This window comes from Rattus rattus, chromosome 10 (genome assembly GCF_011064425.1).
Source record: "Rattus rattus isolate New Zealand chromosome 10, Rrattus_CSIRO_v1, whole genome shotgun sequence".
Lineage (NCBI taxonomy): Eukaryota > Metazoa > Chordata > Mammalia > Rodentia > Muridae > Rattus > Rattus rattus.
In genome coordinates, this window is record NC_046163.1 from 41,903,739 (window position 1) to 42,047,917 (window position 144,179).

Below are 144,179 nucleotides of genomic sequence, written 5' to 3' on the forward strand. Positions count from 1 at the left end.
AGTCTTTTTCTATAGTGGAGAATTATCAGACCAGGGATTGCATCCAGACATGAACAGATAACTGGAGAGGAACCTTGAAAGCATTTAGCCATGGGCTCATTTGTGAAAACTGAGGCCAGAGAGCCTGCTAGTCCACGGCCACCCAGTCGTTAATAGCACAATGAGAATCAGAATTCTGCCTTTTCTAAGAGTTGATGACTTTCATGACCCCTGCTGTCTTCAAGTTTATAGACCTTAAAAATGTCAGAGCGCCAGGTGGTGGCAATGCATGTTTTTAACTCCAGCACTCAGAAGGCAAGGGGAGTAGATCTCAGTGAGTTTAAGGTCTGCAAAGTAGGTTCCAGCACAGCCAGGGCTACACAGAGAGACCTTGGGTGGGGTGGGGTGGTGGGAGAAAAAGTCAAAGAGCTAAAGAAATACTTGGAATAAAGTCCATTTCCAGGCCCCAGGCTTGGAGATCAGTAGTACTCTGAGGGGCTAGAACTCAAGTGGCAAGAACTGAGGTATGAAGGTCTGGGGTATGAGTCTCAGTAGATAAAGGCAAGGCTGAGGAGGTAGGCTTCTTCCTACCCCAACACAGTTCAAACCCAAACCACCGCTTTAGCATGTAATTGTCACATAGAAAAATAATCTCCTCAGAACCAGAGAGATCACTCATGTGTATGCATATGGAGTTTAGCATGTGCGCCTACACAAATGTAAACAGAAGTTCTAGTCACCCTGAAGATAAAGTGCAACAACAGTTTCCTCTGAGAGGAGGAGTCGGACCCAGACATCAGTGAGGGCCTGTGGGCAAGTGGTTTGCATGGGCCCTGAGGCCAGGAAAAGAAATGGGACCCAGAGGAGAGTGATTCAAGGAATGAAAATAGGAAGGGGGGGTGTCATCAAATTGATTGCCACATGAGAAACAAAAGCTCAGCTCCACGAAACACTTAGCCCTGGATCTGATAGTCCATCTGTGAGAAATAAGATGCCAGGCTGGTCCTCACAGAACTCCTGCACAGTCAGAGAGACTTGGGCAGGAAGCCGATATGTGGTCCTGGCAGCTGATACCTCTAAGAGTCAGGTTGCCATAGCAACTGCTGGGGAAAGATGGACAGGAAGGGCTTGAGCACCAGAGTATTCAGCAGGACCCTGGGCTATCATGCTGAGCAGCAGTGAAAGGAGGAAGCAACCTGGGCCATTTCTGACAGAGTGGCCATCCAGGCAATGGACTGCAATTGTACTGTTTTCCTCTGGTTGGGTCCTACCATTGTGTGCAAATGTCAGGCAGTCATTAAGAACCTTGGCCACACTTAACATAAAGTCTCTGTGGCACACTGGATCTAGAGTTAATACCCAGGACAACTGACAACCAGGCTAGTAGCTAAACTTCCTTTTTCCTAAGTATTATTTGTGTCAACATGGAAATACCATGGCATTGTTTTCTATTCTCTTCATTTAAATAATACTATTTTTTTCACAGTAATAGAAAATATTTACAAACATCTTTATGGTGACATCTGCATGCAAATTAGTTAATAATTTAACTGGTCCATAGGTCCACCTCCACTACAGTATGAGGTTAAAAGACAGAGCAGGCAGAGAGTTTCAACAAATTTTAACAATAGAGGAATGAATCTCAATACCATTAAGGATAAAAATAAGCAAAAGGCATGAAAGCTTCAGATATCTGACATAATACAGATATTACTTTCCACAATCATTTGCTTTCCTTCTATATTCAAAATTGAAAGGTCGTGGTTTAAAATAGTCCCCAAAAAATCAGAGTCTGGGCATCTCTTTATTTGGGATTATTTGATCATGGTACTATTTAATCTTCAAAAACAAGCTGACATTTGTACAGTTCAGAATGCTGGTGTTCAGAGAGGTTGACTCATTTGTCCAAAGTCCCACAGCTGGACTCAGTGGAAGCGGAGGAAGCTACAACTTCTGGCTTAGGCCGGCCCCCTTTGCGCGACTTTGCCAGATGGCTGTCCTCTGGGAATCTGAATGCTGCCAGCAGCTCCTGGCTGAGATGACTGCCAAGCCACCAGGAGTTTCCTAATCCAGCCACCACACCTGCCAAGTGGGAAGGAGTCAAGTGGTCTCTGGAAGGCTTTCCGCGATCTGCTGCGTTACTGTGGCTCTTGTTTACCACAAGGGAAGTGCATGAGGCGGGGTTCCCAGTGAAGAGCGAGGGAAGACAGGAAGAGAGCCAGAGCTGAGCTCTCCTGTTCCGAACCGTGGCGGGGGTCATGTTGGGACCAGGATGGGAACACAGTCCCATGTTCCTGTGCCTCTGCCTCTCTGACCGGAGATCTGATGGGCGACTGTGCTCTGTGGTATGTTGAGCCATCATCGAGAACCTGAGCTCTGCCCCAGGAGGGGGCCATTCTACAAGAGCGCACTGGCTCTCCTGAAGCCTCTAGCCACTCTCTGGGCCCAGCGAAGCTGCAGAAGCCACTCAGTCCATTCATCCAGGGAAGTTTACCAGAAGGAATTATTGTAGCTTCTTTTACTGACAGATTTTTTTTTTATACAACATATTCCGATTTTTCCCTCCTTGTTCCTGCCTCCCCTCTCATCCAGATCCATCTTTCTTTCTTTCTCTCTTTAGAGAACAAACAGGCAGCTAGAGAATAGTAATAAAATTAAAAAGGCGAAATAAGATTAAGTCAGGATAGGACAAAACACAGAAGGGAAAGAGCCCAAGAGAAGGCACAAGAGATAGATACAGATACAGAAACCCGTATCAGGAATCCCAAAACACCACACAATTGGAAGGCATAAAATATGTGCAAAATATATGCAGGGGGAAAAGCCCTGCTGCCATATTTCCAGACAAGGAAACTCCAAAGACACCATTGAGCTCATTCTCTGTTGGCTGTGTCTCTACTGCTGGGCATGCGGCCTATACTTAAGAATAATTTGTTTCCCCAGTGACACTCCCCTGGAGAAAATTTAGTTGCAAATTGTTTTCTGTGGGAGATTCTGCATTAGAGTCGGGGCGAGGTCCACTTCTCAGCTCTAGGACTCCATCTGGTGCAGACCTGTGCAGGCCCTGTGCATGCTGCTTCGTGTATATACTGAACTCTGTGACTTCGTATGTGAGTCATTCTTCTTGACTTAATGGACCTTGTTTTCTTGGCGTCCTCCATCCTCTCTGGCTCTTATACTTTTTCTGCCTCTTCTTCTACAGGGTTCCTGAGCCCTGAAGGAAGGGGTTTGATGGCGACACCCCCTTTAGGGCTGAGTGTTACAAGGCCTCTCACTCTCTGCATATTGTCTGGCTGTGGGTCGCTGTAATTGTTTACATCTGCTGCAGGAGGAAGCTTCTCTGATGATGGCTGAGCGGCCCTGATCTATGAGTATAGCTGACTGTCTTTAGGAGTCATTTTACTGCTCTTTTCCTTTTGTAGAATAGTAGTGCTTAGTTTCTCCCTGGGTCCCTGGGCTATCTGGCCTCAGGTTCTCGCTCACTCAAGTGGAGTCAGGTATGGGTTCCATCTCATGGAGCAGGTTGTAAATCAAATATTAGTTGGTTATTTCCACAAGCTTTGTGCTACCATTGGCTGGTAGATCTTGCAGGTAGGACATCATTGTAAATCAAAGGGTTTGTAGCTGGGTTGGTGTTTATGGTTCTCCTTTGGTAGAGTGCCTAAGTACCTTCTGGTACCAAGAACACTAGCCAGTAGGGCTTTAAGTAGGCAGCAGTTTACCTTCTCCATGTTCAATAAGTTGTATAGGTGTAGGACAGTTCTGATGCTAAGGTCATGTTCCCCAGTTGGTTCTTGAGCTGTTAATAAGGAAAGCCATGGGCCAAAGGCTAGGCAGAAGGAATAGGAAGGGTTTCCAGGTTTGTGGAGGAAAAGTAGACAGAAACAAGGGAGAGAAGGAGAGTTCAGCATCTGATGAAGAAAAGTTGACCAGCCATGTGAGATCTCAAAACGGAGTGGCTACACAGGCTGCTCCTGCAGGTGGGTGGTCAGGGATATTTAACAGGGATGAAATTTAACTGAGTAACTAAAGTTAGGGGAGGTGGGAGGAGGGCAGGAGGAAGGAGCAGAGATAAGATTATCAGCAAGTACACACTTTTCAGGCAGGAGATAGCAGTGCCCAGAAGTTGGGCCAAGAAGGCAAGTTGAAAATGAACCACTGTGTGTCTCCATAGATTCTAGGGAAGCTGAGTGGGGACTGGCAGTGTGGCCAGATCCTGGGGCAAAGGCAGGTAGCAAAAGCTACACACAACATATAGGCAGATACTTTTAGCAATAGGATAACCTTCGCAACAGCCTGAGTTGTTTGGAGGTTTACATGGGACCCCTTTTACCAACAACTCATTCCCAATCGTAAAGCTTCATTTGGTGATGTGAGATGTTTGCTTGGGGCTTTCTCTCCCCTGCTATTTGGTGATTTCATTTAAATCACCTTTGTATATGTATGCTAATAGCTGAGTTCTATTCCTTGAAGACATACTTTACTAACAATTTTCCTAGTGGAATTTATATAACATGAAACTCTAATTGTACTTTTACTTTGTACTGAATATTCAACCCAGTGTTAAACAGAGAGCTGTGCAATGTATTATTTGTAAGGTTTTTAATTATGCAAATTTCCCAAGAGAAAGAATAACTCCTAGTGAAGCCATCACCCCAGTTCCGATGAGCTACCAATGTGATTCAGCCATGCTACACTTCCCTTTCCAGGTTCCCAAAGCAAACTTCAGATATCAAGTCTTTGGGAACATATCAAACGTCACCCTCCACAGAGTCCATTCGTGTGCCCTTTCTTCTCCAAGTATCATTGATTTCTTTCTTCGAATACAGTCTCTCAGTGGAATTTGGACACGATGGCTTTCCAGGAACTGAAGTCAGAACTAACAGAGGTTCCTGCTTCCCAAATCTTGAAGAATCAATCTGGTCATCCCAGGAGCAAAGAGGGAGACAAAGGTATGAAGTTAGATTTCTCCCTTTTGAGCTTACCTGCTTACCTGAACGCTTTCTCTCTCTCTCTCTCTCTCTCTCTCTCTCTCTCTCTCTCTCTCTCTCTCTCTCTCTCACACACACACACACACACACACACACACACACATACACACCCCTTGTTATGTGTTCAGTTTGGATAGAACAACTGTTAACCTAGAAGAGAAGATAGGTGACTCCCAAGAGGCAGAGCTGGGGAGAGGGAAGCTGAAACCTCCCTGCTACCTTTTCTAGACACACGTACAGGGAGGCAACCTTGGAGGGCTAGGTATATACTATAGATCATCTCAGCATGTCTGTTATGAAAGGGATTTTTCTGACCTTTGTCTATCAAGGAAAAGTGGATTTGTCCCTCAAAAAAATGTTTCATGGAATACAGTTGCTGTTTCCAGAAAATAACATTGACTGTGTTATTAGCAATCCCTGCTGACACTGAAGAGTATGGAGGGGGGTCCTGAAGCATTTACAGTAGGACTCCCTGAGAGATAAGCATCACTGTGTCTTTTGTGAGGAAATCAAAGGCACCCGTGAATGAAGAGAAATGGATCTTAACTCCACTAACCTGAAATTCTCAACTATCTATTATTCATTTCACTAAAAAACCACAGTATTTATGACATTTAAATGGATGCATCAAGTATGTGGCCCAGCAAGTAAAAATGGAAAAACTTTGCTATATAGATTATGCTTACAATGAGCTGATTTCTCTTTTTAAATAAGATAAATCCAATTTGAAAGCCATGAAGTACAAAGGAATAAGTACCCTCTGTCTCTCTGCTGTGCTCAAGGAGAGAGTCTGGACAGTCAAAGCTCTACACAGCCTTCTATCTCCCGGGTGAGAGATTCACTCGCCCCACAGACTCATGTTTGCTGTGCTATAGAGAAAGCACTTGGGCATGTCTAATCACCTCTACATTGACAACCTCATTACCCCAAACCCTTATCCCCCTATATAAATGAGAAAGCCAGGAGATGGCTCAGGGGTTGAAAGCATTGGCTATTCTTCCAGAGGACCCAGGTATAATTCCCAACACCCACATGGCAGCTCACAACGGTCTGTAATTCCAATTCCAGAGGTTCCAACACCCTCACACAGACATATGTTCAGGTAAAACACCAATGAACACAAAACAAAACAAAAACAAATGAGAAAGTCAAGGCTCCCAGAGCTAAGTACCTCACTGGTTACATGGTCAGTGGGTAGCAGGGTTCAGATGTCTATCCACTGTCTCCACCTTCTCTGCTTCACTCCTACCATCCTGCTGTCTGTATTTGGGAGACTTATAGATATTAAATACATGGCAACTTTTTTTTTTTAATTCATCAGGATGTGGAGTGCTAGTCTGGGTAGGAGAGCCAGTCACCCTGAGGACAGCTGAGACAATCACTGGAAAGTATGGAGTATGGATGAGAGACCCCAAGCCCACTCACCCCTACACCCAGGAGACCACTTGGAGGATTGATACGGTTGGCACAGGCATCCGCCAGGTGTTTGAGTACAGTCAGATAAGCCAGTTCGAGCAGGGCTATCCTTCAAAGGTCCATGTGCTCCCCCAGGCACTGGAAAGCACAGGTGCTGTGGTGTATGCAGGGAGCCTCTATTTCCAGGGTGCTGAGTCCAGAACTGTGCTCAGGTATGAACTGAACACAGAGACAGTGAAGGCAGAGAAGGAAATTCCTGGAGCTGGCTACCATGGACAGTTCCCATACGCATGGGGTGGCTACACAGACATCGACTTAGCTGTGGATGAGAGCGGCCTCTGGGTCATCTATAGCACAGAGGAAACCAGAGGAGCCATAGTCCTCTCCAAATTGAACCCAGAGAACCTGGAACTTGAGAGTACCTGGGAGACCAACATCCGTAAGCAGTCTGTGGCTAATGCCTTTGTTATCTGTGGCATCTTGTACACGGTGAGCAGCTACTCTTCAGTCCATGCAACCATCAACTTTGCCTATGACACTAACACTGGGATCAGCAAGACCCTGACCATCCCATTCAAGAATCGCTACAAATACAGCAGCATGGTCGACTACAACCCCCTGGAGAGGAAACTCTTTGCCTGGGACAACTTCAACATGGTCACCTATGATATCAAGCTCTCAGAGATGTGAGGAGCCTCTATCCCTACCAGGGAAGGCAGAAAAAGGGGGGAAGTTCCAGGCTCCCAGGTGAAGCAGCTGCAAGAGGAGGCAGCCAGATGCTGGGGGCTTCTTCTGCTTCTCAAGATTTTGTTTGTCCAGGTCAATACCTCGGGGCTTGTACAGTTGCATATATTCTGCTCTCTTCTGTCAGCTTTCAAAGGGGTGTTCATCTTTTAAAAATCATATAGTGTAGCAGTCCAGAGAAAAACTAGAAGTGTTGTTTCCTCATGAAACCATTGCTTTTGCAAGCTGTATGGTTACCACAAGCCTTGAGAGGCAGCAACAGTTCTACCAAGAGGAGGGAGATAATGGGGAGGGGGTGACCACCACTCCTGTGGTTAGAACTGTTCCTGCAGTATTTACTCCAGTTTCTAAGGCTACAGATATAGCATTATTATATACATTAAACCCTTTGCCCTGTGAAATAAAGTTATCTTACACGACGTTACTGTCCTTGAGATCTGTGGAAATTTTTGCTCAAAAGCACAGATTCCAGAGTGTGCCTTGCCTCTGGGTTGATTAGTATGACTGCAAGATTTTATGGGCGTGTGTGCACAGATGTGGGGGTGTCTGTCTGCCCAAGTGGCTTGTCCCCATCTTTTCCTGCTTTGCCCATGATGGCCATAGGTCAACACTGGGCTGCATGGCTTCCCGCCTCCAACTAATTGTGTTCTTGCCTCTTTCTGAGCAATCTTGACATCTTTCCCTCAGCCTACCCACTTTTCTAGATTCATTTTAGGTTTATCTGTTGTTACAGATACCCTTTTTGGGGTCTCCTACAAATCCCTGGCTGTCCTGGAACTCACTCTACAGAACAGGCTGGCCTGCCTCCAGGGTGCTGGCATGTAAAGATGTGCACTGTCACGTCTGGCCCAGGGACTATATTTTTAAGCCACATCTCTCACATGAGCAGACTTTATAGAACTTCTTTTTGCAATTGTAAAACTGGCGATAACACACACATAATGAAAAACCACCACTGTGACCATTTAAAAAGGACTGGACGTGCTATAGAGTGTGTGGCCAGAGGACAATGTATAAGGGAATCCGTTTCCACCACCTAAAATGTGGGACCTGGGATTGAACTTAAACTGTCAGCCTTAGTGGTAGGAGCTTTTACCAGCCGAGCCGTCACATGGTCATTTTGAGTGTGCATATAGGTGTCATTAAATGGTTTTGTGCCAGCCATCATCACATAGGAAGAACTCTTGTCTTGCCAAAACTAAAGCTGTCCACACAGAAAACAACTCTTGGCTTCCTGTGTGCGTGCATCTTGTGTGTGCCTGTATGTGTCTGTGTCTGTGCAGGTGTGGGACTCAGAGGACAACCTGAGACATCGTTCTTCAGCCACCATGTCCCTTGGAGACCGGCTTCCTTACTAGCCTGGCACTTGCAGAGCTCCCATCTTCTCCCTCAGTGCCGGGAGCACCGGTACACACCACTATACTCAGCTTCTTAAATTCCCCATGGCTCCTGGGTGTCAAACTCAGTCTTCACATTTGCAAAGCAGACACTGCAGACCGTGCTATCACCCCAGAGCTTTTGAGGAACTGAGGTTAACTTCCTTCTCCATGCTGTGTAGTGGTAGTATATTTTATCTTGCCAGTTCAGTTTGGACTTTCTCCCACTGGGTGTCAATCAAGGCTTTCCATCTCACCCACATCCGGGTTGGACCTGCTCTCACCTCAGGGAGAATCCAGGTAGATACCCAGTGTCTGTTACTAACACTCACATCTTCGTTTCTGGTTCCACATCTGCCAACCTCCACAGCCTAGTGTCCGGATCTCTCAGGTACAGCATTTGAAAGATGGAAAAGGTAAGAAAGACTTTTACATCTCCATGACTCTCGGGGCATTTCAGGAGTGGTCCTGGGGCAAAGGAGTATTCATTCCCTTGGTTCTTTTGCTGCTGTCTCTACTGGGGATGAACTGTTTCTCCCAGGGGCCCAATGAACACCAGACCCAATGATTTCAGGTACCTGCGTAAGGTCTTTGTACACCACATTCACAGTCAGAATATAATTTCACGTATTTCAGTATGACTTCACTTTGATTGGCCCATCTCATAAGGATAGGTGAAGAAGTTCCTACTTTAGGCATTATGTAAATGCCCTCAAACTTTTGGATTTTGGAGCATTTCAAATTCAGTACTTTTTAGTTTATATTAAGACGTGAGTCAGGTAGTAACGGCTCCCGCCTTTAATCCCAACTCTTAGGGGGCAGAGGCAGGCAGATCTGAATTGGAGGCCATCCTGGTCTACAGTGAGTTCCAGGACAGCCAGGGCTACACAGAGAAACCCTGTCTTGAAGAAAATGAAACAAACAACAAAAGACTTTAACACAGGACTTGGAGGAATACAATTCAGCTCACAGCAACTGGGCTTCAATCTAAACCCTTTCTCAGACCCCAAAGCCAGAAGTCAGAATGCACTGACTATTTTATCTGATCAAATCTGTAGAAGACTCACAGGAAGTCTCTTTAGGTGATGAGAGAAAGAACACCACACAGTCCAGAGGAAACCCAGTCAGACCAGCCCTACCCTGCCCAGGCTCCTTCTACCAGCTATCCCCTAGCTTTGGGGAAGAAGAGGGTGAAACCAGATGGTCCCCAGTTTCTGAACACTCTTTTAATTCTCATCCTGTTTGGTAGTCACAGTCAGAGTCCTTGTAGAGTGTAGAGTGTAGAATGTCATACAGGTGAAAGGCAAGAACAAGATAGAGTGAGGCCTGTCATTGAATGAGAAGGAAGGATGGGCAGGAGAAAAGTTTTAGACAGAGGAGGAGACTGGAGTGAGGTGGGAGAAGCCGCTGGGAAAATATGGAGGCGGACGTTAAGATTCCTCTCTGCACCTTTACAGGTTGTTATGAGTATTCTTAAGGGATGGATGTGTATAGGGCTTTGTGTGTCTAGGTGGGCAATTATATTTTATCAATTGGTTGTAAGTTAATTGTGTGGATGTATTGTACATTGAGCATTTAACACATAAATCTGGTTGTTGGGTTCCAGTCTGCTGAGTCATGATTTCACTGGGTACTGGGAGTGTGAACAGAGTTTGTGACAGGAAGCCATGCTAGTCTGTAGAATGCTTGGGGCTAGCCTGGTGTGGGGCCATGCTAGCATGGCCTGCAGACCGCCATGTGAGTCTCAGGCATGGTGACAACTGCAAGGGGATGGTGTGTGAAAATCGTAACAGAGAAACAGCTAGAGCATGTGGATCCTCTGGAGTGGGAACTCGCAGGAACCAGGATGAGTGTCATTTTTTTTTTATAATTTTACAGCAACCGTAGAGCTCTCTGGGATCCACCTCCACCCTCACTTATCTTTTGCTAATGTCTTGACTCACTTGAGTCCCGCCAACCCCAACTGCCTTCCTTGTTGTCCTTCAAATATGCCATGGATGCCTTCGTCTTTAATCTCCACAGTGGCTGTTCACTCCTCCTTCAGCGTCCACACTCACCTCCATCACTGGGTTTTAATCTTTACTCAAATGTTACCTTCCTAAAAAGGCATGCCCATACAACTCTGCTAAAAACCACAACCAGTCTATGGTTTCCTCAGCACGTACAATCTCCTTTTTCTCCCTTATTATCTTATTTCTTTTTTTTTTTTTTCAGAGCTGGGAACCGAACCCAGGACCTTGCGCTTGCTAGGCAAGCGCTCTGCCACTGAGCTAAATCCTCAACCCCTATTTCTTATTGTAAATTTTCTATTCTATTTTAATCTCCCTGGTTTGTGACAGAACTTATGCTTTTAGGTTGTCAGTCCTTTCCCGTTAAAACGCAAACTCCATTGGGATAAAGACCGATCCTACTACATAGTAACGTAACACTGGGACATTGCTTGAGTCACATAGCACATCCTCAGTAACATTCAACGGACAAAAGAATATCCTGGAATATGCTTAGAAATCAAATCAGAAATGAAACCAACACAGGAGTGGGTCTTTCTAACCCTCTCTCCCCTCCTTGATCCTAACCTCTGCTGGCAGTGTGACCTTCGACTCTTCACCTCACCTCTGCGGTGTGTGTGCTAGAAATGTCTATAATGGCCACATTCTCTATCTTCAAGATCCACTGGCCACAGGGAGCTACTGAACAATTGAAATGTGGCCTGTGCAATGGGTTTGTTTTATTCAAATAATCTCATATTCAAACGATCACACATATAACGAGTGGCTATATCATGGGATACTTAGGGTCTGTCTCATTAGACCAAGGAGGAGATGACTTATGTCAAGCACTCTGATGGCAATGACAGGTTTCAGTGTATGCTCGCTCCTCCCTGCCCAACACCGGGGCCAAAGTTCACAGAAGAGGACAGCCTTGCTGACTGTGGATAGGAGGAGCCAAATACTCATGCAAAAAGAACTAAAGGATGAACTAAAGGATGGTAAACACCCTTTCCAGCGTTGAGTCAGGACGTTTCTGGTGTCTTCAAAGCACTCAGAGAGGCCCTCTAAGACATTAGAGACCCTGTGGGGTCACCCGAGGAGCCTGGGTGTGACATCCAAGAAGTGTACAGCTACGCCCCAGACAGTTGCCTTCTTCAAGTGCAGTGCATTCTGTTACAGAGTGGAAATCACCTCAACCCCCTACAAGCAAGCCTTGAAATACGGACAATAACTTTCGAATTCCACAGTCCCTAATTAGGCTCATCACAAGGGCTAGGAATGCAAATAGCTTAGTATGAAAAGTTTGTAGAACTATGGAAGTACCTGGCATAAGGTTTGATAATCTCAAACACCTCAGATTCTCTGATCCATAGATCTTTTTTTTAAACATTTGTTTTTGTAATTATTTATGTGTATGCATGTAGACAAACGGACAGACAGACAGACAGAGAGCATGTGTTATTTGGTTACCTGTGGAGGCCAGAAGAGGTATCCAGTCTTCTGCATCTAGAGTTTCAGTCAGCTGTGGGTCTCTGGGAATAGGACTGAGGTCCTCTGGAAGAGCCACAAGTACTCTTAACCACTGAGCCCCTTATCCAGCCCCAGGCCTCAGACCTTTAAAGCTACTGCCATAGAGACCCAGATTTTCAACTGGTCAAGATTTTATCATTAACAAGACCCAACCATCTTAAAAAGACTGAAATATGGCTGACAACCAGTCAGTGGTTACACAACGTAGCCCAAATCAAAGCCAAAGCCAAACACAGTCCTCTCAGGGGCTCGGCTTGAGAACTCACTACCTTGAAGTGTGTCAGTGGGGCACTAGTTTGGATGTGAACTGTCCCCACAGGCTCCTGTGTCTGACTACTTGGCCCCCAGATGGTGATATTAGTGGGGAGGAGGTAAGGACTTCTGGAGATAGAACTTCGCTGGAGGAGGTATCACTGGGAGACAGGCCCTCAGGTTTAGACTGACCCTGCTTCCTGCCCTGCCTGTTTTGTCTTGTCTGCTGAGAGATGAACAAGCAGCCATCCTACCCTTCTGCACTGTGAAGCCGGCTACCTGTTGGCACACCTGTCATGCCATGCTAAACCATGTCACCTCAAAGCATAAACTCAAATAAATCCTCCTGTGGTTCCTTAAGTTCTTCTATCAGAAACTCTGTCAGCAGTGAGGAAAGTTAACGAACACACATCATTCAGTGGTGGCTCTAGAGTACACAGAGAGGGAAGCCCAAGACTTCTAGAACAGTCTTCAAAAGCCCACCCAGAGCCCAAATGAGTTCCCATGTTGGCATCTACATCTAGGCACATTAAACAACTTAATTTGTACTTGCTTATGTCTGCAGCATCAGCTGGAGAAGGAGGGGGAGGAGGAGGCACCATGAGGTAGGCTTTGCCGGGAGAGTCCTGGTCCACGCCCATGCTAGGGAGCATTTTCCCACCTTCGCCACTTTTCTTGGTGATTGTTTTATCTCTAGGAGGAAGAATACATTCAGCTATTCAAGTAAAGGCAGGATAGGGCCTGGTGAGATGGCTCAGCAGGTAAAGGTGTTTGCCACTAAGTCTGATTATCTGAGTTCAATCCTTGACAGAACGGGGACCTGAAAGTTGACTTCTGACTTCCACATGGGTATAGTGATGAGTATAATGAGTATACAGAAATGCCAATGGCTGTTTTTAAAGGAGGGAGGGAGGGAGCAAGGAAGAGATGGGGAGAGAGAAGGAGAAGGGAGGGAAAGAGGGAGGGAGGGAGGGAGAGAAGGAATAAAGGAGGAGAGAGCAGATCCCAGGTTCCAATACCAAAGAGACAGACTTAATATTTTACAATTTTACAGAACATCCTTTGTCCACACCTTCATAGTTATCTACTTGCAAAAATGAAATAGTTAGTTAGGAGTCTGCCCTCCTTGGAACGAACTCACTAGTCCCTGTTGGTCCCCAAGAATCAATGGAGTACAATTCACTCTCCTCTTCCTCCGAAGAGTCTCTGATGATAAAGCAAACTATCTTTTTGCTTACTTTTCTCTACCCCTGCCAGGCTACTCTTACTGAATCTCCACTCAGCTTCCTTAGTCCTCAGGGCCCATCCTCCCCAGGTTCATTGCAAGTTCACCTCCCTTCTGCCTGACTTGCCGCACTTCCAACCTGCTAGGCTTTCTCCTCCTCTACTGAGCAGTTCTAGAGCTTTCCCACCTTTCTCAGGTCTGGGTTAACCCAGCCTGCAAGGGCAGGGCTTTGGCAGATTAAGCTATCACAGATTGGAATTCTGCTGTGCCCTGATCACTAACTACACCCAGGGTATGAGAGTTAGCTACGAACTAGAGACTACTCACTGGTTCCATGCAGATTCTACACTTCGCCCCACAATAAGATCTTTATTCTTTCTGCTGAAGAAGCCAAGCTAGAAGGCCTGGGGCACCTGATCCCACTAAAAACAACTTCCCCGTGCCGCTGAGAGGACGCCAGCTGAGAGAGGCTGGTTGGTAGTGAGAGCGAGCGTGCACAGAGCTGGTAATGAGGGCAAGGCCTCGGAATTTATTTATATGCTCTTCTCCTTTCAGGTGGGCATCAGGGAACAATAACCTCAGCCTTCTGTAAACCATACCTTCCTTGTGGTCTAAACCATGGGTGTCAATTGCCTGTGCATCTATCAGCCAAGGTCCCCAACACCCACATGTGTGCACACTCAGAAAGCACACAGACTTATCAATTCACAAATACTTTACTTCTAAGCACACGGGTGCACAGAGAACAATACTGCATGGAAGGCCATCTTCTAACATGATAACGTCTGTTCCTTTGGTCAGTTATCTTGTAAGATTTAGCAAGAATAGGGTGTCCAGGTTTCTAACTGTCAGAGCCAGCACTGGAAATGCCAGCAAAATGTCAACTCTGCTGCTTTTTCCTGTATCTTAATTATTTCAACCTGAGGTCTCTTGGAGATGTTTTCTTTTTAGATCACATCTCCTTACAAACCTATCAAACAAATTTTTTTTTTCTTTTCGGAGCTGGGGATTGAACCCAGGGCCTTGGGCTTGCTAGGCAAGCGTTCTACCGCTGAGCTAAATCCCCAACCCCCTATCAAACAAATTTACATGATAAAATTTGCTCCTTTTGTAAAGAGACCTGACCGAACCTCAACACAGTGGGGCCTACCGTGGCTAGTTGGGTGGCAATTTCAGTAGAGCCCCACCATTCTCCACAGAGATGCCATCCCCAAAGCTGACATCACAGGCATAGCAAATGAGGTGAATGTAAGTGCAGGGAGAGCTGGGTGTGGTAGCACACAGCTTTAATCCCAGCACACAGGAGGTAGACGTAGGAGTAGCTCTGTGAGTTTGAGGCCAGCCTGGTCTACATAGTGAGTCCCAGGACTGTCAGAGACCCTGTATCAGAAAACAAAAACCAAACAGACCAAAACAGGGTGCCTAGTTAAATGTGAAGTTCAGATAAATGGCCAATTTGTAGTATATCATGCAGATGCATTTGAACTTACTTAAAAGTCAAATTCAACTGAGGTTTCTGTATTTTATGTGCCAAACCTACCATCAGAAGAATGCTCCTTGGCAGATGAAGACTCTTAGAGCTGAAACACTTCTATCATGTTATCAAAGATAAGGTGCCTTAGTGGGACATAGGGATGACTACGTAGACCTGATGACCTGAGTTCAAGCCCCAGAATCCTAGGTAGAGACAGACAGACTGACCAACTGACAGACAAGCAGGCGCATGCATGCATATATGGATGCAAAACAATAACACTTAAAGTAAAATAAATAAACCCCCTGCCCCCAATGATTTGAAGCCCACTCCACCACCCACAGGAGGGCTAAACACAGAGTACCATCACCTCTTGATGGGGCTGTGAAGAAGTTCTGTCCCGCCCAGCGGGTGGAAAAGTGTCAGCTTCGTCTCTCAGGTGCAGCTAAGAGGGCAGTGGGTGAGTCAATTCACAGGATCCCTGCTTCCCACAGCTCCTGCCAGACTCGCCGAGGCTCTGCTCGTCTCCCACCTACCTCACAAGCAAGCTAAAGAACCTTCAGGTACCTTGTGGCCATGGCTGTTCTACGCTTGTTCACCTCAGAGACCAGGTCAATGTTCAGGAAGTCAATCTTGCACACAGAGCTTTGCTGGACCATAGCCTCCTTCAGTCCAATGGAGGGTCTTAGATACACTGCACCTGGGAAGTGGACACGGGTTCTGGGGGTCAGGCTGGGTCCAACTTGGTGCGCTCTAAAGAGGGCTCTCATAGTCACATCTTCAAGATTTCATTCACCCTCCCCAACCAGGTCAAGAGGCAGCTAGATATTCCCTCAAACCTGGGAGTGGATGAGGGAAGGGCCCGGGCCTCATTGACTATTTAAACAAAACACATGTGCTTATTGCAACCACTAAATGAAGTAGCGGGTCAGCTACAACTAGCCCTGGGAGGGGAGAGAACAGGGGCCTGAAGAAAAGAATTCAAGTCCCCCTAGGTTGCTCAGTGGCCCTGTCTTATGAGGCGTCTCACCTATGGGTGCCAATCCAGGGGAACAATTTCTCCCCTGATAGCATGGAGACCTATCTTCCCAGAGCCCTTGCCTTCTAGGGGACAGGAAAGGGCTAAGGTAAAGCTGGGGTGCAGAGTTAGGTCATTTAAACCAACGTACACAGAGCTTAGATACCAGACGGCTGGCACTGGTAAGAGAGGAATGGGCATCCTCCTCATGGGGCAGTGCCGTACACCACAGGGCAGCCTTTTCCACATGTTTATTCGATAGCTACCATTTCTCCTGTATCCTAATTGCCACAAGAGAAGTGGGGCAACTGAACAAGAGTGAAGCTAGGAGATTTCACCAGGATGTACAGAACTTGAACCTGTGTCTATCTGATGTCAGAAATAACAGCTTTCTCTACAGCACGGGCAATCAACCTGCAGGTCGTGCTGTCATGTTCTGCCTTTCCTTAAGGAATAAAAGATCCTGCACACTACGCCCCACTCCAGTGGTCACACTGGTAATGTTACAGCATGAACTTCAATGGCCAGAGCTCAACGGCCTGGGCTTCTGACTGGACAGGTTGGTTCCTGTGGAGACAGAATGAACGAACTCACCCGTGAATTGCAGCTCTGCATGGATGGCCACTTCCACACTTTAGCTCATGGTCCTGCTAAGGAATGCTACCATTGCATTCGGTATCCACAGAACAGCTGCGCTATCTCCTCAGAGAAGGAAAGAGCCAACGAAGAACATCTTCATCTCCTTTACTCTTTTATCCTCCTGGAGTGAGTCTTTCTCTCGCTCTCCGGAACTCGAGTTGATGGGATTCATTTGCACCTGAAGCTCGTAGCAGCTGACACCAATGTTCTCTACCAATGGAGTCTACTAATTCCGAAATGCCCCTTGGTTGTTGTGGGGAAAAGTTGGGGGTCCTTCACAGAGAAGGACACTGTATGTTACTTGGGCATCAGGGAAGCCACCAGCTTAGGCTGTGGTGAACTGGCCTGGCAAACTCTTGACCTGTAGCTCTTGAGTACACGTTAAAAAGCATGAACAACTGTCTTCCCAGAGCTAGGATAATCAGTGCTCCTTCCTCTGCCTGAAATTACTTCTGCCAGACTTAGGAAGCAGAGGCAGGCAGATCTCTGTGAGATCAAGGCCAGCCTGGTCTACATATCAAACTTTAGGTCAGCCAAGTCTACATAAGTGATTTTCTGCTTCAAACGAACAAGTTCTCTTTGCTGGGGTGCCATGTGTTTTGGGCTCTGAAGTGTCAACACTTGGATTCCTAGCTTCCTCTTCTGAGTTGAGTGATCTTGGGCAAGTAACTTAACCTCTGGGTTTTGATTTGTCTGTCAAAGAATTTTATCTTACTCCTAGGGTATTGTCTGTAAGACAGACAATATTTGTAAAATCTCCCCCTTCATTAACTCTCCCTCCTATCTTAAAAAATGCTTAAATGGATGCTTGAATATAACATATGTTCAGCCCAGGCAGGAATGAATGTAGACTGATGATATGAACACTTTCTTGTACAGGTAGATACAGATATTTCCACCCCTATTCTGCCGTGGATAAGCCTGTTTTCCCCCAAACACGTCATACAGTTTTGAAAACAGGAGCCCAGTTTCATTCCTGTATCTCAAGAGCTCAGCAAAACTGAACTCTTGGGACCCCCAACAACTCCTTAAGCTGGGCCAGGATCTTGAAATTTCATCTTTTTGTTTTGCTTTTAAGGCAAGGCTTAGACCCAGGACCTGATGATCACCAGGCAAGTGTGCCCCCACTGAGCTAAGCCCCAGCCTTTTGAATGCAAATCTTACCTGGCCCTGTGTTCCCGGCTTTCTTTTAACCAGGTGATTTCCCAAGTGCCTGTGTGTCTAGGATGTGAAGGCTTTCCAAAGCATGGATTTTTTTTTTTTTTAATTTGCATTTGGTTGAAGGGATCAGAAGCAATTACTGTATGCAAATTTCAGAAAGACAAAGAAAGTCCATCTTTTTGGTTTTTTTGCTTTGAAATTTAAAAACAAGCTTTATTTGGGATCTGAAATACAATTCCTAGAATATCAACTTTTCAGAAAATGGTGGCTACACAATAACGCGTTGCTTCTCTCATGTTAGAGCGTGCATTAGACTCAAAAACCATCCTTCAACAATTTGAGCAAAGATAGAATGAATGCCTAATGAACCACAAAGACGGACTCGCAGAGGGTGGGCTGTTTACAGACGTCAAGCACCATTTAAAGAAAAGCACAAATGCATGGCTTTCCAGGTGTGTACAGTCAGTTGAACCTTTGGCCCTAGGAGCCAGGGCATCTCATCACGTAGCTTTAACACACATTAGAAAACTGTGTAGTGTCAACGGGATAGAACCACCAGCATTCAAGCAATGTTCTCAACTAGGCAGTAAAATGGTCTACTGAATTTCTTCGTCTAATTACTGCATACGCTGGTAGCAACTTTGAAAGGAGGAAAGGAGCTGGGCACTCCTTTTATTTTCTGTCTACAACAGAACAGGAAACGAACTGAAGCATAAGCCCTGTTTTACCTTGACAGTTTTAAAGAACATCAATTATACAATGAGAGGGACTAAACAGAAGTGTTTACAGAAACCAGACAATAGTGAGCGGTCGGTAGACCTTCACAGGGCTTTGCGATGATAGTCAGCAGAAGCCACTTTGTAATCACTGGCAGTAAACAGAGAGACAGAATTCTTTGCCAGCTACTTAAGGAAACCATGCAGATAGCCCAACAATGAGGCCAGGCTTTTCTCATCAAAGCGGGGGTTGCGGGGGAGAGTGTGTAAGCCAACATACACGCCATAGATTTGTGACACTGGTGCATCAGGGTGAGCCGGCAGGATCCCAGCATACTGAGACCTTTCCAATTTGGTAGAGCAGCTGAGTGTCCAGCATCACATTGAAATACTCTTTTATCTGTCCCACAACTCCATTAACTGAAGCATTCAAGAGTAGGATGGAGGGCTGGAGAGATGGCTCAGTGGTTAAGAGCACTGACTGCTCTTCCAGAGGTCCTGAGTTCAAATCCCACCAACCACATGGTGGCTCACAACCATCTGTAATGAGATCTGATGCCCTCTTCTGGTGTGTCTGAAGACAGCTACAGTGTACTCACATACATTAAATAAACACTTGAAAAAAAAAAGAGTAGGATGGAGGTGAAGGCGAAGATCCCTGAAGAATTAAAACCGTGACTGGTGAAGGACTGGGACTTAGTTACTAGGCAGAAGCAGTTGTTTCGGATCCCTGCAAAGAAGAATGTAGATGCTGTTCTTAAGGAGTATACCAATTGCAAGAAATCACAGGGGTGATTATAAGTAGTATGCAGTTAATGATCTCTCAATCGTTCTTTCTGTATTTACTTTTACTTTTTTCTTTTTATTTGACAGGGTCTCCTGTAGCCCTGACTGACCTGGCCTCAAATTCAATAGACTGACTTCAAACTCAGGGGCTAGCCCTAGCAATGGCATGTCCCACAGAGGAGAAAAGGAGTCGGGGGGGGGGAGGAGGGAGTCTTGCAGCCTGACTGACTGGCAGTCTGAGTGCTTTATTTATACAGAACTCAGTAGGCAGGGATAGATCAGACCCATTTTTGTCCCCGGACGCGTGTTTTAACTTATTATTTTTCATAAGTTTAGTCCTCACTGATAAACACTGACAGAAGAGAACTTTTACAATCATTCCCCCATATCAACCCCAGATTTAAGATTAACCCAATATTTAAGAATCTTGTGGTTTCAAGGCAATTAGAAGAAAATCTCCAAGCCAGCCTGGGCACACTGTCATGTCCCAAGCAGCGTGCTATTACGTCTTAATGCTTAGTCTCCAGTAAGAAGAGGCCTTTAATCTGATCAGCTGCCCACTCCCTTATCCCACCGAATCGCTTACCTTTCAAAGTTTACTTTGTTCTGATTATCTTGTTCCTGAGTAAGTACAGGGGCAGATGTTCCAAGAGAATCCTGGAGTCATAGCCTTGTAAGGAGATCTCTGGTGTCTCTGAGATACAACCTTCAAGTAGGGTCCGATAAGGATACCTCCCTAGAAGGGGTGGGGGTACTATGCACAGGACTCTCCTGGGAAAGCTTGAGAGCTGTACTCCTGGGAGGTGTAAATGATTCATAAGACAATGTCCACTAATCCAGTATCTCAAGCTGTAAAATATTAAAAGCCCCTACCGTGACACACGTGGAGATCATGAAAAATGAAAGACCACAGGACAGCGGTTGCGTCACTGGGCTCTGCTTCGCTGGCTCTTTGTCAAACAGCTGTGCAGGCTTTATGGCCATCGAGGCTCCCATTAGATAAGGCTGTACCAGAGGATGACCTTGAACTCGTATCCTCTGGCCTCCATCACCTAGAGACCTGCTGTAGGGTATATTGTAGAACTTGCCCTCTAGTTCCGTCACGTATCAGGACCCGGGTTAGGATCCCCAGGACCTGATTTAGGATTCTCAGCACCCACTTAAAAAGCTGGCACAGTATCATGTGTCTGGAAGGCCAGTGTTGGGGGCTGGGGTGGGGAGACAGTCAGATCCCAGGGGCCTGTTGATCAACCAGTCTAGCAGAATCAGTGAGAGCCAGGTTCAGTGAGATCCTATCTAAAAAACTAAGGGGAAAGTCAATCACAGTGGGATTACAGACCACTTCTGTAATCCCAAGCAGGCAAATGTCTGTAAATTCAGGCCAGCCAGGGCTACGTAGTCTCAAATTAAACAAATAAATAAGGTGAAGTGCAACTGAGGAAGATACCTGATGCTGACCTCTGGCCTCCATACACACACACTGAAATGACTGTCTGTAGTGGGACCACACACACACACACACAGAGACAGACAGAGACAGAGACAGAGACAGGGAGGGACAGGTGTTAAAAGCACGTGCGGATCTTGTCAGGGAGCATTGTTTGTTTCCCAGCACCGACCATCTCTAACTCCAGTTCCAGGAGTCCCTTTTGTTATTTTGTCCCCACCCCACCGGAGCTGAGGACCAAACCCAGGGCCTTACGCTTGCTAGGCAAGCGCTCTACCACTGAGCTAAATCCCCAATCCCTCCAGGAGTCTCTTTAGGCACCAGGCAGACACAAAATTCACATACATACAAGCAGGCAAGCATTCATACACATGAAATAAGAACAAATCTTAAACACAAGGGACAAAAAAATAGCAGACGAAACGTTGGGATTCTTTCTGGCGTCAAGGTGGTGGGGTGTTGGGGGGAAGGGAAGAGGGTCAGCGGAATTTGGGATTCATGCTGTCAGTGGCCCATATGGGTAAATAATCAACAGCCGCTTCCATCCTTCAGCTTCGCTTTTATATACTAGTGGCCTCTGCTGGTCACACATAGCTCTGCAGTATGTTTTCCTTTCCTCCTTTGTAGGAAAGTTGAAGGGCAGTCTCTCTCTTACTCAGTTGTAGGTCTCCATATGGCCTTTTCAGAAATCAAAAAAAAAAAAAAAAAAAAAAAAAAAGGATCCTCCAATGTTCCAGCCTCATTTAAACCTTTCATATCTATGGCCCACTCTTGGCATTTCCATAATCCATAATATCTTTGAGGTTTCAAAGCCCACTATTACTCAGAAGAAAATGGACCACCATAACACATGAACTGAAAAAAGCCAGACATTTAAATACAAACAATGATACGCATACTAAGAACAGAAAGATGGCTAAAGCATTTATTGGGTAGACTAGGAACTTAAAAGGGGGAATAGATAGGAAAGCACACAGGAAGAGGAATGAAAGCGAAGAACCAGGCAAATACACAGATCAGCAACTCTCTCTCCTTCCTTGCTGAGGCAGTTAAGCTCTGCTTATCTTTGGCTTGTTTACTTGTTAGGGGAGCAGAGGTAAGCAGTCATTTCCTCTGCTAGATCCCCACTAGCCAGGAAAGAAGGGACCGTTTGGAGTAGTCCTGCCTTTCCTTCCTTTCCCCTGCACAGTGGCAGCTGCTGGGCAGTCTCGTCAGTGTTTCCCACACACAGGAGAATACAGAACTCCTTTTACGCTGTTCCCACCAGCTGAGCTCATGGACAAACAAGTTGGGTGTCCCTTCATAGAGGTACCCTCTGCCAATCTAATGTGGTTATAAGAAATGCTAAGAGGCTGTGCTAAAGGTCTGAGGGCATATGCGGAAAGCGGTCCGAAGCAGACTGTTCTAGGGGTGGTGACTGATGGCCCACTCACACCTGCCACAGGCCACCTCTGGCATTCATTCTTCCGTTCCTAACCCATTTCAGAGTTGGCCTGCACTTCCAGGTGGACAATGCTTCTTGTGCAGTGCAAGGGGACATCCTGCATTGCTTAACTGTTCCGAGCAGTGATTTCCAGGGAGGCCATTCCCTTAGACAGTGGATAGAGTAAGTGGGGACTTCAGAGTCTATTGATATAAAAACACCACGGTTTCTGTCTGTTCTACTCTCTTGGGTAAAATATCTGTTAAATACGGAAAACAGCAGCAGTCTGCTCAGGAAGGGAAACTGACATATAGTATCTTTGTTTGGCTTTTGTTTTTCTAAGACAGGGTTGAGAATGAGAGCTGTCTTAAAGAGGGATGGTGATGGGAAAAGAGCAGCAAAGAAGCCCCTTCTGAGCAATCCCAAGAAACCTGGGATCAATCCTCAGAACAAAGACCTGTTATTACCTTTGCATGATACAACGTATGTATGTCTGTCTGTCTGTCTGTCTGTGTATCCAGCAAAGTGTTGTCAGGTACCATGAGAGCTGTGAAGTCACTAGACTGCTTAAACTAAGAGCTCCAAGTGGTGTTGCATGATTCAGATTATGGATTAAAGGTGCAGACCCAGTTCCCGCACTTAAGAGGCTGCACATCTAAGCCGGCACCAGTGAGAAGGGGAGACTAACTCCCCTTCACTTATATTTTAGCAGATGTTGAGTCTCCCTTTATTTTTCTCCTTTGCTTTAAGCCCTGAAGTAGACTCTCCACTTCCAAGTGCCCCATTATTTCTTTTCCTCTCCCGTGTCCTACTGTGCTCTACCAACCCACACAGCTGGCTGGTTCTGATTCAGTTTCATGGAGAGGCAGGAGTGCAACCTCTCCACATTTGAAACTTTGCAGTACATTTCATCCCGAGGAGTCAAAGGTGCCATACCAAAGCGACACATTCGTGACCAGAAAGAACATGGATACTTGTTCTGAAGGATTACATTTTCGACGGACTGCTTACATAATGCAAAACTCAATGCTAATTAACTAATATACAATGGTAGTACCAGAAAGAAAAGTGAACCAACTGGTGACTGAACTATTAGGAAACACCAAAACGCGCTCCATTTGGTACTCTCAACTCACAACCTATAACATTCTCACCTCACCTTTCAGATCTTGTCTCCAGCTCAGAACTTACATGAAAAGAACTTTTTTTTTCTTTTTTTCGGAGCTGAGGACCGAACACAGGGCCAAGCGCTCTACCGCTGAGCTAAATCCCCAACCCCGAAAAGAACTTTTAAAATGATATCTACCCTCATCCTGTCTTATCATCCTTTCACTTCTTAGATAAGTGAAAAGCCCCAGACCCTGCTTTAACGGGAGCAGCTGAAGGAGCTGTGGCTGCTCTGGAGTAAAGACTGTAAGCTGTATTTACACAAACCTTCCTTAGCAGGGTTTCTAACCCTCTCATCACCCTTCTCCCGATTCCCTAGACTAAGCCAGAACTTTTAGAAAACCACAGACCTAAAAGCTTAGCCAATGTCCTTGAATGTTTAAGAACCGCAAAGTATCTAGACAAATATATTGATTCAGTGACCGGCTCTGCTAAAACCGTCTAGAAGGTTTGCCCACCTGTAGCTCCTAAGTGCTGGGATTATAGGCATGAGTGTCTCCCTAGGTTTTCTCCAAGAACTGGGTCTCATACAGTCCAGGATGGGCCTCAAACTTGCTGAGAATGACCTTTAACTCTTGATCATCCTCCTGCTTCCACTCTGCATCAAAGTTTGATCACCCCAAGAACAGGAGCTCTAACATCACATTTGACTGAATAAGCTTTAAGATTCATAAACCCAGAACAGTCTTTATCCCCTCTTTGGATAACTGTAAATGTACTCTTGGCTGTGGTCTTTGGGATACTAACAAGTCTTCCTTGCTTCAGATTCTGGAATGGATTAGAAGCTCCAAGACGCATTATTTAGAGAATACTTTATTAGTTTTTGTAATCAAACCCACGTAGATAAGACCTTACATATTTAATACAGTGCGTTACCCCTGTACAAATGGAAAAAACTTAAGTTCAACATTTCTAGACCAATATGGCTGTTAATTTCTGTACAGTGCCAACTCAACACAGTAAACGGGGATACTTTTTTCCAAAGTTGACAGCACAGCTAAAGTTTCCAAAAATTCAAATTATATATCTGTATATATATATTTATATTTATATAAAAAGACCAATAATAGCAGTGTGTTATGCATCAACAGCAGCAACAGCTTTTCCAGGTTCTGCAGTCATCTGAACAAAACTGTAGAGACATCCAGCACACTCCATTAAAAAAAAAAAGTAAAAAAACAAAACCCCAGAAAACAGCACAGTTCTGTTACTCTTGTGGTACCTGGCACCATTTTTTTTTTTTAAATTAGCTTCTCAATCATCATCTGGAAAGAAAACATTCTGAGCAACATCATTAAAAACAGCTCTGATAAAGCACGGTCACTACTACGTATCATAAAGCAGGTACAAGCTATTTTACATCCACAGAGGTATGATACAGTACTGTCCTACATCTATAATACTAGAGGATACAATTTAAAAGGCATTATTTGAGACTTGATTCTACTTTTCCAGCAGAGGGCCCAAAGGATGGTGTGACACAGCTTTGTAAAGAAACATACTCTAGACAGGATTTCCTTTCACTAGTGGCACAGTTCTAAGGATTCATTCTCTCCATGAATGTCAGCTAAAACCGTTATTAAAAAAATGAAATATCCCTAAAACAAAACCGTATAGCCACCGGATTCACATGAAGATGACCTAGTGGAGACAAGCTGGACCTCACCTTACCAACAGGCTATCAAATCTGTTATGTTTAAACAGTGAGACCTCCGAGGAAGGAGATGCCAAGTAGTGCTTCAAAGCTTCGGACCACAATCAAACACAGCATCATTTTCAACAGAAGCAGAAGCCATACGTTGCTCATCTGAATATACTCAAGGATGCTGACATCAACATTTAATCATCTGCTCACTCATCCAGGAAGAAGGGGAGATCAGTTACTACCGTACTTAATTGTGTTCAACCAAATCACCATGTTACAAAAATAGCAAGCTGCCATAATAAAAAATAAGGCTCCTCTATCCAGCACCAGATAGCATCATTTTACTTTCAAGCCTAGAAATGCCATAGACACATCCAAAGAACACAAGGGAGCAAAAGAACCACAGCGGATGGAGCAATGGGACCGCCCAGTGTCCAGCTGAGCTACTCTGTGGTTATCGTTCTTCTCCTATTTCTGGTGTTTCATGCTCCTTAAGACTAACCTGTGCGCACTTACAGACTGTTGCACACTTGTATATAAACCAACCGAAGATGCAAATGTTACACGGGAGGTGCGAGCCTGTGGAGCCTCGTTGTAATGGTGTAGCAGCTGTCGGTGTAAAACGCTCTCTGCCCCTTGTGTGTCTCACAGGACAGTGTCACAGATCACTTCACCCCGTGGCTGCTGGCATTATTATCTGACTTCACTTTCCCTGCCCACCCACCCTCAATAAACCACAGCCTTTATGATTTTGTTTCTTCGGTTTTGATCGCCTGAGGTTTGATTGGTCCAGTTCTAACAGGTTTGGTGGTTATGGTGGGTGCAGGGGGTGGCTTTTCTTCTACTTTTTCCTGACAGGTACCAGGAGGGTCACTCAGTGTCTCAGGTTTACTTGTATCACTGTCCACTTTCTGGGCTTTGCCTCCTATCTGTTTGCTCTGTTGCTGCTCAGAGAAGAACCGCTGCGTGGACTGAAGAACCTCTGCTCTCTGCTTTGCCTTTAAAAATAAGAAAACAAGAACTGAAAATACTGCAACGTTATCTACCGTTACCAAAGCCTGTCAAATCAATCTCAGTTCAAATTTTTGTACCAATCACAAAAATCAGTTTTCCCTAAGTTTGTTTGGCCCAAATGATCTTTCAAGTTTTTAATGCATAGGCTTCTTCCTAGCTCTGAAAATATTCTATGTGATTTTTAAAAGGAAACCTGAAATAAGACCACCCCCCACCATCTTTCTAGCGTCTGCCCTCTTATAAACAGTAAAATACACATTGCTGCTGGTTTATATCTTTTTTTTGGGAACAGCTCACTAATACCAAACTTTATTCGGGGAGGCTGCTTGCAAAATCTGAAAACATACATGTAATGTAACACTTAAAACTTGTAGTTATCAATATGTGGTCTACAATAAAATGAAAAGGAAGCACTTATATTGTGGCATTACCAACACCTAGGACCAAATGTCTTGTGGCTGAGTCCTCTTCCCACAGCTCTCTTCTGCAGGGGAAGAGCATCAGAAATTAGTAACTACAACTTCACTTGATCACTAAGTTCTGATCGCTCCTACCACATTCTGAGCTGGTAAATAATCTCAGTTTCAATGACAATGTGCCCCACAGAATATACTTACGTTAATCTGTTAATTATAGTACTATACTGTATTCAATTAAACTTAACTTTCTATTCCTTTTGCACATAACAAAAACAAAACCACAAGAGCTCCTTCATGTTCTATAGGTAAACCTATACTATCTAAAAATCTCAAACAATTTAAGAAATTTATACTCTCCCACCCATTAATATTATTATGTTCTAATGTCAATTTTAACATAAGAATGTTTAAAAATCAAGGGGCAATTAGCCAGGAGCAGACGGCTACACAATCTGCAAAGCTTTTGGTGCTAGTACTTTTAGTAGTAACAAACAGATGAAAACCCTAGGCACAGAGCCTAACAAAACTGAGTGATGTGTCATAGGAGGTCCCCTAAAGGGTAACCTCTAAGTTGGATTACTCAGCTTTAAAAATACAAAGGAACTTGTATATAAAATACAAAGTATGTTTCTAATTCAGAGTAAAGCATTACTGTGCACATGTCCTTGCTTGTAAGCACTAAGTTTTTCTCTGTTCTGGTCTAACCTATGCAGTGATTAAAGACAAGTAAAACTGCTAAGATTCCTAAAGTCAACCCTACAGTAATTACAGAAGCAAACTCAACTGGTTGTATAGGCAGACAGGTGAGACTTATACTAAGAACTGTCCCCACACAGACTCCTGGTGGCCTCAGCAAACCCATGACTATCTGTGTCTTTTACCATGAAGGATCCCAAAGTGCTTTTCTGAGTTCTTCATCTATAATTGCATTGTGGGATGTAGCCACCTCAGGTGGCAGGCAAAAAAGGATGAGGGGAGTTTAAGATGAAAATTACTGAAATGATTTCTGAAGGAATAAAAATCAAGATAGCTAACATGTCTTACCCATTCCAGAATTCACATAATCATGATTGTGTATTAAGTTGGGTGGGGGAGGGAGGGCAGGGAGGAAAGAAAAAAACAAAACAAAACAAAACAAAACAGGGTAACCGATAGTAAACAATCCATATTACCTCTTTCTAATATTTGAAAATACTGCATCGAAACTCAGATCTCCCTCAAATACTTATTTCATAAGCAATCCGTCTGAATAGTTTAAAATGTTAATTTGTTTTCTGACTATAGTGGCAAAGGGGGGAGGGGTCATAAAAAGGAGGAAAGGTAAGGATGGAAGGGAGAAAAAAAATGGGAATGCGGGACAAATAAAGGCAGTTAGCTTGGTTAGGTCTGGTGAAGACGACAAATGCCTGGACACACGGCTATGGGCCAGAGGCATTTTTTTTAGACAGGATTCAGAGACAGATTCTTGCTCTGTTGGCCAGCAACACTGTACTAACCTTCATATCTTGTTCAGCCTTCAGCGCAGCCTGGGCCTGATTGCCTCTGACTCCAGACAGTGATCCACAAGGGCCCCTGGCTACAGGTGGCAAACGGGCATGGCTCATGAGGCCTGTGGTCAGCGGAGGAGGAGGCATCTGACTGGCCAGTGCCATTGGTGGCCTCTGTACAGGCGCTGGGAAGGTGTTAGTATGTGGGGCTCTTACCAATGGAGGGACCAGGTTAGGCTGAGAGAGAATCTGAGTGAAAAAACAAAACATACAACATTGAACTGTTAAAAAAAAAAAAAAAAAAAAAAAAAAAAAAAAAAAAAAGAAAAAGAAAAAAAAAAAAAAAAAAAAAAGCCACCTAGACCAGGTTGGCTTATCCCAGCGTAAATCTGTGCCCACTCTGCCAGTGAAAGTTTTTGGATTGTGCCATTCCATTAATAAGGACAAAGAATAAATTGGCCATGCTCATAAAGTTTAACAGAAAAATTAGGCAAAGCATGCTATGGCACTTCAGGTGGAAACTCTAAGGGGGAGCCGGAAAAGGAAACAAACTGTTGAAAAGCACACTTCTATACAGAACATAATCTGAAGGTATGGTTACAGGAACTCAAACAAATGGGTTCCTTAGGAACCAATTCTAGTCTGTGAGTTACTAATCTTAACCAGTCTTCAGCAGGATGCAGCAGAGGGAGGAGAAACACGCACACCTGTAATTATTATTTAAAACACCTAAAAACTCTCACTCCAGCTGCGCAGGTTCTACAAAAACAACCCCAACTGTGGGCCTGGAACACTTAAGCACTGGGACCCTTCACTGAAAAATCAAACTTCTTCCAAAAAGACAAAAGGGACGGGACTTGAACTGTCAGAGCTGTGTGGGGAACCTTGAGCATTTGTAATGTCTGCTTTAAAACTAAACAACTACTGCATCTGTCTATTTATACTTGAGTATCAGACATTCACTTTTAAAACCAGACAAGCTATCATTCAAAAGTGCACACTGTGACTGCCCTCACCTATGTTATGACTATAAAGCCACATCCTTAGTCGGATTAGCCGTCACTTATAAGCACTGTACTCACTCCCACTCAGATCTGCCTACCTGGGGTGCAAACTGTGCAGGAAACGGCTGTGCCATTCTCACTGTGGCAGGGGCTGACTGGAACTGTTTCTGATAAACAATGCTGTTCATTTTGCTAGACTGGCTGTTTGGACTTGTTGATGTAGCCCTTGGAAAAGAAGTCACTGGTTAGTAGAGTAGTGCCAGGTAAACAATGCTGTTAGATTTTAAAGGCATTTACTTTTGGAGTTTTATCACATTTAGTGGCTGAACATGGTAATGTTATTAAGAGCAGCAAAGTAAGAGAGAGTTCCTATACTTATAGTAACAGAATGCTCTTAAAATACAATGTTAACATTTTAGATAAAATTAACAAAATAAATGTCTCATTAACTTCTGCTTAACATAGGACTGGTAACACCTTAAGGATTTTAACAACTGAATTTTAAAAATTTAAATTATTATATAATTTCCTAAGCAAATTTAAATGTCTACCTTACCTGAATGGACTAGATGTTGGCGTGGTGCTTCGACCACCAATTGGTGGTGTTCCTGGTTTGATATCAATGCCACTCCCAAAGGCTTTTAGTTCCATTTCAGACATCTGTGAAGAAAAGTTACCATTCCTCTAATTCTGTCAGCAATGCTTAACATCCTATATATGATGGTTAAACTATAAAGTGGTAAAAAAAGAACAAAACAAACAAAACAAAACAAAACAACCCCGCGTCCCCCCCAAACATTACTAACCTCATGTAAAACCAAATCTCACTTACTTTTCCTGTGGTTGCCATCATGCCATGCTGCGTTCCAGCAGGGATTAACCCTCTGAAAGGCTGGCTTACTTGGGCAGGACGGCTCAAGCTCTGAGCCTGTGCTTGTGGGGTTGTGTGCTGTAACTGGGGCTGAAGTGTCTGAGGCAAGGCAATCAGAGGCTGTCCTGTAGATCCAAAATTAGTCAAGGAAAGCTGGGATGCTGGTAATGGTACTGTAACCTAGAAAAGCAAACAAACAAGCAAAGTAACCATTTGCTTTAAGCATTTTGTGTGTGTACCTACATATATACCAACAGAGATCTTCAAATAATTTTTAAATTAAAAATGTAAGTAAACACACTTTCAAATACATAGTATGTATGTACAAATCTTTTAAACAAGTAACTAGCTCTGCTTTCCCCCTTTAAGTTGGGTCTCACTGTGCAGTCATGACTGGTTTGAAATCAAGAGATTCATTTGCCTCTATCTTCCAGGTGATGGGATTAAAGGTATGAAGCACTACACCGAGCCATTCAGCCCTGACTATGTCTGTTCTTGTATTAGAGGTGACAACAATATACAGCCTCAAGTTGCGTAACAGCAGGCACAGTCTGGAGAGATGTGGTAGGTATTTATTTGGTGGTTTCATTATCACACGAAGGTCTAGATTAACAGTTCATTGTATATGTTAACTGTAGTGGAGAAACCACGTAACTGAAATGGCCACTAACTCTGAAGACACACAGAGCACAAATCAAATACCAGAAAATATGCATTAAAATAGCTCAAGTTCCCTCCACCAATATTTCTATATTATTACAGGTTTGGTCAAACTGAGTTTAAGTAAAAGGTCTTTTTAGTTTTCAAACAGACAACTCTTACTTGATGATAAGATGGTATTGTAAACTGTCATTCCTTGCAACAGCAAGATAAATGGCTTGCTTTCCTCCTCTAGCCTTCTACCATGCATAGTAATACCAGAAGAGAACATTCACTTTCCACTGCAAAGTCTAATCATACCCACGCATTTAAGACACTCTCTCAGTGCTGCTCTGCTGCATTAACTGCCTCAGAGCCTTCTTTCACCCCAGCCTCATGGGCATTGCATTAGATTTTTGAATAAATGATTTTCTAACTTCCATATGCATGGCTTCCTTTCTTATGAAAACCCAGCTTACAAAAGCCAAGTAAGTCCACAATGGACTGGAGTGAGGGGCAGGCTGTTACACAAGTCAAGCATCTTTCACCTCCAGTAGACCTAGTAGGATTCCCACAGCATTTCAGTGCCAATTGGAAAATATCTATATAAACCTAAAAATAACAACAAAACAATACAAAGAATAATATAGAAAATTGAGGAAATTTACCATGCCATAGTTTACCTGCTGGAGAGCACTTGGTGATTGGGCAGTGTTATAAAAATTTGTCTGACCAGGCTGCTGTACTTGTCCAGAGTAAAGATTTGACGCTTGAGTAAGATTTGCTCTTGCCTAGAAAGATTTACAAGAAACGAGAATAAAAACTGAGAAGCAAGTCCCATGCGATTTGTGTCAACATTATCATCTTAAAAAGCGAATATTATAGCCAGGCATGGTGGTGCACACCTTTAATCCCAGCACTCGGGAAACAGAAGCAGGCAGACCTGTTGAGTTCAGAGGCCACCTTGATCTACACAGAGAAACCCTGTTTCAAAAAAACAAACAACGAAAAGGAATATCTTTGTTTTGTTTTCTACCCCATTATATCTTTTAATAGTTAACTCATACAGATTTTTTCTTTGTAAGTTATAATTATGGGACTAAAAGAATCTGGATTTAAAAAACCCAGTAAGAACACCAAAAGAAAGCAGTCTTACCTGAAGAAGATGTGTATCAATCAGCTGAGAACTTCCTAGTCCTGATGCCTGACCCAGCTGATGTTCATACAGTATAGGGATGGGCTGAGTATTTGAAGTCTGCTGAAAGGCAAGACCTGACTGTGCCTTGGCAAGCTCCTGGTGCTGGACTGCTGGGAAGTTGTGGAGAGCTGTACCAGAGAGGACCACAGAAGGCTGGGAAAGGCTGCTTTGCATAAAGGCTGGCTGCGACCTAAGGAAAGTATTAAGCAGGAGGTCACATTATACATTAATTTTATTTAGAATGTGAAAATCCTGTGTCCCAAATAGCCAAGTACTCTTAATCAGTAATTAGGGAGGGAAGACAAGGTCTTTGACCACTTGTTTCAAGATTAATTCCCGTTTGCAACAGAACTCCAAATGGAAAAATTTGAGGGAAAAGCCCACTCTTGACAACAAATAGTTTACATGTTACCTATTATAATAATTATTTACATTTTACATGTTCTCTGCAAAACTGAGAGTCAAACTTAGTTTTCTCTTTGGTGACATTACACATATAGTCTTGAGACCAGTATGGAAGAAAGTAAAGTTTGTTTAATTGCTTTGAGGCTGGCTTTGAACGCACAAATGATCCTTTTGCCTCTGCCTCCCGAGGACTGGGACTCTTAAGTGTGAGTTACCGTGCCTAGATAGAATAGCTCTAATAAAGACAGTTCATGGGTTATGAAAATTCTACCTGAACAAAGTACAAGAACAAAAGAATCCAAGGCATAGTTGAAATCACCAGGCACAGGCTTGAAAAATAGATTGTACACACTTATTATTTGGTTTATAATAATAGGGTTTGGGAAAGGGAATTAATACTAGATACTGCATAATCTTCAATTGTTTTATTAAAAATTATAGAAACAAACTTTTAAGGCAATTTACCTATATGGTTGAATTGAAGAACTGAATAATTCCTGAGCCTGGGAAACAGCAGGCCCAGCCCCCAAACTCAGCTGGGCTTGATGCTGCCCTTGTAGTGGGGCATAGATAGGGATTGGAATCTGCTGAACGGATGTTGGCTGCAATGCAATAAAAAAAATGCACATGTAATAAGTAGGCACAAGCTTCACATACACAAATCACAAGGTGGGGAAAATAAGAACAAAACTCCAGACATAAAAATAACGCTTTAAAAACAGTTTTGTTGCATATTGGTATATTAAGCTCTGGTATTGTGGGAATTAAAATTTTCTCCAAGTTTTGCTAATAGCCTATCCAAGGTAATTCAAAGTGGGTTTTAACCTAAGTGAATCTAATTCTAGAGCCCAAGATAGAAATGCCATAGAAGTGTCAAGAAATATACATGTCAAGGATGCTCACCTGTGACAGACCAGGTTGGAAGCCCTGCTGCTGGGCCAGGGATGGCGGAGCCAATCGCGCATGCTGGGTATTGAATAAATGACTTGTGTCCATATAGAAGGCTGGGATTTGAGCTAGACCATCAGGAAAAACAAACAGTATTATCTAAATTTCAGAATTTTCCAAGTTATAAATCAAATTACTTACAGCAGTTAAAAAAAAAAGATTTTCTAGCTGATTTTAAATGTGAACATTCTGAAAACAGACACTGGAGAAGTATAAATGTAAAAAGATATAAAGCTTCTAGTAGAAAAGTACATGAGAATAAAACATTGTATATTTGGTGCTACTGGGCCATACAAAATAAAAGCTCTCATATGTTCTCAATTAGGAATGTACTGGTTACATTTCACACAAGAAACAAACCTGATCACTGAATCAACAAATCCACTCCAATATTAAATTACAGAGTAGGACAGGGCAATACTGAAACAAACTAGCATTTAGTGATTAAAATGTTTGGTGTAGATTTTAAATATATTAAAAATATTTTAAATATATTTTTATAATGATGCAGATAGGAATCAAGAGTCTTATCTATAATACTGTCAATATAGATTAGCATACAAGTCTTAGAAGATTCTTAAAAGAATTGTGGGTTCATGTACTTTATGAATTACTAGATATTAGGCACTAATACTAATAGATGGTACTCATAGAACTTTTAAGGTGAAAACTGGAAGTCACCATTATAAGATACTAACTTGTCATAAATATAGAAGACAAAAGTGGAGAGACAGACAGACACACCCTTCTAAAAGTCCCAGAATTCTTGTCAAGAAGTACATTTGGGGGGGGTTGCGGGGGGAGAACCCAAAGCATTAAAAGGGTCATGAGAGGAAAAGAGCACACAAGTCCTATAACCAAGCCTAGAAATATTACCTGCTGCCGACTGAGACACATAAACTTGTGGACTCTGCTGTTGCTGTGCAATAAGGGAAGGCATACAGCTTAACTGTGAAAAATGACTGGCAGAAGGCAAGCTGCTGGTCTGTAATTGTTGGGGTTTTACTTTACAAATATTAGGAGGGTCCGACGTGGTTGTAGATTTTGTACTCAATGAAGAGGTAGTGTAAGTACCAGCTCCTGTAGTTGAAGAAAGAAAAATATAGCATATTCGCTCTTCATACCCATGTCTTTTGATTGTATGGGTTCTATGGGTTTTATCTACATTAAGTCTTCAAGCATCAAAAATATTTGAGGGGGTTGAGTGTCTCAAGAACTAGCAATGTAAAGCGGCCACGGTAGCACACTCCTCTAATCCTAGCCATGTTCCTGTAATCTCACACTCCGGAGGTACAGGCAGAGTCTTATTCTCACCTACAGAGAGCTCCAGGAATACAGACAACCATGTCTTGGAAAGGGAAGAAGAAAGCCCTGTCAGTGTGAAGGATGGATGGATGGCCTTTTATCCTTGTCGCTGTCTGCTCAACAATATCCTAGAGACTATTAGCTTGACCTGGAAATAGGTCACTGCATTCCAAAGACAGACGAGGAACTTTACAACTACTCATCCTACCAATCTCCCGTTTGTTTTATACCCATTCCCACTAAAGTAGAGGAGTTCAAGCTAGTCTAAAAAAAATGGGCAGTGGGGAATGAATGGACAAGTTTTAAAGAAAGGAAAAAAAAAAAAAAAAAAAAAGGAAAAAAAAAAAGGAGTTAGGGCATTATTTGGCATGACATTACAGTGCAGGAGTCATCGCCAAGGTTTTGAGACAGTGCTTTCATAGCTGTCCAGGCTGGCCTCAAGTTTCTAATCTTCCTGCTTCAATCAACCAAGTGCTGAGAAAACAGGCACATACTACCTTGCTCACTTTGGGACTGTCTAAATATACCTACTAAAACTAATACAAAAATTGCTATAGGACAGCCCAAACACCAATGGTGGAGTAGGGTTTCAAATTAATACAATGTGGCAGAATATACAAAAGCAACACTGTAATCACCAAATAAAAAACAAAGCAAGCAAGTTCTGTACAAGGTATATTTTTATCCACCGGAAAGGTTATTTTCCACTGCTTTGGAAACATCAAGGAATGTGAAAACGTGAAATAAAATTTGTTTTTAAACAGAAGCAATATAGTGGTTGGGGATAGATTTAGCTCAGTGGTAGAGCGCTTGCCTACCAAGCGCAAGGCCCTGGGTTCGGTCCTCAGCTCCAAAAAAAAAAAAAACCCAAACAAACAAACAAAACCAACAGAAGCAATATGGCTAAGTAATACGTAATGTTCTAGAGATGTACTTTCCTACAAGTCAGCATTCGGAGACACTTGCTAGTCTTTAACGACCACAAAGCTCCTACAAGTCAGCACTTGTCCAAACTCTAAGGAAGGGAGGACAGCTTCTTCTAACTCTGTGACAACGATTCCCCGGGCAACACTACCCACCTAACATCATTAGAAAATATAACCTATTCCATTAATACCTTTAAATTAAACACACTGAAAAAATCATTTATAAGCTATAGGAATTTATATTCTGAACTATGTTAAATACTTAGGTATGAAAAATTGACAACAAAAGGGTGAGCTTCAGAGAAAAATTTAGAAGACAGGATTTTTCTCAATGAAAAGCATCAATCAATAAAAGTCACATTAAGAGAAGGGGAGTTTTCAGAAAGTACTTTTTTTCTCCTCAGGGAATAGCAGATCATTTAAGCTGGGAGTGTGGTTCAATGGTACATACAGTGCTTGTCCAGGAAACATCAGGCAACTAGCTTCACTCCTCAGTGCTTTAAACAAAAAGGTAGACCAGGAAAGCTATGACAAATTTCTACCTGATAGCGATGCTGTAGGAGTGACCGAGGCAACTGGGATCTGAGGCATTGATGCACTGGAAAATGAGTTGTAATTAGCAGTGCTTGGTCCACTGGCACTACTGCTGACGCCACTCACAATTGGAGGTGCTGTAGAAGTGACTGGGGATCCCTTTTCCCTTAGATTTGGAGAATTTTCCCATGCCTTCCGTGCAGACTCCATCTGCAATAAAATAGACTTCTGTTAAAGCAAACAAAGTAAAAAACAAATAAGAAAAATCAACAGACCACACCCTCTACACCCCAGTATGTAGATTCCAAATAGTGTCAGCTCGAGAGTTTGCAAGCTTTCTACCCAGAGGGTTATTTAAGAACAAAAACAAAAACAAACAAACAAAAAAAACCCAAAAAACCAGAACTTATCGAAAGCTTTGGAAATACATATTAAGCCATAGCTAAAGCACTTATCAAAAACAAATGGCCCTACCTCTCACCAGTGTAATAAAAAAAGAAAACTGGTTCCTCCATGGAACAGCCTTAAAGTTCTTCCTGTCATCAGAAAGGGACTTAAGAAACACTGCCCCCTCTGTTCCTTTCTTTTTAAACCAATACTTCTCAAACACACAAGGCAGGGCAAGTACTGTCTTAGCCACATATATTTGTAGCCCTGGTTTACATGGACTTTCATGTTTTAAAAGACAGAATTAGGTCTTTAAAATGGAGCAGAAGTGTCCACTGACTTTCAGATAATAATAATGCCTGCCACACGTGCAACTAAATTTCTCCACCCGCTGTTTTAAAAACTAAAAATGAAAAGGCCATATTAGTTTGGTAAACAGCTAATTGAAAAACAGTGTATTTAGAACTGAAATATTAAAGGATGTGACAACAGTGAGACATGCGTCTCCTCCAGTTTGCTTTCCCTGTTTCGCTGTGACACAGACTGGCCTAAACTCACTGTGCACGGAAAGATGACTCTGAATAGCAACTCCTGCCTTCATCTCTCAGGCCCTGACATTTACACAGATGTCACCTCACCTATTTCTTAATCAATTTCCCTTTTTAATATTAAAATTTCAGATAGATCTTTCTCTTCAATTTAGACCAGCCATTCTTCAAATGTTGAATAATTCCACCACCCTTTAAATACCAATTCCTTAAAAAAAAAAAAAAAGTAATTTATTTTATATATGTGAACATTCTGTTGCTGTCTTCAGACACACCAGACGGATTGGATACCATTACAGATGGTTGTGAGCCAACATGTGGCTGCTGGGAATTGAACTCAGAACCTCTGGAAGAAAACAGTCAATGCCTTTAACTGCTGAGCCATCTCTTCAGTTCTAAATGCCAATTTCTAAATTTGTTTCTACAATTTTTTCCCCCTGAGGTGGGGTGGTGGTGGTGGTGTTAAAGATAGGGTTTCTCTGTATAGTCTTGGCTGTCCTAAAACTCACTCTGGGGAACAAGGTGGCCTAAAACTCAGAGATCTCCCTGCCACTGCCACCGTCGCCTGGCAATTTCTAAGTTTTTAAACACCTTAAGTATTTTATTTCTTCATCTCCCTTTTAAAAACCACACTACTCACCACTTCATCTATGCAGACCACCACAGCTAAACACACATATATTTCCCACACTAACCATGCCATTTGAGTGTATTTTATTTTAAAATAAAAGCTGTGGAGGTTAGGGTAGGACTGGAACCCCAGTCCCAAACCCAACCCCCTGACTTTTAAGGTCCTTCCTAAGCCCTAGCCTAGTGCCTGCACAGGGCCTCTCTGCTTCTGCACTGCCCTCGGTTTGAGCTCTTACTCAGGATATGTGCTCTGGTGTTTTAGCTGAGTTTTTCATTAGTTGTTCTGAATGATGAAAACCACAGCCAGGTTTGTGACCTCCGCCCCTTAGAATAGCTGATGTTCCTGCCTAACTTCTGACAGAAGACTGGCTTTGCTGATGTGTATCCAGTCATATTTTACGTTTGGATTCTCCATATATAATGAGGTAAGAGGAAAGTCTGAATACTTTTGATTGATTAGGAGATTCCTTCTCAGATAAAAGACAATAATCTACCTGTCTTAGAAATACCAACTTTTGATCTTCATTAAAATGTGTTGAAAATAACTGTTAAGTCAAAACAAAACATCTTGTTGGGACTTAATAAGAGTGTGTCAATCACTGAGACAGTAGCCTGGCATTATGGAGGTATAGGAAATTGAAAGAATACTAAAACTAAAGTACATGACATATTATTGTCCATACATACACTTGGCTGATTTCACTTCTTAACCAGCAAGGAAAACAGTTTTTGTCTTTGGAAATACAAGGATACTAAAAATTTAATTATTTTAGGCCCATATAGAAGGACCATGAAGTTAAAAGCCAGCCTGGGCTACTTAAAGAGGCTGTGTATGAAGAAACAAAGGACTGGGGGATGTGGAGGTAAAGTGCTTGCCTCGAGTGTGAGGTCCCAAGTTTCTTCTTTAGTATTTCAAACCATAAATTCTCAGTTTTGCTTATAAAGTATGCCTGTGTTAATAGCCTTTTCATGAAATATTTCTGCATCCATTCAATTTACAAATGACTTATAAGAAAAAAGAACATTCTTGTAATAATTAGCACTTTGTATCTGAGTACAAATCATAAGTTATTCTAATTTTTATGACAGAATGCACAAGACCTTGTCATTGTCAGGCAGCGTTAAAAGCTAACTGATTTTTAAGGTATGATTTGATGTCACCAGAGAGAGAGAGGGAGAGAGAGAGAGAGAGAGAGAGAGAGAGAGAGAGAGAGAGAGGAGGAGAGGAGAGAGAGAGAGAGAGAGAGAGAGAGGAGAGAGAGAGAGAGAGAGAGAGAGAGAGAGGAGAGGAGAAGAGAGAGAGAGAGAGAGAGAGAGAGAGAGGAGAGAGACAGACAGACAGATAGTTGCTGTGAACTTGTGTTTCTTGCATGCAATGATTCAGGAGCGCAGAGACCAATGCCGCACATACCTTGAAGGTGAGGCTGAAAGTAGTGGGAGGAACTGAGGTCAGACTGGAGCTCTGTTGCATGGCCTCCCTCTTAGGGAGGGGAAGGCTGTTGGGCAGGGGCACCTGAAAAGGCAGGCAACACATCACCATCTGAGTATGCTACAAAAGCCCCAGCAGTCCTAAAAGGAGCGCCCCTGATTACTTAGGTTACAATGTTTGCAGAGGCAGATAACTATGTTTAAGTTCTGGAGAGAAACACTATCCACTTGGATCTTAAAGAAATTCCCGGGGGTAAGCTGGTAATAATACTACTGATCCAAAAGCCATCCTCTGTGCACTGAAGCTCTAAGAAATACAACTTTCAGCATATACGGACCAAGTGCAGGTTCCTATCTTGGTATTTAACACAGCAGTGCAAACCTCTTCCCTAAACAGCCTCTTGTAACTAGATTCAAAAAGCAGAGTAAACTCTTGAGCAAGGTTTGGAATATACCCTTACCTCTTCACACCAAACCGTTCTTTCATGTAAAGACAGGGCTGTAGCAAACACTGTTAGAACTGTAGGGTGGCAGGCACCGTTCCTACCTCACAGTTCCTGGATATTGTAACCTTACTCTGTGCACTGCTCTATGTTTGCCTCTGATTCACTCAGTTCCTCAGGGAATATGGCTGGGATGCTTTCAGATTTTAAGATCACTTTGAGATACTTTGACTATATATTTAACAGAGATCTGTCAAACACATGCTACCTAACAAAGATTTTAAAGTAAATTCATGACATCAGCTAAACCTCTAATAAAAAAGGTCATCTGTATTTAACTATGTGGGACATTCAAAATACACAATAATTTTAATACTGGATAACAGAACTACCACACAAGTTAAGACATTTATTTTAAAGGTGGTTCAGAGTGCTTACATTTTTTTTTTCAAAGGACCTAGATTCTGTTTCTGGTGATACACCACAATACAGTTCAAGTGTTGTCCAACATGTTTTCTTTGGCTCTGGGGGGTTCATTCATGCAAGCTGTACACGTAAACTCCCTCAAGCTCATACATGTACACATATACATTTTTTAAAAGGAAGCCTATATGAAATTCCAACAGAAATAAACCTAAGATATGTACTTTTAAAAACAAAAGTTCTAGGGGTTGGGGATTTACCTCAGGGGTAGAGCGCTTGCCTAGGAAGCGCAAGGCCCTGGGTTCGGTCCCCAGCTCCGAAAAAAAAAAAAAAAAAAAAAAAAAAAAAAAAACAAAAAACCAACAATAAAAACAAAAGTTCTGCATTTTAAAATGGAAACTTCGAACAGATTAATGAAAAGATCTCTCAAAAAGCCTTAAAACTTTTGCTCATGGAAGACTTTATCATTACCACAGAATCACTACCACATTTGGTCTAAGGAAACAACACTGACGTCATCTATACTGAATTTACAATACCCCCTAACCTAAATTTTGTTTTTTCATTCACAGATGCCTTAGATAGACTGCTAATTAGCAGATATAGACTATTCACCTGTACCTTATACTACATGTCTTCTTCTCTGTCAGAGTGTACACAGTCATATGCTAATTGGCCTTAGGGGTACACGGAGACTATACTAAAGTGCTCATTGGCATATATATTTTTCAATGACAAAATGCTACAAGTTTAGAGAATGAAAAAAGTGGCATTTTATAAATTTTTTAAATGAGGAAAGATTGCACAATGAAAGCATATACTTTATTGTAACATTACAGACAAGCTAGCAGTGGAATCAGCGTTGAAACTCAACAAAGGCTCTTTCTTCTAAGTTTCCTGTTATATAGGAAACTCTTCTCATAAAGGTGGTGGTGGTGGTGGATTATTCCAGGCTTTGGTGCATGAAGCAGTCTTATAAATTCTAAACTCTCGACAAGCTAATCAGCTCTCAATATCAAGTACAGCGGACTCCTTTCCATCCCTTTTCCTTAGCTATATAAGTCTTTTAATTTGGCTATAATTTAGTTAACTGACCCCTAATGTAGCTCGCCTCTCTAAAATTCTACATACTTGATGCTAGATTTTTTAATACTGAAAATGATAAAGTCCTTTTGAAGAAATCGTTATAGCTATACAAGTATTTTTGGAAAGAACAATCATCATTCGAATATGACAGCTTTTGATTACATTACCTTAAATTCAAAAAGATGATCAGATGACCAAAATTTTCCCTATTTACTCTCAAAAGAGCCATTTATTTTGAAAAGCAAGAACCATATAAGAAACTTTTAAATGTCACAATTATGCTGTGCATGAGGCTACAGCAAGTTCCTTTTTAGACTAGTTTTTTCATCTATACTGAACTAGGCAAAATGATAAACTGTACTGACTTAAAACATCAGATTATAATCTGGTGGCTCTAGAAAACTAAGGCTTTATGTGTCACATCACCTTAATATCACCTAATATTAGGTAATTTAAGAAATTATAGAATATTTATGTATTCATACTACAGCTCAATTTCCACAAAAGCAGTGTTGGCAAGGTCAGGTCTATGTAGTTCAATTTGAAAATACTTTCTACTGCCTTTAAATATTTTTGTAAATGGCTCTATTGAATCATGAAAAGTCTTACTTTGAACAAAATTAAACTAATAAAACTATAGTATGTAAGGCTGAACCCAAAACTTTTTACCAAATTAGGTTAATAGGATGAGTGCTCATCAAAATCAAGTCCCAGCACAAGTCTTTGAAAGCTGACAACAGGGTTGTGGGGAGAGGAGGGGAAGGGAAAGGGAAGGGAAGAGAGGAGGAGGCCTAAACTCTGATTTTAAAAGTAGGTATATTTATACACTGCTCAAAATACAAACTTGCTATCAACTCATTTCTTGTTAAGAGTCAAATACTTTTCACAACAGTGTGCTTAAGATACAGTGGTGTATGAGTCAGGTTCCTATCCAGACCTGCTAAATTTGATCGATTACTTACATTATTAACCAAAGTATCCTCCATCTTTGCATTATTAGTAGCCACAGTGTTAGGCAGAGAAGAGGAAGGTGTAGTGTAGTCTGTTACAGACTCCTGTGGAGGAATAACAGAGAACAAAGCTGAATGTACAGGTCACTGTTTGAGTCTAACAGAAGTCAAGCTGTTTGGAACGGGGGGGGGAGCGGGGGTGGAATATGGACGGATGGACGGACGGACGGACACACACTACTATGCCCTAAAACTTCAACCCACCAAACTAATAGTTGCTGAAAGAGCGTGGACCCACTTTGAGGGGACAATATCTCAACTGCTGCTAGACTTTTATGCATATTTAAAATATATTTTCACAGCATGAGGTAGAAGGCTATCGACAGGATTGAATATTTCTGTGACTTAAGTCCCCAAAAGAGTACAAGCATCTGTTTCTAGTCACTTGACATATCTTGCCTTTCTAGGCACATCTAGTTACATACTGGGCCCGCAGAGAGGTGGATGCTTAAGTCTTACATAAAAAAACTATGGTATTTTCTCTACATCACTAATGGCATGCAACACAGTGAAATGTTCCGTCACTGGATGCTACTGTTTAATGAAGACAAACAAAAACCCAAAACAAACCACCTCCAATTTTTGAGGAATAATTTCTTTGATCCAGATTTGAATTCATGGATCCTGAACTCATGGATGTAAGGGAGCTGACTGCATTTTAAAAGATACATGTCTTTCATTCAATGTAGCAACCAAAACTAAGCCAATACTTTTAGTGTTCAACCTCAGAAACAGTGATTTGTTTCAAGTTTGTCTCACTTTAAAAATAGAATAATAGTAGAGGGCAAAATACAGGCATACCAGACAAGTAGACAACTTTGAAATGCTTACAATCTTAAGGGAAAGAATTCTGATCTTTTACAGTTTTCTATTTAGGCCATTCAGCAAAATACAGTTAAACGTCTGCAAAAATGTAACCTTTTGCAGAGACATTTACATCATATGATAGATAGAACGTCACAAAATAGGTTTGCTGTATGTCAGGTGGTGGTAATCCCAGCACTCTGGAGGCAGAGGCAGGTGGGTGTGAGTTAAGAGACCAGCCTGGTCTATAGCCAGCTGGGGCTACACAGAGAAACCCTGCCCCCCCCCCAAAAAAAACAAACCCAAAAACAAACAACAACAAACAGCCACCAAAAAGGGCTTGATACAACCACCATTATAATCAAATGTTCAGGATAAAAAGTACATCATTGATGCTCCTGTCACTCATTTTGGACCTTGGTTGTGCATCGAATACATGGTCAGTGCATGCCTACCTTTGCATCAGTGCCATATTCTGGCGAGGACACAGAGATCATCGCTCCGATCTCAGCAGACATTTCTGAGACGGCTTTGGTTTCTTTTGCTGTTCCAGGATCTGTGCTTCTGACCACAGCCGGGCTGGGTTTCTCTTGTCCTTCTGGTTCAACCTGTTGGGCATCTTTCACTTTTCTATTTTTTAATGATCGTTCCTTTCCAATGGGACCAGGTTTATGTTCTTTGTTTTCTACCAGACTCAAGTCTGGAAGCTAAAGTTAATGTTATGACAAAATATATCAAAATGAAAGATTTATTAAAAACGAAATTGAATTTTAGAGCAATATGTCCATTCCAGAATCACATCTACCTAAAGAATAGTACTCACCTTCTGAGCTTTAATGGGCCCTGCCCGAGGCTGTTTCTGACGCTGCTCTTTAGGTTCAGGAACTTTGTCAGTTGGTTTCTCTGAAAGCACAGGAACCACCTCATTTTCATTCCCGTTTGAGGCTGGAGCACCAAACTGAATTGTGTCAATTCCAATTTCAACACCACTCTCTTGACCATTTCTTGTTCCCTAATAAAATAATGTTTTAACACTTGGTATATCACAGTAAACAAAGTTCAGACGTGACTGAAAGTTGTATGCAGTACCACATATAAAAAGCACAAAAGAAGTGTGTTTAAAGCAATTCTACATATTAACTGAGACTTCAGCTTAAGTGTTCAAAAGTCCTAGTTTTGTGATGAGAAAAACTAAGAAAAGCTTCTAGCTGTGTCATCATTAAAACAACTTTAAGTTTAACCTATAAATGGCCAAAGATTCTAAGTCTACTCTGATAGTAACTTAGAAATAAAATCTCAACAAAGTACTGTGTGATTGGGAAGGTAATATACATACCCATGGAGGCAAATCACTGATTAAAAAGCTAATTTTCTGAACATATTCCTTGTGCTGGGCAATCTTATCTGGATTGTATTAGATTGGTAGGAGCTTTAAAGAAGAACTAGATGGAGAAAATGCTTGAGCAAAGCATACTGGGAAGGACTAAACACCAACAGAGCGCAATGCCAGAAATAATAGGAAACAGCAACTTATTTGTTAGATCAAAGCATATTTGGATTTTTTTTTGTTTGCTTGTTTTTTTGCTTTGCTAGGAACAAAACTAATTGTTTTGCTCCATGCATCTAGCTCCTACATACTGCCTTCCACCACTGTTCAGCAGCGGCAGTGCTCTGCCCTCACTGGCCTTTTATGCTGCGAACTTCTACAATAAATAGGTTCCCGATTTTTCTGAGAATCCCAAGGAATGACAGATACTCCAGGATGATCACTCATCTCCATGTGCACACACGTACACAAGGATTCTCACGGAAAAGGAAATGGAAAGCGATCAGAGAATTCCAGCCATTGTCTGAAACGCCAATTTTGTTAACTTAAAAAGCTGGAAATTGCAAAGAACATGAGGATGATGAACAAACTATGAAAGATAAATAAGATAACTAACAAAACACATGGTTTTAGAATACCTGCAGAATTTCTGTAGCCAAAAAAACAAAATTCCCATACTGTCCCCTTCAAATCAGCATGAACTGACTTTGCAAGAAATACACTCTATGATGAATCATAAAAAAAGCCAATCAATATCAAATTAAATAATACAATACATATCAAATAAAGGCTCTCAAATAGGAAGCACAGTGACTATTGAATTATTAGAGTTCCCCAGAGAACTTGTATACCAAAATAAATGGGGCCTACTCCAGACCTGCTATGTGAGAATACTGGGAAGTTAAGGTGACAGGAAGAGTTCTAGAAAGAGAAAACACCCACACTCTGACCTACAGTGTAACTGTGATCAAACTGCATAACAAGACACATTCTGAGAAATACATCACAAGGAAATTTTTTTGTTCTGCAAGTATCATAGCATACTAAGACTACTATGATGTCACCAGATGATAGCTTATGTGCACACCACGCTATTTGTGTCCTCCAAGTGACATTCCAACCAAAATTCTATGTAGTGAATGACTGCACCCTGAAGCTTTCTTTACTCTTCTATTTTCTCAATTTTATGCTAATGTGTTTCCATGTCAGTGTCAGCAATGGGCCCTATAGCATTAATTTTTCTGCCAATTCAGTACATGTACCACTTGCCCCAGCAGCAGTACTAGACACAATGATCCACCCTTCTTTTCTCCCAGATACTTCTTTTGTCAGCTGGTAACTGCATCTACCACTTTTCTCTGAGCTAACACTTAGCTTATAATTCATCTTACCTTGGTAATTTCATCCAATCCCATGAATGCTGATATGCAGATGACTTTGCAAGTAAAATCTTCAATCAGACTCTTTGATTTACACACTCTAATAGCCAACTACTAATTGACATTTCCATTTAAATTTTGGTGTTATTAGCATGTGGAGGAAGGAATGTGGACTCAAGAGTACCAGTGCCAATGGGTGCCAGAGACAGCAGATCCCTTAGGCAGCTTGATCCACCTGCTGTGAGTGCTGGAGCCAAACTTGGGTCCTGTGCAAGAGCAGTAAGCACTCTAACCCAGACAATAACATCTTATCCTCACACCTAATCACAATCCATTTGTATCTGCTCATTTTAAAATCCCCCCCTGGCCTGAGGACCGAACCCCAGGGCCTTACGCTTGGTAGGCAAGTGCTCTACACCACTGAGCTAAATCCTCAACCCTTGCTAATTTTAAACTAATTAAATTTTTTTTCTTTCTTCCTGTTCACACCAATAGTCAGTTTTGGGTTAATGGCTCACCTTCTCCTGACATCCCACATTCATCATTTGATCTACTGTAATCTTTACTCCCTTACCCACAAGACAAGGCAGTTCTTAACAGAACAGTTTATGTATGCATACCCAGGCACTCCTTTGCATCACACCTTGCAATGGTTCTCTATGCTTTCCAAAGCCCCTGTTGTTCTCTTAGGTCCCTCCAGCCACTTGGACTTTCCTGAACTACTCTGAATATATCAGACCTGTCTTTTTTTTTTTTTTTTTTGTGGAATTTTTTAGGTTTATTTACTTTATACATAGGACTTATAGGCAGGGCATTGTAGCTGTCTTTAGACACACCAGAAGAGGGCATCAGATCTCATTACAGATGGTTGTGAGCCATCATGTGGTTGCTGGGAATTGAACTCAGGACCTCTAAAGAGCAGTCAGTGCTCTCAACCACTGAGCCATCTCTCCAGCCCCATCAGACTTGTTTTTGCCTGATGGCTTTCATAACTACTATTCTATTAACTGGGAATTGACTTTTTCTCAGGTATTTAAATAACCTACTTTCTTTATTTTCTCCAAATCTTCAACCAAAACGGACACACAAGTAGGATCCCCTGGCCTTTAAACTATGTTGGTCACTTTAAGCTACCTCCACATACTTTGGAAAAATTCTTTGCTATCATCTTGATTAAACAAGTGTCTGCTGATTTCTCCCATGGGGTCTTTTGCTTCTCTTATCTGTGCCAGTTTTGTAAACTCAGAAAGGAGACTAGCTGGGATATCAAAAATATTCATAAATGTTCATTCACTTAATGAATAACCATTGACCAATATTGTGGATGGTTAGAACAGTAAGCTGTAAATTTTTTTATAATTACCCTATTAGATAGGAATATGAGGCAAGCCTGGAAAATAGTGACTGTATTATGTTCTCTACAAGGTCCTTTCTGGATTTTAGAATAAAATGTTTAACATTTAGCACCCTATAAATATGGAGGACTAGCAGCATTAGTATCATCTCGGTACTTGATATAAATGTACTAAAAAATCCAACCTATACCCAATAGAGCAGAAATTCTGGGCATGAATTTAATCTGTTTTAGTGGCCTCTAGGAATTAATTAGATACAGTGAAGTTTTGGAAATTATTAAAAAACTATGACATCTATTCCAGTACGTCTATTCTTACCTCTGATGATGTTGCTGATCCAAATGATGTTAAGGGCTTATTCCATGCACTGACTGAAGGTGGCTGTGGTGGACTAATAGGACCTACTAAAAAAGAAGCCAGAGGAAATGTGACCATTAAACTTCAGACGCTGAAGTCTAGTACATTCAACTCGTTATTACAACCGTGGTCACACAATAAAACAATTCTCTACATCACAGACTATTTTTGTTCCCCAAGACAGGGTTTCTTTGTGTAGTCCTAGCTGTCCTGGAACTTGCTCTGCAGATCTGCCTGTCTCTGCCTCTGAGTCCTGGAATTAAAAGGTGTATACCACCACTGCCTGACTTAAGAGAGTCTCAAATGGCCACCCTCCATGGCAGCCCAATTTAAAGGTTGTTTTACCCATCCCTATCATCATCTTTTAATCCACACAGCATGTTCTCCATTTACTTCACTATGCTGCCCTTCTCTCTAGGTGTGTTAACTGCTTCTCTTTCCCTATCCTTATAGACAAGTTTGAGAAAACCACACTTTTAACCTTAGTTCCCCCTTTTATGTTTATTTTCACCCATGCGTGCACCCTACTCAGACTTAACCTAGAGCTCACATTAGAAAACCAGAAAACACTTGTTCTCCTGAATGACTGTTTTAACAGTCGGATTTCCACTTCCATTCACTTCTCTGTAAGTGACGTAAATCAGTCTTTACGGCTGAGTATAATTCCATCGTGTTATATATACTAGATCATTATTAATTTATCTGTTAATGGGCATCTGGGCTGATTACTTATCCTGGTCATTGTCCATACTGTTAAAATCAATATACAAGTTTCTCTGCTGATCTAAATCCCTTTAGACAGACATCCAGGAAGGCAATAGGTAGATCCTATGGTAATTCTTTAAAAAAAAAAATAAATCTCCTTACTGATGTTCACAATGGCTGAGCTAATTTACCAGTTGTACATAAGTGTCTCTTCTCTTTTTTCCTCAACTGTCATTTGTTGGTTTTCCTGATAATACCTATTCTAATTGGGGTGATATAAAACCTCAATGTAAGAAAGTATCCTGTAACCCTATTTTATAGAAATAAAGGAAACTAAACTACTAAAAAAAGGAAGGAAGCTAAGGTTATTGCTTCCTATTAAGAGACAATAAACGACTGGGGGGGGGGCTAAGAGAACCTCAAATACTTAAATAAGATATATATAAGACAAATGTCAGTACTTCTATGTCCTTTTATTCCCCATACATCTGTTGCATACTTACATTTTTTAGAAATGTCATTGAGCACAGCTGGAGCAGTCACTTTGTTATCCCATAACTCAGCTGTTAGAGAGCTGTGTGACTGTGAAGTCTGCATGGATTTCCCAGTGGCTACATAATCTGTGCCATTAGATGTCTGAGCTGAAGGTAATCTAATCGAAGGTGGTGGCTGCTTTGAAGATGGTGTTGAAGGTGGAAGTGGACTCTGGACTGGTTTGTGGTTCTGTGTCTGCGTCTGTACCGTTGAGGCCGGGGTTGGGGCAGTGGATGCAGCTGAGGCTGGGGCAAGTGGAACTGAGGCTGTTGGGGCCGAGGCTGGGGCAGCTGGTGTTGAAATAGATGGCACGGCTGTAGCTGAGACCACTGGGGCTGGAGAAGAAACTGAAGCTGGTGCTAGGGCTGAAGCAAGGATAGGAATCGAAGCAGAGGCGAGAATAGGGATGGAGACTGTAGTTGAGGCTGAGGCCAGGATAGGAGTCGGAGCCGGGACTGACGGTTGGGATGAGGAAGAGGCTGTGACTGGAGATGAAGTGGATGCTGGAACAGGAGCTGAGGCTGAGGCTGGAACTGGAGCTGGGCATGAAGTCAGAACCGGAGCTGGGGCTGACACTGGAACTAGAGCTGTGGCTGATGCCAGAACAGGAACTGGCGCTGGGGTGGATGCAGGAACTGCAGGTGCCGGGGATGTTAAGGCTGGAGCTGAGGAAGAGACTGGAAGTGGTGCAGAGGGTGGGGCCTGAACTTGCTGAGTCCCGGTAGCTTGCTTTTTGGCAAACCTTGGAGGAAGCTTAGAAGTCTGACTTCTTCCTTTTTCACCTATATTTTTTTTGCTCCATACCTTAAAAAAACAGGTTTATTTTGTCACGCAAAGAAACAGTATACATATGTAATTTCTACTTACTATTGTTTCTAGAACTTACTACTAACTTCGCTATTTCAGTTTGGACACTCTCAGGGCACTAATGAGATTACAAACTGTAAGAAGTCAGGGCTCATGGCAAATATGGACGGATATAATTTTATACATGAGCCTACTCTTCCCCCCCAAAATGTAAAATAACCGACAAAATTTAAAGTAAATTTGACACCTTGACAACAACCAACCAACCAAACAAACAAAAAGTTACTTCTGAATCAGGATACTTGTGTTCATTCAATTTCCAGCATAATTTAAAACAAACTGAATTTTACCATAAACCAAATTAGTAAAAAAATAAGATATAGTGTTGAATTAAATCAACTATGGTCTGTTTTAAGGAAAAGAGCAAGCTATAGTAATTAACATCTCATTTTAAAATGACCCCAGTTCCCAGGTGTGAAGATAATCACTCGACTCTTCCTGAGTAGACAGTAACCCTGGGCATCTGCTACTAAGTTCCAGGCCTCACTGTACAAAGCTAGCGATCAAAAGCCCAAACCTGTACAACTTGCTCTTCCTTCTTTCGGCGTTCCTCATCCTGTAGCCGCTTTTGCTGTTTTTTAGATACAACTTCAGTAAAGCCATCATCATTCAAATTTGACTGGGGGTCTTCAACTACAGTTACTTCAGGATGGTCATCAATGATGACAACACCTGCAGGTGTGGAGACAGATTCCTTTTCATTTGAGAGCATCACTTATTTCCTACCCTGTAAGGGGGCCCAGAATGGACTAGCAAATTTTGAAGTGATTTTACCTTTCTGAAAAGTTTCATAGACAAGATTAAAAACAACCTAAAACAGCATGCTTTGAAAGATAAGACCATTCAGGTTTTTGAAACAGGGTCTCGAATAGTCTCAAACTTGTACAGCTGAGGCTGGCCTTGAGCTCCAGATCCTGCCTCGACCGGTCTGTCAAGTGTTGGGACTATACATATGTGGCACCATTTCCAGTAGAACTTTTCCCTTCCTTATAATTCAAAACAAATATAGGCACGTGAGCTCCACTCTCCACACACATTTGAAAATAAAAACAAACCAAAAGTATATTATGCCTTCTCAGCCTCAGAAATGTGTAATGCTCACCAAACAGTAGTACTTTGCTTCATATACATGTGATCAAAGTGGGAATTATTACTGTCATGTATTTTCAAATCATAATTTTGCCTAAAGTTACTATCCTGTAGACAGAATAGCAAATCGAAATCTGTTAAATAATGCTTGAAAGCCAGAAGAGATGTGACTTTTGGCTAGAGATATAAAATACTAAAGGAATTTGCAGAGAACCTACAATTCTATTTTCTTTATTAAGATTTTATTTACAGACCAAGGAAAAATGTAAAACAAACATTAAAACTAGCTTTTGTGGGTATCATAATATTTTAGACTGATGAAGTGAACTCACCACAGTTCTATCATTTACTGTTGTTTTGAGACAAAGTTTCATTTTGTAAGCCAGACTGACCTAGAACTTACTATGCAACCAATTCTCATGTTTCTCCACCTTAAAGGGGCTACCACACGTGACCAACACCAGAATCCTACATCCACTTCAGCTTTTCACATAACAGGGCCTGGGCTACTCCAGCTATGGGCCAAAAATATTAAGTGGAAAAATATACTGCTTAATTTTAAATTCCATGACATTAATTATCCAGTGAAAACATATGTCATCCTGCCTGAAGCATAGGTCATTTCTTTGTTCAGCTTATTGGTAACGGCTGTCCAGGAGCTACCTGACAGCTGTTTACCACATCAACTAGGGTATCACAATGCCTCCACTGAAGTAACTCTGCTGTGGTAACTAACAGCATACCTAGCCATGCCACCTCATCATTCATCCATCTCACATCAGCACAAAAAGGGGACAGAGAACACAAGGTATTTTGAGAGAAGAGGTAATATCCTTATAACTGCAGATATGGTCTGGCTATTTTATACACTAGAATGTTTAGTGGCAGGCCTGTCCCTCTATATTCACTAGTTATATCTCACCCCAGTTCTGACAAGTAAAAGTGACTGCCAAACGTCTCAGAGTGAAAAACCACTTATATTGAAAATCACTTTTCTAAATAATCCAGCTAAAAATTCCTAAACATGCAATTAAGATCAGTTATTTCTTCCTCATTTTCTCCCCATTGGAATCAAAAATTCTAGTTCTCAAAGCCGTATTCAATACGTTTGGTAGAGGACAACTTGCATTTGAACTTCCTACTGAGACACAGTCGAGAACCATTGGTCTAGAGATAATGTCTGAGAGCTGAGTTAAACAAACAAGGGTTTAATAAAAATAAACAACAAAATACCACATACAATTAGAAGCAAGACAACAACTACATCTCAAATTAGGAAAACTACCTCACCTAACCTTCCATTATTACCACCTCATTAAGAAACCCCAGTTTTAGTCACCGTTTAGCTTTGGTCTCATCTGAATAAATGACAAATATACTATTACAAGTAAAACCATCTAGCATGAGATAATTTGTACTAATTTCTGTACCTGACATTTCCTTATTGCTTATTATCCATCATATTTAATATGTGTTTATTTTGTAGCTTCCTTAATTTGCCTAAACACTGTCTCCCACTGTTCTTCTCTGCTTGTATTGACTATTACTTTTTTCTTTTTAAAAAGAAACGTTCAGAATCACCTTAGTTCTAACTTAGAATTTTCACTTAATGTTTGTTTTTCTGTGTTTTCTCAAGCATGTTTTGCAATTTTACTGGTTTAATCAATTTCAAACCCCTCCCAAAGAGAACAGTGAAATCTTCCTGGAGTATCATTAACAAAAATTGTACCCAGTGTTCATAACATACTAAAGGTTAGTGCTGTTTTAGTCTAAGTCATTATTGTGATCAGTCTCTATGTCTAACATAAATGCCTACTAACACCCCCCTTCCTTATGTTTTCACAGTACTGCTTCAATTCACCAAGAAGGAGAGCAGAAGAATCTGGAACTTACTTGCATAATTGTTTAGATCAAACTGTGAGAGAGCATCTACTTTCTCTTTTGGTTTTTTAGGGCCGGGTTTGGTATCTTCTCTCTTTTTCCCAGTAGCATCCTTGGAATTCTTTTGTCCTGCACCGTTAGGCACCCCTTCTTGGTGATGTGCAGAGTTACCACTGACAGGGTCAACACCAGCTGTGCCTGAGGACTGCTCATCAAATGGCCTAAAGAAAATAATGAGATAATTTTGACATACTCCAACAAAACAAAAACGTGTCTCCTGTCAGTTTTTTCTTTTTCTTTTTGGTTCTTTTTTTCGGAGCTGTGGACCGAACCCAGGGCCTTGCGCTTCCTAGGCAAGCGCTCTACCACTGAGCTAAATCCCCAACCCCTCCTGTCAGTTTTAAAGTCATTCCTAAGACAGCACTGAAAAAGACCCAGTCATTCTCAGCAGCTGTGACCTTCAATAAAACTAATGCTCCAATATGGCAGCCCAGGTCTCTGAAGGTCTCCCAAAAGTTAAGGTCTAGTATTCTAATTATCCCCAGGAGGTAACCGGGTTCGTTTGTCCAACATTTTATAAACGAGCTACAATATGATATAGCAAAAGAACTTCTGTAATCCAATCAGGACTAGATCAGCTCCTAAAATGGGGCAGCATACAAAAATAGAATTTAAAACAGAATTCTATTGTGTTTACACTGTTTGACATATATACACATTAAAGTTTAATCAGATTTATGTACTGATGGAAACATTAAAAACACCCTTAATATGAAAACTCACTTCAAAGGCAAAAGAATATATCCCTAGTTTTTGTTCCCTAATATAACAATTCCAAGTTTATTTTTAAAAAATTCCCAGATGAAAACATAACAAAAACGGGCTTACTGTTTAACTTTCTATCAGTCTATAGAACTTCAAGATAAAAGATTACTGAATGTCTGACATGACTCGCAACAGTTGGAGAATGAATTCATCCCTTCCAAATGGGCCCTTTAAAACTCTGTTGTAACTACAACCATTCACTGGAATTTCTAGAAGTTTAAAGCTGTTGCGATCTACACAACACAAAAATCAGATCAAGATTTTAAGTAGTACTTGAAATTCTAATAATTTGGTCTGGCTAAATACTTATTGTGTTGCTTTTGTTGTTGTTACCCTGATTCTTGAATATACAAAATGAAATTTACATTGAGCAGGTAGTCAGAAAACAAACTTGGCCTAGAATTTTAACTAAACAAACTTACTCTAGAATTTTGCTTGAAAATACTAATTACATTCAACTATGAAATTAAGATTACCTGTATCACTGTGCTAATTCCTAAACAATGCTTTTAAAAGATTTATTTTTATGTGTACAGGTGCTTATCTGCATTTATGACTGCACTCATGTATTGCCCAGGGAGGCAAAAGGAGGGAGCTGGATCCCCTAGGACTGGAGTTAACTACCATATGGGTACTGGGAATCAAACCTAGACCCTCTAGAAGAAGATCCTCTATCAGTGCTCTTAGCCTCAATAGCCACCACCCCATTAATGCTTATGGCATACTATGTGGTAAAATATCCTGTACTCTTTTTTTTTTTCTCTTTGTGGGAAGCAGAGTCTCTCATCTCCCAGGCTGTCTCTGAACCATAACTTGGAATTTGACTGCCCTGCGCACTCCCTTCCCAAATGCTGAGATGTCATGTAAGCACCATGCCTACTTTTGTGCAGTACTAGGTAAACACTTCTACCAACTAAGTTACTACACCCTCAAGCACAAAACTTCTTCAGAAATCAATTAATATCCATTGCCAGAGGACTCATGCTGGTCATGTGAGCCTGGTGGCTAGAAATTGGCTTTCTGGGTCTAAGATAACTCCAGAAGGGAATATAACTTATGGTGACAATTCACAGAGGATGCTGAGGTAACAGCAGAGTGCCAGAGTTATGGGGCTTTAACACATTCAAGCCTTCAAACACCCCTGGAGAAAAACGAAGAATGGAGAGCTACTCATTAGCACAGGAGCACTTCCCAATAAAAAACTCCATTCATTTCTAGATATACAAGGACTTCCAAAGCTCCATACATTATCTCCAAGAAAGCCCTTTTAGAGGAAGTGTCTTAGCCTACCTAACAGGTTACAGCATTGGGGAGTACAGGGTCTTTTTATCTAGCCCGGCACCTTGTGTACCTTCTTTCAAGGTGTGTTGTGAATCTAAATTACTGTACTCACCCTCTCTTCCCACTTTTTGATGGTGGGCCATTTCTTCTTTCATTCCTAGGACCTGAGAAATTCCTTCCTGATTTGGGTGGACCATTGTTGCCACGACGATTCTGGCGATCAACTCCAGGTCTCTGACTAGAAAAACTTCTCTTTGCTATTTCCCTTTTTGGAGGCAAAACACTTTCTCCAGTCTTTACAACTGCTTGTGAACTCATATCAGCATTTTTTTTCTCGTCCCTCTCTCTTCTCTCATTAAAATCACTGCTTTCAGAGGCTGTTTCCCATTCTTCGTTTGCCTGATCTGAAGAGTTCTGGTTAGACAAATCTGGTGTCTTATTTCCTGAAATGTCCACAGGTGGATTAACTGGTTCTTGAACAACATTATTAACTGTGCCATTTGTGGGTACCAACACCTCATTTGTCTTTGAAGCAGCCTCTCTCTCTCTCAGCCGTCTAAATCTAGGTGGCTTATCTTGCCTTGGCGGTCGGGTAGGACGCTGCCTTCGGGGCCTCTCTCGAGCTGGGTCAAATTTTCGCTCAAATTTTGGAGGTCGTTTATCTGCAGGTATGGGCATAAACTGCTCGTGTCTTCTTGGTGGCTCTCCATCCTCAGGTTTAGGAGGTTCTGCCTGCCTTGGGTTCCACTGATTGTCCCGATAAGCCGGTCTTCTTAAGGTAGCAGGGCGGGATGGCCGGCCTCCAGGATCCCTCCCACCTCGTCTGAATGTTCCTCCTCTGCCACGCCTTGTAGGCTCCCCTTTTGGAAGGAAACCTGGTTTAGACTTCTCCTCATCTCTTATGTAAGGTTTCTCTAATTGCCTATTATCTATTCGGACATGGTTTTCAGGCTTAAAAGACGGCTGTGGCTTGACAGGTTTTTTGTTTTCGGACCGTTCCTCTCTTTGGGGAAGTCTCCCTTTGCTTAAACTATCCTTGTCACTTGCACTCTCATGAACTTCACTGTCTGTGTCGGTCTCTGAGCCCCTCTGTCGCCTTCTTTTGGGAACAACTTCAAAATCAGAACTCTCACTGCGTGTCTCGCTCTCTTCTCTTTGTCTGGGAGGTCCGGAAGGCACATGCTCTGCTCTTGGCTTACTGTCCCTATACTGAGGGTAATCTCGGGTGTGCCCTCTACCACCTCTGCCACGCCCTCCGTAAGAGCCTCTGTAGCTCCGACCTCTGGAGTAATACTCGCCTCTGCCCCTGCCTCGGTACCCTTGGTCTGGAAACCAATCTCTATCTCTGGCCTCCTTCCAATAGGGCCTAGCAGGTAAAGGCGGCTCCTTTTTCACTGCCGCTCTAGAGTCTGGGCGAGGTCTTTCTACTCCAACATCTTTGTTGATGACTTTCTCAGGTGGCTTCTCTTCTTTGACTGTTGGTGCTGCAACAGTTTGTTGGTTTGTAGTTTTAACTATAGGTTCTACCTGGACACTGACAACAGGTTCCAAAGGTTTCTCATCCTGAGATGGCTTCTGAGTCAAAGCTGACGTTTCTGTTGAGGGTAGTTTCTCTGGTTCTGGCTGTACTGGTGGTGAAACCAATGACTGTGGCTGAACTGGAACTGGAGGTGGTAGAGGAAGAGGAAGATCTTTCTTTTCTGTTTTTTCTGCTTTAACAACTTTTTCAGTGACCTTTTCAATCTTTTCACCTTCTTTCTCCTTCCTCTGTTCCCGCTCCTCTTTCATATCTCTAAGTACAGGTTTTTTAATGGGACCTGACCTTCTCACAGGCCTGTCATTACCTTCCTCTCTTCTGTTAGAGCTTGGTCTTGGACCCCACCGAGTTTCTGATTTAGATTTATAGACTTTCTCTGGTTTAGGTCCTTCAGAAGATCGCAGAAAGCCATCTTTTCTTGGCTTCTCCTCTGGCTTTTCTACGGTTTCTTTGGAATCAGTACATCTGCTGGTGACCTTAGGTATGCTGACAGATGGCTCGTTCCTTTGTTCCTCTGCATTCTGAGCATGGTTAGAGCCGTGGGAAACACTTCTTTTTCGGGCAGGTTGACTTTCCAGTGTAGAGATCCGCTCGTCTGTAGGAGTAGGTAGGCTCTTTTGATCGATTGCATCAAAACAAGCAGACTGACTGTTTGTATCAACATGGTGAGGTCTTACATCTTCCACGGATCTGCTTAAACACTTTTGTCCTTCTGCTTCAGCTGAGTCTCTAGCAACATCTGTTTTTGAGTGAGTTTCTAACTGACTCTGTTCTACAGGATAAGCAGCAGTCAAATGCTCATGGTCCACTGCAGTTTCAGGCCTGTGTGAGAATGAGAATTCAAAGGTATGACCAACAAAACAAGCTTCCTTATATGTACATATACCTCAACACTGCTGCATTATTCCCACAACACAGTCCCCTGAACTTAAATGATTAAGAATAGAATATGAAAATAATGAATTCTAGGTAGAAAGTGCACATTTATTCCTGAATTAAATAAAAAACCTTAGTCAAGAGAAGAACATAGAATGTCTATATAATTGAGTGAATGAAGAAAATATGTCAATGTTACTTGGAAAATAAGAAAACATAACTGTGAAATACTAGCACAGGTAAATGTTGGGTAACAACTGTATCAAGGGTACAAATATAACAACCAAGCTCATTCAAGAATACAGAATGAAGATTACTAGAGGGCTCAGGGCAGTCAGAAAGGTGGAGATGCTGTTCTAAATAATGGGGTAAAGTTTCAGTCACACAGTATAAAGCTTTGTATCTGTAATTGCAGACAGTAATACAATTATATCTATCTAATGGGTGCTAAAACCTCAATTACATAAATGTTTGGACCATTTCGCTAAGAGCTTCTAATGCACCAATATACTAATTAGTATAACTAATTAGTATAACTAATATAATAGAGCAAGTCTATCTATTTGTCAATTACAAATACCTATACATTGTAATCATTTAAATACATCCTATAAAAGAAACACTAGCCATCTGGCTACAGATCAGAGTTCACACCACTGTTCGTTATAAACTATCATTTCGCTTTAAATTGTGGTCTTACATAATTTCTCTTAAGGACTGAGGTCTATCATTTCTCACCACTACAAGAATCTTATCATCCTACTGGCCAGAACCCCCCCCCCCAAAAGAGCAAATTCCTGTTTTTTATAAGTAATTTGCCCTAGTTGATTTAAAAATATAATACAAGAAAAAGAGAAAATATGCACAAAGATAAAGTGAAGCACATCCATGGCTTCACATTAAATCAGAATGATCTTTTAAAGAAATGTTAATGTGGTATTGATAGAGTGGGAAGAGCTTTTGTCATGATATGATCTGTGGAGATCAGAGGATCAGATGTGGGAGTTGGTTCTTTCCTTCCACTTATGGGTTCCAGACATCAAATTCTGGCCATCTGGCTTAACGGCAAACACCTCTGTCCATGAGTGATACTGCTGACACCCAGAAAGACCTTTACTTCTCTAAATGACTTATTACCTTGCATCCCCAGTTTCTTCAGTAGACTTGGAGGCAGCTGCCCGCTGAGGCTCAGCATGATAGGGGTCTGACCCCCACATCACTCGAGGCTCAGAAAGCGAAATTCCATGATCTCTCGCAGATCGAGCCATGTGCTCAAACGATTCAGAGGTGTTGGGTGACCCTTCCATCTGGTCTCTTCTGATTAACGGCTTAGGAGGAATCATTCCTGTAAGAAAAGTTCACACAGACAAGAGCATTAGGTAAAGTTAAAGAAACAAAGCCACGATAAACACATACAACATGAGTGCTAAAAAACTATTTGTGGAAAATACAATAGGGGTCCACTTTATTTTAAAAGAAAAAAATATGCATACTAAAAACAGCTAACAGAATAGAGATCAGAATCATACATACCAACAAGGCTAAATTTGGGGAAAGATTATTTCTTACATCAAATTTTATTCATCTTTCCTGTTAAAATAGGTTAATTCAGTATAGGATGTCATTATGCAGCAAGGGGGTCCAGGATAAGGGAAGCCTATCTATCACCGGATGAGAAGGAAGGGGAGGATAAGGGGAAGCCTATCTATCACCGGATGAGAAGGAAGGGGAGGATAAGGGGAAAGTCTAGGAAGGAGGGAGGAGGGAAAGAAAATAAAGATGGAGACATCAGCAGGTTGATCCAGATCCCGGTGGCCTGGGTCCATTTTGTCTTGTCTAGGTGGACAGTTTAAATCTTTATTAATTGGCAGTGACTTTGTTGTGTGGAGGAATTGTAGATTAGGAATTTAACATGTAGATCTAATTGCTAAATTACAAATTTCTGGAACTTTGATTTACTGGGCTAAAGAGGATGGTGTGTGAAAGAAATGGCCAAGAGGCAACTGGAGCGCGGGGATCTGGTTCTGTTGCCTGTTCGGAGTGAGAGTGCACAGGGCCCTCAGAATGAGATGTGTGTGCACCAGGCATAGTAACAACCATCTAGGGTACCGCATGGAGAGGACAGCTCACAGATCTTGTGGTAGAGTAGCAGCCAGAGTGAGTGGATCCAGCTTGTGGGAACTGATAGAAAAAAGTTCCTTTTTAAAGTTACCGAAAAAACTCACCATTCAAATAGTGAGATTTATAAACCAACCAACCAACCCTTTAAGATGGCCCTAAATTCTGAGCCTTCTGGTCCTGGGATTATGGACACATGCCACTCACTATGTTTTAAATTAACTATAATTTGTGAATAGCTTTTTAATCACTGCTAAATCTTCCACAGTATCATTCTGATGATAGATTATCTGGCTTAATTCTAAATGGATTCCCAAAAAAGGCTGGCTTATTTACTTTTTGGCTAACCTACGAAGAAATTCAAGTTGTTATGATAATAATAGACTATAAAAAGGAATAAATACGTGAAGATAAAATTTAAATGTTTGAAATATTTGCAGAGTGAGAATGCTATAACAAATTTTGTCAAGAATAATTGCCATCTCAAAAATTTAAATTTCTAAAACAAAACAAAAAGCTAGTACTTTGGTCTATTAAACAGCTGCTACAAATGTCTACACCAAACGCTCTAACTTCCCAATAAAGACCCAGAGGTCCTATTTTATGTCCTTACTAGAGTTCTGCTATTGAAGGAATTACAACAAAAGAAGGTGACAGGATGAGGCAAACTTAAAAACTCCAAGTAGTAACACAGTTACTACCAACACACCAGGATGTATGGGTGGGATGTCCATAGCAGGCCTTCCTGATATCATTCGTGGATCCATATAGGGCTGCATCATGAGCCACCTTGGGTCAAAACCCATAGAAGCCAGATGTTGGGGGTGGGGCTGCATTGGCTGATAAAGGGGTCTGTGTGGTGGAGGAGGGACTGAACCATTAGATGGTTGTGAAGGCACAGTCTGTGAAAGTACGCCTTGTTGTTGTTGTTGTTGCTGCTGCTGCTGCTGCTGCTGCTGCTGCTGCCACTGTTGCTGTTTCATTTGCTCCTGGAAAAACAAAATTACACTTACTGACACTTCTATTCTATAATCAATCAGTGTAACTGTATGTGAAAACGAGGGTGTTTTGGGATATTTAAAGATAAAAACAACTAGCACAGAGTTGGAAAAGGACCAAACAAGTCGCAGCACTTTCTCATAATTTACACTAGCATCTCATCATCATTTCCTAGAAGAGGAAGATGTGTCTATGAGTAAAGCTTAAGATAAAAAAGGCATGACAGAGAAAGTCAACTTCAACCAATTCTCAACAAGTGTACTGCAAAGAAAAAAGGAACTAAGGGAAGTTTCTATGCTTATGCTTAATGTATTTTGTTTTATATTGTATTATCAGAATACTGAATGATAAGAATTTCCAATTGCATATATAAAGTAAAGTATTTTTGGTTTTAGTATTACCTGCTGCCGCTGAAATCGTGGTGGTAATGATTTCTGAAACTGTTTGAAATAGCCAGATAATACAGCAGGTCGGGGTTGAGACCCTGACTCAGGTTCTGTTTCCTGTACCACTTGTGTGGTCTCCTTTTCACTTCGATTGCTGTCCTGTCTAGTGAAAACTGGTTGTTCTTCTGCTCAAAGAAATAGTAAGAGATAATCTTATCAAACATGTTGTTAAAGAGGAAAAAGGATCTCCATAATATTCTAAATCCTCATTTTGTAACTCAATATAGAAACCACCAATAACATCACTAGAATATCAACGGATTCTCATAAAGCCGGACACTAAAGAGATCACAGATCCAAATCATCCATATACAGATGTATTTACTTGACAAAAAACCAAGGTTCTAATACTTCCAATTTATTTCAATAAATGTTAATGTAACACTCAGTATTTACATGATATAATCTATACAAACAAAACAAAACAAAACAAAAACAAACCCAAGTGACCTATGTATATTTTAAAAAAGAAGTTAAGTCAAGTGTGGTAGCACATGCCTTTAACCCCAACACCTCAGGAGACAGAGGCAGGCAGATTTCTGAGTTTGAGGCCAGTCTGATCTACAGAGCAATTTCAGGCTACTCAGGGCTACATGGCAAGGGCTTGTTAAAACAAAAACCAATGCATCTAAAGAATAACATGAAAACCTCAGCATGATCACTAGTTATTTATGCTGAAACAAAGTTATTTGTAAGGGGGACAAGCATTCCCACTATACCTCAGACATAACTGTTTTTATATTGAGGAAAACTAGTTCCATCTATCTAGAGGATGGCACGTCACAAGTGTGTGTGTGTGTGTGTGTGTGTGTGTGTGTGTGTGTGTATGCATGCATGCAAGGCCCTGCCTTCACTCTCCACCATTAACAAACAGAATACACAATTAACTATGAAGTATGGGTGGGACAACATACCTTTCTTACAGTTGTTTTCACTTTCTTGGTTTTCTGTTGCAGGCTCTACATTAGGTTCTTGGGGTTCAACTTTTTCCTCTCTTTCCTTTTCCTTCAATTCGCCCTCCTTCTCTTGTTCTTTCAGCCTTTGCAGTTCCTGCTCCTTTTCCCTCTGTTGTTCTAACTCTTTCTCTTGCTGTCTCGCCCTCTCCATTTCTCTTTGCTTTTCCTGCTCTTTCTCAAGCTCCCGCTCCCTCTCCCGTTCCTGCTCTTTTTCTTTTTCAAGTTCTTTCTCCCGCTCCCGCTCCTTCTCTCTCTCCCTTTCTCTAAGTTCCTCTGGGGAGGGTTGCTTTTCTATGATCCCGAGCTTCTCATCCAGTTGCTTCAATTTCTCTGCACACGCTGCCTTCCTCTGTTCCTCCATCCTCCGCTCTTCCTCCTCACGGCGTTTACGAGCACGCTCCACTGCTGCAGATATTTCAGACTGTTGTTTTCGTCTTTGCTTCCATATTTCATCGGTGTCAGGTACTGGAGGCTTTGAAGGAAAGGGGCCCTGTCTTCCAGGCATTTGTCGATCTGGAGGTGGGGGATGCTGAAGGAGTAAGAAACCAGAAGAAGACAGGAACTTGGTATTTGAAATAATTTGTTTTACATCTATTTATATGTGTCATGTGTACACATATGGAGGTCAGATGTGTACGTATGTGGAGGTCAGAGGGAGTCAGCTCTTATTAGTCTATTATACGGACTCTTCAGAGTGAACTCGGGCTGTCAGGCTTGGCAGCAGGAGCCCTTAGCACCTGAGCTACCACCAGCATGACAGCTTCCTGTGACTGACAGTACGCCATGAATATGGAGGGAAGGGAAGTAGAGTTGAAAAGAAGGAAAAAGAAAGAAGGAAAAAGAAAGAAGGAAAAAGAAAGAAGGAATTCTGCCAAAACATAAACAAGATAATGAAAAGAAATCAGGCCAGCAAGATGGTGGCAGAGGGCACAAGGAGCCCGCAGCCAACTCAGACAAAGGGAGTCTAATCCCAGGTCCTACACAGTAGAAAGAGAACCGACTTCCCAAACTTGACCTCTGATCTCTGCTATGTGCATAAGACTCTTAAGTTATGTCTAGACAATGTACAAAATCAGGAAGAGAAAAAGTAACTGGGGCATCAAATACTGAGTGAAGAAATGACCACTCACTCTGTTAGGATCACTGCTCACTCAGTGTACACTAAGATAGAGATCAATTTAGAGATTACAGAAACTTAAGTGTATGCTTTCTTTAGTAGTGGCTTGCAGATAAAATGCCTTAGAAGGGGAATTCCTCAGGTAGAAAAACCAAGGCAAATATGTAAAATGACACCAAGGAGATCACTAAGGAAGAAGCAGAATAAGAAGCAAGGGACAAGGTGGCTGCTAGAGAAACTGCTTTAAAGAAAAACTAAGTCTGGGAAGAGAGATTTACATCGTATCCAGAACACTATGAAGATTTAGAGGTTTATGTGAGTAATATTTTCATTAACATTTTCAAATGATGACTAAAAGTTTAACTACACTGCTAGAAACTATGCAAAGATAATAATGAGAAAAAGCACATGAAGTGCTAAATCATAAAGAAAACACAAGATTTAACACAAGTTACCAAGATTTAAAAAAAAAGATGAGATTTACATGGTAGCCCTGTAAGAATTTAAAACGAAAAAAAAATATCATAGTGAAACCAAACAGCAGTGAAGAAGTAAATGTGTACATGGCCTAGAAGTCATACATCTCTGATGACATCACAGGAGGATGGCGCACACACAGAACTTGCCTGCTCTTGTTCACACACATCACTTCCGCTCTCACCTGTGACCTTCATATACTTTAACCCTAACACTGCTTTCCTGTCCTAGAATCTCACCGATGCAGCCTTTTGTGCTATTCTCTTTGGCTCACTGCAATACTTTGGAGGCTATTTCGTGGTGGTTCACACCACTTCACTGCCACTGAGCATTCCATTACAGGTACAGGAAACAAGGACAGATGTATATCTGGAGTATAAATGCACATCTGCATATTTTCATTCCTCCTGAATAAGCAGGTGGCAGTGACTCTCTCAATTATGTTTCCTTAACAAGAAACTGCCAAGCTGCCTTCCTACACTGTTCAGGTGTGCACACTACCCTTTATGTTATTACTATAGGCAATGATGGGTGCAAAGAAAGAATACCACTTTGATCTAAATTTGAGTTACCATGCTATTAGATAACAGCAGTTTTAAACATACTGAGTACCTTCCCATGTGCTTACTGACCACTCATATTTTGTGAATCTGTATATGATAGTTTTTATACACATGAATATATTTATGTACTGTATATATATATACTATAGACACCACAGACATCTATGGATTCTCCTGTATATGGATATTCATATCCTCGTGCCTGTATAGCAAGTACTTTGCTCACTGAGCTATTTCCCTAGACCACATTCACCTATTTTCCTTTGTGAAACTAAAAATCATTTTTACTGAGCCATGTCCCTTATTTTTATTATCGTGTTTCTTCTTAACATAATGTAGTAAAGTTCTTTGTTAGAGTAACATTTGGAAATCTAATTTATTAGAGGAGGCAATGGATGTGGATGTGTGGTCATACACCACTCATGGGAGTGGGGGTAAACACCGATGACTCATCCAGCTGTGATGGAGAACAAAGAAATAGAGCAGATGATAAAGAGAATGACGAGTAGGGTAAGGGGCTTTGTAGACAGAGAGTGGCAGGACTGCCTGCCTTCAGGGAACAAAGTAAAGGGCTACTTTTTGGAGCAAGGGCAGCAGGAAGGAAGAAGACTAAAGTGTGAACATGGCAGCAATCAGCTCTGTGCTTCTCCACTTCGTGAGATGCACACTGCACTTTTTTAGGTAAGAATGATGAGCTAGAAGAAAAGCATGCAAGAACAATGTAAAATGAAATGGTTAATGAAAGTTATAAACATTAAACATCATGCCAACAAAAGAAAACTAAACAAAGCCAAATATAGCATACTATACACCAACATTTATTTAAAATCTACCTGCTGTGCAAGCAACTTGGGAGGCGGTGGCAAGTGTGAAGATGAGGTCCGCTCCTATAAAGAAGACCACGAGATTTAAAACAAGACTAAACAGTTACCCTACACACTTATGACCAGTGTCAATGAGAGCTCAAAACTGTTCAAAGTCAACCCATCGGGCCTGTCTTAATTTTAGTAAAAGCTCATCAGTGACTGTAAAATTACTTTTTACAGAACCACACTGCCAGATCAGTATGGTAACAAGCAAACCTACTAAAGACAGTGAAAATTTTCCTTTCCCTTCCCAAGACTGCCAGCTTGCTCCTTGTAGCACACTAACAGGTTTGCTCTTCCACCTGTTTTGTGCACACTCGAATATATGCCACCTACATAGTTACAGCCTCTTTAAGTCTGTAATGTAGCTACTGCTATCCCATCTCAGCTCAGCAGATCAAACTATATGGTTCCTATATATTTCTCTCCTTTTACTATCTTTTCCAGAATAATCAGGTATTGCAAGTCTCCATTTTCTTCATGTTAAGATTTCTCTACAGTGTATTCTCCCACACAAGTACCAAGATATATAAGACATTCAGTAGATGGTAAAGCCCCTGTTTTATTTTGAGAAAATATTCCTTTACTTTGATCTGACTTGATCTTCAGTTTTGGCATAATAATTTTAGCAACCATATTAATAATTTCATTTAACAGGCAATAAAAACGGTAAAGAAACACATAATCCCAGTAAAGTACTGTATCACATGTCTGACAGTTCAGCACCCAGAAGAGGAGAGGCAGAAGGATCTTATGTGTGAGTTCAGCTACAGACTTTGTTTCAAAGAAACTATCTCAAAAAAACTACAACCAGTATCCCATGCCTGCCTGCAAACTACATACCCACTTCTCAAGTCACTCCAACTTTAATTCTAAGATCAACTCATGCAAAGTATAGGTAATGATATGGATCTGCACAGGTCCAACAGACCTGACTAAATGGCGGGCCCTTCCCATAAGGACTTTTTGTGACTGGAGGCTGAGCAGGTGTCTGAGAAGAAGACTTAGTGCTGGAAGCTTCATCTCCTTCTTTTCGGTTTTCTGTGCTTTCAGGTGTTTTTGAAGTTTGATCCTCACTGAAGAACCAAAATGGAGAAGAGCAAAGAAACAATATATAACAGGAAAATATTCCTCTGTAATAAAATGTTTTCCATACAATTTCAAGAGAAGAAAATGCAATCAATGAAAGGCCTGTGACTTAGTGACACTATCTCAGTAATATAGGCCATGCTTCTGTGGTGTCTTGGTTCACAGTCCCCAAATGTAACCAGAAGAGCAGTACGGTAGCTGCTCAGACTGGATACTCATCTGTGATGTGTATGGATCTAATCAACCTTTCTTTCCTTTTCTGCCCTCTCAAAATATCAGTTAAATATAAATAATTGAAAATATTGACTACATTCTAGCTTACTATGGTTCAGAAAGATATACTTGCATATAAAAAAATCTCAACATATCACAGATGACCAATCATGAAACTACATATTATAATGCCATGTCTAGAAAAACCACAAATTGGGCATGCAAAAGCCCAATGTTTTCTTATACATTAGCCCACATATTCTTTCTTGGATGCCCTTCTAAAAGTAATGAGAGAGATAAAAGGCTCCATCCATTTCCCAAATCTCTAATGCTGATAGCTAATAAGCTTTTAAGGGATAACAAATAAAAATAAACATAGAAATAAAATAAGAACCTGAAACAAGTATGTAATCTAAGAAAAACAGAAATTCTATTAAAAAAGTCTATGAGAAGCATCTTTGCCCCAATGCTCATGCTCTATCAACAAAATCAAGCTCCCAAGAGCAAAGCCGTCAAGTCACCTGCTGTTTTCCTTAGGACTGGTACTGCCTTGCTCGTCGTCGTCACTGAAATTCAGCTGCTCTGTGTAGTCTACTTCCATCTGGGCGCCTGTCAAAGAGGACGCACTTAGAGGAGCTCATACACACACCACCACTTGTGTCAGACTAAACTCCAACCAGTGCAAAGTACATAATGGACTGTTTCTTACCTGCCCAGCCTTCATCAGCTTCAGCATCTAGGTTATCAAATTTATCCAGCTCCTTCAATTCTGATGCACTAAGGATGGATGGGCGTTCAGGTTCAGAAGCCCAAGAAGGAGGAGGACCTCGTCCTCGAAGGCCTCTAATTAATGGGAAGGCAGAGAAAGCAATGCACAGATTTTAATTATATTGAGTTAAGAGTTATTGAAACATCGGAATTTAATTCATTTCAATTCGACATTAGTGTTTTCTACAGCAATGACATGATTATAAGAGAACTCATTAATATATAATTAGTAGCTTAAATAGTTTTGAAAATTTTCTTTTCATTTCAAAATACGTAATTAAAACCATTATTTAAGAGGATACTAAAATTCCCACATTAAGAAGAGAGGAGAGAAGAATGGAGTGATTAACATGGCAGGAAGAAGAAAAATAATCATCACTGGTTTTAGGATCATGATTTCCTGTTTTCAAAAATTTATGCCAATTAACATTTTAAAAATACTGAACTATTTTAGGTTTTTTTTTTTTTTTTTTTTTTTTTTTTTTTTTTTTATAATTTTTGGTTTCAAAATTAAATTTTTTTAAAAAAATATAATTATTTTATAATAAAAAATAAAAAGGGGAGGGAAAAAAAAAAAAAAAAAAAAGAGGGAAAAAATTAAATGAAAATAAATAAAGAGGTAAGCAAAAAAACTTGAGAAAAAAAAAAAACAAAATGTTCAAAAAAAAACAAAAAAAAAAAAAAAAAAACAAAACTTAATAAGCACACATCCCCTTGGCTTTGTTTAAGTCTTACTTGTTTGTTTCCGATAGAGAAGGTGGGAACCTCATGGGACCATGTAGAGGAGGATAGGCCATCCTTGGGTACTGCTGAAACATCTGGATGAAAAAAAAAGAAATTTAGTAACTTATGATATACAAGTTCAGTTTGAGTAGCTCTTAAAATATAATAAAGTATCAATGATTGAAGCAAATAATATGAAGTTACCTTTGTCGGCTAGTACAGACTACCACTCACACTCACCAACAAACCACTTACAGAGCAGTGATCCCAGGAAGCCTTTTTCTTTTTAGGCAGAAATCTCACTACATAGCCTTGGTTGGCCTGCAGTTCGCTGTAAAACAGCTGAAAGTGAACTCGGGGTGTGGGGGTGTGTGTCTGTCTATCTTAAAGACATGTGTCCTCACACCTCCAGAAATCATAATACAAACATATTAAATAGGACACTGAAGAACCTCCAAGTCACATTAATATAATTTTAATTTATGTAATGACATAAAATGCAAAACCACAAATTTGTAACACAACTAGAAAGACTCAATGATAAAAAGGAGCTCACTTCAGATCACAGAGAGATGTGAAGAATGGCACAGTTCCTACACAGATGACATAAATTAAGTACTAAAAAAAAGTCAAGGTAATGTCTGTGAGAGCTCAGATTCGAAAAGGTAAGCTTAAAAGTGGGTGGGTGGATGCAGATTATGAAAACACTGGAAACTAAGGGATTCAACTATGATCTGGATGGAGAGAGTCTCAACAAGTATTTATTTACAGACACATAAGCCTGAAAATAATTTGCTTTTGCTAAAAATGTCTTACAGCAAAAACAAAAATCTTTTTAGATAAGGAAATCACACTTAGCGGACTCTTGTGTGACTGTGTTTACAGAGGGCATTCCTACCACACAGGACTGAAACATGGTCAAATACCAGCTCAAGGTCAACAGTCAAGTACTGAGGAACTCTGGGGACATGGGGGTAGCCAGGCATTGGCTGCAGCACCTATACTGAAAGACATACAGTCTTTAGTCCACATTAGCTCCTCCCTTAAATTATTCAGACACATTAATTACATGTGGTATATGGCTTTAAATTCATATTTGTCATAACACTAATTGCAGAAACTATCTCTAAATTCTCAATATCTATTTATGGTGTTAAAAGGTGTTTAGTTTTGATATTTAGTAAACTTAGAAGGCATTGAAGCCTTCTCTTCCTTTTGCTTTGATGCTCCTTCCAATATCCACACCTGAAAGCTCAAATATCTAGAAGCACCATTTGAAAATTAGGCCCAAACTGACCAGGTCAGTTTATTAAGTTTTCTTTACTTTTTTTTTTTTTTTTTAAATAGTCATACTCTCATAGGATGTCATCCTTCAGCATTGTGGGCGAGTCAAGGTCAGGGCCTCAGGCACAACAAACTCTAACCTTCCACTTTTAAAAAATACTTAAGTGATTTCCTCTGCTTCTCTAGAATGGATAAAACATGGCAGAAAGAAGGAACAAAGCACAAACAACTTGAAACAAACAGCTGAGAGAGAATGCAGTAGAGGCATCTACACACAGGTGAGAGAATGCAGTAGAAGCATCTACACACAGGTGACAAGACAGATGAACTGATCCTAAGGAATCTACTATGACCTCCATGCTAACAGTGACCTATCATTTAAGAATGCATTTTTAAAATTTAGCCATATTAATGGAACTATGCACTTTCCCAGGTTTTCTCCTTTTAAAACAACCAAAAATATCCACAAATGAAATACTGTATTTAGGATTGACTTAGTTTCCTATAATCATGGAGAATGGGCACTTCCCACTATTCTCCTGTAAAACTTAATTTAGGTAGGTATAACAGAGCACGTTCATAACCTTAGCACTCACAGCCTGAGATAGGACTAATCTTGAAGCCTACTTGAACTGCACACAGACCCCGTCTTATAATTTTAACAGTTTTTAACATTTAGGTTTGTTTTCTGTTGGGCAATTTAGCAAACTAATTTTATCATAAAAATGTTTTAAATCTATAATCTAAATACTCATTAATACAAAGAACTGTTATTCTAAAACTACATTTCCTCAATAATTAAAGTGATACTGTAATTAGCATTTGTGCTTTTGTTTTTGAGACAGGGTCTCACTATGTACCTCTGGCTGGACTGGAACTCACCATATAGACCAGGCTGGCTTCAAATTCATAGTGCTCAACCTGCTTTTGGCTCCTAAGAGCAGGAGACTTAATATGCTGTGAAAATATGTGGTCTCTGTTGATGATAAAGCTACCAGTGCGGAGGCATGTGACCTGTTTACCTTACTATACTCACAATTAATTTCTAGTTAGACGTCTATGGGACCAAAAACCTACATCTGCCCCACTCCCATTTGAGTCCCAGAGTAGAAAATTCTTTTGACTGCTTGCCATGTTTAGCAATACTCACATATGGAGGCATCATAGCTCTATACTGAGAAGCAAGGGCAGGCTGCTGTCCATTCAGTTTGGCCAGTGGAGGACCACACGCTATCCTCTTCTCCACCACTTTGAGAATGTCATTTTGTTCTGATGTTATAGCCGTGCTTTCATCCTGGCCAAGTTGCTTTTCATCCTGATCAGAGGAAGGTGACCCAGCAGACTTACCACCATCTCTCCAGCAAGCAACATCTGAGATGGAGGACAGAAAGGATTAAGAAAACATTAGTAACATAACAGCAACACCAAGCTTAGCACATTTTAAGAAAATGCCATCAAGTATAGTAAAGGAGTGGGGAAACCCAATGAGAGATCTGTTAAGAATTATAATGCAGGGGTTGGGGATTTAGCTCAGTGGTAGAGTGCTTGCCTAGCAAGCGCAAGGCCCTGGGTTCGGTCCCCAGCTCCGGAAAAAAAGAAAAGAAAAATTATAATGCAGATTAGAGTCATGGATTGTGAAGCAGAAAGGTTGTTCCATGACAACCTATCAAAGAAGGGTTATCAGAACTTGTATAAAGCATTCTCAGTGTTTCTGTAGTGGTTCACAGATCACTATTCTGACTCAGTCAGACAGACATCTAGAGGAAGACAGGTGAGATTCTACCACTCAGAAGCTGATGCAGTTGTCCACATCCATTTATTTTTAGTCAACTATTACCAGTACATGGGACCAGGCGAGCGGAGTCAGTGGCATTAACTCATTTAAGTCTTTAATCAAGCAAACCACTCTGCTTTTAAGGAAATTCTGAACAGACAATAAGAGACAAATATCCCCCTTCTAGAAAACAGTCCAATCTTTAGACTCTCTACAACACTTATTTTGGGGAAGGCATGTCATGAGCGGTACCAACAAAAGGGACTGAGAGAGACACTCTTAGTCCTAATGTTTAACCAGGCCTCTTTTGGATTCCTATGTTTCAGAACCAGTGAGAGGCCATGTGTTCCCTTCAGTTTGTTGACTCAAGCTGCCACATTTATTAGAAGGCAATAGGTAACTTCAGTGTCAAAATTTAACCAATTGCCGATAGTGGAGCTGACCCAATCTCTAATGAGTAATTAATCACATTATGAAAGTTAAACAAAAATTTATGATATATTTAAGTTTGGCAAGAAGCAGGCTAAAATGTAAAATACAATATAACATTAAAATATAAACCTATAAAATTTTGTCAGAGGAATCTCATAGAGAGAGCCTGTTGAAATGAAATGTTTAGTGATAACAATATGAAGCTAAAACATTTACATGTCTCAAAAATTTCACATTTCTATTTTTATTTTCTGCTTTATAATGCACATAAAGAACTCTTCATTATCCAAAATATTGAATTCAGAAAACAAGGAATCATGGAATACAAACAAAAGTAAAAAAAAAAAAAAAAAAAAAAAGGATGTATCTTACACAATAGGGAAAATATGCTAAAAACAAAACAAACTTGTTAAATATATATATGGCTAGGCACAATCGCATATGCCTATAATCCCGGAGGATATGCCTATAATATAACCCCAGACCTTTGGAGGCTGAGGCAGATACATGCATGTGAAGAAGAGGGAAGGAAATAGGGAATGAACAGGGTAAAGATAAGGGCAAAAGGATCAAATATTTACAAAGAAGATATCTGGGTTTCCTACAAAATTCTGACTTACTAAGTCAGATATAATTATACATTTCCAATAAGCACTACAGTTGAAGTGGTTTGGCACAAAAATCCTGTGTTTTAAGTAAATACTACACTAGTCTCTAGAAAGCAGGGAAGCAGACAAAGCATGAGGAAGCATTCTCACTTGGTGGGCGTAAACTGGGTCCAGGTCCATAGTTTTCATCATTTGCTTCCTTTTCTTTTTTTTCCTGATCTCCAGCTGCCTGCAGACTGGGAAATTCCTGCTGAAATTGACTATTCACTTGGATTCCTAAACGTTTTTCAAAAACACATTAAGGTAACTTTTATAATGAAGATAATTCAAGCAACCCTCCCAGGATAGAGCTCTTGCTTCTTTCTGATGAACTAATTATTCTAAATTCCAATGATTGTTTATATCAATTAAAACAATCATAAACTGTACCTAAGCCTTTGAAAAGTTAATGAACAGCCATGAGGAGAGAACCTTCCAGATATGCTGCAGGAGTCTGTTTCTCTTTTACTATGACTCATACTAACGAAGACCAACTTTTCTGATACAATCTTTAACAACCAGTTTAAATGGGATTATTAAAATATACTCTGACTAAACACCAAGTCCCGAACAAGGCTAAGATGTTTTTATTTGGTTTACTACTTTGATTTACCACTAAATAGCTAAGGGCAACTGACAATGTATACATTTAAATACGTGTCCATTTTTTTTAGTGTGAATTTATTTTAGAAGAATTATGGCTATAGTGCTTTATAAATATTCTAATTTTCACTACCCAGAAATCCTGACAGTATATGTAAAAGACACTTGGGACTATTAGGAAAGGACTTCAGTATCAATATACAATGTATTCATACTCATTCAAGTGTTATGGGTACAAGCCATGTGTGTTAAGCTGTGTCTTACTTAATTCACAGGCGTTCTTTAAAAGGCAGGCGTTCCTTAGATCACATGTGACTTTTTTTGACAGTGGAATTTAAGTAGCCTCACAGAGTTCAAGGATATGACTGTATCCTCTGGCACTGCGTGCTGCCTTTACTTCCTGCATGGCTGTTCAGTAACCACTAAACCTAACCAGATCCCCCAGCTTATGTCCACTTACCATCTCCTTGCCCACCTTGCTTGTTACTGGCCCATGATTTGGGAGCAGGTGCTACTTCTGGGGGAGCTGCAACCCCAGGTTTGGGCTGTGCTGGTGACACTTCTGGTGCTCTTTAAAAAAATATTAATCCATTATTTCAGATATTACATGTTAAAAATGTTTAAGTACATGTAAATTAAGTGTGCTTAGTTTGGCTACAAATTTATTAATACTTATAGATACAAATGTATCTCTCATAAGTGATTTGCTTCTGCATCATTACCTTTAAAGTTATGTGTTTTCTCCCATTCATCTCTACCTTTGAATAACAAAGATGACAGATGCCTATTTTCCTATTTTGTTTTAAAAAAACAAAACAAAAACAACTTGATACTGAAAATAGCTACCAGTAATGTTTCAAAGAAACTATTAACAGAAACCTAAGCATATGCAGACATTCCATTTACACTGGGATAATTAAGGGCAAAGGCTAACTCCAATATGCCAGTTCATAGCTTCATCATCATATTACAATTCAAACATATAACAGCAATCTGTCTAATCCAGTCTCATGAATAAAACAGGATTAAAAACAGCCTGCAGTTTTATGCAATCCCTGCAATATGGCAATACTTAAAAATGAAAGGGTTATTCAAGAAACTAAAGAATGCTAGTATTATTTTTGGTATACCCAGCCCCAGCTCACTTTCTACTATAAAATAATTATCCATTAAAAAAGGAGGTCAAGTATATTACTTAAATTAAGCATAAACATGGAAATTTGATAAGTTCTGTGCAAACAATGTAAATCCTACCAACTGATCAATAACTATTTAGTATTTAGCTCAGCTAATAATCCGGCACAAACCTGGACAAATAGAAGACAAAATATTTACTGAATAAATAATGAATGAGGCAGACAGTGCTGAGTCTTGTTTCTCACTGACTTTAAGTAAACTTGTTCATTAGCTATTCTGCCGTCTGTCCTATGGATAATGCCACTGGACTCAAGATCCTAAAGACTATGAAAGTGTGTGTACACAGAGTTATTATGTCTTTACTATTATGTGTATATGCACACTTTAAATATATATGAAAGTGTATATATAAATGTGTATAAAAGATTTATAATATCTATGTCTATCTTTTTAACCTTCAAATTAATCAAGGACTTATTAAAGCAGAATGCTGGGTTCCACCCACAGGTGGTTGGCTTCTAGATTTGTTCCTAGGATGTTAAGTTCATTTTTCACGTTTTTGCTAAGTAACGGTGTTTAAGAGAGGCCCAAGATTTTATTCTTAGAGACAGTAGGCATCAGATGGCCATGAAAGAATAAGCTGACCTGTGTTTTCATCTGATGAAAGAGCTCTGAATTACAGATGTCAGAGTGATTGAACATCTGAGCTGAACTCTCAGTGCATGGCAGAGACTGTTTCCTACAATAAGAGAAATATTTTATTCTTTTAGGATTTTGACTTACTTTTCTTCTTCGTGCTGCTCTTGTTTTGATGCCCATCCTGTACCATCTTTAGGCACAATATTCACATTAGGATCATTGCCTTTGTTTTCTGCTTTAAGACTTGGCAGGTTAGCAGGTGGGGGCATCCGCCGTGAAATACCAACTTTTCCAAGACTTTGTAACCCATGTCGAGCTGTAACTAAAAGATCAGTAACATCAATTTCCTTAGAACATCTATTGAATTTTATGTTTTATTCTTCAAATAATATAGATGAACAGGAGTCAACGGAATCCCTGACAAGTCCCTAATCACATGTAGAATTGAGTTTATAAACCTACAACATTAATTCAAGGTAAAAAGTAAACAATCTACTCAACATATTAAGCCATCTTGGGACCCCAGCAAAATTTGTCCCAAAACCAAAACAAACCCACCCATCGAAACCCCCTAACTTCTAAATATGGAACATTATTTACTATGGGCCTGGGAGCATGGGGAGGGGGGAATGCTAGTTTTGAAATCTTTTCAGGCAATCTATTCTAAGTAAAAAACTTAAAATGTTAAGAGAAGAAAAGTTCAAACTATACAACTTGGAAGGTGGAAGTGGGAAAATAGCTCTGTTAGAGGCTGGCCTGATCCACAGTAAGATCTAAGCCAGTTAGGGTTACACAGTGTGATGATTCATATATGCTTGGCCCAGGGAGTGGCACTATTAGGCACACTATTGGAGAAAGTGTGCCATGTGGGTGTGGGCTTTAATGCCCTCGTCCTAGCTGCCTAGAGGCCAGTCTTCTCCTGCTTGTCTTTGGAACAAGATATAGAACCCTTAGCTGTTTCCTGCATCATGCCTGCCTGAATGCTGCCATGTTCCCACCTTGATGAAAATGGACTGAACCTCTGAACCTGTAAGCCAGCCCCAATTAAATGCTGTCCTTACAAGAGCTGCCTTGGTAATGGTGTCTGTTCACAGCAGTAAAACCCTAACTAAAATACATAGCAACAAGATCTTATCTTAACACCTCCTAACCCAAGCAAGCAAACAAAACCCACAAACAGAAGAATGATACTGAATATGTTCACAATACTTTAAATGCTCTGTTTTCATTGTATGTACTGGTGCAAGGGACCCAAGTTAAAAAGATAGGACTTTTTCTTCTCTGTAGCTGAACAGTGTACACGCACGCACGCACGCACGCGCACACACCTCTCTTTGTCTCTTAACATAGTTTCTTTTCTATTGACACAAGGGAGAATATAGAAGTGTGTGCATATGTATATGTATGTATATATGTGTATATATATATGGTTCTGTGAGGGGCTGTTAAATTCCAACTCACAACTATCTGTAACTTCAGCTCCAAGGGGATATACCATAGCTCTGACCTCTGCAGGCACCTGCACTCACTTCCCTATATCCACTATCCACAGGAAGACACACACTTTTAACATCTACACATAACTAAAAAATAAAAACAAACTTTCAAAGGCAAAATATGTAACTTTTATTCCCTGAAAAGAATGCAAATACATAAAGGCCAATATAAATGGGCTCACCTTAGCTTCTAATCATAAACATTAGATACAGTGTCGTCTACATTAACCAATCCACACACCACATAAGTTGGGCTACTGGATGTGCTCACCTGTAGTCTTCTGTGTTTCCAAGGACTTTCCTTTGTAAGTATTAAACAAACTGAGTGTTGCGTACTTCTTCCCATCCTTTGCTTTTGTGCTCTGGCCTGACTTCTCCGACATTTCGGTGGAAACTCATCTAGTCCAAAACCTCCTGCCACACCCTTTAAAAGTAGTCTTTGTGATGCATACAAGAAAAGAAAAAAAGAAAATTTTAATATTAGCTACTTCTAACAGTAACCCATCATTCAAAACTATATACTACTTAATATTGCACTCCACTGCCTAATTATATTTTTCTCTTTTGAGCACATTTTCAACTTTACATAGAATATAGGAATATTTTTAGTTGTAAGCATAGCCTTTAATGGCTGAGCTTCCAAGCCTCAATAAAGGAATATTTAAGAAGGGCCTCCCTATACAGTCCTAGTACTCACTCACTGTGTAGATCAGGCTAGTGCTGACATCGCCGAGATCCTTCTGCCTCTCCCTAGGATAAAGGTATGTACCACCGTGTTTGGCCTTATACAGGTATAATTTCTAACAGCATAGAAATTATATATATAATATGTTATATAATATATATGATATATTAAATATATTATATATTATATACATACATACATACATATATATTATATAGAAATCCCCACTGGGGATGGACAAGGCTGTTGGTCTTCCTATGGCATTGCCATCCCCTTCAGTTCCTTCAATCCTTCCCATAACCTTAGTTCAACAGTTGGCTGTAAGTATCTGCATCTGTCTCAGTTAGCTGCTGGTAGAGTCTAATATTTAGTTTTATTTTTAAATTATTAAAATGAACTACAGAATCATGATGTGGTGATTTGAATAGGTATGGCCCCCACAGACTCATGTGTTTGGAAGCTTGGCCCATATAAAGTGGCACTATTAGAAGGTGTGGCTTCACTGGAGAAGGTATGTTACTGTGGTGGAAGGCTTTGAGGTCTCCTCTGTTCAAGCCAGGCCAGAGTGGCACACAGTCTCCTGATGCTGCCTCAGATCAATGAGCTTCTCTAGCACTGAGTCTGCATGCTTCCTACAATGATGATAATGAACCTCTGAAATATAAGCTAGCCAATTAAATGGTTTCCTTTTTAAGAGTTGTCATGGTATCTCATCACAGCAATAGAAACCTTAACTAAGATATACGGCTACCTAAAATCTTTCTAAGAAACAAAGTAATGACCAACACAAATATCATAGAGACATGAAATACATCAAAACAAACACTAAAAGTAAATGACTGGGGGTGGTGGACCACACTTGTATCTCAGCACTGCAAAGCTAAAGTAGAATCAAATTATCTAGATCAGTCTATGCTACATACCAGATCTTTTCTCAAAGATAAAAAACAAACCAAAAAAGACACATTATCAATACATAGTCATGTATGCCTGTAACAGTAACAGGTAGAGGAGGGGAGAACAAAGGATAGATGGGGTGTGCTGCCTGCTAAATTAGCTCCAGGTATGGGGTAGGATAAACACAATGTTCTCCTCTGACTGGTTTCTTATAGTACCTCCAACCCCCACCCTCTCATTACCAGATAGTTCATGCAGAATAGCTAGGGCCAGGCCAAGTAAAAATATTCCTTGAAAAACATCCCCTATGTGCAAACCACTGAACTTTTTATCCCAGAAGTGTAAGGTCAACAGTAAAATTCATGCCTAAAGGAGAAAAGGAGATGAAGTTAAAGTAGACAGAAAGCAGATTTTATAGAGCTTGCTGGGTAGACAAGTACTACTTTTGTGTTTATTCTACATGCCAAGAGCCACTAGACAAAAACTAATTTAAAAATGTGTTATGTGAATACATGGCTGCATTTGACATTAGTATCTTAACAAACCAGTACAATGCAACTAGCAATCCCTCAAACCCTTCAAACAGCAAGTTCAAGAACTTATTTTCAGCCTTTGACTTCTGATTTCAGAAATGTATTAGCACATTTATGGGGACTATAAGAACTATACTCTCTATCTGTAGCAATTCTAATTTTAAAACACCTCTTCAAGGGGATAGAAGTTCTTTCCTGCAAGAATGTCTTTATAATATATGGGACAGGAAAGCTGCATGCAGGAATTCAGACAACAGAGTCACCTTACAAGACCAAAACAATGAAAACACCAGTTAGCATGTCAACATGAAAGAATAGGGAAAAAGAAGAGCTCCAGGCTACCAGCAGCTGCTGAGGGGAGGAACCAGTCCTCTCCAGGGACAAAGACCCTGACTGGTTATCTAATCCCAAGGAGTCAGCACTAAACACATGTACATGGGAGCAGCACTAAAGGGATTCACCAGGTTATATTTGTAATTATATACGTGTAACAATAGTTAAAGAACAAGAGGCTATACATTTGTAAGGGAATGGAAGGATGTAGAAAGAGTTGGAGGGAGAGGAAATTATGCAAATATAGTACTCACATATGAAACTCAAAACACTTAGTTAAAAAAAACCTCTGGATTGGAGAGATGACTCAGGGGTTAAGTGCATTGACTGCTCTACTAGAGGACTTGGGTTCAATTCCTAGCACCCATATGGTAGCTGACAACATTCGAACTCCAGCTTTAGGGGCTGCGACACCCTCACATACATACACACTGGCAAAATACCAATGCACATAAAATAAAAATATTTTTTAAAAAGGCCTCTATAGTTTTATAATATTAACAATACATGACCATTCATACTAAGGATTCCTAAATATCTGAAGAATTCAATTTGTAAAAACATCATTTAAGTAACTGACGCCCACCCAACCCTGCTTTTAGCATTAAAAAACAATCATTTTCTCTAAAAGTCAGAGGTTCTATGACTGAGAAACCCCAATAAAAATAACATTTTCCAGTGAAATTAGATATTGTACATTTTCTAGTTTTTGTACAACTATATATTGCTTTCTAACGGATTTTGGCCAAAAATAAACAAACACCCTAAAATTTTATATGGCAATAAATGGAGTACATGCAGGAAACCAATGATTGTAAAGCAAGTAACTGGTTTTCCAAAGATGTAAATGAAATTTTGGAAGCAGTTTATCAAAATATAAATATAAGCCTTTTGAGATGAAAGGATGCTACCACACAGTGCTAACAATGACATTTCTTTTGATGACTCAGCCAGAATGCTGATACCGAGAAAACCATCTAAGTGCTTTCTTAATATATAATCGGCTTACCAATTATAAAATTCTAGATTTTAATTCTGTAAACATTAAAAACTTTAATATTTAGCATATGTAAAAAAATAATCCCTATATTTCAATAATATCCAACCTGCTCAATTTAAATAAACAACAGAAGTACATTCCTGGCCATGAAGGTTCCTAGATGTTTACTATACTCTCATTATTCTTATATAACAATGTAGATCCCCTGAAAAAGACATCTCAATCCTCCATAGATTTATATGTAGCAACATTAAATAAAAATGACCCGTTGGGGCTGAAAAGATGCCTTGGCTCAGCTGTTAAAATCACATAGGCTGCTATTGCAGAAGATCCAGGGGCGGCTTCCAGCATTCATCACCACCTGTAACTCTAGTTCTAGAGGACGCATCCCCTAGTATGGCCTCCATGGGCACTGCACACACAGTGCACAGTCATGCATGCAGGTAAACACTCAAACACACACATAAAACAAATCTAGAAAACAAAACAATAATGTGGTAGTTTGAATATGCTTGGCCCAGGGAAAGGCACTATTAGGAGGTGTGGCCTTGTTGGAGTAGGTGTGTCACCATGGGGATGAACTTTGAGGTCCCATGCTCAAGCTCCACTCAGTGCAGAAGAGTCTTCCGGCTGCCTTAGAATCAAGATGGAGAACTCTGAACTCCTCCTCCACTCCATGTCTGCTTGCACTGTGACTTGCTTCCCACAATGGTAATGGACTACATCTCTGAAACTGTGAGCCGGTCCTAATTAAATGTTTTTCCTTCTAAGAGCTGCCAGTGGTCATGGTGACTCTGTACAGCAGTGAAACCCTAACTTAAGACAGACAATAGCAATAACGAAACTGCAATCTGGTCAGGCAGTGGGTGATTGGATCTAACTAATTGAATGTGATGACTGAAACCAAGAGTGGTAGTGACTGGAGGATCTACAATGTAGATACAAACCATTTCTAAAAAAAATACTGTTTTTTTTGTTGTTAGCTTTTGAGATTTCACAATAAAGAACTCTTCCTGCTTTGCCTGAGTGTGGGAAGTAGAGGTGTATGACAGCACAACTGGCCATAAGTTGCTTTCCTGACTAAAAATAAATACACATAGCAACTGATAAAAGCCAAGTATCACACAAGAATATAAAAGCCTAACTAATAGCTTCATATAAGACACATCACAGTTTATGTGACTAACTTTTCTCTTCTCCCTCTTTTCTTCCCCCTTTGGTCATCTCATCTAGAGTTCATTTCGTGAAATATTAACAGTAAAGCTAATGTTTCCAAATTTCCTTAAAACTACAATCTTTGAGACAGTTTTAAATTGCTGATATACAAAATATCATGTAAGTTTCTAGACAGAGCTTCAAGCCTAAGTGTTTTACCCCTACAGTCTTACAACTATTTACTCAGTGTTTACCATATCCACAGAGAAATCGTGATCAGGAAATATACTGTCCTCATGTGCTAAGTAGAGATAAGAGCTTAGAAATCTGAGATTGCAAAGGTATGAAAAGTAAATGCACAGACAGAAAGCTAACCAGTGAACATCTTTTGTCTTTCTATCATTACTTCAAGTGAAGATAGTGTTCAAGTTGCATTTTGAAAGCAAAATCTCTGATTCTTACCAGCCACTACAGCTGAGTTTTGTCTCAGATGGTACAACAGCACTAAGAGTTGAAAGCAGAAGGGAATGAGAGAAAGGGAAGCAAAGGAGATTGGTGACTTCAGCAACAGTCACCAAAATGGCTGTCAGTAAGAAGATTGAGTATGTACAAAGAATCAAGCTTACTTTACAGGCTGGTTTTGCCTATTTACTAAATTAAGTTCAAGAACTACTCTCAGAAAAGTACTGACATAAGGGTATGATTTTCAGAGACTAGAGTTTAGACCTAGACATTAAAAAGCAAACACTGAAACTCTGCCAGTGTGTGCAGGGGTAAATGTTTACACAGAAGACAAAGAAAGTAAGGTAAGATAGTTAACAGGTAGGATATATGGACATCCTCTACCATTTTAACTTTCTAGAGAAATAAGTGTCAGCAGACACCATCTGGAGGAGCTGTGGTGAGCAAGTGAGCTTCCTGGAAGTAGGTGACTGTTTTGCACAGCTGTGATGGTTATGCCTCAGAGAGGCAAAGCACCCCTCACAGGGGTTGTCCCCAAATTGCTTCTTGCTTCTGCTGGGCCTTCTCATGTTTACCATTGCTATATTCATCTTATATCTAGCATGATATAAATGAGCATAGGGAGACCCCCCCAACTGCATGTAGTCTGGTGTGATTTCTTCACGAGAGATAGCCCAATCTATTGGGACAATTTTCTGCAGATCAATATGAAGATGAACTTTTATAGAAGAACGCTGTTTAAACGGATTGATTTTACATAATTCCTGACTTGATTTAAATAGTTTTAGGAATTTAGAGTGGTTGATAAGGAAGATTCAGGAGATGGTTTAAGTTGCTTTGCCAGGAAGGTGTAACAAAGAGAACTAAGAGTAGAATGTGCCCCTCTTTGTAGAGTAGTATGGGCTGTGTAGGCTAGAGAAGGAGCACAATGAATTTTCAAGCCCTGCAAGCACATAGTGGTACTTGTAGAAAGGAAAATAGGTTTGAGGCAGGTTAATGATCAAAGAAAACATTCATTTGTTCTAGGTTGGGTCTGAGTTCCTTAATCTTGCAATCTAAGGATGTGGCCACAGATTTTAGCGTGTACCATTAGAAGGTGGAATAAACAGATGATTAGCCAGTTTAGCTAAATTAAGGTTTCAAAAAATACATAAGAAAAATTATTCATTTCTTGGTAAATAGAAACTGTTTTCAGCTAGCATAGGGAAAAATTAGCTATAATAGACTTGGTGTGTTTAAAATAGTTAAGACAAAAGAATTATTGCTTTGGGGTTAAGATGAATTTATGGAAAGATAGATGGAAAATGTTCAGTTAGGTGTGGGTTTCAAAAGAATATATACTCAGTAATCATGTAATTTCCCTCAGTGAAATGATTTTAATCTGTTTTTGAAGAATATGTTTTTGTGGTGATTGTTTTTGGAGAGTATGTAACTTGTAACGATAAGTGATCGTATGTAGAGAATTTTTGTTTTAGGTGGTTTATAAAGGAGCAAGAGAAAAAATAAAGTTGTTGGAGCCTTGCTTCATCCAAGTGTGTGTGTGTTTTGCCCCTCCTCACTGGCCCCAGAGAATTAAGCTTTGCCCCCTTATGGAGAAGTCTGCTGAGTGATAGTGGCCAACTCCACACACCTGCTTCAATGCCTGAGGTGCTGAAGCTAGACTTTTGGCAAAGTTTATTCCTCTCTTTAAAAATTCTAAGGATTTTAAAAAGGTGACATATTCTCCACAAAAGAAGTTCTTCCTCAATTTCTCTTATCTCTAGTCTTAAAAAAAAAATCACTAAACTTTGGTATTTATTTCTCACACTTATAACCATTATTGATCTATATTCTCATCTAGCACTGTATTTTGGGACCCACCTTTCAAAAAGCTAAGGTTTTGGCATGCCAAATAAAAAATTACTGGACTAGGTCTCAGAATTACTTAAAAGTCTAAATCATTAAAATTAATAAATGAAGAAAATTATCAAAAAACAAAAAAACAAAAAAAACCCAGAGCTAGAAAACAGTGACATCAATTAATTCAGGTATGCCTCAAAAGTGTCCAAGACAATTTTACTTTAACGATTTTCATTAAGGAGAGAATCATTTTAAATTAAGTTACGTGTTATTTAAAGGGATTCTAAATAGATAATGTTTCCTTCCTCGTAATGTATTACATATTACAATATGGAACACCAAAGATAAATCATTATGAGCAGTAAGTGATACCTCCATTAAATAAATATACCCACATATATAGAAATGTTATTTTCAAGTATAACATAAAAAGCACCACAGATTATAAGAGGGATTTGTGTAACCTGAAATTATGAAGCCCTAAGAGGTGATAGTATGTAGAAACATAGCTGAGAGGTAATTAGGTCTAGATGATGACATAAAAGTCTTATCAGGGACAAGAGCTCACTCTCAGTCATGGGAGAACAACGAAAAGTGCTCATGTGTAAGAAAGGAAGTAAGTTCTCACCAAGACAAACCATGCTAGCAACTGGGTTTCATAGGCAGAGCCTCCAAAATTACCTTCCATAGCTTTGAGAAATAAATTTCTACTGTTTAAGCCACCTAGTTATATCGGGGGCAGGGAATGATTTGTGTATTAAGTCTAGAATACAGTGTTTTATCATTACAATTTTAATTAAATTGTCAAATTTAATTATGATCAAACGTTCACCAACCCAAGCCATTCTAGTTTCAAGGTAGTCAGTATTCATGAAATATAAACCTTCTAAAAAGTTATTTAATTCTTTCATCTTCTGTCTGTTTTTGAAACACTACTCAAGTACCAGGCTTAACAATACCCCCTAAGTACAAATAAAAAGTGAAAAATCACTTTTAAGATATGAATGAAGTACAGAACCCACAAACCAATTTTTGAAATATTTTTTAAAAAACTATAAACACCCTTTAAAAAGGTCACAAACAGCATCAATATCTTAACTATTAGTGTAGCATTTACACTGTTTAGGTTGGTCTCAACTTCACAGTATGTAGGTGATGATGTTTCTGACCTTCTGATCTTCCTGTTTCTACTTCCCGGGTGTTGGGACTACAGGTATGTACCAGTCATTTTCTTATGAAAGAGGATTTGGACATTTATGGAGTGTGTTTTGAGCTGGAGAAGAATTATCTGAATCTACTGGGTAATAGGGATGACCAGTATGGCCTAGATAATCTGCTGGATCTTATTCTTTTCTGTCTCTTGTTTTAAAACCTGGATAGAGCAGGGAAGCAGACATAACAAATGAGATCATAACCTTATCTGAAAGTCAACAATCTATTAATAGTTCCACGAGATAAGATCTCGGCCTTCTAAAGAACTTAATAACTATATAGTCACAATTTAAAAACTCAATTTCCTCCCTTGTGGCAGGAGTCTATAATCCTAGCTACTCAGGTGGTTAAGGCAGGAGGATTGCTTAAGGCTAAGAGAAGGGTAACCAAATTGGGTTTCACTGGCAGAGTCTCCAAAATTACCTCTCCACAAACATGAATTTCTTTATATATTATTGCATTAATAAAAATCTAATTCGTAGATCTGAGATTTTAACTGTTCTACCGAACTTATCATACTAAATTTAGAGTTTGGCTAGTTCTACTGAAGGCTCCCCCCTGGCTGGCTTACAACTTAGATCATAAACTTTGTAACTGCTCAACTGTCCGCTAGTGGAAGTAAGTTATTGTAAAATAAAACTCATCCCATTCTCTATTTTCAGAATTAAACAGATAACCCAGAGCTGTGAAGTAACTTTGCCAAAGCACAGAATTTGCTATTGTGTTTGTTTCTACAAGGGTGCATTTAGGAAGCAAGCAAAATGATTTCTCCCTACATGCCCTATATGCTAGGCACCTTTTCCTTTTCCCATGACTGTCTTCACTGTGTGTCTGTGGGGGTGGGGTGGGGTGATATCCAGGAGTAGCATATACAACTGACATGAAAAGAATCTACTAGCTTCTTAAAAACAGAGCTCTGAAAAGAAATGATGGGAGGCAAAGTTTTCATATTACTATGGTATTTGCAATTTGGGATATGGAAATACCTTAGCATATACATCTCATTTAAAGATGACTATGGTGACCTAACAATCATAACTTCTCAATCAAAAGTGGCTTCCAAGTAAAAGAGCAAGCTATTCCAATGCCCAACTTCTAAGGTCTTATGCCCATTCTCCCAATCAGTAACTGAATGTCTAAAATAATACCCAATGATTTTACTCATTTTAATTAATACAATTATATATGAGGCATATCACAACTCACTTAATATGCTATATATGTAATACACACATAGTATGCAGTGATCAGATCAGACCAACTGTCCTGTCTACCACCGCCTGTTCAATTCTCTGTATAGAAAACATCAAAATTTTTCTATAATAGCAAAGCTAAGAATGTACCACAATATGTTGAAGGCCTCAAAATATCAAAAATGATCATTTCTTAAAAAACAAAGTCTAATACAAAAACTGCCATAATTGGTAACAACATTGCTGGGTATGGCGGTACATCTCTGTAATCCTAGCACTTAGAAGATGAATATTAAGAGTTCAAACCCAACCTGGATTATGAGACCACATCTCAAACAAACAAAATGAAAAATGAAGTGGAAATAAGGGAATTATGTTTCCAATACAGAGAAAACCCTTTATAATTAGAAAAACAATCTAGCTAGCAAATCTAAAAAAAAACACTGCTGAAAAAAGAGTCAGAGTCAGCTTCTTATGTGGGTCACGACATAAAATGTAACAGTACAAGGCTTCTGAACTTACAATCATACAATGAATCCAAAATACTTCTGGCAGCACTCAACCACGTTGTTTGGACAACTTCACTGTGTACACTCTTATGCCATACAACAATGCAGCCTGTAACACCTTGGTCAATGCTGGCGAAGCCTTGTGCTATGAATTCCTTATGAATTCAGTGTTTTACTGCACATTAAGTGTTTTGTTTGTATAGAAATGTAGTGTTTACTTACAGAAACCAATATTCCTCAGCATGTATCAAATTAGTTTACTTTTGGACTGTATTATGCCATTCTGCTTGATTTTAAAATTGCTTCAAGTTGATGAATTTGTCAAACTCATTCCAGTTTACAATACAATTCCCACAAGTTTATAAGACAGTCCTTAACATTACTTCTGATATTTATATTATGACTTTGTGCAAAATATCATTCTTAGCACTGTAACAGTCAATCTCTAAAATATTTTTATACCCGGCAAATCAAATACTTAAACAAAACTTAATTATTCATGCAAAAATAAACAAGCTATCATCTGTAAAGTTTTTATCTTTAAAAAGTAAAATACCAAAAGAATTGTATTAAAATAAAATTCATAATCGCTAAATATTTAATTTGTATATTTCTGTATACCAGAACCAGACAAAAAAGAGTTGCATGTGGAAAGGCTAAAAATGTCCTGTCCTAAGAGCTGAAGAGAGAGCTTAGTAGGAAAACGGACTTTGCAAACATGATGAGAATATGAGGACCAGGACGGGTGGGGGTGAGGTGGAACAGCTCTTTGCACCTCAAATCCTAGTGCTGAGGAGAGACAGGAGCATCCCTGGGATTTTCTGACTAGTCAAACTAGTCGAGCTGATCTCAATTAGAAAGGGTGGGCCAAAATGTTGAAAGCTCTGGGGAAAAAGAATTCTTTCCCAGAATCCTCCTTCTCCATCTCCCACATAACCAAAGGGTTACAGTGGGGGCTGGAATTTTAAGCATAGTACCCTTCCCTAAATTAGTAACTCTTCTAATATCACTGAAATGTTGGTCTTTAAACATTAAAGAGAGCATATCCCTCCCTTACACTTTCTAATTTTCATTTTTTCCACACTCAAATTTGCCATACACATTACATGACATCTTTCTCATCTTCAAAGTGTCAGAATACTCCTCCTGCCTGTTGGAAGATGTTTTGTCTTTCTACACTCTAACCTTAATTGTAGTACATAATACACAAATCCTAGTATTAGACTCACAAAATAACCACACTACAAAAGTACTTCATTTAATAAAACCTAATACAGCAATAGAAGCAAACTTCACACCTCTGACCAAAAATGCTCTTTATTTTTGCTTTTAGAGAAAGTAACTTAATAAGTAGCTCAGGCTGGCCTGAAACCAGCAGCAATCTCTCTGACTCACTCTCCAGGCATGAGGAACCATTCTCTTATTCCACTTTTAAACTAAAACTTGTAATGATCCACTTTCCTAACTTTCAACAGTAATTCTAGACCTCCCAAACTATGCCTCTTCGATTTTATCTAAAAAATTTAAATTCTCAAAAGAGATTCTTGAATTACAGACTACCATACAACAGCCATGTTTTGAAAAATCAAAACTTTAATTCAAGCAAAATTCTTAAAGATAAAATTAAATTGTATTAAATAAGGACTCTTTCTGGCTTTTTCAGACAAGGTTTCTCCATGTGCTGGCTTCCAACTCAGAGATTCGTCTACCTCTGCCTTGTGAGTGACAGGATTAAAGATAAATATTGTCTCTTCAAATGCTCTTACCTCTTTGATTACATTGTATTTAACACACCATTTTTTCACTTATACTAAAAATAGTTAGTAAGTCATAATACTTATCTTTTGGGTTTTTTTCCCCCAGGGGGTAGGGGGGGAGTTGTTTTGGTTTTTGGAGACAAGGGTTCTCTGTACCCTGACTATCTTCACTCAGAGACCTGCCTGCCTTTCCTTCCTGAGTGCTGGGATTAAAGGTGTGCACCACCATGCCCTGCCTTAATACACATCTTTAAAATGCATTAAAAATGGAATTGGAGTTATAGATAGTTATGAGCAACCATGTGGATGCTGGGAACCAAACTTGGTTCTTCTGTAAGAGAACAAGTGTTCTTAGCCACTGATCCATCTCTCCAGCTTGTTCCTGATGTTCTAAAGGCCTCTATAAAGCCTTTGAATAAATAAGAAAATGTATCTTTCTGGGAATAACTAAAATTCTCAGTCAGAAGCTGATGCCTTTAAAAGAGCACATAACTCTGGAATATGGCCTACACTTAAGTTCTTGTTATCTTCTTCACCCTAGTCCCTTTGTGCACTGTACTGACCATAGAACCAAAAACAGCAGTCCTGTAAGTATTACCAGATGGAAAGAGGAATGGAAAGAGGAAGGAAGGATGATGTGTTACTATCTCTTTTCTTCAGACTCAAATTCAGTGACTTGTTTGAGACAGGATCTCACAATATGTATGCCATGTGGAACTCTTGGAGTAGATCAGGTTGGCCTTAAACTCACACAGCACCGCCTGCCCATCTACTGACTATAGAGTGATTTTTTTTAACCCAATCTCCCATTCTTTTTTTCCTTTCCCATGATTGTGCTTTAAATATGGCTAAAGCTAGATATGATACCGCCTACGTTTGATCCCAGCACATAAGGGGCATGCAGATCTTTGTGAGACTGAGGCTGGTCAACATAGGGAGTTCCAGAACAGCCATGATTACAGAGAAACCCTGACACAAAATCTCAAAAATAAATAGGCAAATAAATAAAGGCAAGACTGATGTCATGTGGTACCACAGAATATTAAGTTCAAAAGACACAGAAAACACATTTAATGGTGTCTTTGTAAAGTCAAGAGACCAGACCTAAACTTGACAGCCAATACAAACTGAAAAGAACTAAACTTAGGTTCTATACTTATAGCAGAGTATTGAAACACCTGAAACTCAGTTTCATTACCTTTTCACACCACCCTGCCTCTTAACCTTCCCCCCCAGGTACTTCACTTAAAGTTTTTTTGGGGTCACCAAGAATATGTCACCTAAACCAGAGGCTGGTTACCACAGATTTAAGAAGTTGAACTTTAGTAACCCTCCTGCCCGACTGCCCCATTTCTGTAGTAGCTTTACTTCACCACTCTCCTAACTCTCTCGCTGACATCCTAGTACGTTAAGTACCTGTTAGGACTAGTTTGCATCCTTTTCTGTAATGTTTCCATTACAGTTTTCCTGTTTCATGAATCCAAACTGGTCTAGGCTTTAACCACTCCTGGCTTTCATTATCTGCAACTGTTGCTTGGTCTTATCCAGCACTCATTTTTTATAGCAGTTATGTTCCAAAGGACGGAAGACAGACTGGTGGAATGCTAATTTGAAGTGGCTCACAGATTAGAATTTAAGAGTTTACATGTTTATTTTAAAACATATTAGAATTTTTTTAAAAAAACTATCACCTAATAATCATGTACATTTTAATTTCAAATTCACTTAATTAAATGTAAATTCGCCTGTAATCCCAGGACTCTGACGGCTGAGGTTTAGAAGGATGACAAATCTGAAGCAATACACATGAGACACAGGTGGGGTCAGAGTGAGGAAACAGGGAAATAAAAGTATCAACACGTGGGTTGAAGACAAAGACGAAACTTACTGGCCAGGTAACTGTAACCATCAACTTACAAACCCTTCCTAGTGTTGTAATGGAAGAAAAGACTCTCCTCTAAAGTTTACTACAATACAGAGTTAAAGACATAGTGCTCTCCCACCTCACCCCCAAAACAGTTTTAGCCTAGGGTTGGGTAGAGTCCTTGACAAATATTAAAGTTACAGGGTTTGGGATATAGCTTAAAGGTAGAATAGTTGTCAAGCATGTGCAAGACTCTCCCCAGAACTCGGAATGACCAACCAACTCTAACTCTGGAACACACCTGTAACCCCAGTAATTGAAAAGCTGAGGCAGGAGAATGTGAATTAAAGGCCAGTCTAGCTATATGAGCTTCTGCCTTAAATACGACAATCAAAAACCTCAGCCACAGACACAGCTAATGCCTGTAATGTTAGCACCAGGGAGGCTGAGGTAAGGAGTTTGAGGCCTGAGCTATGGAGTGAAACTTAGGGACACAAACACACAGTAAGAAAATTACAATCATTGATATTTGTGGAGATGTGCCTGTATTTGGAAACCAAAATATGTCAGGAGTCTTCTAAGACTGTCCACCTTGTTTTTGAGACAGTCTCTCTTACTACTCTGGGTTACAGGCCTGTGTAGCAATGCGTGTTCATGAGTGCTGGGGATTTGAACCCAGACTCTCATTTCCCAGGAAGCACTCTAACCCACTGAGTCACTTTTTCTGCCCAACAATTATTTTTTTATTTTCTAGCTATCATGTCTTCTCATACAGTCACATTAACCAGACATGATACATTTTTCTGTGAGTGGATTTTCTACACCAAATTTTCTCTAGGTTATCACATTCCTTTATTTTCTTCCTTGGGTATAACCCTAGGATTAAAGGGGAATTTTGTGATGTGAAGACCAGAACTGGGGGCTAAACCCAAGTCCTCATGGACGCCAAACAAAGAGCTCTCTCCAGTTGCGGTAACCTCTACTAACACATAACTTGCTAATGCAGTCTGGGCAAGCCTGGAACTCAAGAGAGCTTCTACCTCGCAACTGCTGGGATTAAAGGCACCATACACCATACCCAACTCTTGGTTACTTCAGCACTGGGAAGGCAGAGGTAGCAGGCTAATATATGAATGAGTTCAAGGGGAGCCTAGTCTATACAACGACTTCTAAGCCAGTTGGAACCAGTCTCAAACAAATAAACCCAGAAAAAAAAAAAGTGATGCAAACCAGCCTCACAGAGAGTACTGGCTCACTTGACCTTTTTTGTGGATGTATTATTTAGCATTTCTAACCACTCAATAATGTTAAAAAACTATTACAACACCCACTATACAAGCTAAGTGAGAGAACCATGAAAAAGGCCCAGTAAAGGGAAACTAAAGGGGAAAACAAAACTTCCTAGATAGAAGTTCTGTGAGAAAAGGGTTCTTTGTGTAGCCCTGGATGTCCTTGAACTCACACAGTTCAGCCTGCCTCTGCCTCTGTGCTAGCATTAAAGATGAATATCATGACCTGGCTTCCTAGATAAATGTTTAAAAATACCAGTAATGCTCTCTACACACGCTAGTTGTCCCTTCCTTTACTATTCAGCACCCAGCAGTGCTTCTAAGGGTGAATCCAACATACCGGCAGTAACAGTTTTCATATCCTAGGTAATATGCCAAAAATGCCTGCCAATGAAACAAAAGTTGCTTGTTGAACTTCATTGACACCCCGGCTCTTCTAGCAAATAGGCAGACACAGGCTCCTAAACATGACTACCCTCCTGTTAAACTCTACAACAACGATGAGTGGCACAAAGATAAGTTTATAGGTAACTTTAGAAGGAAAACACAACGCAAGTGACTCTCTAAAGAATACTTTGATCCACAAAGATGCTCAGATTGATACATCAGTGGTAGCACTGAACTAAAATACTATGATTCAGGAAACTAACATTCCTAGTTAGTTTCTAGACTTCTTAGCAACAATTAACACAGACTATTCACTGTCACTCCACTCTAAGGCAACAGACAAGTCTTGCTTTACTGAAGTCAAAGTGTTTTGGTCAGAACTTGGGTATTAACTGCAAGGCTGTAGGATGTTTTCTGCAGGGCGTGGTAGCACTCATCATTAATCTCAGCACCCAGGAGTCAGAGGCGGATCTCTTTTGAGTTTGTGGGCAGAATCTGATTTACAGAGCCCTTGTCTCAAAGCAAACACCACCCCCAAAACAAGAGAATTCAGTTTCCTATATATATATATATATATATATATATATATATATAATTGACTTCTTTTGCATTTTATAAATGATGAACTCTTACAGATACCAGCATGACATAAATCACATAAAAAGATTATACCTTGCTAACTCATAAATGGAAGTGGAGGCTGGGGGTGAGGGGCAGTACACAGGCTCAGGGAAACAGTATTATATTTAAAAAAGACATTGAAGAAATTCTGCACTTCATTCTGAGCTAGAACTGATCCCGGGGTTATTTACTACATAGAGAACAAAGGAGGAATTTTTATGAAATAAAGCTCAGTATGTAAATGTAAAGGGAAGTGAGAGAAGGAAAAAGAAAACTACTTAAGTATCCAAAGACTTAGGTTATTCTGAAAACACAGATTATACTGCATGAAAACTAGCTTCTTCTACCAGTACTATTGCTCTCCCTCCGTTTTTAGCTATCCTTTTACTATGCACTAACCACAGTAACAAGACCATTACAAAGTCTTAATTAAATTCTACAGCAAGCCTGAGAGGCACTGATATTATCATCTTTAGTTTATAAATGAAGAGTTGGTCTCATTGATAATTTCTCAAACGAAACAAAACAACTAAACATTCACCAGGTCTTACTATGCAGCCTAGGCTGGCCTCAAGCCCATCTCTCTTTCTCTAGTCTTCCTATGTCACCAAACAAATAGAACCCATGTTTACATCTGGCAACATTTTAACCTTCACATGTAACAATGTTGAAACACCCAAAGTAAGCTAAAGAAAAACTACCCGTTAAAAATGTGCCTTATTTTAGCAACAATTATAAAAGTACAAGACCAAACGAGCACTTTGATAGTTCAGAGCATCCCCTTTGGGTTTAGAAAGTATGGCGTTGACTACAGTACCCCTACAAATTTGTGACCTTGATCAAATTACTTCGATCTCTCAAATATCTTGTCCTCATCTGTGAACCAAGTACAAGAGCACCTTCCTCAAAGACTAGAAGGAATCAAAAGGGATAATGTATATAAAGGTCTGTGATCATACAGTTAGGGGTTAACTAAGGAAAAAGCCGGCATTCTACATTCACCAACACACCTACAACTCCCTCTTAAAAAAAACAAAAAAAAACCAAAAAAAACCCCAAAAACCCAAAACAGCTTATTTTGACAAATTCATCCCAGAAAAAACCAAACAATAACTACTTGACTATATGCAAATTCAATTTATTTCTAATTTTTGGAGAACCAATGCATTCGGGGCAAGGCAGAAAAGATGCTGCAGTGCATCTGTGACACACACCTAAAAATGGCTCCAGCCAAAGCAGCATCTTAATGACCAACATGGAAGCTTAAATCTACTCTTTAAAAAATGGTGGAGGCCAGACGTGGTGGACGCTTGCTTCATACCACACTAGCTATAACGTCTATCTGTAGGAATTGACTACTGAGCACTCCATAAATCAAGCATCCCCCGATTCTTCTGGTGCATTCCCAAAGAGAAACCCTAACAGGAGAGCCGCCTACTGTACAATTCTAAGTATCCTGCTGGGGTATGAATTTATGAACCAAGGCTGAAGACCAGCCAATGCGGAAATCCGGGTAGTTTTAAGAGTCAGGAATTACTAGGCAAGTTGGACCCCCCTTCCCCACCCCAAAGATTATGAACAAACTTCACACAAACATACATCCCTTTAAAGGGATCAGAGCGGTCCTTATATGCAAAGCCAAGCAAGAGTCCTCACTGATTCCCATGCTAATTTCTTCAGTCTTAAATAGGGTCTCTCTACCCTAGCAACCAGTGATATTAAACGCTCTCTGAAAATGAGGCAGCAGCCGTGCGGTCTTCCGCGGGGCTAAATAAATGCGGGGCTGGAGCGGCCTAGCGGGAGGAAAGACTACTCAAATCCTCCAAGAAGTTGTTCGGCTTGTCCTTAGCGGAAGTGGGGCTGGTCCTGGTTCCCGGTAGAGCCTCTACGACCGGCCTGGGCTACACACCGCTCGCTGCAAACGCCAGCATCACCACAGGAGCATCCACAGGCAGAAGGAGCACTCGGAGCTGCTGCCGTGGAAAAACGGCGCGCGCAGGCCCCGCGGGTAGAGGCTCTCTCGGTCACCACAGGGCCACCCCGCCGCAGCACACGCCGCGCACATGGGCGGCGGGCCCGCGCCGGATCTCCGCGGACGCCGAGATGCCGGGAGCCCAGGCAGAGGCGCCGCGGGCCCCCAGGCCCTCCTGCGCCCCGCGCCCGCCCTCCTCCATCGGGCCTCCTTACGGCCCGGAGGCCCTCGCTCTCCTTACCCGCCAGGGTGAGAACCAAGTCTGCGCGCTTCCAGAGGTTCGCCGGGTACGGATTAGGGGCAAGTAAGGGGAAGGAGTTTCCAGAGATCGTCCGCAGGGCCGCTCGGTCCGGAAAGCCCGAGCCACGGCCGTACAAACCGCCAAAGCACTTTCGCTACCTCTTGAGAGGGTGAGAGCGAGCGAGGAAAAAGAAGCAAGATGGCGGCTAGCCAGCCCCTACGTGCTACGTCATGACGTTGCGTACGTATAGCAAATCTCCGCAGGACCGCCCTCCTGGGTTGAGGCTGCGGGATCACGTGACAGCCTCTGGACCACGGCGGAGGGTAACGCTACCTCCTACTGGAAGGAGGGAGTTCCGTCAATCAGAGCGATCTCAGGGAGACAAAGCTTTTCACCTGCGAAGATTCCAGAAGTCTTAAATCATCCAGAATTACGTCTTGGTTTGTCTCCGTGCATTGACACAACTGATTGGAGGAGCATATAAATTTACAACCTGCGCTTTGACAGAATGTTCTTAAGTAGGGAGTAAAGTGAGGGTACACTGTGGCAATTTGAGAAGATTGAAGTTACCTCAGAGTGAAAAAAGTAATCCAAGTGTTAGGAACAAAGGGACCGGCATGCTTTGCTGAGTCTGTCTTTGGCGTTTGTAATTTTGGTGTAAAATAAGGCACTGTTTATTATTGACTTCTTGGGCAAAGTTTACCTCTTGGACCAACTACTTAACAGAGAAAACTAACAGTTAAGATTCACTCATGCAGATGTTTACTAGGTAAGTGTACGGTAGAGACAAGAAAGTATCCCAAGTGAGGAAGGAAAATAATAATAATAATGTATCTGGGGGCTGAGCACGTACCTCAATGCCCATATAGTACCTTGCCTCATATGTGCAAGTCTCTAGGTTTGATCTCCCTTTCCCCAAAGGAAAATGATTCACAAGAAGTATCTATAGTGTATAATAAATCCAAAGAGTCTTGTCACCAATCCTGGTCTGAGTAAACTTCTCCCCTGGTAACTGATATGTGTTCATGGGATGACACCACGTTAGAACAACCCTAAAATAAAGTAACGGCGCAGTAACCACGAGCAACTTCTTCCCCAACTGACATTTGTAATCATTTGTTTTAGATTTTGTTTGCTTTGCATTGCTGGGGCTCGAATCTAGAGCCTTCCACATGTTAGGCAAGCGCTAATCCAACTGAATTATAACCCTTAGCCACTTCAGAGATCACTTAAAATGGGACATATTTGATGATTGATATAACAGGACAGAGAGAAGCCTATCTTTACACCAAGAAAACACCTTGGTAATTTTCCCACAATCCAGTCTTCTGTATCCTGGAATTGAAGTATCTTTTCTTGAGCAATGTAGAACACCCCTAACAATCAAATAAGCTGACATGTACGAACGGAATATTAATTCATGAGTTTCTAAGAGTCGTGCATTAGGGTTCTCTAGAATAACAGGATTTATAGAATGAATCTCTATATGTGTATATATAGGAAGAGATTTTGTTAGAACGACTTACAGACTCTGGTTCAGGTAATCCAACAATGGCTGCCTATGAACAGAAAGTCCAAGAATTCAGTAGTTTTTCACTCCACAAGGCTAGACTTCTCAGTTGGTCTTCAATATATGCCAGAATCTGAGAAAAGAAGGCTTTAATAGCAGTGAAGGAATGGACTCTTGCTAGTGAGGCAAGAGCAAGAAAGCAAAGAGCAAAAGTTCCCTTCTTCCATGTCCTTATATAGGCTTCCAGCTGAAGGTATAGCCCAGATTAGAGTTGAGTCTTCCCACCTTAAGATTCTGATTAAAGGTATGTTTTCCAAGCTCAGATACAGGTATGCCCCTCCCATTTGTGGGTTTTAGTTAATTCCAGATAGTAGTCAAGTTGATAACTCAGAATAAGCTGTCACTTGTATACATCCATGCTCAAAGCCACAAAACTAGTGAAAAGAAATTATTTTTTATCTTTTTTGGTCTCACTGTGTAGCTCTGGATGTCCTGGAACTCACTATATAGACCAGGTCTGTCTTGTTCCACCTATATCGGTCCCCCTCCTCCAGTGCCGTGATTAAAGGCATGAACCACCACCCAGCATTAGCCAGAGATCTGCCTATTTCTTCCGCCCAAATGCTGAGATTAAAGGCATGGGCTCTGCTCTGGCTAGATCCAGCATTTTGTACAAGAAACCAAAGGTGGTGTGAGAAGATGCTTGGTGAGCATAGATTCAGAACAAGTAGTTATATGTGAGGACATTTTATCTATTTCCACGAGGATGATTTTGTTTCAAAAGTTGAAATATATATTGAGTTTCTAGTGGCTGCAGTTTTCTACATCGATTGCCAATGCAGCAGGGACATACTGCTGTGCTTTTGATTTAGGCTTCTTCTCTCCTTAACAGCACTTGGATGGCCACCTGCCCTGAAGTGCCCCTGTGTGTTCCTTCCTCTGTTTCCATAGCTACCTCTTAGCAATGTTCTTTCAATGAAAATCAAATCACAGTGGAGTCAGGTCAGTTTGTGCTTTAAAGGTAAGTTTACTTATTTCCATTCCAACTCATTTTATGCAGTCTTAAAGTTTAACTCTCAGCGGGCAGCCTTATTTTCCTTATTTCCCATTTCTTTTGGTGGTGGGAGGAGGGAGAATCCAACTAACATCTCCACGTGTTAATGTCCAGAGTCAAATACTACTTTTGGTGCTGGGGAGATGGCTCAATGAGTAGAGATGCTTGCCACCAAACTACCTGGTCCGAGTTTAATCCCTAGTACTCAAGGTGGAAAACCAGTTCCCACAAGTTATCATCTCCTTCCCATGGGTCAAATGGCAGGAACCTCCACACAATGAAGAAATACAATGTAATAAAATTGTTTTCAGCAAACGTTACTTTTGAAACACTTTCTACACTGACCTAATGACTTAACCGGTAAAGCACTTGGTATGCAAGGGTTAGGACTGGAATTTGGATCCCTACAACCCATATGTGGTGGATTGAATATGCTTGGCTCTTGGGAAGTGGCACTATTAGGAGTTATGGGAGGAAATGGGTCACTGTGTAGAAGGGCTTTGAGGTTCTATGTTCAAGCTCCTCCTCATGCAGAAGATAGCCCCTCATGGCTGCCTGTGGAAGCAAGTGTCTCCTAATTGCCTTCAAATCAAGATGGAGAACACTCAGATCCTTCTCCAGCACCAAGTCTGCCTGCAGGTTACGATACGATGCTTCCTGCCATGATGAAAGTGGATTAAACATCTGAAACTGTAAGCCAGCCCCAATTAAATGTTTGCCTGTATAAGACTTCCCGTGGACATGGTGTCTCTTCACAGCAGTCAAGTAGGCATGGCAGCCACCTGTAATTCCCAACACTCAGAAGATATCCACAGGGATTCAAAGCCAAGCTGGCTGATTAGGTTAGCCATATCCATGTGCTCTGGGTTCGATTGGAGAGCAATTGAGGACTGATGTCATTATCATACCTTCACATCCATGCCACACACTTGTGCACATGTCCATGCATGTGACCATACATATATACAATACTATATATACATGTACATACATGTGCACATACAACATACACACACACATAAAAATAAATAAAAACTTTTTGTCTTAAGTTGCTTGTACAGCCCCAAACACCTCCATACTGTAGATAAATTTGACACAACAAAGATGGTTTCATGGAAAATTAAAAAGAAAACTTGTGGAGTTTTAAAACAATAATTTTAGGCTATTACTAGATTTGTAATTGGTGGTATGGAGTCAGGCAAACTAGTTTCTAATTGAAAACAAATTGACTCCCCAAACAATATAATCTATCCTTTTGTGGTTGTTCAGTGTTATTTGCTAATGATTTTTTAAAATAAAATATTTACTTAGCTGGGTATGTTGGCATAAACCTTTAACGTCACTTGCGAGGCAGAGGTAGGTGACTCTGTTGAGTTTGAGGCCAGCTTGGCTTACATATTGAGTTCCAGGACAGCCAGGACTACACAGAGAGACCAAAAATAAATAAATTTTAATTGATTAATCAAAATGTTTACTTTCTCTTTGTTTGATTCCAGAAAGCTGTAGGTAGAACAAGTGTTTGAGACATCAGGTTACAAATAAAGCAATCAGGCAGAGCCAGGTGAATCTGTGAGTTCAAAGCCAGCCTTAGCATAGCAAATCCCAGGGAAGGTCATATAGTGAAACACCAACTCAAACAAACAAATAAATAGGACAATGAGCTGGAAACCCAGCACGTGGAAACTTAGAAGATGGGACAGGAAGGAGGGCTGAAAGTTGAAGTCCAGCTTGGGCTCTAAAGAAAGACTCAGCTTCAAAAAACAAACAAAACCAGGATGTTTCATACTAGTAAGACTGTGAGACATGACGAATTGGATATAGTGAAAGCCATAATAATCATGTAAACTCATTAATGACTACAGATGCTGCAAGTCTGTAAATGAAGACAAGAACAATATCGTCATTGCTTCAAGGAAACACCTTTGGAGCTGGAGAAATGACTCATGGGTTCCTGCTCACCTCCAGTGACCCCAAGTTATGTTTCTAGCACCCACACCAGACAACTCACACACCTTCGTATGATATCCTAGGGATCCTCTCTCTTGTGGACCGAGAGTGCCCAGAGCACATGTGGCACATTTGTGCATACATATGCTCACACACACACGTTCACACACACACGTTCACACACAAACATGCTCATACGCACAATAAGACACAGTGCAAAAAAGAAGCTGCCTTCTCATACATCTTATGTGAAACATTACAATCTATATTTAACATATAAATGTTTGCAATTATATGTAAAGTAACATAATATTTTTATTTGCCAACCTATTATTAATTAGCTAAAAAAACTTTATAATTGAATAAAAGATACATTTTGGCTAAATTCTGTCCTATCATGTGCTAATAAATCCTGGAGTATTTGGGATTTTGCTCTCCACTCAATGACATCTAAACTGAGAGAAGCCAAGTTCTTAGAGTTGTGAGCCAAGTCAAGAGGGTGCAGTGCCATTAGAGAGCAGAGAACATTATCTGGGATGTTTACTCACTCGGGGCTGGAGGAGGAAGGGAAGGGAGGAAGAACCAAGAGGGAAGATGGAAAGACTTGGGTCACAGTTTGCCTTAAGCATTCTTGAATGAGTCCACCTGAGCCAGGAAGTGAGTCACAGCATAAGGCTGGCATCAGAGTGGGGAGATCACTAAGAAGTGACTCAGGGGCAGCAAATACAGAAAGGAAAACAATTAAAAGGGAATGTAGGTGGTGGTAATTGGAGAGACAGGAAAAATGCTTTTAAAAAATTTTAGGCCAGAAAATAGAGACTTGAGATAATGCTGACAAATATGCGAAAAATACTCAATTATTTCTGAAATTACAGGCCTGGTTGTTGCTTTTAGCATTTTTCAAAGTATGAGGACCCTTTATTTATTTCCTGTCCAACCTATTGTACATGCAGTGCACAAAGTGAAGTTACCCCGTTTAAATCTTATTTCTTTGCTCCATGGTAACCAGGCATTTTGAGCAACGTCTTGTGGAAGAGGGAATTTCCTGCACTACAGTCTGGAGCCCATGCCTAGCTTAGTCCTTGTTTACCAGTGTCTTTTATTCTCCATTCTTATTTCTGCTGGGGTTAATTAAATGGTTGTTTCAGAAGTACTTCTTCGAGTTGATTAGAGTCTCATTGAGATAATTGCTTCAAATGGGAATTAGTTCAGTGCTCAGCGCAGTGCCACTGTTAACTTCGTATGGCACATGGTCTTGGAAGAAAGAAGAGAAAATAGGATCAGGGACAAAGGACGTTGAAAAGCTTTGCATGTATCTAATACCCTGGGTAAATTACACTCAACTGTACCTAGTTGTTCCAGTAGTCAGCATTGCTTATATGAAACTTACAAAAATTATTTACTTGTTGTGCCCGTGTACTGCATGCAAACACTCTTAGAATACCATGTGTCATTGCACACATGCGAAAGTCAGAAGAGCAGTCAGTTCTTTCTTTCCACTGTGGGCCCGGGGAACCACACTCAGGTTGCCAGATCTACATGGCAAGTGCTTTTACCCACCACTGGTCGGTCCCTACGGGAATCTCTTAATTTGGAAATCTCAATATAGCAACTAAGAAAATAATGCTACACATTAGTTTCCACTTAACCATGATACCTAGCCAAGCTGAGAAGATGCCCCACCCCTAACCCGTAATCTAACGCTAATTGATAACTGCTCAAAGGGAAAAGTGAGTTATCTCTGGTGGAGTCTCGCCACACTTAAGAGCACGCCCCATGCCCAGCAGTAGACGGCTAACACAAAACAAACTCAATGGTAATTTTGGAGGTTTTTGCCTCCTAATGCTTTGTAGGGGCATTTTTTTTAACATTACAAGTCTTTTACTTATATATTATGCTTTCCAGTTTTGTGTTTCATGAGATTTCTGTGTGGATAGACGTGTGTCTCTTTGTGTCTGTATGTGTGCCCCGCCCCCCACATTTGTTTGTCCTATTCTGGTTAGGTTTATTTTCTTATTACTGCTCTTACTATCAGATTCTTGCTTATTTTCTGAGAGTAAGAAAGGCTATATGTTTGGGTGGATGGGACAGTAGGAAGGATCTGGGAGGAGTTGGGGGAGGTGTCGTAGTTAGTCTTACTATTGCTTTGAGAACTACCATGAACAAAGCAACTCGGAGAAGAATGGGTTTATTTGGTTTACACTTTCATATCCATGTTCATCCCTTAAGAAAGTCAGCACAGGACTCAAACGGGGCAGGAACCTGGAGACAGGAGCTGATGCAGAGGTTGTGGAGGGGTGCTGCTTACTGGCTTGCTCCCCATGGCCAGCTCAGCCTGCTTTCTTATAGAACCCAGAACTACCAGCTCAGGGTTGGCTCCACCCACAGTGGCCGGGGTCCTCCCCCATTAAGAAAATGCCTCACAGTCGGATCTTATGGAGGCATTTTCTCAATTGTGTTCACTCTGCCTCTTGTCAAGTTGACATAAAACTAGCCAGGACAGGAGGGCTAACCATAATCAGAATATACTGTAAGAAAAAAACACTATTTCAATAAAATAAAATACAATAAAATAGAAAATAAAATACAATTTCATTGTAGATTGAACTATCCCCTTCCTATAATTGAACTCTTGGTCTCCAGCAGGGCACACTATGTTTGGGGGACACTATGGAAACTTTGAGTAGGTTACTGATGACAGGACTTGATCAGTAGGTTGTTCCTGGATCTTGCCTGTACACTCTCTGGTTCCTGGTCTGGCCACCATGTGAGCAATCTCTGCTCTACATTTCCATTATCATGTGGAGAGAGCATCTTCATCAACCCTTCCCTGGCACGATGACTGAAGTGGAAACTTCTGGCTTCTTTGGAAAGTCTGTTGGCATTTTCCTGAAGCAGACGCTGGTGAAAAGATGTTTTGCTGTAGCTGACATGTGACAGGACTCACGATGAAGGAGTATAAATATGGCCCCACAGGCGGTGGGATCTTGAACATTGGTTTGGTCTGCCCCACCTCACTATTCTTTGCTAATGACACACCTATAGGTTCACCTTACATTGTGATTGCCAAGCTCCACATGTGGTGATGCCAGAGAGAAACTTCCTGTGAGGTTCCTGGGCTTCTTGCCACTTCCTCAGCCTCAGGATGGTTGGAGAGCCTTGCGGCTTCTTCAGGACTGAACTGCAGCTGCTGGTTCTTGGGTGGTGTCTGCTTGCCAAGAGGGCCGGACTGAAGCTGCTGACTTGGATTTGATGTTGCTATAGGACTGAGTTGCTGACATCCTGACAACCCTGACTTGCCCCCCCAAAACTGTTTCTAAACAGGTTTACTTCCCCCATGTCCTAATAACTTTTCTCTTCCACTAACTGTGCCGGGTGGTGGGCTAGAGGAGAGGTTACACCCTTATTAAAATTGGCTGTGAAAAATTTATGCCTACAGTGGACCAAAACCCCTGACACTGTGAACCAAAACAAATCCAGCCCGCCCCCCTCTCTTTAGTTACTTCTGCAAACTATTTTTTGTCACAGCAGAGAGAAGTAACTAATACACTGTCATAGTTCAGTCATTTCTAACAAACCTGTATACTACTTGACTGATGATTGTGAGTTTATAGCATACACAATTACTATTGACCCAAGAAAGGAGTGTTCTGTGTGTGGATGAGAAAGCTACCAGCCATGGGAACAGAAGGATGTGCTACAGAGAGGTCTTCTGTTGGGAAGAAATGTTTTATTTTGTTAGCTATGGAGACTGCAGGTTGAGAATGGCCCTTGGCTGTGAGACCTGTTTAAAGGGAGCTGACTCTCCTGGGTTTATCTCCCAGAGGTGTACACTGTTGGTTGGTGTGGCGGTGTAGAGGTCTGGCCATTTCACCTCATCAGATATCCTGACAGCCTGCCTTCGTTTCAGAGTCTCAGATGGGCTGGCATTGGATATCAGGCTAAGCAGGCTTCTTTTTCTCTCCTTAGGCTGGTGTTCTCCAAAGCTCCATGTGCATAGCTCTGTTCCCTAGCAACCCAACCTGCAGTACCACCAGTTCTGTTCCCTAGCAACCCAACCTGCAGTATCCCTTAGGCTGCTGCTCTCCAAGGCTCCATGTGCATAGTTCTGTTCCCTAGCAACCCAACCAGCAGTATCACCATCTACATAATTGGTTCATACCAGAAATCTGGGGAAACCCCAGACTCCATTCTCCCTCCATCTGGGGCATCCTCCACATGCAGCTAACAGTCAGGTCTTTGCTTTTCCCTTCCACTTGCAGTGACTGTAATCCAAGTCACCATGGCCTGTCACCTAAAGCAACTAGAGTGGCTGTGTGTTTGTCTTTCCATCTTTACCTTTATTTGAATGAGCCTTTTCCTTAGAATTTTACTAAGTTTTGTGGATTTATTGAGATGCATTTACCAGTATACCTTCTACGTTTAAAGTGCACAAGTTGATAGGTGTTGTCATGTGTGTATACCTGGGTGACTGGCACCACACTCAGGAGAACAAATGTTTCTGTCAGTATATTATTATTTCTGTGAATCACATGCCAGTTGAACATGTATATTCCAGACCAATTTGTGTGCATTGCACATATACACTAAGAGAGTGAAAATGGAGATTGCACCTCCTTTCTCATTTGGAGAGCATCTTACAATTAGAAACTAAATGAGTTTCTTCCTTTCTTAAATTCCTCCAACTGCTTCAGTTACCTTTGAATGAAGAAATCAATTTTTCTCAGGCCTTGGTTTGTCCCCTTGCCCAGCTTTATGATTTCCTCCTGCAAGGCTTTCTATTTAACAATAGGCTGGACCTTAGAACTAAATTATGCCAAACAAAACAACTTAAGAAAGTATCTTTCCTCCTGGGCCACAGACCTCTTGCCTCTATCTCTCTTGCTCTATTCTATCTCTTCTTCTTTTTTTTTTATTGGATATTTCTTTATTTACATTTCAAATGTTATTCCCTTTCCCGGTTTCCTGTCCATAAGCCTCCTAACCCCCCCAACTCCCCTTCTTCTGTATGGGTGTTCCCTCCCCATCCTCCCCCATTACCGCCCTCCCCCCAACATTCCGTTCACTGGGGTCCAGCCTTGGCAGCACCAAGGGCTTCTCCTCCCATCAGTGCCGAACAAGACCATCCTCTGCTACATATGCAGTTGGAGCCATGGGTCAGTCCATGTAAAGCCTTTGGGTAGTGGTTTAGTCCCTGGAAGCTCTGGTTGGTTGGCATTGTTGATCTTATGGGGTTGTAAGGACCTTTAGCTATTTCAATCCTTTCTCTAATTCTCCAACGGGGGTTCCATTCTCAGTTCAGTGGTTTGCTGCTGCCATTCGCCTCTGTATTTGACATGCTCTGGCTGTGTCTCTCAGGAGTCATCTATATCTGGTTCCTGTCAGCTTACACTTCTTAGCTTCACCCATCTTATCTAGTTTGGTGGCTGTATATGTATGGGCCACATGTGGGGCAGGCTCTGAATGGCCATTCTTTCAGTCTCTGCTCTAAACTTTGCCTCCATATCCCCTCTTATGGATATTCTTGCTCTCCCTTTTAAGAAGGAATGAAGCATCTGCATTTTGGTCATCCTTCTTCTTGAGCTTCCTGTGGTCTGGGGATTGCATCTTGGGTAATTTGAGCTTTTGGGCTAATATCCACTTATCAGTGAGTGCATACCATGTGTGTTTTTCTGTGATTGGGTTACCTCACTCAGGATGATATTTTCTAGTTCAATCCATTTGCCTATGAATTTCATGAAGTCATTGTTTTTGATAGCTGAGTAGTATTCCATTGTGTAGCTGTACAACATTTCCTGTATCCATTCCTCTGTTGAAGGACACTTGGGTTCTTTCCCAGCTTCTGGCTATTATAAATAAGGCTGCTTATTTATATTTAGTGGAGAATGCGTCTTTGTTGTATGTTGGGGCATCTTTTGGGTATATGCCCAGGAGAGGGATAGCTGGGTCCTCAGGTAGTACAATGTCCAATTTTCTCAGGAACCTCCAGACCAATTTCCAGAGTGGTTGTACCAGTCTGCAATCCCACCAACAATGGAGGAGTGTTTCTCTTTCTCCACATTCTCACTAGCATCTGCTGTTGCCTGAGTTTTTTATCTTAGCCATTCTGACTGGTGTGAGAATCTCAGGGTTGTTTTGATTTGCATTTCCCTGATGACTAAGGATGTTGAACATTTCTTTAGGTACTTCTTAGCCATTTGATATTCCTCAGCTGAGAATTCTTTGTTTAGCTCTGTACCGCATTTTTAAATAGGGTTATTTGGCTCTCTGGAGTCTAATTTCTTGAGTTCTTTGTATATTTTGGATATTAGCCCTCTATCGGATGTAGGATTGGTAAAGATCTTTTCCCAATTTGTTGGTTGCTGTTTTGTCCAAATAACAGTGTCCTTTTACCTTACAGAAGCTTTGCTGTTTTATGAGGTCCACTTTGTCGATTCTTGATCTTAGAGCATAAGTCATTGAATTTCTCCAGTGCCCATGTGTTTCCCACTTTTTCTTCTCTTACATTGAGTGTATCTGGTTTGATGTGGAGGTCTTTGATCCACTTGGACTTAAGCTTTATACAGGGCAATAAAAATGGATTGATTTACATTCTTTTACATGCTGACCTCCAGTTGAACTAGCACCATTTGTTGAAAATGCTATCTTTTTTCCATTAGATGGTTTTAGTTTCTTTCTATCTTCCTGTCTCTATACCAACACCATACAGTTTTTATCACTATTGCTCTCTAATACTGCTTGAGGCCAGGGATGGTGATTTCCCTAGTAGTTCTTTTGTTGAGTATAGTTTTCACTATCCTGGGTTTTTTGTTATTCCAAATGAATTTGCAAATTGCTCTTTCTAACTCTATGAAGAATTGAGTTGGAATTTTGATGGAGATTGCATTGAATCTGTAGATTGCTTTTGGCAAAATGGCCATTTTTACTATATTAATCTTGTCAATCCATGAGCATGGGAGGTCTTTTCATCTTCTGAGGTATTCTTCAATTTCTTTCTTCAGAGACTTGAAGTTCTTGTCATACACATCTTTCACTTGCTTGGTTAAAGTCACACCGAGGTATTTTATATTATTTGGGACTATTGTGAAGGATGTCATTTCCCTAATTTCTTTCTCAGCCTGTTTATCCTTTGAGTAGAGGAAGGCTACTGATTTGTTTGAGTTAATTTTATACCCAGCCACTGTGCCGAATTTGTTTATCAGGCTTAGTAGTTCTCTGGTGGACTTTTGGTGTCACTTAAGTATATTATCATATAATCTGCAAATAGTAATATTTGGACTTCTTCCTTTCCAATCTGTATCCCTTTGACCTCCTTTTGTTGTCTGATTGCTCTGGCTAGGACTTCAAGTACTATATTGAATAGGTAGGGAGAGAGTGGGCAGCCTTGTCTAGTCCCTGATTTTAGTGGGATTGCTTCAAGTTTCTCTCCATTTAGTTTAATGTTAGTGACTGGTTTGCTGTATATGGCTTTTACTATGTTTAGGTATGGGCCTTGAATTCCTGATCTTTCCAGGACTTTTATCATGAGGGGATGTTGAATTTTGTCAAATGCTTTCTCAGCATCTAATAAAATGATCATGTGGTTTTTATCTTTGAGTTTGTTTATGTAGTTGATTACTTGGATGGATTTCCATACATTGAACCATCCCTGCATCCCTGGGATGAAGCCTACTTGATGATGGATGATCCTTTTGATGAATTCTTGGATTCGGTTTGCAGGAATTTTATTGAGTATTTTTGTGTTAATATTCATAAGGGAAATTGGTCTGAAGTTCTCTTTCTTTGTTGGGTCTTTGTGTGGTTTAAGTATAAGAATAATTGTGGCTTCATAGAAGGAATTTGGTAGTGCTCCATCTGTTACTATTTTGTGGAATAGTTTGGATAGTATTGGTATGAGGTCTTCTATGAAAGTCTGATAGAATTCTGCACTAAACCCATCTGGTCCTGGGCTCTTTTTGGTTGGGAGACTTTTAATAATGGCTTCTATTTCTTTTTTTTTAAAGGATTTATTTATTATATATAAGTACACTGTAGCTGTCTTCAGGCACACCAGAAGAGGGCATCAGATCCCATTACAGATGGTTGTGAGCCACCATGTGGTTGCTGGGATTTGAACTCAGGACCTCTGGAAGAGCAGTCAGTGCTCTTAACCACTGAGCCATCTCTCCAGCCCATGGCTTCTATTTCTTTAGGAGTTATGGGGTTATTTAGATGGTTTATCTGTTTCTGATTTAACTTTGGTACCTGGTATGTGTCTAGAAAATCGTCCATTTCCTCCAGATCTTCCAGTTTTGTTGAATATAGGCTTTTGTAGTAGGACCTGATGATTTTTTCAATTTCCTCCTTTTCTGTTGTTACGTCTCCCTTTTCATTTCTGATTTTTTAATTTGGACATACTCTCTGTGCCCTCTGGTTAGTTTGGCTAAGGGTTTATCTCGCTTGTTGATTTTCTCAAAGAACCAGCTCCTGGTTTTGTTGATTCTTTGTATAGTCCTTTTTGTTTCTACTTGGTTGATTCCAGCCCTGAGTTTGATTATTTCCTGCCTTCTACTCCTCCTGGGTGTATTTGCTTCTTTTTGTTCTAGAGATTTTAGGTGTGCTGTCAAGCTGCTGACATATGCTCTCTCCTGTTTCCTGAGAGGCACTCAGAGCTCTGAGTTTTCCTCTTAGCACTGCTTTCGTTGTATCTCATAAGTTTGGGTATGTTGTGTCTTCATTTTCTTTAAATTCTAAAAAGTCTTTAATTTCTTTCTTTATTTCTTCCTTGACCAAGTCATCATTGAGTAGAGTGTTGTTCAACTTCCCTGTATATGTGGGCGTTCTGTTGTTATTGTTGTTATTGAAGACCAACCTTAGTCCATTGTGATCTGATAGGATGAATGGGGTTATTTCTATTTTCCTGTATCTGTTGAGGCTTGTTTTGTGACCAATTTTATGGTCAATTTTGGAGAAGGTTCCATGAGGTGCTGAGAAGAAAGTATATTCTTTTGTTTTAGGATGGAATGTTCTATAAATATCTGTTAAGTCCTTTTTTTTTGTTTATAACTTCTGTTAGTTTCTCTATGTCTCTGTTTAATTTCTGTTTCCATGATCTGTCCATTGATGAGAGTGGGGTGTTGAAATCTCCTACTATTATTGTATGAGGTGCAATGTGTGATTTGAGCTTTAGTAAGTTTTCTTTTATGAATATAGGTGCCCTTGCATTTGGAGCATAGATATTTAGGATTGAAAGTTCATCTTGGTGGACTTTACCTTTGATGAATATGAAGTGTCCTTCCTTTATTCTGTCTCTTCTAATTCTGATTTTCCATGTTCCTAACTTTTCTTCGGTAATAATCTTTAATATTTTTATATGAGTATTTATTTATTTATTTATTTATTTAATTAGGTTGTTTGACACAGTGTTTCTTTGTGTACTTAAAAATTTCTTATCAGTTCATTAAATGACCCCTTCTTATCATGTTTGTATACTGTGTCTCTTATCCCTAATAAAAGCTAAATTGATGTTATCATCCTCAATTTACAGATAGTAAATGATTACTTCCCCCCAAACCATATAGATGGTAAATAAACTTGCTGCTTTGTTGATTTGGTTATGAATTTTATAAAAGAGTTAAGAGGGGAAGGACATGACTGCTCCCAGGTTATGGTGGAGGAGAAGGTTTACTGTAGATAAAGGGAGACACAGTTAGAAGCAGGTTCATCTGGGAGAGTCCAGAGTGGACATGACCCTGAGCCATGTGGGGAGAGTCCAGAGTGGACATGACCCTGAGCCATGTGGGGAGAGTCCAGAGTGGACATGACCCTGAGCCATGTGGGGAGAGGGGGAGGGGCAGGGAGATGGAACAGAGGGAGCTGGGCGCAGCAGTCAAGAAGTCAAAAGGTAAAAGGGGTGGGTGAGTAAAAGCAAAATGAATGGACCATGAAAACCTCTGGGGTGGAATGTTTTCCCCCCCCCCATCAGGGTGTTTTTGGCCCTGCTTTGTAGGGTTCCCTTTGTCCCAAGATTTGAGACAGACTTAACAGGCTACCTTTGAATCTTCCCCAGATATCTTTACTGTTTTCAACCTTGATATCTTGGGCAGAAACACAAATAAATAAAAAATAAAGTAAAAGTAAAAATGTACAAACGACAACCGGGGGTGTAATGTTTTCCCACAGGGGTGTTTTTACCCTGCTAGGGTTCCACACCTCAGTGCCCCAGATATCTGCTGGATATCTTGGCATAAACTCAGCCCAGCCACACTTACTTAAATTGAGACTCTTTCTTAAAAAAAAACACACTCATTTAGCATTAAAGCAATCCAGCGTCTAGATTTGGCAGATCCACATTACACTGTCCTAATCCCAGTTCCCAAATTACTCATCCCTGCACCTTTTATTTACCAAGTCTCCAGCTTCTTCTCCCCCCTGGTACCTCTAACTCCTCTCAGTTCCCCATCCTCTCTCCAACTCCCTCTCCTCTTCCTCCTGGCTTCCTTCTCTAACCCCTGCTCCCTCAACTGTCAATCCTCACCCCCCCCTCCTCAGGTTCCACTCGCTCAACTGTCTCCAACTGTCAACTGTCAACCTAACCTCTGAATCTAATCCCCCTCTCACTCCCAACTCCTACCTCTGCCCAAATCTCACGCTCTTGCCTTTATTTAACAAATTCAGAGAAAACCCCAAGGCAAACCACAACATTTCCCCCTTTTGTCCAGTTAAAAAACTTTTTTCCTATACATAGGTGAACTAAGCATCATTATTACCATTCTGCAATTTATCAAACCAACAATATGCTGATCACCCAGTCCACCAACTCTGTTCACCAACCATGTTATCCACACCACATCTTGGCAAGGCAAACCACAACATTTCCCCCTTTTTGTCCAGTTAAAAAACTTTTTCCTATACATAGGTGAACTAAGCATCATTATTACCATTCTGCAATTTATAAAACCAACAATACGCTGATCACCCAGTCCATCAATTTTGTTCATTAACCATGTCATCTATACTAAAAACTATACTTGACTATATCCTGGTTCTAGATCCTATGCCACCCTAAAACTACTCTAACAGATTTATCATCTTTCTCAATACTAAACCATTCGGGTTGTCTATGAGACTACTAGTCTCCAACCACATCAGAAATCCAAGAATGATTAATATTACCTGAAAACATAGGAAGCACAAAACATGGCTTCCAAGCTTAGCCAATTTTATAAAGACTGCTGATCACCTGGACAGCCCCCTTATTCCTTAATATGCTGGAGCATCAGTCTTCAGCCTTCTGGCCCAGGATCATCTGACAGACCTTATCAATGCAGATTTTGAAGGGCTGATCACCCTGCCTCGCAGAGATTATCAGTCGACTATTCTGCATAATTTGTCCCTTTCTGACAGTGTCTTGTCTGTAGATGAATTGAAGCAATTTGCTCAGTGGTTGCAAGTTACCACGATTTGAGCAACTCCATTGATGCTCAAGTTCTTCTTCGAGTCTAAGGGCCCTGTCAGGGGCAGACAAGTCTCTAGTAAAATGATCTAGATGAAGAAATGTCCATAAACAGGTTATTCTTTGGACTTCTGATGCCCTTGAAGATTTCCTATCTACATAGGCGTTTCTGAACTGTTACATAGAGTACCGCTGGCCCTCTCTAATCAAGTATTTACAAAACCCATCTAAACTGACTTAGAACCATAACCTTGCCATCTGACCCTTAGCTGGTACTGGTTAATCAACTAAAAATAATGTATAACAGCAGTTATAGGACCGGGTCTAAGACTTGTATTCTTAGATGCATAGTGGAGGCACAATGCCCATGTTAAAGTAGCAATATTAATCTCAATTATAAATCAACAAGAAAGTATACCATTGAAAACCTCGCATTAGTGTAAAATGCATTCTATACCAATGAAAACATTACAGCTTCAACTTTGTATCAATTACAAACATTTCTCTCAATGTAACATATAGCTGTAAAATTTTGTTTAAGAGTAAGTTTGCCAATCTATCTGTTTGTCTATTTCTCTAATTTCTATGTATTACTATATCTAAGAAGGATACAAAAAGGAAAGGAAAAGTAGCAATCCCTGAGTTTACATTCTCTAGTTTCCCCTGCCCAAAGCTACATTTGTATTGTATCCCTTAAAAGAAAACTTATCCACAGTTCTTAAAATAAACAGAACCATCCACCCCAACATAAGGAAATGGGACGACGATCTTCCTTGTCTGCTTCTAGCTGGATTGGGGCGAAGAATTCCCTTCTGGGGCCCAAGGGGTATTAGGAAAAGTTGGCTTTGTCGAAGTAGAGCTAGCCGGGATTTGCCTGCCAGTCATTCTGTGCTGAGAAAGTTCATCGCTTAGCTGACATCTTGACTATGACAGTCTGAAGGGCTGGATAAGTAAGATGTCCATTCTGGGAAAGTTCTGAAAGCAGGCCTTTAAATCAAGCATCTTCAGTGTAATTAAGGAGAATCAAACACGAAGTTGGACTGGAAAGTCCCGAATCTCAGCATCCCAGAGTGTGTATCATTTCAGAGCTATCTTTCTCTTCCTTCATCCTGCAGCACACAAAACTTTACAAGCATTATATAGTTCTATAAGCATTTTCAAATGGGATAAGCAGGGTGCACAGTTTAGTAAATAAAGATCAAAAAAAAAAAATGACTACCTTTTTTCAGGTTAGGTTAATCATATAATCAAACTGTAATATAATTTTGTAATACATACGATTACAAGTTATGAGGAATTTGCACTCAAAATATCACTGGCTGTTTATAGACATTTCAGTCTCAGCCAGTTCATACACGGAGACCTAAACAACCTCATATATACATCACCTATTTGTTGATCGCCTTAGTCTCCTTTTTCTTCTGTGTTGCCAAGGACTTCAGGAGGTCTCCCCTGTCATTTCTGATTTTTATCAGCTTGAAGGAACCCACAGCTTTTCTTCTCCTGTAGAAACATAGGCATAACCCTTCCCCAGCGTAACACATTTCCCATTTTCCATTCTGACGTCAGAATATCCTTAATATAAGCAGGCTGGTTTAGTTCAGTAGTCTTTTCCACAATCCAATGTCTTTCAGCAGCTGTGCTGTTTTGTTCATCAGCATTTAAAAAATTTAAGGTTAATAAAGCACTATGTATCCTATCTCTGGGAGTTTTTGTTGACCCCTTTTGCCTGTTAAGCATCTCCTTTAGACTTCGATTAGATCTCTCCACAATCGCTTGTCCTGTAGGATTGTGTGGTATACCTGTAACATGTTTTATATTATAATAGTCAAAGAAGCGCTTAATCTTGTTAGAGATATATGCTGAACCATTGTCCGTTTTAATTTGTATGGGTATTCCCATTATAGCCATAACTTCTAACAAATGTGTAATTACAGAATCGGCCTTTTCTGACGTTAAGGCAGTTGCCCATTGAAATCCTGAATATGTATCTATAGTATGATGTATGTATTTCAGCTTACCAAACTCTGTAAAATGGAGAACATCCATTTGCCAAATTTCATTTCTTTGGGTACCCTTAGGGTTAGTTCCTGTAGGCAATGGAGTTTGATTATATAACGAGCAAGTAGGACATTGCCTCACAATCTCTTTGGCTTGTTGCCAAGTGATAGAAAATTCTTTCTTTAAGCCTTTGCTGTTAACATGGTGTTTTTTATGAAATTCTGAAGCATCTAGTACACTTCCTATCAGTAGCTGGTCAATTTCATTATTACCTTGTGTCAGAGGGCCTGGCAGACCTGTATGGGATCTTATGTGTGTTATATATAGTGGGTAACTCCTATTTCTGATTTTTTGTTGTAGCTGAATAAATAGTGATGTCAATTCGGAATTATCCTGAATAAGTTCAGCAGTCTCTATGTGCAAAACAACCCTTTCTGCATATTGAGAGTCAGTTACTATATTAAGAGGCTCTCGAAACTCTGACAACACCATGAGTATTGCATACAGTTCAGATTTTTGAACTGACTTATAGGGACTCTCAGTCACCTTGTTTACATTTTCCGATTTATATCCTGCCTTCCCTGACTTACTGGCATCAGTGTAAAATGTAGGGGCTCCAGATATTGGAGTTCCCTTTACTATACGAGGGAGGATCCAGTTAGTTCGTTTTATGAACTGAAGTCTTTTGCTTTTAGGGTATTTGTTGTTAATGTCTCCTAAGAAGTTACTGCATGCTCTTTGCCAATGTTCATTTTGTACCCACAAAGAGTTAATTTCTGCATTAGTAAAAGGTACCACAATTTCAGCCGGATCCATTCCAACTAATAGTCGAAGTCTCAATTTTCCTTTAAGTATCAATTCAGAGACCTTCTCAATGTAGGTTTTCAGTTTCTTACTCTGTTTATGTGCTAAAAATATCCATTCTAAGATATAATCTTCCCTTTGCATGAGAATTCCTGTAGGGGAATGAGTAGAGGGCAAGATGATAATATGTAGGCCATCTTTGGATCAATACGATCCAGATGTGCGTCCTGCAGTTTCCTTTTCTACCAAAGCTAGCTCTTTCTCAGCCTCAGCTGATAGTTTCCTTGGGCTATTTAATTTTTATCGCCTTGTAGTGTTTGAAATAAATTGCTCAACTCTTGAGTGGTCAAGCCAATCACAGGCCTCAACCAGTTAATGTCTCCAAGTAGTTTCTGAAAATCATTAAGTGTCCTTAATTTGCTTCTTTTGATTTGCACCTTTTGTGGCCTAATTCTTTGTACACTTATTTTATACCCTAGATAATTAATAGAATCCCCTCTTTGTATTTTCTCAGGGGCGATTCGTAATCCCCAGCATGGTAATGTTTTTTTTACTTCATCAAACATTCTTTCCAGGATATTTATATCTGAATCAGACAATAAAATGTCATCCATGTAATGATAAATAATAGATTGGGGAAATTTTTTGCGAATTATATCTAATGGCTGCTGTACAAAATATTGACACAAGGTTGGGCTATTTAACATTCCTTGTGGAAGGACTTTCCATTGATATCTTTTTTATGGGGCGACCTTATTAAGGGTAGGCACCGAAAAGGCAAACCTTTCCTTATCGCCTTCATGTAGAGGAATAGTGAAAAAGCAATCTTTTAAGTCAATCACTATAATAGGCCACCCCTAGGCAACAAAGAAGGCAGTGGGATCCCAGGCTGCATGGAACCCATCGGCTGAATAATCTTATTAATTGCTCTGAGATCTGTCAATACCCTCCATTTGCCAGACTGTTTTTAATGACAAATACTGAGAATTCCAAGGGCTGGTGGACTCCTCTATATGCTGAGCCTCCAGCTGCTCCTGGACTAGCTGCTCTAATGCCTGTAGTTTTTCTTTTGTCATGGACCACTGATCAATCCAGATGGTTGGTCAGTCAGCCACCTTAGTGGCAAGGCTGTTGTTGTTTTAACAGCAGTGGCTCCTTGGGGTAGCACTAAATTGTCAGCCTCTGCTGTATCTTGCTTATGGACAGCTTGGACAGTCTCTAACGGTCCTTGATAACATTCCCTGACTAATTTAAAGTTTTTATTAGGAGTCTGATGAATTTTAGGGCCAGAACCTGAAACTGAGGGGATATTAATTTGAGTTTTCCACTGCTGTAGTAGATCTCTTCCCCATAAATTAATGGCTATATCAGCCACGTATGGCCTTAATTTTCCTACCTGACCTTCTGGTCCTATACATTTAAGCCACCTGATGCTTTGTTTTATTTGGGATAAAGTGCCAACACCTTGAAACTGCATATCCACTCCTTGAAGTGGCCAACTAATGGGCCAAGATTTTGGAGAGATGATGGTAACATCTGCTCCAGTGTCAACCATTCCTTCAATTTCGATATTATCTACCAGTATTTTTAGTTTTGGCCTTTGGTCCTCTATAGACGTTAGCCAAAATATTCGTTTTGAAGTCTTGTTGTTTAATCGTTCTGAGGAGGAGAACTCTCCTGCCTGGTATTGGGGCTCATGAGAGGCCCCTTGGGAGTTTTTTTGTCAGGATGCGGTCCCATCTGTCTGTTGTTGCTGTACACTTCCTAGTCAAATGTCCATATCTGCCACATCTTTGACACATTCTAGGAGGCACAGTCCCCCTTTTGGTATCACTTTGGTTTTTATTACAGTAATATCTGAGATGGCCCTGCTCACCACAATTAAAACATTTGAAATCTTGGGTCATCTCTAGCTGTCCAGTGGCAGCTTCTCCTATCAAAGTAGTATCAGGAGAACAAGATCCAACATCAGCTGTATATCTAATCCACTCATCTATTGGTGCGGACCTTGCCTTTAGTGGTCTAATTACTTCCCTGCATTTGGTATTTGCATTTTCAAAGGCTAAAGACTCAATTATCGCCTTTCTTGCCGCTGAATCTGATACANTCCTTTCCACAGCTGAGGTAAGCCTTTGTAAAAAGTCAGGGAAGGTTTCTTTAGGACCTTGTATGACTTGAGTGAATGTTTCAAGTCTTTTCCCTGATTCTGCGACTTTGTCCCAGGCCTTTAAGGCTGACAATCGACACCATGACAGAGTTTCTTCGTCATATATAGCCTGCACCTCTACTTCAGCAAAGCGGCCTTCACCAAGCAGTTGATCTGTGGAAATCTCTCTGCCCCTAGCTCTATTTTGTCTTGCTATCTCCCTCACTTCTTCTCTCCACCATGAAATCCATTGCAAATTTTCAGCAGGCTCTAGAATTGCTCTTACCATATCTTTCCAGTCTTGGGGGATTACTCTATTTTTAATAGCCCAAGAAATTAAGATTTGTTTTACAAATGGCGAATGCATTCCAAAATTAGTTACACTTTCCTTAAATTTCCTTAATTCTAATACATCCATGGGTTGCCATTCAAATTCTTCATAACCCTGTGGATGATCATCGTTTGGAGGCCTTTTTTGCACACTAACTGGATAGACTAAAGTTTGTTTCCTAAAACCTTAGGTTGGCTTTCCTTAATTTTATCTTCTGTCTCTACCTGAGTTTTTTTTTTTAGTTGTAATTTTAAATTCCTCTCTTAAAGTCTGTATCCGTGCTTCATATTTCTTTTCTGTCTTTCCCCTGTTCTTTGAGTTCCTGAATTCTCTGTTCAAGGTTTTGCTTCCACACTTTGACTTTTTCTTTATATTGTACTTCTAATAATTTGTTATCCATTATCTTTTGATTGATTAATTTTAAAAAGTTATTCTCTAAGTCTTGCTTCCAAACCTCATTACTTTCTCTCTGCTGTTCAGTATGATCTGTGAGCTGTTGTATGTTCTGTTCTAACATCCTTTCTAGTTTCTGTCTATCACTTTCATTTTCATCTTTCTGTCTCTTATTCTGATCTATAATTTTCTGTGTCTTCAATTCTAGTGTTCCTTCTAGGCTACATTGCCAAGATTTAATTTTCTCTTTCTGTTGTTCATGTTGTTCCATAATTACCTGTATCTTCTGTTCTAAGGCTAGAAATTTGCTATTTAGGGCTGTGTGCTGTTGTATGTTCTGTTCTAACATCCTTTCTAGTTCCTGTCTATCACTTTCATTTTCATCTTTCTGTCTCTTATTCTGATCTATAATTTTCTGTGTCTTCAATTCTAGTGTTCCTTCTAGGCTATATTGCCAAGATTTAATTTTCTTTTCTGTTGTTCATGTTGTTCCATAATTACCTGTATCTTCTGTTCTAAAGCTAGAAATTTGTTATTTAGGGCCCTGTCTTTTGAGAAGATATAGTAAATCAGAAGAATGAATATTGCAATACTGGTAAATGATAAAGTGTCTTTTTCCTCAAAATTCTCAACTGTCAGACCATTCAAAATATCATTCCATAAGGCCCAAAAGATATTCATTATGTTTCTCATCTTTAAGTATCATAAAGTTATATATCTCTCTTACATCAAAGTAGTATCTGATCTGAAGCCCCTTGTACCTTTTTTTCCCTCTGCTTCAGAATACGTGCAGTCCTCTCGATTCTTCGTAGACCCTCCAGACCCAGTCAATTCCCAATCCACTAGTACTCCTGCCTATTCTGGGGTTGAGAGGGAAGTAAACTTTTATCTCAGGTTAGTTGAGTTCTAATGGTTTAGTTGGGCGCCATATGTTGTCGTAAATAAATAAAAATAAAGTAAAAGTAAAAATGTATAAACGAAAACCGGGGGTGGAATGTTTTCCCTCAGGGTGTTTTTCCCTGCTAGGTTTCCACTCCTCGCTTCCCCAGATATCTTCTGGATATCTTGGCAGAAACACAACCCAGCCACACACTTTCTTATACTGAGACTCTTACACAAAAGAGCATACAACTGGTGTTTTTACCCTGCTAGGGTTCCACACCTCAGTGCCCCAGATATCTGCTGGATATCTTGGCATAAACTCAGCCCAGCCACACTTACTTAAATTGAGACTCTTTCTTAAAAAAAAAACACACTCATTTAGCATTAAAGCAATCCAGCGTCTAGATTTGGCAGATCCACATTACACTGTCCTAATCCCAGTTCCCAAATTACTCATCCCTGCACCTTTTATTTACCAAGTCTCCAGCTTCTTCTCCCCCCTGGTACCTCTAACTCCTCTCAGTTCCCCATCGTCTCTCCAACTCCCTCTCCTCTTCCTCCTGGCTTCCTTCTCTAACCCCTCCTCCCTCAACTGTCAATCCTCACCCCCCCCTCCTCAGGTTCCACTCGCTCAACTGTCTCCAACTGTCAACTGTCAACCTAACCTCTGAATCTAATCCCCCTCTCACTCCCAACTCCTACCTCTGCCCAAATCTCACGCTCTTGCCTTTATTTAACAAATTCAGAGAAAACCCCAAGGCAAACCACAACATTTCCCCCTTTTGTCCAGTTAAAAAACTTTTTTCCTATACATAGGTGAACTAAGCATCATTATTACCATTCTGCAATTTATAAAACCAACAATATGCTGATCACCCAGTCCACCAACTCTGTTCACCAACCATGTTATCCACACCACATCTTGGCAAGGCAAACCACAACAGAATTCCATTAAGCCAGGCTAGTTCCCCACCCCTTAGTAGCTGAGTCCTATCACCTTGGGCTGCCAGCAGGTACTCAGTAAATCTATTTAGATGATAAGCTATAAAACCCCTTATCTGCAAGTTTTTTTTTTCTCAGAAAGTTTCCCATTCAGTCTCCTCTTATTCTGGAATCTCTGCTTTCCTTTGCTGGATCATGGCCCAAGACCTTGTTGCTGTGGTCCCTTAGCATCATCATCATGACAGGTCTCAGTCTGTCTTACTGTCTTCATCAAGTGTTCGGTTAATGTTCTCTTTAACAGACCAAGGTAAGGTCCTGTTTTCTGGCTCCTGTGAACGATCTTGCATTTTTCTTCATTGTGGTTATTGCTCTGCCATCCCAATAAATCTGGAAGCCCTAGGTAATCCCACTGGTCCAGAATATGTAAGACCACTACCACAATTTAAAACCAAGTTCGAAGCAAGCTTTAGTTAAATACTGGGCAGGTAGATGTACTCTGGTCAGGTCCATACCAGAGTTCCCAGGAAAATGCCAATTTGCAGAGGCTTAAAAAAGGCAAAACCTGCAATTTCCTGCGTTTCCCTTGAGGTCCAATGAGGGACAAGTGTACGCTGACATATTTCTTACATATGTGCCTCCCACTCACATGTGATCAAGCACATCCAATGGACTTCAGTCAAATGAACTTGTTTAGGAAAGTGAAAATGTGTGGCTTGTTATCTCATAAACAACAGCCTCCAGGATTTGAGGAAGGTCCTTGGACAAGGGGCTTACAGGCCAGAATCAGTTTTGTTTCATGGATCTCTTAGGCACAGTAATTAAAACTAAAAACATAATTTTACCGCTCACACTGTAGAAAGACAGAGATCACAAGAGATGTGCATCTATTTCAGGACCAAGGACATAGCTCACGAGTAGCATATTCTTGAGTAGCTATTGAATGGGAGTATGCTACGTAGCATGTGCTCATATAGCTGAGTTTGAGACCTGCATGCGCTACATGAGACCATGTCCTAAGAAAACTATTCAGCTATTTCCTTTTCCCTTCTTTCTTCTTTTTTTTTCCTTCCTCCTTTGACCTCACACATTCTACCATTGAGCAACATCCCAAACCTTTGAATCACTCTGAGAGAGGATCTTGTTAAAGTTGCCCAAACTAGCCTTAAACTTAGAATCCTCCTGTTTCAGACCTCTGGGTCTGTGGGATCACAGGTGTATATCACCAAACCTGGCTTACATAATTTTTATTAAGTGTATGAATTTTCACTTTAACTGGGATCTCTGTAGAATTTCAACACAATTGAGTGTTCCCTGCTCAGATCTGGTAATTAGCCTTTCCCGCTCCTTGTCAGTTCTTCATTTGGTGCCTTTTGAGTGCTCTCACAGCTCTTCATCAAATACACAGCAGGTTATTTTGAACTCCAATCAATCTGTCTGTGTAGTGCAACACCCGGACCTGGTCCTTCTACCTAGTGTAATCATTATTGTACCCCCTTCCATTATTTCTTCTTCTTTTAAGGAAGGAGACTTGTTGTGTAACTCAGAGTGACCTGGAACTCAGAATCCTAAGTATCTTGGGATCATAGGAGTGCAACACCATGTCAGGCATATCCATGTTACCAGTATTTTGTAATCAGTATCCTACATCTGGGGCAATATGTATTTTAGCTTGCAAACATGAAAGAGAATGTGTCTTTTTGTGTCTGGTCTGTTTGGCTTAACATTCTAGCATCAGTTCCAATCATTTTGCACCAGGTGATAGGGTTTCACACTTATTTATGGGTGAATAACATTACATGTTCATGATTGCATGTGCATCGTATTCTTTATCCACTTGCCTCTTGATGGGCAGCACAATTGGCTCCATGTCTTAGCATGAACGTGCTTAATGTACACGGGAGCATGAGGATTTCTTTGGTTTGATTTCATTTGATTTTGATATGCACAGAGAAGTGGGGTAGATGACTCACAAAATAAATGTACTTTTCCTTACTTAACACTTGTTAAAAAACAAACAAACAGGCACATTACGTTTTTAATAAGCTTAATTGAGTGTTCAGTGATTCATAAGCTAAGCAACACCTGACCACAGCGGTTCAGTGAGCCTCAGAGGAGGCACAACGGGAAATCGTTCATAAAGTTTGCTGGAACAAGGAAAAGAAAGAAATGATTTGGTTGGTTAAGGTGGCGAGGTTAGTTGGCAGATGATGGGTAAGGTCTCTGGAGCACTAGGGAAGGATTTCTGAGTGATGAAGCCTGTGCTTCCTTTTCCTCCTATGTCGTTCATGTTGTTCTTGGTGCCCATTCCCTCCACAAGGAGTCAATGTGCTGTAGCCTTCTTGGCCAGTGGTCTCTTACTTAATACTTATAGGATTATGTTGAATTATAGTAGGCATTTCTGTGGGGCCAGGATTTATGATGGCAGTCTCCTTCCTTTATAAGCCAAGGAATACATAAAGCAAAGCACTTTACAAGAAAAAAAAAACTCACCATCATTTCTGAGCAGAGAATGTTGTTCAGGGGGAAATTGGAGTGAAGCAACAAAGATGGAGTTGGGTGAACTTCCGTCTGGGCCGGATCCTGGGTGTGGTCAGAGTTTATTGAGCCGTTAGTGTCTGGTTTTGACACATTTGTGCTCTCCTTCATCAAGCATTTATATAGGATGACTGAAGTGGAATCTTTAAGGGCTCTTTGGAGTCAGTTGTGTTGGATGGTGCTTTGCTGGGCAAACATGGGAAGGAGTGTTTTCCTGGAGTGGATATAGGTGAAAGACTATGTGGAAATTCGTGGAGGGACATTTAGCTGAAGCAGACACAGATGAAAGGATGTTCTGCTAAAGCAAACACATGAAAGAGCACAAGGATAAAAGACTCTTTGCTAACAACATGCATATATTGGTCCGCCTTACATTGCACAGTTGAGTTGCATTTGTTGGGACTCCATAGAGAGAAATGCATCAAAAAAACTTCGGATGATGACAGACATGGATGTATTTGCTCATATCATCCTCCTGCAAAATGCTATCTAAAGGGAGGGTGAAGTGGTATTTGTATTCATGCTGCTGTTGATGGCAGTCAAACTGTACCAATAGAAAAACACATGGGCTGACAACGTGCGTTTGTGTGTATGCTGATTTGCCATTGGGAGCATACCTGGTAGTGTAAAGCCTGCTTCTGTCCAGTGTGGTTCTGGTAAAAAAGGATGGAATAGAATCGGTGTAGAGAGATGTGCCAAATAGGCTGTCTGGCTATAAAATCAGACCTCATTGACACAAAACCGCATCAACAAGTACCTCGCTATGAAGAAGATTCTTAGACTTCATCTTCCTTGGAAGTGGTTCTGTTACTTCCTTGAAAGAACAGCTGGGGTGGAGGATACAAGATGACTCCACTCATGAAAACGTAAATGCAGCATGAATCCTGCCATAAACTGGGGCTGTCTCCAGAGGCTCAGGTGTTAGTTAAATCTACCAGTAGGTGGTGGTTGGTATGGTGAGGTAACAGAACCTTTAAGAGGCAGGACCTAGTGGAAAGGGTTATAGGTTATTGGGGAAATGCTCTTTATGCTCTTTATGCCTCTTTCTCCTTTTCTTCACTTTTTTCTTTCTCTTTCTGGTTACCATGAGGCAAGCGTCTTTTCTGAAGTGTGCTTTGGTCCTAACATGCTGCCTTACCATAAAACCAAGAGTGGTTTGCCAACTGAACTCACTCAAACTGTAAGCCAAACAAGCCTTTCTTTCCTTATGACATTTCTCTCAGGCATTTTATCACAGTGATGGTAAGTGGGCTAATAAATTCTGAACACAAGTGTACACGTTTGTAATAGCAAGAAATGAACAAATACAGATTAAAAAAAAGTGTAAGAATTGTTTCCTCCTTCAGTTCTAGAATGTGGGATAATGAATATTAATTGCATTTTGCATAACTGAAAACTTATTTTTCTGTTAGAAAATTTAGTTTCAATATTAAATCTAATCAATAAATATATATTCTTTTTGTATGAATATGTGTATGTGTTACAAATGTGTATATGTGTACATGTATGAATGTGTGTGGGAACGTGTGCATGCAGTTGTTTGCACATGGCTACTGCCAGATATCTTTGTCAGTTGTTCTCTACCTTATATATTGATGTAGGATTTTAAAAAATTTTCTACTGATTGTAAGTTTCACATCATGCACCCCAGTCCTACTCATCTCCCTGTCCCCTTATATCTGTCCTTTGCCCTTGCAACTCACCCCTAAATAACACACACACACACACACACACACACACACAGAGAGAGAGAGAGAGAGAGAGAGAGAGAGAGAGAGAGACAGAGAGACAGAGAGACAGAGAGACATAAAAATAAAAAAGACCAAAGTTAGAAAATATCTTATCGTGGAACCTGTAGTGTGTCAGTGTGTCCCACAGCATATCCCTCTGTCCACACATTTTCACTTGCAAATGTTCATTAGTCTGGTTCAAGATCTCTCCCTGGCTTCTGTGACACCATCAATATTGGATCTTCACTGGGACTTTTCCCAGTTATCCTATTGTTCCCCTGTGTTATGGAGACCCTGTATCTTTGGATCAGGATTGGCCCTTTCATGCATCCCAACTGTTCACAGATTATGTAGATTTTTGGGTGGGTCATCTCAGAACCACAGCAGGTCAGCCCACTGGCTTCTCCTTATCTATGCCACTAAGGTGAGCTCCACAGTACTGCTTCAGAGAGGACACCCAGTGCTGCTGTCAGCAGAAGGCAGGGTAAGCTCTCTTGCTCTCGTGACCCCAGGGCCTGCTTACCCACACCCATGCCTCCAGGCTACCTCCACTGTGATGCCCAGTCAAGGTTCAGGGCCCACTCTCCCAAGTGCTTCAGCCTGTGAGGGGCTGGGGCAGCTCCCCTATTCTCATACCTTTGGGGTGGCTCAACCCTGCCTTCACCATCAGGGCCAGCCAAAGTGAGGTTCAGGGCCTACTGAGCTGAGCGATGTAGCCAGTGTGGGAGCAGGGCTAGCTCTCCCACTCTTAAGTCCTCAAGCTGGCTCTTCTGACTACTGCAGGTGGTGAGGGGAAGGCGAGGCATTGCCTCTGTACCCACACTACCTCATGGCAAATGAGTGGGGGGGGCAGCTTTCTTGAGCTCTCACTCTCTGGTCAACTCATTTGTGCCTCCTCCCCCAAGGCCAGTGTTGCTGTGCTGTCCAGGTGAGGTGTTAGGCTCACTCTCCCAAGTGCTGCAGTCGGTGAGGGATAGAGCGACCTTACCTGCTCTTAGGACCCCAGTGCCAGCTCTCCCGTCTGCCACAGGTGGTGAAGAGTGATGGGGGAGGACTTCACCCCTGTACCCATTACACCTTATGGTAGATGAATGGTGGGGCCAGCTCTTTCCTGCTCTCATCTTCAGGGCTGACTCACCTGTGCCCCCTCGACCAGGGCCAGTACTACAGTGAAGCCTAGACGAGATACAGAGCTTTATCTCTCGAGTGCTGCAGTCAGTGAGGGGCAGGGCTAGTAGCTCTCCTGTGCTCACGACCCTGTGGCAGCTTTCCTGACTATCAGAGGTGGTGAGGTGTTGGGGGTTGTACCACCTCTCCACCTATGTCACCCCATGGCAGATGAGTGGTGGGCTCAACTCTCCCATACTCATACCCTTGGAGTCTGCTAACTCCCAACCCCAGCTGCCGTCAGGGGCAGGTCCACGTGTTGCCTGGGCAAGGCCCAGGACCGATACCCACTCTTCCAAGTGCTGCCAGCGGCAGATGGGTCTAGCTCTCCAGAGTGCTGCATTCAGGGAGGGGACGGGCCAGCTTGAGGCAGGGTTTTTTACTTCAACCTAGCTTACACTAATTCATCAAATAGAAAGCCATCTTGTTTGGGGAACTCCCTTTCTCCACTTCATGAATGCTGGGATTAAAAGTGGCTGTCACGCTTGTTCCACAATTTTGTAGGTGCTGGGGATCTGACCTCTGGTCCTACTTGCACAGCAAGTGCTTTGTCCGTCTTCCTGTTCTCCCCAATTGACAAACATTATTGTGCAGTATAGAAAGGTCTTTATGAACATTCGAGTAGAAATAAAACACTGGTACTTTACTTTGTAAGTTCATCCCAAGGCAAATAGTTCTTTCAATTTTCCATTAGTCTTTTGTTTTCATAAGGAGAGTGATATTATCTGTTGTCCGGCCTTTTATGTCTTGTGAGTTTTACGATTCTAGATATTGTGGGTTTTTGTTGTTGTTGTTTTTTTTGACAGGATTTTATATAAACTCCATGGACGATGCTTAAATCATAGTTGATGTGTGACAGATTATTTTCTTTTCAGGCATAACTCATTTCACCACGCCTGGCCTAAACATGTGATGTGCCAGAGGATGATCCTGATCCTCGAATCCTCGTTCCGGTTCCTTCTCAGTGCTGGTGTCAGAGGCATTCACCGCCTCGGGTGGCTTTTAGGGTAGAGAGTTGACATGGCAACTTCAATGATGAAGTAACCACCCCGGGAAGGGAATGCACGCGGCTCTGACAACTCATTCAGTTTCAGCTTTAGATTATTATTTTTTCTTTTGGGTTAAAATCTTCCATGATTGATGCAAAAACACTTTTCCCCAGAAAAAATATGATGAAATATATTGAGCTGATGCTGAGTTAAAATATCAGAAAGAGACAAATAACTAAAAATAACAGGACATGATTAATGGTTTTGATTCACAACCTATTTTTATTCTCCGGACTCTGAGTACCAGATTTATATTTGCAGAACAACAGAAGAAAAAAGAAGGTTGAAAATTTTAGTTTTGAAATCTCTTCTTTTTGTCTTTTATGTTTTAGAATTCTTAGCTTTATTGAAGATTATAATTTGAAAACTCGATTCATTTATGTGTACATAATTTTATGCTTATCTAGGTCTAGACATTGGCGTATGTCAAGATTTACCCTTAATTTTATGAAGTATGACAAAGCTTATGCGGGTGTGTTGTTTAGAAAAAAAAACTTCATCTCTCAGAGATAATTATAGAAATGTTTGTTGGTAAAATGCTAGCGTTTTGATTTTGCTATGAAAGCATCCCATTTGGCCCAAATGATGGCTTAGCAGTCAAGACTTGTTGCTTTTACAGAGGATGTTTGGATCCCAACAATGACCCATTGCATAGCTTACATCTACCTGTGACTCTAGCTCAGGGATCTGATGTTCTTTTCTGTTTTCCCCAGGCACCCACATTCACATACACATACCTCCCCCAGACTCCCACATTCATGTGAATATGCCTCCCCAACACACACATTCATGTGCATACACCTCCCCCGGACACCCACAAATACATAATTAAAGATAAAAAAATCTAAAAACTCAATTCCATAAACAAATAAAAATAAAAAATTAAGTAAGGAAACACATGAAATAAGATGGCCGAATGTTGATAATTGTTCCAAGTGAGCCTATGAATGCCTGTGAGTTTATTATAGTCTTTCATTTCATGAATTAAACAAACATTTCATAATAAAATATTTTAAAGGTTTTTCTTTGTGACTTCACAACTTACTTTTTCTTCACCTTCTTTTAGAAATGTTTCATTTCACAAACCTTCTGCCTTAGTCAGCTTGACCTGCCATAACAAAATATTACAGTCTGGATAGTTGTGGTGATTTGAGTAGGAATGGCTCACGTAGTTTCATGTGTTTCTATGCTTGGCTCACGGGAAGTGGCATTAGTAGGAGGTGTGGCCTTGTTAGAGTAAGAGTGTCACCATGGAGGCAGGATTTGAGGTCAGACATGCTGAAGCTGCACCCAGTGTGGCACCCAGTCTCCTGCTGCCTGAGCGTCAGCATGTAGACCTCTGAGCTCCTTCTCCGGCACCATGTTTGCCTGCACACTGCCATGATTCCTGCCATGACAATGAATTACACCTCTGAACTGTAAGCCAGCCCCAATAAAATATTTTTATAAGAGTTGCCATGATCATGGTGTCTCTTCACAGCAATAGCACGAAGACAGAAGTTTGAATAGCAGGCCAGTGTTTCTTACAGTTTCACAGAGAGGAAGCATAAGAGCAGTACTGGGGCGGGAGACTTGGCTCAGTAGTTAAGAGCACTTGTTCTCGGAGAAGACCTGAGTTTGTTTGATTTCAAGTACCCACACTCTGCCTCACTGCCACCCACAAGGCCAGTTCCAGAGGAATCCAACAGCCTGGTGCACATACATGTAGGTCTTTCATATACATGAGGTAAACTTTAAAACAAAAGGCCAATTTAGTTCCTGATGATAGCTTTCTTCCAGGTGTCTGAGGTGGATGTGGGGAAGAGAGAGCATGGTTCTTCTCCTGGGGCCCCAGTACACACACACAAGGCTCCTACGGGCGCCTTTACTAACTCTCCAAGACTCACCTCCAAGTTCTCCTGCGCTACACTTACCTATGGCTTTAACGAATGGTGCTTAGCAAGCACAAACCTTCCCTGCATGGCTTCTTGTTCTAGAGTGTGTCTAACATAGGAGTGATCACATCCTTTCTTTTCTTTGTTTACAGTATAAATCCAACACACGTTTGTTAAATAATGACTTTGTGCAGTTGCTGCTAATGGAAGAAAAGAGCTCACGGTCTGTGACCACAGCAAGTCCCGTTTCTAAGATTTCTTTCTTTTTATTGTTGTGGTGCTGGGCACAGGACCCCAGCTTTATGTCTTAGGCGAGCTCTCTACCAGTGAGTTCCAGTCCTTACGGCAACACACATTTCTTATCTCGCGTGCCCTTATTGGAAAATGAGAAAATTAGCCTCTGTGGCCTCAGCAGTCACCCAGGTGGACTCCTCAGAACTCTAATGGACTTTCTGTTCCAATTGTGTAAAATAATTAAACACTTTTGCTGTTTTGGTATGGATTTCGGGGCTGTAATCTAAGTGCTTGGCAGGAGAAGACAGAAAACTCAAACATTTGAAGCTAGCCTGGGTTACATAGCAAGACCTTTCTCAAAACACAATGCCAAAAATGGAAGCTAAACCAATCAACCAACTACATGTGTGCTTCAAGGTAGTTGAGTTGATGTATACTGAGGTAAAAACAAAAACAAAAACAAAAACAAAAACAAACAACAACAACAACAAACCAAAAATGGCGGATCGGGTTTCTGCGTAGCCTGGTGGTTGCTAATCCTGGTTCCAACAAGCCATTGGAACTAACGCTAATTTATCTCAGATTAGCATCTCTTCCGGCAGCTCTCTGCTAGCCATGAGCTCTCTGGTTCCAGCTACCCAGTAAAGTCATGGTTCTAGAAGTCCAGCAGTGGCTGGCCTATTCCGGCTCCCTGCCACGGGCTCTGCCTACACTCCCAGCAACCGCCCCCTGGTAGTTAAAGTAGAAACTCCCAACTACCTGGTGAAATCAAGACCCAGCAAACTGTAACCCAACAATCAGATGTATACGTTAAATTCTCAGCCCACAATACATCCACACAATAAATTCACTGCCAATTAATGAAGATATAAACCGCCCACCTAGACAAGATAAAATTGACCTAGTCCGCCTGGGTCTGGATCACCCTGCTCCTTCATCTCCATCTTGATTCCCTCTCTCCTTCCTAGACTTTTCCCCGCCTACCCTTCCTTCTCATCCAATGATATGCTTCCCCTTATCCTGGACCCGCCTTGCTGCATAATGACATCATCCTACAGATGTATAATCTTTTTTATGTTTTTTTTTTTTTTTTTAAATACAAAGGATATATTTTAGTTTGGAGGCAACATGTTTTCCTGACAGCATGAACACTTGAGGGGTTAAACAAATTCCCAGATAATGCACACGTAACCCCAGCGCTCAAGTGGAAGAGGCAGGCAGGTCTCTGAATTCTAAGTCAAACTTGTCTACACAGTGAGTTCTAGGCTACACTTCCCAAACCCAAAACAGTACCACCACTCTCGAAATCACCAACTGTGTACGTTTTATGAGAGAGACTGAAAAATTACTTTAACTTCACCTGGTAATGGTAGATAGGCAAATGATTTCTTCATATTAAAGACAGAGGCTTTCTTTCCTGAGACAACATGGTCTCACAGTTCTATTAACCAAATACAGCAATTGCTACCACTTTTGGCAGCATGATGTAGTAGTGAACAAAAGGCTAAATTGCACCAGTGTAATTAAGCAGATGCAAGTAGAATAAATACCATAAAACACAGCAGTTAGATTTATTTTTCAGAATACTAAATTAAACTATAGCATGTTCCATGCTGAGTTATCCAACACGAAGACTTTTTGATGTTGCTTACAATAGTTACTTTTTTGAAAATATAGTTAGTACTCAAAATTTATATTTTGAGTGATTGAAACATAAAATGAATGTAAGAGTCACATTTTTCTAAATCAATATTTATATATTATATATAGCGGTAATAAAATTTTCCAGGAAGTCTTTTCAGGCATAAAGACTTTATCATATGCATCTGGCTGAAGTCCTCAAGAGTACCCGTCTTCCCCAGCAGCATAACAAAACCAAAAAGTACCAAAATACTTTGGCAGCAACATGCTTTTCTGACAGCATGAACACTCAAGGGGTTAAACTCATTCTTCTTCACTTCTTAGGCAGGTTTTTCTAGTTAACCCAGGCTGGCCTTCAATTCACAGTCCTTTTGCTTCAGCTCCCCAAGCTGCTTGAGCTACAGGCTGAGGTTTTAAATCAGTGATTCTCAATCTTCCTAATGCTGTGACCCTATAATACAGTCCCTCAGGTTGTGGTGATCCCAACCATAAAATTATTTAACTGCTATCTCTTAACTGTAATTTTGCTACTGTTATGAATTGTAATGTAAATATATGATACCCAGAATATCTGATATACAATCCCAAAGGGTTCAAGACCCAGAGGGTTGAGACCCACTGTTTTGAATCATCATTCATGCATCTCTCTGCATTCTGTGTATTGCTCTCTCTCTCTCTCTCTCTTTTTTTTTTCTTTTTTTTTTTTTTTTTCGGAGCTGGGGACCGAACCCAGGGCCTTGCGCTTCCTAGGCAAGCGCTCTACCACTGAGCTAAATCCCCAACCCTGTGTATTGCTCTCTTAATCGGTAAGTTCTTTTTGAGTTTCCCCTTCTCTTTCCTATATTGCTCGCTCCTCCTGCTCTGATGTCCTAATGCCCTTGCAGTCTCATTGTTCCTGGTTCCTTATACCTTTTCTAGGGGAATAGATCACATGTTCACTAAAAGATAAATTCAAATCATAAATTGAATCAGAAGTTTATGACAGAATGTTTACATATGTATTCATTAAGACTAGACATTTATTATCTGTCACTAGTTCTATATGTTCATGGAGGGTTAAAGACCACAACTAAGTTATCGTTGAAGTTTTGTGTAGTTAAACCCAGTTAATATTTTATCTTCTGTCCTTGCACCTACAATAAATTGTTAGTTCCTTTTTTATGATCTTTGATTAATCACTTTGTGACCTCTTGGAATGTGTTCTTAGTTGGAAATACCCCTTTCCATCTCAGAAGCAATTAACTCATGACACTTGAAGACTGACAGAGTTCTCATTGCAGTTTTAATATCAGGACTTAATAGCAGTCCTATTATAAGAGGCTTAATATAGTAATTCTTATAGAATCATCATTAAGAATTAAGAAATCATCTATTTGTCTATATAGCATCACTACAAGACAGTACATCCTCATTGTTCTGCAGAGATCTGCTTACAGGAAAAGCATATCCATAGCAGGAATCTTTCCTCAAATGTAATCTCTTCAGTCTTGCCTAGAAGAGTGACTCCATCATAGTTGTACAGTCCATGGTGGAACCATCCCAGAAAGATCACTTGCTAGGTTTTAGCTCCTCCTTGATGACTCCACAGTACCAATTTCCTTTAGGTAAAGAGAATGGCAAGAAAACCAAGTGCTTGAAAGCAAACAAATAATGCTTAAAACAATTTTGTGTTTGAGACAGGAGCTGACTATGTACCCCTGACTGACACCAAATATGGAGATATCCTCCTGCCTCAGTCTCTTCCTCCTGAGTACTGGGATTTAAGGTACTGGCACCACTTCCAGGTTTAAGACTTTATATATAGGATTAGAGTGCCATAAATTTCGCAAACTTAATGAAAGTGTAAAGCTTTTACTGACAAGTACTACTATGGCCTAAGTAGGAATTCAGCAGGTTTCTGGGCATAAGCTGTATTCTGCAGTGGCTACAACCTTCAGCTACTATCTAACACCGATGGAGGTGCTATCCCGCAAGTGCTCACTGCCACCAAGGCCCTGCCCGTTCCTTGGTACTGCCTGTTGCTGAGATATTTACTATGTAGTTGACTTTGTTCTCCAGTTTCACCAAATGTGGCAAAACGTCAAGGGATGCTAATTGTGTCTCTCGGAGCACAGATCCCATCACGAAACACTGCTCTTCACACCTAGTGTGTCCTTTGTCCTGCTGGAATGTTAACATAGCTTTACTTTCTTTCTTTCTTTTTTTTTTTTCAGAGATCAAACTGTTTAATGGAAGCTGATCAGATTGACATTCAAAACAGTATTACCGATACCATAAATTCAGCTATTTGTCAACTTCGATTTTATTCTTTTTTTTTTTTTTTTTTTTTAACTTGAATATTTCTTTTATACATTTCGAGTGTTATTCCCTTTCCCGGTTTCCGGGCAAACATCCCCCTCCTCCTCCCCCTTCCCCTTCCTTATGGGTGTTCCCCTCCCCACCCTCTCCCCCTTGCCCCCCCCCCCCCAACCGCCTCGTTCCCTGGGGGGTCAGGCTTTGCAGGGCCCCGGGCTTCCCCCTCCCCCGGTGCTCTTCCTAGGATATTCATTGCTACCTACGAGGTCAGAGTCAGATATAAGGCCTCTATCTGTTGTAGGATTGGTAAAGATCTTTTCCCAATCTGTTGGTTGCCGTTTTGTCCTGACCACAGTGTCCTTTGCCTTACAGAAGCTTTGTAGTTTTATGAGATCCCATTTGTCGATTCTTGATCTTAGAGCATAAGCCATTGGTGTTTTGTTCAGGAAATTTTTTCCAGTGCCCATGTGTTCCAGATGCTTCCCTAGTTTTTCTTCTATTAGTTTGAGTGTGTCTGGTTTGATGTGGAGGTCCTTGATCCACTTGGACTTAAGCTTTGTACAGGGTGATAAGCATGGATCGATCTGCATTCTTCTACATGTTGACCTCCAGTTGAACCAGCACCATTTGCTGAAAATGCTATCTTTTTCCATTGGATGGTTTGGGCTCCTTTGTCAAAAATCAAGTGACCATAGGTGTGTGGGTTCATTTCTGGGTCTTCAATTCTATTCCATTGGTCTATCTGTCTGTCTCTGTACCAATACCATGCAGTTTTTATCACTATTGCTCTGTAATACTGCTTGAGTTCAGGGATAGCGATTCCCCCTGAAGTCCTTTTTTTGTTGAGGATAGTTTTAGCTATCCTGGGTTTTTTGTTATTCCAGATGAATTTGCAAATTGTTCTGTCTAACTCTTTGAAGAATTGGATTGGTATTTTGATGGGGATTGCATTGAATCTGTAGATCGCTTTTTGGTAAAATGGCCATTTTTACTATATTAATCCTGCCAATCCATGAGCATGGAGATCTTTCCATCTTCTGAGGTCTTCTTCAATTTCTTTCTTCAGAGTCTTGAAGTTCTTGTTGTACAAATCTTTTACTTGCTTGGTTAAAGTCACACCGAGGTACTTTATATTATTTGGGTCTATTATGAAGGGTGTCGTTTCCCTAATTTCCTTTCTCGGCTTGTTTCTCTTTTGTGTAGAGGAAGGCTACTGATTTATTTGAGTTAATTTTATACCCAGCCACTTTGCTGAAGTTGTTTATCAGCTTTAGTAGTTCTCTGGTGGAACTTTTGGGATCACTTAAATATACTATCATATCATCTGCAAATAGTGATATTTTGACTTCTTCTTTTCCGATCTGTATCCCCTTGACCTCCTTTTGTTGTCTGATTGCTCTGGCTAGAACTTCAAGAACTATATTGAATAAGTAGGGAGAGAGTGGGCAGCCTTGTCTAGTCCCTGATTTTAGTGGGATTGCTTCAAGTTTCTCTCCATTTAGTTTAATGTTAGCCACTGGTTTGCTGTATATGGCTTTTACTATGTTTAGGTATGGGCCTTGGATTCCTATTCTTTCCAGGACTTTTTATCATGAAGGGGTGTTGAATTTTTTTTTGTCAAATGCTTTCTCAGCATCTAATGAAATGATCATGTGGTTTTGTTCTTTCAGTTTGTTTATATAATGGATCACGTTGATGGTTTTCCGTATATTAAACCATCCCTGCATGCCTGGGATGAAGACTACTTGATCATGGTGGATGATTGTTTTGATGTGCTCTTGGATTCGGTTTGCCAGAATTTTGTTGAGTATTTTTGCGTCGATGTTCATAAGGGAAATTGGTCTGAAGTTCTCTTTCTTTGTTGGGTCTTTGTGTGGTTTAGGTATAAGAGTAATTGTGGCTTCATAGAAGGAGTTCGGTAGTGCTCCATCTGTTTCAATTTTGTGGAATAGTTTGAATAATATTGGTACGAGGTCTTCTATGAAGGTCTGATAGAATTCTGCACTAAACCCGTCTGGACCTGGGCTCTTTTTGGTTGGGAGACCTTTAATGACTGCTTCTATTTCCTTAGGAGTTATGGGGTTGTTTAACTGGTTTATCTGTTCCTGATTTAACTTCGGTACCTGGTATCTGTCTAGGAAATTGTCCATTTCCTGCAGATTTTCAAGTTTTGTTGAGTATAGGCTTTTATAGTAAGATCTGATGATTTTTTGAATTTCCTCTGAATCTGTAGTTATGTCTCCTTTTCATTTCTGATTTTGTTAATTTGGACACACTCTCTGTGTCCTCTCGTTAGTCTGGCTAAGGGTTTATCTATCTTGTTGATTTTCTCAAAGAACCAACTTTTGGTTCTGTTGATTCTTTCTATGGTCCTTTTTGTTTCTACTTGGTTGATTTCAGCTCTGAGTTTGATTATTTCCTGCCTTCTACTCCTCCTGGGTGTATTTGCTTCTTTTTGTTCTAGAGCTTTTAGGTGTGCTGTCAAGCTGCTGACATATGCTCTTTCCTGTTTCTTTCTGCAGGCACTCAGCGCTATGAGTTTTCCTCTTAGCACAGCTTTCATTGTGTCCCATAAGTTTGGGTATGTTGTACCTTCATTTTCATTAAATTCTAAAAAGTTTTTAATTTCTTTCTTTATTTCTTCCTTGACCAGGTTATCATTGAGTAGAGCATTGTTCAATTTCCACGTATATGTGGGCATTCTTCCCTTATTGTTATTGAAGACCAGCTTTAGGCCGTGGTGGTCCGATAGCACGCATGGGATTATTTCTATCTTTCTGTACCTGTTGAGGCCCGTTTTTTGACCAATTATATGGTCAATTTTGGAGAAAGTACCATGAGGAGCTGAGAAGAAGGTATATCCTTTTGCATTAGGGTAGAACGTTCTATAAATATCCGTTAAGTCCATTTGGCTCATGACTTCTCTTAGTCTGTCTACGTCTCTGTTTAATTTCTGTTTCCATGATCTGTCCATTGATGAGAGTGGGGTGTTGAAGTCTCCTACTATTATTGTGTGAGGTGCAATATGTGTTTTGAGCTTCAGTAAGGTTTCTTTTACGTATGTAGGTGCCCTTGTATTTGGGGCATAGATATTTAGGATTGAGAGTTCATCTTGGTGGATTTTTCCTTTGATAAATATAAAGTGTCCTTCCTTATCTTTTTTGATGACTTTTAGTTGAAAATTGACTTTATTTGATATTAGAATGGCTACTCCAGCTTGCTTCTTCCGACCATTTGCCTGGAAAGTTGTTTTCCAGCCTTTCACTCTGAGGTAGTGTCTGTCTTTGTCTCTGAGGTGTGTTTCCTGTAGGCAGCAGAATGCAGGGTCCTCGTTGCGTATCCAGTTTGTTAATCTATGTCTTTTTATTGGGGAGTTGAGGCCATTGATGTTGAGAGATATTAAGGAATAGTGATTATTGCTTCCTGTTATATTCATACTTGGATGTGTTATGTTTGTGTGCTTTTCTTCTCTTTGTTTTGTTGCCAAGACGATTAGTTTCTTGCCTCTTCTTGGGTATAGCTTGCCTCCTTATGTTGGGCTTTACCATTTATTATCCTTTGTAGCGCTGGATTTGTAGAAAGATATTGTGTAAATTTGGTTTTGTCATGGAATATCTTGGTTTCTCCATCTATGTTAATTGAGAGTTTTGCAGGATACAGTAGCCTGGGCTGGCATTTGTGTTCTCTTAGGGTCTGAATGACATCAGTCCAGGATCTTCTGGCCTTCATAGTTTCTGGCGAAAAGTCTGGTGTGATTCTGATAGGTCTGCCTTTATATGTTACTTGACCTTTTTCCCTTACTGCTTTTAATATTCTTTCTTTATTTTGTGCACTTGGTGTTTTGACTATTATGTGACGGGAGGTGTTTCTTTTCTGGTCCAATCTATTTGGAGTTCTGTAGGCTTCTTGTATGCATATGGGTATCTCTTTCTTTAGGTTAGGGAAGTTTTCTTCTATGATTTTGTTGAAGATATGTACTGGTCCTTTGAGCTGGGAGTCTTCACTCTCTTCTATACCTATTATCCTTAGGTTTGATCTTCTCATTGAGTCCTGGATTTCCTGTATGTTTTGGACCAGTAGCTTTTTCCGCTTTACATTATCTTTGACAGTTGAGTCAATGATTTCTATGGAATCTTCTGCTCCTGAGATTCTCTCTTCCATCTCTTGTATTCTGTTGGTAAAGCTTGTATCTACAGCTCCTTGTCTCTTCTTTTGGTTTTCTATATCCAGGGTTATTTCCATGTGTTCTTTCTTGATTGCTTCTATTTCCATTTTTAATTCCTTCCACTGTTTGATTGTGTTTTCCTGGAATTCTTTCAGGGATTTTTGTGTCTCCTCTCTATGGGCTTCTACTTGTTTATTTATGTTTTCCTGGAATTCTTTCAGGCATTTTTGCAATTCCTCTCTGTAGGCTTCTACTTGTTCTCTAAGGTAGTTCATCATGTCTTTCTTGAAGTTCTCCAGCATCATGGTCAAATATGATTTTGAATCTAGATCTTGCTTTTCTGGTGTGTTTGGATATTCCATGTTTGTTTTGATGGGAGAATTGGGCTCCGATGGTGCCATGTAGTCTTGGTTTCTGTTGCTTGGGTTCCTGCGCTTGCCTCTCGCCATCAAATTATCTCTAGTGTTACTTTGTTCTGCTATTTCTGACAGTGGCTAAACTGTCCTATAGGCCTGTGTGTCAGGAGTGCTGTAGACCTGTTTTCCTCTCTTTCAGTCAGTTATGGGGACAGAGTGTTCTGCTTTCAGGCCTGTAGTTTTTCCTTTCTACAGGTTTTCAGCTGTTCTTGTGGACCTGTGCCTTGAGTTCACCAGGCAGGTCACTTGCAGCAGATAAGTTAGTCTTACCTGTGGTCCCGAGGCTCAAGTTCGCTCTCGGGGTTCTGCCCACGGCTCTCGAGGTGGCAGCAACCAGGAAGATCTCGCCGCCTCTTCCGGGGCCTCCGTGCACCAGGGTTCCAGATGGCCTCCGGTGTTTTCCTTTGGAATCAGTAATGTGTGCAGAGAGCAGTCTCTTCTGGTTTCGCAGGCGTGTCTGCCTCTCTGAAGGTTTAGCTCTCCCTCCCACGGGATTTGGGTGCAGAGAACTGTTTATCCGGTCTGTTTCCTTCAGGTTCAGGCAGTGTCTCAGGCAGGGCTCCTGCTGCTCCTGGGCCCTCCCCCACAGGAACCCAGAGGCCTTGTACAGTTTCCTCTTGGGTCAGGGATGTGGGCAGGGGTGGGCAGTGTTGGTGGTCTCTTCCGCTCTGCAGCCTCAGGAGTGCCCACCTGACCAGGCGGTAAGGTATCTCTCCCACGGGTTCTGGGAGCAGAGAGCTGCTGCCGCTTTACTTTCTTTAAATGTAACTGTCCACTTGACATTGCTTTGAAGTCTTAGCTATTAAAAAGTGTTATTATGGGCTAGAGAAATGGCTCAGTGGTTAAGAGCAACTGGTGCTCTTCCAGAGGTCCTGAGTCCAATTCCCAGCAACCACATGGTGGCTCCCAACCATCTGCAATGGGACCCCATGTCCTCATCTGGTGTCTGAAGACAGTGACAGTCTACTCACATACATAAAATTAATAAATCTTTTTTAAAAAGTGTTATTACAAAGCAGACTTATGCTCAAATCTTGATTGGATCAAAAGTCAACCAAAGCACACACCTGGGGAGGTCTGGGATAACATTTCCACCCAGGATTAGCTGAGGGGAGAGGGCCGTGTCTTTCTGAGGTGGCTCAGACATAAAGAAGGCTCAGGAAGGCTCTGTGCTTAGTCTGAATACATGCAATGGCGAACTCAATTTCGGGGACACAGGTTTTGCTGATATTGTTAAAAAAACAACAAAAGCAAAACAAAACAAAAACACATTGCTAGTGGAGCACACAGACTTGATTGAAAAGCAGTGACTGGGGACATGCCATTGAACAATCAAAACTTTCCTGAGAAAAAAAAAGAAAAACAGTCCTCCTTTCCTGTTCAGTCACCTCTAGCAAGGCTGCCTCCGTTTTTCTATTATGTTGAGAGGGAGGTGTGTGGCAGTTTGTGCACATGAGTGATGTGCACATGAGTGATGACCAAGGCCAGAGGTGTTGGGTCTCCCTGGAACTGAGTTACAAGCAGTTTTGAGCTACTTGATGAAGGTTCTGGGAATTCAGCTGAGGTCCTCTGGAAAAGCCATGTGTGATCGTAACTACTGGGCAACATCTCCAGCACAGGTAGGGTTACTTTTGATAGTTGGCTGGAAGTTGAAAGGAGAAACAGACATTCGCTGGGTTTTTATAACAAGGCAACTCTGGAAAGTATTTCCAGCCTCTGCCTCTGAGTGAGGTCCGGTGAGAAGAACGTTGGTCTCATCACAGAAACACCCGGAAGTCTAAGACTGTAGGCAGGGGGATCCCTAATGGCAGGAGGAAAGTTTGGTGCTTATGGACAGGTTAGATAAATAAGAACCATTGTCCTCTTAATCACCACGCACCAGAACCGCTCCTGCTTTTGCAAGTTGCTGTGCAGGCAGTGAGAGGAAGAAATGCACGTGTCAAAATCTAATTCTCTTTCCAGAGCATCTTAGGATGCTGCTTCCTGGCTTCCCTTTTGAGAAGCACGAGCTCAGCTCAGCACTTCTGTTCATCTGCTGATGCTCTTGTTGCAAACTCCGTCTATGTCAGAATCGAGCTTGACTCCAGGATTCAACGTAAAATGACTTGTAAAATTCCCAGGAGTCCTCAGCTAACCTAAACTCACCTCTTGCAAATGTCTTAGATGTGCTTCCAGGAAGTGCCGTGAGGCTCCAAGGGTCAACTTTGAGGACACAAACGAACTGCAGTCATTACCTTTGAGGCAATTCATTAGTGAACTATGGCTTCTTCTCCGGAAGGTAATGGGGCTGGCAGCTGGGGAAGGCAGCTTTGTGGCGAACAGAAATGCTCTTCTAGAGGGTGCAGAAAGAGAAAATTGTGTGGCCACGACTTTCAAACAAGAACCAGCTTTCCAGTTTGAGGGTTTAATAGTTTGGATATCTTGTATCCCTAAACAACTTCAAACACAATTTCTTAAATTAGTTTATCTACTTTCTCGTTCTCTTCAGTGTTTCATCCCTTACAAGGGAGGAGGAGGAGGAGAAGAGAGGAGGAGGAAGAGAGAGGAGGAGAAACAGAGAGGAGGAGGAAACCATTATGTGTTTTCTGTGGGCTGTTTGTGTATAAAAATAGCCTGCTGTGAGTGTAAGGATGGTGCGTGTGTCTAAACTAGAATGTAGCATCTGATTGTGTGTGCTAGTATGCATGTGTGAATGTGTGTGTATGTGTGAGTATGTGAGTGTGTGTGTGAGAGTGTGTGTGCGTGTGAATATGTGTGTGTGTGTGTGAGCGAGTATATGAGTATAAGTGGGTGTATGTGAATGTGTGTATTTGAGTGTTGGTGTATGTGAATGTGTGTGTATGTGAGTGTTGTGTGTGTCTGAGTGTATGTGTGAGAGTGTGTATGTGTGATTATGTGTTTATGTTAGTATGTACATGAGTGTAAGTATGTATGTGAACATGTGTGTATGTGAGTGTTTTGTGAGTGTTTTGTGAGTTTCCCATAGAAGTTCACACTTAAGAGGAAAACCAGCACAGCAGACCACCAACTGTTGTCCAGGGAGTGCATATCTTCCTGTTCCTGTAAGGAAGTCTCAAGGGGGGTATGAGAAAGACATCTCTTGTCAGCCTGAAGCAATCATCTTAGAAACTCATGAAAAAGGTACTGAGCTGGAGAGATGCATCAGCTCTTAAAGGCTCACAACCAAAACACGGAGACTGAACTCTTACCCTGCTGCTCTCAAAGACTTCTCTACTCAGTCTGGGTTTTATTGGTTTCTGTTTTTTTCATTATAGAAAGCTGGGAGAAAATGTGCTTACAGTTAAGATAATTTGAATCACTCAGTGAAAAGCTTAAAGTGTGGAAAAGGAAACCCTTTTAAAGAAGAGGTGAAACCTATCATTAGTTATACAGTTAATTTAAAATTAAACATAATGTTCGCCCCTAGTATTGCTTTAAAGTAAACTCTTAAATTAAATAGTTGACACAATTTTCACTTTTCATATATTGTAAGTATAGATGGGCCCCTAATGCAAATCAAAATTGATACTTGCATTTTTAATTTATAACAATTTTTAGGGTAATGCTTTTATGCTCTTCTATTCTCTTAGTTTATTAATTGAATATGCCATGCTTTTACATTGTTTTATAACTCTGTGAGATTATTAATCAAATAACCTATCTCTTGAGGTAGATAATAATTATATTTATGTAAGTGATAGTTTCCTCTCTTACATTAACGAAGGTTGACATTCTAAGAAAGAGACTTTTGTGGCTTCTCTAGAATATTTTGTAGGGCATTTTCTCCTGAAAAACTTGAAAAACCTTTTAGGAATAAGGGTCTTTCATTTATTTGGTTGGTTTTTGAGACTTTTCTTTTTTCTGAAACTTGCTATGTAGACCAGACTGTCCTCGAGCTCATAGAGATCCACCTGCACTACCACCACCCTGCAAGGAACCGGGATCATTTTAAACTGAGTTATCATTTCACTGACAGGAACATTCGATGATATGTTTGGTGGACCAGCAAGTGTGTAATGGAGCTGGGATGTGGCACACGCTTGTAAAAGCACGTGGGGGCTGAGAAAGGAGTGTTGTTCAAGGCCAGTCTGGGCTACACAATAGGACACTGTCTGAAAAAAAAGTACCATGAATCTGGAAAACTCACAGCGTTGATGTTATCAGTCGACACAACCTGTATAACGTTTGTGAGTCTGAAATGTGAAGTGTGTATTAGAATTTATCACCTTAATAAGACTATTAAGATTATTACTTACCTTTTTACTACATCTCTCCTCCTATTTGCTTTTTCTAAACCCCACAGAATTGAAGTCATTTAGTTCCTTTTCTAAGGAAGTCTTTTTCCAAAGGACATGTGTCAGCTGAAATTCTCTGGCTTAGAAACACACTAGAGAACTAAATCTAAAACATACCCAACATAACGTCACTCACACTGGGGCACTCTCTTTTGTTGTTGAGACAGGGTCTCTCTGTGTAGCACTGGGTGTCCTGGAACTCACTCTGTAGACTCAGTTGACCTCAAACTTATAAACATCCCCCTGGCCTCAAACTTATAGACATCCCCCTCCCTCCTCCTTCAGGGTGCTGATGTTAAAGGGCTGACCCACCACACCCAGTTCAGAAGTACAGTACTGACAGTACCAATTCTTCTAAATCATGGCAATCCTTGGTAGTGCGAAAGCTTGAAGTGTTTATGGGCGGTATCTCACTGCTAACGTTTTTTCCAAGCTAGTCTGGAACTTATGATGTAGTCAAGGGTGGTTTTTCTTTTCTTTTCTCTTTCTTTCTTTCTTCTTCCTTCTTTCCTTCCTTCCTTCCTTCCTTCCTTCCTTCCTTCCTTCCTTCCTTCCTTCCTTCCTTCCTTCCTTCCTTCCTTTCTTTCTTTCTTTCTTTCTTTCTTTCTTTCTTTTATTCCTGATCTTTCTATTCCATCCCCCATGTGCTGGGATTACAGGGCTGTGATACCACGGCTCTGTTCTCTGATTGCTGTTTTAACTGGTATGCTTTTGGTTTACTAGAGTGTGTAAAAATTAGTTTTCATAGATGATATATCAGATTCTTCTGTGATTTTCCCAGTGTAATATTTTCATTGCCTTTTCTGATTTATTTATTTATTAATAGAAATTCTCTGTATTTTCTATATAACTGTAGACTTTTAGACATGGTGGCTTTCTTTTTTTTTTTTTTTTTTTTTATCTTCCTTCTGAGCCAGGCTCTCATGTAACTCAGTCTGGTCTAGAACTTACTTTGTAGCCCAGGCTAACCTTGACTTCCTCGTCCTCCCCTTCTCCCTCTCCAAAGTGCCTGGTAGGCTGTGTGTATTTTTCTCAGCTGTTTCTTGTCAGCTAGCTTTATGATGTTCTCCTTTGAAAAACAATTTCTTTTCATGCTTTAAACCTATAAATTTCTGTGCTGGTAGTGTCTTTTTCAGGCTGTTCCACCAGACTCCTTATCTCTGCCGAGTACCCAGTGGTGCTCTCTCACAGTGCCCCTTAGCCGCAGAGGTTTCCCTCTCAGAATACAATCGATTTTGCAACTTACAAGGTGTAGCAGGACTCTTGGTGTCCTGTGTTCCAGTTCTCACATCCCTTACTAAATATCTGCCTTTCGAATAGGCTAGGGCACCCCTGTGATATATGAAGGCTGTGCTTGAGGCCTTGTTGGGACTCTCTTTGTTCTGCTGCTCTATTTGTGTCCTGCTAGCTTTCAGTTATTTCTTTGAAGTGGCTTTTCCCCCACTTTCATATCCTCATATATGCCCCCCCCACACACAATAAACTACTCAAAATCTTTACTATTCTTTGTATGCATTAGAAACATTTTCTTACAGCTCCTCCAAATTCAGTTGGAATTTTGACTGAAAATATATCTCGAATGTGGTGAGTTGCGGTGTTCGTTTTAGAAGCAGAGATTTCCGTTCGTAAGCTATTTTACATTAATGTGGCATGTCTTTTCCGAACTTCTTCTATACGTCTTTAATGGGATTTGAAAGACTATTTAGGACACATCAGGGAGGCATTTAAAGATATATTTCCAGAAGTGAAATGAATATATGGCATGAGTCTGCATGTCCAACCAGAAGACCAGCTCAGCGAAGGGATGTTGGTATATGTGCAGTAGAAAACCCACGTCACTACAGTCATACTTTCTGACACAGGAGAAATGACACTGCTACTGTGACATCAGGGACTTAAGTAGTCTTTATCACAGCTCTGAGGTGTGTCTAGAGTTTTCTGAAGTGAACGTACTCTTATTTTCATAACTGCCGTTTTTTCCCTTTGAAGAAGATCAGTTTTGCCTTTATCGCCATCTGACTCTGTGTAGGAACATTGAGAAACCAGTTTTGGAATCATCTAATGAGCTCATCGAGCAGCACGCGTAAGTCATATGCTAATTTCCTTCTTGACTTGCAGCCTCCTCCTGCTGTCAGGGTCCCTCGCAGTTATTTAGGCCAACTGACAACTGACTCAGCACGAGTGAATGTAACACCGCACATCTGCTTTTGTGTAACAAATATTTAATCATCTGCTTCCGTGTGCTGAGTACCAGAGCTACCAAAGATTAAGGAATGAGGAAATGAAATTACCTTAGACCCAAAAGGACTTAACAAGATGTGCGAAGTTTTAGAATTTGGCTTTTAGGCCAACCTATTTTTAACTTTTTTATATTTCTCTACCCTAGTCACCTTAGACTTGATTTTCAGTTTTCTCTAGCTGTCTCTAGCTTGGAATTTCTCCCCTTTGCCACCAACAAAACTGTGACTGACTCCTCCCAGCTTTGTGAAGATATCTCTGATTCTCTTTCTCTAACATGCCACTAGCACTTTAAATGTAGCTCAAACTTGACACAGTCTTCGTGTTGTGTCTTGGTGAGGACTTTACTGCTGTTGACAGACACCATGACCAAGGCAACTCTTATAAGAACAACATTTAATTGGGGCTGGCTTACAGGTTCAGAGGGTCAGTCCATTATCATCAAGGCAGGAGCATGGCAGCATCCAGGCAGGCATGGTGCAGGAGAAGCCGAGTTCTACATCTTCATCTGAAGGCTGCTAGGAGAAGACTGACTCTAGGCAATTAGGATGAGGGTCTTAAAGCCGGTGCCCACAGTGACACACGTCTCCAATAAGGCCACACCTACTCCAACAAGGCCACACCTCCTAATATGCTGCTTCCTGGGCCTAGCATATACAAACCATAGCATGTTGCCTTATTCTTTCTTTCTTTTTTTTAAAGACATTTCTTGCAAAAGCAAAGATGGCATCTTGGTGGCTGTTTATACTATATACTGAATTTCGGGCCTCACTGGATAGGAAAAATATAAACTCAAGCACTCAGATTTTAAAAGATTACACAGCACCATGCTTTTGCTATTACAGTGTTGGTTGGCAGTGGAAAACTAGGGGAAATTATCGCAGGCCTGTTTTGACCCATCAGCCCTGAATAATGAAAACGTAGGCCTTAGCTTACGTTCCCAGGCTTGTGAAACTTACTCAGCCCATTTACAGTGGCTCTCGTGTGCCCCGTGCCCCGTTTGTTCCCTCTATATCACCTGTTTCTTCCTCCGTGTCTGCCTGGTGAATCCCTGGCATCTGATTCTTTCCCAGAATTCCTGTCTCTCTCTGTTCTGTTGTCATAGTTATCTTCCCCTGCCTAGCTAGTGGCTGTCCAGCTCTTTGTTAAACCAAGCCGAAGGTGCTTTAGGTAGGTGAAGGAGAGCAGAGACAAACATTCACCCAATTTACAAAAAGATAATTCTAGTAGGAAAATTTCCTGCTAAGCTTGGACAAGTGCCAGGCTCCATTAGTGACAAACCACCCTGACTGTTTTGTGCTTCTATCAAAAAGATGATCTGATTTTGCTGATAGACTGCAAATTAACAAAATGTGACAACTTAGGGACCAGAAGAGTCTGAACCCAGAAAGAAGTGCACAGGCAGGCAGGGTTGTTCTCGTGGACATGGCGCAGGCCCTGCCCACACGGGGAAAGCTGACTACATTCTAATTCCCACAGTGCCTTTCAGTCATCAAGCTTTGCTCCTCAGGGTAGGCTCCCCTGAGCATACGCCTCTTCCATCTCGGAGCGAAGACTGAGCAGGCTCAGGTGGCCCTCACCAAGCAAAGCAATTCCGTGAGCGCCTCTCCCCTTCAGGTGCCAGGCAAAAGCCCTGCATTGTGCACTGAGTGAGTTCCTGCAAATGGAGGCTTCTCCGCGACTCCCTCCTTCTGGCTTCCGATGTCTTCAGAGGTTTACCACCTTCCTAAAGCCTTCAAGTCTCCAGCAATTAGAAGCTCATAAAGTCTCCGCCTGGACCTTGACCTTGGGCCCTGCCCTCACCCCTGGACATTGCTGAGTGAAGCTGAGCATCCTAATCCTCTAACCACTTGCTGTTTAGGCTAGTAACTCTGTCCTTGAAAACAAGACTCCTAAATTGTCCTAGTCCCATAAACTGAGACCAGGTGGACCAGAGGCTTAGTTAGGGGTTTTATTGCTGAGATGAGACACCATGACCACAGTAAGTCTTATAAAGGGAAACATTCAATTGGGGCTGGCTTACAATGAAGAGGTTTAGACCATTCTTCTCATGGCGGGAAGCAAGGAGGCATGCAGGCTGACATGGTTGGAGAGGTAGGTAGTTGAGAGTTCTTTATCTGGATCTGCAGGCAGCAGGGGGGGAGAGAGAGAGAGAGAGAGAGAGAGAGAGAGAGAGAGAGAGAGAGAGAGAGAGAGAGAGATGGAGGAGGAGGAGGAGGAAGAGGAGGAGGGAGGGAGGGAGGGAGGGAGGGAGGAAGGGAGGGAAAGAGATGATCAGGCTTTGCTTGAGCCTTTGAAATCTCAAAGCCCATCCTTAGTGATATACTTCCTCCAACAAGGCCACACCTAATAGTGCCACTCCCTATGAGTGTATGGAGGCTGTTTTCAAACACCTCATAACAAACCACCACAGGTTCTTAGGAGGCATGAGATGCTACCATCGCTTAGAGATTTCTAAGAGTTTTAGTAGCTCTGTGCAGACCTCATTATAATAAAAGATACTTTTATTACCACTGCCCCTCAGGCAATTCGGAGGGATTTATTTAAGAACCTTGAGATGACTTGGCCCACTGTACCAGGGGCATTCACAACCAGTGATGGGCCAAAGACGTCTTTTAGAAATGGAGCCTGTATCGAACATGCTTTTTCACACCATTATTGCTGGACAGCGTATTGTAACAACAATTATATACTGTGTGTATCACATTTGGTATTGTAAGTCAATATAGGGATGATTTGAATTATATGAGAGAATGTATAGTATGTGTGCGTGTGTGCACGTGTGTGGATGTGCCATTTGTTTTTCTGATTTCTGTGTGCAGGTACACACATATGTGTGGGTATTTGTACATATGTATGTATGCAGGTCTCTTTTTGAGACAGGGTCTGTTTCTGACTCAGAGCTCGTCAATCAGGCTGCCTGGTCAATGAGCTCGAGGTAGTCTCCTGTCTCATGGCTCCAGCACTGAGATTAGAGGGGCATGGCACTGCAGCAGGCAGTTAAAGAGCAACAAATGCTGGGCATGGCAGTGTATGACGCTAATCCCAGCACTCAGGCAACAGAGGCAGGAGGATCTCTGAGTTTGAGGCCACCCTGATCTATACCACATGCTTTCAAACAGCCAGGGCTACCTTGTGAGAATCTGTCTCAAGAGGTTGGGGGATCCAGGGATGGAACTCAGGTCCTCATGCTTGCCAGACAAATGCTTTACCAATTGACCTGTCTCCCCAGCCCTGTGACCTTTTGTATAAGGGACAAGCAGCCCAGATTTTAGTATTGGAAGAGGTGGATTGAGCAGTGCTGTGGCTAGTGTCCCATAGATAGGATTTATTGTACATGGGAGGGGAAACTAATGTGTGCTTTTGGCACCTGAAGGGAGTACAGGTGTGGAGATCAATGAGTCTGGAGATCTTGAACTAGACGGGGGAGGTGATGCAGAAAGGACCACGGATGTATTTTATTTTGTCTTGAGAAACCCAACAAGGATTGTAGCCCTGGGATCTCCTGGGAGAACAGGGATGGTCACTTCCTGTATAGCTCCTGGGAGAACAGGGTTGGTCACTTCCTGTGTACTTTGTTCTTTGGTTTGAATTCCTAGGAAATTTCTGATGGTTAGATTTTCTTTTCTCTTTTTGTTGATTATAATATTATTACATAATTTTGCCTGTCGCTTTTCTTCCTCCAACCTACCTCTCATCCCTCCCTCCTTTCCTTTGTTCCTTTATTCCTTCCTTTTTCTTTCTTCCTCTTCCTTTCTTTCTTCCTTGCTTGCTTTTCTTTCTTTTCTCCCTCTCTTCTTCCTTCTTTCCCTCTTCTTTTCTTATTTATGGCCTCTTTTTCACTAATTGTGGGTACATGCATAAACATGTATATACAAATATCTTCCTAAATATAACCTGCTCAGTCTGTATAATGTTACTCATTTATGTTTTCAGGGTCTTTGAAGGGACAGTTTCATCAGGAGCTCTGAACAAAGCTTTCTGCTTTTCATGCTCCTCCTGATGTTCTTTAGAGCAAGTGACATCCTGCTGCCTCCCATTCCTGGTCACTGTCTACTGTTACATTCTACTTTATCAGCGTTGTTGTAAGAATGTTTCTTAGAATAGGGGGTGCTGTTCTGAGTGTGGGCTGGGAATGGCAGATGGCCCTTATGCTGTCCCCTTCCTGTGTGTAGATGCTACTCTCGTATCCATCTACCTGTTTATGTCTCTCACTTTGTGGTACGATAATTATCCCTGAGACCTCATGATCGATTGCCAGCCACGAGCCCAACCCCTTAAACATTCCGACACTTCAA

At 40.9% G+C, this 144,179-nt stretch overlaps 2 protein-coding genes across 12 annotated transcripts in view; one reads left to right on the forward strand and one right to left on the reverse strand.

Moving 5' to 3' along the window:
* Positions 1–7,554, forward strand: part of Myoc (myocilin) — a 10,796-nt gene extending 3,242 nt beyond the window's left edge. The window contains exons 2-3 of the mRNA XM_032915260.1: positions 4,809–4,931; positions 6,292–7,554. Coding sequence (XP_032771151.1) covers positions 4,809–4,931; positions 6,292–7,076 — 908 coding nt within the window. The 3' untranslated portion in view covers positions 7,077–7,554. The remainder of the gene's footprint in view (positions 1–4,808; positions 4,932–6,291) is intronic.
* A 17,954-nt stretch (positions 7,555–25,508) lies between these two features.
* Positions 25,509–93,013, reverse strand: Prrc2c (proline rich coiled-coil 2C). Of its 11 annotated transcripts, none has more exons than XM_032915311.1 (36): positions 92,799–93,013; positions 75,121–75,286; positions 73,498–73,675; positions 72,038–72,147; positions 71,086–71,211; positions 69,272–69,492; positions 66,850–66,932; positions 66,056–66,189; positions 65,868–65,955; positions 64,976–65,120; positions 64,012–64,065; positions 60,980–61,550; positions 60,021–60,190; positions 59,330–59,609; positions 57,640–57,847; positions 54,202–56,448; positions 51,996–52,204; positions 49,531–49,685; positions 48,116–48,950; positions 46,869–46,954; positions 43,313–43,501; positions 42,945–43,196; positions 41,638–41,730; positions 38,707–38,808; positions 35,739–35,940; positions 33,842–34,045; positions 32,921–33,033; positions 32,483–32,619; positions 31,571–31,802; positions 31,083–31,205; positions 29,737–29,955; positions 29,461–29,564; positions 29,003–29,129; positions 27,910–28,149; positions 26,426–26,478; positions 25,614–25,978 (listed from the first exon to the last, which is right to left on the reverse strand). In XM_032915311.1, exons 2-36 carry the CDS (start codon positions 75,230–75,232, stop codon positions 25,906–25,908), a joined length of 8,475 nt encoding a protein of 2,824 aa, XP_032771202.1. In that variant the 5' UTR covers positions 75,233–75,286; positions 92,799–93,013; the 3' UTR covers positions 25,614–25,905. The 11 variants fall into 11 exon arrangements, with proteins under 11 accessions (XP_032771206.1, XP_032771202.1, XP_032771199.1 ...); XM_032915312.1 differs by having other exon boundaries at positions 25,811–25,978; positions 26,430–26,478; XM_032915315.1 differs by lacking the exon at positions 27,910–28,149 and having other exon boundaries at positions 25,509–25,978.
* Positions 93,014–144,179: the final 51,166 nt, after the last annotated feature.

What these genes read in the sequence shown, in the direction of transcription:
- Prrc2c (XM_032915305.1), bottom strand. Translation starts at nt 75,232, where the DNA reads ATGTCGGAGAAGTCAGGCCAGAGCACAAAAGCAAAGGATGGGAAGAAG. An exon ending in AGGGCCCGCCATTTAGTCAG is followed by an intron (nt 64,066 to 64,975) that starts GTCTGTTGGACC and finishes TCTTCTTTATAG; the next exon opens with GAGCGGACCTCATCTTCACA. An exon ending in TGAAAACAACTGTAAGAAAG is followed by an intron (nt 60,191 to 60,979) that starts GTATGTTGTCCC and finishes TTCTTTGAGCAG; the next exon opens with AAGAACAACCAGTTTTCACT.